We start from the raw sequence: 139,057 nt of genomic DNA, 5'->3' as shown, positions 1-139,057 counted from the left end.
TGCACTTGTATCCCTAACAGCCATTTAGGATCTAGGAATACACTTACATCTACCACATCTACCATGTGGAAGACTAGATCCACCTCAGATCTCACATTAGACTAGCAACACAGTGATGCTTAGTGCCAAATTTATTTTAAAGAATCCAGCTAGTTGTCACTGGAACCATCCCATGTGTTTGTCAGTGTTGACTAGGTCTCTGACAGACTAAATGGAAGAACTGTATGAGAAAGAGGGATTGTTCTCCAACAGTATTAGCATACAGGAAGGGACATGGCAATCTGTGCAAGGATCGATTGCTTCATGAGCTTCTCCTTAATACTGTTGATAAGTCAGTCTTGCCCTACATAATCTCCAATTAATTATATTTTTAAATCTAGCTCATCCTCCAAAATTTGTGAAGGTGATCGAGATCATACATGGGGAATCACCAAGGCTGTGTACCAGCTGCAGCATCAGCAGTTAGGTCTTTCCTGCCTAGTTGCTGTGGCTACATGAGTTCTAAGGAAAAGTTTGAGCATCCAGAAATTGGAGTTGTGATTATATTTTCCTACATGTCAAACGTAGGAGATGTTTTAAAACCCTTATCTTCTTTTGCCAAGCACTAAACTTCTGCAGAATCACAAATCCAACTTTACACAGGGCCCTGCTGAAATACCACTACTGAGATTCTGTGTTCATACAGCTCCCATTGCTATGGATGATTAACCAGTCAGGAAAGCTAGTCCTTTTTGTTCAGGCCTACCTGCTTTAACATTCTTTAGGTCCCTCTAATTCATTATAGTGCCTCTTCCTGGCACAAAATTGGTCTGATATTTTCAGAACGTGAGGATCTGAACCATTCATTACATTCAGGAAACTTGGACAGAGAAAGTTGCTGGCTGGAAATATAATAAAAATATTAGTCAAGAAGTTTGACAATAGTGTACACCAGTCCAAAATTCAACTTTCCAAGAGGAAAGTCATTTTTTTCCCCCCACAATTGTTCATTTTCTTTGCTTTTCTTCTTCTGGTTTGAAAAGTGGCTACTAAGTATAGAAATAGCACACAGCTATCTGAACAACGTGAACACTACTAAAAATAATAGATCAACTTAATACTTTTTATATTAGGGTGGCCTGTGTTTGTACCATACATGTTCTTTAATGATTGCAAGCTTTTACACCATGGGCCTGTTTGCTACTTGGCATAGCCTCATCTGTTGTTGCTGTGCAGTGATCTCAAATGATATTTCCAAGTAGGGAAATCTGCAGCGAAGATAGAGTTTGAAAAACAAATCCAAAACACACAGTTACTGAAAAGATTTGGTTGGAAAAGGGATGATAATTAGGTCTTTCTTTATGCTGATTGCAAGTTTTGGTGATGTTTGGATTAACTGTGCTCCTTCCTAGATAAGCCTTTCTTCCCTTTTTAGGTCATTTTCTTTCTAGTAAATATATGGAAAAAGAGTTATCACAATTTCCAAATGTTTGCTCTAATTATAGGAAAAAGAAAGGCAGCACATTGTACAGTGCCCCTCTTAAGAGCAAATACATTTGTATTATGTGGTAAACTGATTTAGATACATTCATGATTTGAGCAAAATGTTCTTTGGAAAATTTAGACAGCCTATGTTTCTTTAAAGAGAAAGAGCTAAATATAAAAATAATCAGTTTAATACAAAGAATTTAAAACTGATGTTTTAAGTGAAAGTTGCTGATGTTGTTGATTAATAATCTAAACTAACTTGTGATCCATGGACCAGAGCTTTCTAATTGAAGTCTAACTGCTCTTTGCCTGATGATTGAAGTCTTAACTGAAGTTTAACACTTTCACTATTTGTTCTAACTTGATAGTACAACTAAGAAAGAAGAATTTGAGATTGTGTGTGATGATTAAAAGATTAAACAATTAAAAAATAGTTACCACATAAGCACTGCTAGTCTCTTTTTTATAGTTGTAGGTGCTGCTTCAGAGCACAGATAACTCTAAGAAACTGCTTTAGCTTCTGAGTGCTAGTTTGTGTAGCAGAGTCTTTCAGGCAGGCTAAGCTACAGAAATTCTGGCATGACTGACCATTTTAGTAATTGCATTAGAAAATTATTTTGAAATAATAGGTAGGACACTACAGAAGATAACTTTCACTTCTGTGCATCATTTTGTATAGCATTTTTTCTAAGCTTATAAAAATAGTTTGCTTCTAATAAAAAGTTATCTCTGCATCCTCCCCAGCCAAAGCATTTTGGGAATTGGAGAAGGCCCCAACATATTTCACCAGAGGGCCCTTTCAGTATGTCCTATCAACCTCATCAGTACCCAAATACCAACAACTACTGCAGATGAGCCCAGAACACAGCTCCTTTTCCACTTCGGGCAAAGCGACCCCCACAGTTCTCTCAAGAAAACTCTGTGCCACCCTTATATATTTCTCATGGAACATCCATACCAGGAAAATACAGAAGCTCCGGGCAAACTTGGAACTTCTATCCTAACATTAATGTGGCACTTCTACGTGGCACAATGGGCCAGAGTAGAGGCCAAGGATTGACAGAGAGATTGTGTAAACTCTTGTAGGAGAGCAAAGATTTAATGATTGTAAAGTAACTTGAGATGCTCAACTGAAAAATAGTAACAGTAAATTGTTTCTATACCAAACTAATCATAAGGTATACTGTTTGAAATCAGCTCTTTACTACCAATAGAATGTCAAGATTCTCATTAAATACCTATCTTAGAAGAGGGTCAGCACTTTTGAAATAAGGAATGTATAAAACAAAACACTTGACTGTATGGAATACCGAAACATTATTCCATTAGTTAGAAGAGTGACATACACCATGTGAATTTTTAGGTGGAAGATGTGCTTTCTTTATAGAGACTTGTTATGTAATCCTTTCATTTTCAAAAGCAAATGCAGACAGGATCAGAGTTACTAGGGTCTATGTAATTAATGCAGGATCTAAGCACAGTTTCAGTGTTCTTAGGAACCTTAGCAAATTACTGGTTGAGAGAAAGTTCCTATGTTACACATCTGTGACTACTTAAAGAAAAAGTTTCTGCTTGGTTTTCATTATGTATACTTTTGGCAAATGTTTTATGTGTGATCAACAATACTTCAAGAATTTACAGCAGTAGAAGGCAAAACATTTGGCAAAAACTGTGCCAAAAATGTTGTCCTGTCTTTAAGACCTTAGCATCACTGAAGTATTATACATTATGCTTAATTTGTTATCTTCAGAATATAAATGACTAAATTATTGATTTTGAATTCAGGAACAATAGAAATCCAAAACAGTGGTGGTTGTTGTATAAAAGGTGAAAGGATGCCCTTATTAACTTCCAAAGCATGGAAAAGAAAGCAAAACAAGAAAAAAGTTTGCTCTCAGTATGGTCTTGAGCAACAGATATAGTACTTCAACACATCTCTAGCTCTAGGTCTCTAACATGCAGTATTAAAAGACATCAATTGCTTTTTCTAGTTATATTAAAAATAATCACAACTTAAACCCCTTCCTTTAGACTGAAACTGGAGATGCATGAAGGAATTATCTGCAAAGTATAGGCAAAGTGGCAGGAGAAAGAAAAAACCCAGTTCCAAAAAGCATCCCCCCTCCTACCCAAGACACCCACCACACAAAGGATAAGAGGTTGTAGCATCTGCCAAAATTAGTATAAAAGTAATTTGCTGCTCAAATGCAAAATAGTGTATGAAGATCTTGAAAATCTACTAAATTATCTTCTTTACCTGTATCATTATGTTGCTATACCACTGCATCAAACCAATATATTGCTATTTCTTCCTTATCATCATCTTTTCATGTATTTACCAATTTTTCAGCTGCATAGTTTTCATCTTTCTGTTAAAAGAAACAAAAAACAGCAAGAACGACAAGAACTTTATTCCAGCTGATTTGGCATGTGCTTCAGCAAGCTCCACGGAATTCACTTATCTGACACACAAATAACCCTCGCTGAGGAACAAACACTATTTTCATCCAGCCATAAAGAAACTCTTGAAAATATGATCTGCAGCCTAGGAGTGAGTAAACTGCCTGAAACATAGCAGCCTTCCCAGCTTCCACAGGTCACAGCAGCATCTTGCAGCCAAGAGTCAGAAGATGCATATGACATGCTTCAGAGACTCCTGCAACTTAATTTAGTATGTGTGTATTGCAGTGTACCACAGTGATCCATTTCCACTTCAGCCTAGTTCTCCCACAGATGCCTTTCCATTAGCACAGCTAGTCCCACAAAGTGGTTGCAATGTGGGAGCCACAACTCACTGCTCAAGAACTGTACATGGCCCATAAGCCACCAGATGGCCATCTCTTTTTTTTCTTCTTCATATATTTTGAAGGAATAGGATGTCTGAACATTTGCACCTGAAAATGGATCAGCTGTGTTAATGAACAATATTATAGCCTTTCAAGTACAGGAGTTTCATTTTAAGCATATGAACAATCTCAGTGTAGTTAATTAGACTTGTATATTACATATAGAATTCAGACTGTCTTGAGCAGTTCTGTGCATGTTTGCATTTTCAAATGACATTATCTACCTCAGTATCTTTTGACCCTTATTGCAGTAAGTTTAAGGTAAATTAATATGTAGAGCTATTGTCTTGCTTACAGATTCCTTTTTGGTTTAACTATGTACATTGTCTTACATACATACACTTACACAGGTATAATATTCCCAAGCAAAGATCATTATAGAAGACTTAGTGTTATAAAAAACATTGTTGCCAAAAGCCTTTCTGAATCTGGGATAAACCTAAGCAGAAAAACTTTTAGATTCACAGTTCTATTCACAGATTAGTAACAGATAGTAATTCAGCCAAAATTAAAGAGTAGTCAGTTATTCTTGTTACATTCATAATGTCAAGCATATTATTACTGCAATTACATGCTTTTCTAAATCCTGATTAATCACCCTCACTTCTGGAGAAGTGCACGTAAGTGGAATTGTTTTCTTATATTACCAGAATTTTTTGCATGGTAGCAAATTCCTTGTTTGGGAAACCTACAGAATAAATCCTGATCTTATGTCTCACTTTTCAAGTTCCTACCCATAAAACAATGAAACTGAGGGCCTTAGGGGAATATATTTATAAATAAAATGTTGAAACTAGTCTTACACAATATTCAAGCACTCTTGAGTTCCTGCCAGCCCACCAGTCATTCTTCTCAGCATATAGTAGTTCTTTAATGAGCTCTTATGACAGAGTATATTAACATAGCTTGTGTGTTCCAAGTTTAAGAGCTTAATCTTGTTGAAAAAAACCAATTCTTTACAGTGTATACATTTATGAATATTTTAAAAGTTACTAATTACAGTTATCCTACTGTTAAACAAAATATTTTTAAAGAGGAAAAGGGAAAGGGAATAAAGCTATTAGGCTGGCATGATGGCCAGGCTGGATTTACAGGGGCACCACAGTGGAGTACTTTCTGAGGAGCAGTTACTGGATTTCCTTTGTAAGCATCCACATTTCAGTGACTTCACTGAAAGCAACAATTAAGCCCTGTATTTTCAATTCTGTTCTATGAATGAAGTGGGGTTTTTTTTGTTTTTTGTTTTTGTTTTTTGTTGTTGTTTTTTTTACACTTTAGCCCTTAGGCATCACTCAGTAATACTAATATTGTAAATATTCCCTACCCTAATTGCATTAAATGACACACAAAACAAACTGTATACTTCAGCATTTCAAAAAGATCTAGCAACTCAGTTTGTTCCTTTCATAATCTGAACTTCTGATAGTATCGTTCCCAGCCTAGTGAATCTTTCCAGTGCTATTGCATATTTCTTCCTCAACTAGAAACAACGCTATATTAAGTGTGGTATTGACTGTGGAATCCAAGTATAACAAACCACTTACTTTATCTTTGCTCTCTGAATTACTTCATTTTCTGCTATATGCTCATTTCCACCAAACCACATAGATTCTATCAATATATGGCAATATTTAAACAAGCTAAAATAACTGACAGTATTTTCTAAAACTGTATTTCAAACAACAGATTACATACATGAAAAGCATGTTTAGTATTTGCATGTTGATACACATTTTCTCTTAGTGGCTATCTACAGATACTTGCTGGTATATATTTACCATCTGGTTGTGGGATGGAACTAAACAGTTCAGCAAAATCCATGCTGCAAGATGCTCAAAGCTAGCCACTGCAGATGATGTGGCAATCAGAGACTTGCATGCGTTCATATACAACAATTATCTGAAGGAAAAGAGCTTCAGTATCCTTTTATTCCAGAAAGAGCTCTATACTGAACAAGCACAAGCCTTACACCTTTTTAGACTCAATACTGCAAAAGCTGGGTCCACTGCGATGCTGTCTTCTCTTGGAACAGCAAAATTAGACAACTTATAATGTCCTTCCTTTTTAAGCAGAGCACACAAATCAGTATTGATACCATTCTGGTCTCCATCTCTTTGTGTAGAAAGTTAAACCAATCTGTTTCAACAAAGGAGGTTCTCTGACATTTTTAGAACACTAAACCTTAGAAGAAGATATAGGGTTATTTCCTCTTATTTAAAAAGTGAAAACACAAAATACTGAGTGTCAGTGCCTTCACATACAGTAGAAAGATTCAAAGCAACTCTGGCAAAATCATTCCAGTTTGGAAGCCTAAAGCTAAGACTCCAAATAGAAGTAATAAAATCAACAAATGCTACTGCTGTATCTATCAGGATGTTACAGGATTAAGACCCTCTGGAAATCTACCATTTCATTTTCAGCTTTTTAAGCCACATATTTGAGTATCTAATGTCAGTGCAAATTTTAGCTTAAGACTTATAAAAACAAAACTAATTGGTATTTATAAAGCTATTAAATAGAGGTCTTTAATATATGTAATTTAGGCTAGTATATCTAGAAATTAGGAGGCTCACTGGGGAACATCCAATGGGATATTATTTTTAGAACAATGCAAGTAAAAGAACAGAAATGAAGAAAAAAGCAAATTGGACAAATAAATTGTTCACTGTCTGGACTGTGCAGACTTCAAGAGGCAAATCACTTTTTCCACTGCTGATGCTGTCAGTTGTGCTTTGTGCCAAGCTCTATGGATTTCATTAAAATTCACATATAATTAAGTCAAACTTTAAAGGGGCTAATTACATTTCAGCTACTGATTTGGATATTATTTATTTCTTTTTGAACTTTGCAATTCTTCTCTGGTTTTCAGAAATGCTTGCAAATACTATAACTTTGTCTTTATGGACGTCATCAAGCAGAGAAAAATAAAAGGAAAAACTATTGAACTGTTACTTGGCAGCTGACTAGAGTGATGGGTGAGTTGTACATTATCACCTGCAAGAGCTTATTTCAAACTTCTAGAACAAAGTAGTAATCTCTAATTGAGACATATTCTAAGCAGTAGCCAGTATGACCTGGATAAAATTTTGAAAATTGCATGAAGTCAATTGATTCCACTCATTTCTGCACAAACAGCTTTTTCCTGTAAATTTAGTATCATTATCATGTGCTCAAACACAAAAGTGTACAATACATATATTCCCCAGAGCTAAACAAACTTAAAAGACTTTTCTGTTGAGACCAAAAATATGCAGAAATCATATTTTTTTAAATAGTAAATCCTGCTGGCATCACCTTTTGCTCAAGTACTTCTTGATTTTTGTCCATACTGCTGGAGAATGAATGTTTTTGTCACAGACTTATTATTCTGCATTTATTAGTATTTGCTTTGCTATTGCACATCTTTGTTTAAACATTACTGCCAGCATAAATTTGAGGAAATAAAAACTGAAGTATGTTTGATACATTGATCAAATCAAGCATAAAATGGACTCTGCATGAATTTCAGAGAATTGGTCTTAGTCATATTCACAGCTTTAGCATCTTACTTCATTCATTTTAATGTGATTACATCTATGTGATCCATAAGGAGCAATAAAGTGATTATTTTCTCCCCAACCCAAGTTGCATTATGGATGAGTTTGTCAGAACATCCCCTTGAAGCATAACAGCAACTTTAAAGGTCTTTAATATTGGCTTTAAATAGTGTTTTGAAAAATCACTACTTCTATTGTTAATCCTATTTACACTGATGTAAAAACCAATAGAGTAATGTCTGATGCCACAGATGGAGAGAGGAATGACTGAGCAAGTCTGCTGAGAGACAGCATTTGACAGTGATGGGATCACTGACAGTACGGGCTACACCTTGGCTCCTAGTATACACCACGGCAATTCCCGTATCAAATTATTGTGGAGTAATGTTTCATTAGCAGAGTTGTGGTAAATAACCATATAAATTCTTTCGGTCTGTTCCAGCTGTGAACACATGAGCTAACACTGCCTGTATGTCTCAGCTGATTAATGGGTAGGTAACTCAGTACAGTGCAGTAACTTGCAACTATAAACTATGTGGCCACATAGAGCTAGGACCAGGTGACTCCCTTACCATGCATGAGTACCCAGATGATGCCGTGCAGCTGGTAATGTCTTTCATACTTTCTTCATTACCTCCTCAGGATATTTTAAGCTTAATCACAACTCTGAAAAGCATCTAAGCTAACACATTTTATCCCCATGGATGCAAGTAGTCAGTCTAAGCTGATGTGCCAAATCAGACCCCAAACATTCTCTTCTGATCTGCATGTAACAATTGGGTACTTACCCATGATCCAAAATAGCACAGTGCCCCTCAGCTGGCCATTCAATTGGCTTTTTCCTGATCTCTGTTAGGTCATCATGATTCACTGACTACATTCAACCAGCTTTGTGTGTTGTTCTCAGGGACTATCATAATTAAAGTCATTCATCCAATTTCCATCACCTAAAAATGTCTTAAAATTCAAACAGCACATTCACAGGGCAGGTTGTGCCCTACTCTCTAAGGCAGTACTTCTCAAACCCATTTCTGCTGTTTTTGCTGTGACTGTGCCTGTGGTCAGAGCAAAACTAAAGACCGCAGTTACCATTTATTTTGACTAACTGTCAAAGGATCATTTCCCCCATGTATTCCATTTATTTTGAAGATCCTTTACCAATGCTGTATTTCACATATGGATGTTTTGTCCAGCTTTAACACAGCTATGTATAGGTAACAATTTCCAATGGATTTCTCACTATAGTGCCATTCTGGGACTGTTTAAGGTAGTGGAGTAATTTAACATCATTTCTGCTATGGTGAAAGGCAGGGGAGAGGGAGAGGGAGAGGGAGAGGGAGAGGGAGAGGGAGAGGGAGAGGGAGAGGGAGAGGGAGAGGGAGAGGGAGAGGGAGAGGGAGAGGGAGAGGGAGAGGGAGAGGGAGAGGGAGAGGGAGAGGGAGAGGGAGAGGGAGAGGGAGAGGGAGAGGGAGAGGGAGAGGGAGAGGGAGAGGGAGAGGGAGATTGGCACATTAATGTGTTTTTCTTCCTCATTCAAATTCTTAATACTGTTGGAGGAGGAAGGAAAATAAATCAAAAGGCTTTAAGTTCTCTACAGCAGAACACTTTTCAGAATGATACATTGCAGAAGCAGCAAAAACAAATCCCTCACTCCTTTGGTTTCATTAGAAGATGATTGTAAAATGGCTCAATGTTCAAAAACCTAAATAAAGTATTCTGATGAACACATGCAGAAAATTGAGTATTTTGAAAAATCAGCCCCCTTCCTCTCAGCAATTCCAGGGAAACAATTGTGTCTCCTTCCCAGTGAGAGATTAATTATACTTCATTAAAACAAGTCCCTAGATGAATTTGGCCCTGCTAGTTTTCTTGATAACCTTCCATCATCTATAAAGCTCTATTACCATTTTCCTCCACCAGTATCACTGTTGATTTGATCTGTCTTGTTATTTCTATGTCAAGTCTTAGAGTGAAATCTTTTGAGTGGTGATATTTTTACATATTCATACTATGCATATGCATGTATCCAGCAGTTTGAAACCAAATACTTTTTAGTCTGTGCTAGGACCTTCACAGACATGCACAGGCCCTTCCCTCTCATATATAGCAGGGTTGGTGCTCACCTGTCTTGCTGAGCCACAGGAACCAACAGTCTCACATATGGTACAAATGGACACAGCAAACCTCATAGCTCTCAACCCCTTAATTGTACACGCTCCTTCCAGCTTCTAAGTCCCATTGGCAATGACACATTGTAAACATGTATGTGGACATTATATCTTAAGTAGCCTCCCAGTGATGAGAGAATAGTGTTTTCTACATGCGTATGACCTCTCTGTTTGAACTGAGATAGCCATACCTGCATACATGTATGTTAGATTGAATCAGGCAGAGTAATCTGATTTCAATGGAGAAATTAAAAAGTGAAGAATTAAAAAGTTAATTACATCTGAGGTCTACAACAACAACCAGAATCTTAGCAAGGACCTCCTAGGATCACAAATAAAATCAGTGGTAGAATCTTATACTTGAAATGGTCTCAGCCCATTAAAAAAGAAAACACTGAAAACCCTGGGATTTTTCTCAGCTATTCACATACTAGAGCTAGTCAAATAGAACAATGAACATCTAGATACTAAAATTAGAAATTCTGATATCATTTAAGTTTCACTTGAAGACTAAAGGGACAATAAAAAGGTGACTTAGCCAATCGCCTAACTCCATTTTGTTCAAATGAAATCCACTGCACATAGATAAGAAAGTGTATCATTTTCATGCACAAAGAATCATTTACAGAAGTTATTTATTTACTTGCCAGGTTCTCCTACAAACATTAATGAACACACTTTATATATGGAAACAGGACAGAAATTCATCAGTGATAATATTGTTTTGTTTTAGGGTTTTTTTTTTAAACCTTTAATTATAAATGCTTCTGTGTTTATCCAAACTGGCATTAGTGGAAAAAAATTGATTACAAATCACAACTACAGTTAACTGAAGTCCAAGTCATGTGTCACTTGGACTGAACCTGTTTTATCACAAAATGCGGAAACAGTTGTGTTATGCACAGTCCCATTTGCTGGAAAGCTAATCATACTGCATTGTTATATCAAGAACATCCCACTCATCTGCATATAAAAAAAACCTATGCACAGTGAGACACCATGTGAAATAAACTCGTTTGCTTCAGAACTAAAGCAACCTTGCTTAGGCAACAAGGCATCCATTTATCTTTTACTCTTGGTACATACAATGAAGTGAAACTCCACAGACAGCTGATGCTCATAAATAGCTGCCACACTACCTAACAGTTTCCTGTATTTTAAGCTTAACCAAGGTTCTGATCTCACTAAGCAACACTATTTTCTCTGTTTGCTGCAGAGGCTTCCAGAATTAGGTGTTAAACATAACAATATGATTACAATACCAAAGAGTACAATCGTAAGAGTATATTCATAAAGTTACATAATATGTAACTATCAAACATTAACAATTTTGAACAAAGTCCAACATATATTCATGCCAGGTCTTTGACTGTTCATTTTCTAATCAGTGATATAATGGGACACATTAGTTTTGTTCTGCAGCCTACCCGTTTGTTGGAATGTTCACATAAAAACAGTCTACTAATGTAACCCAACTTATATCTCACTAGGAGAATTTTACTCATTTAACTCATAAGATTGAAGATAGCCTTTTTGTTACATGCTTGAAAACATCTTTAAAAAAAAAGCTTATCTTAAATCAAAAGCATGTACTTCAATCTGATTTGTTGTGTTCCATTATTTTAAATTGCAAAATACTCAATTGATACTACATTCTGATACTGTCAAAATGAACTTCTCTAATAAGGTCATTGCAATGTTTCCTGATACTTCCCCCCTCCCCCCCTTCAGTTTTTCATTCTTGTGTTTTGTTGTTTAAGTTTTTGTGACAATTTAGGATGAAACTAAGTACAAGAACAGCGGAATATCATCAAAGAGAGAAATCCTATTTTTCTGATTAGTTCTACAAATCCTGCCTTGTATGACTTCCTACCTTGGGAGATTCTATTTTTTTCTGTATTTTGCAATTAAAACCATGCATGATCATTGTGTATACCATTTTCTACTACATGAGGCTGTAAGTAGTGTGCATACCTTCTGCTGCATGTGCTGCAGAATTTGGTTTGTCAAAATGTCAGGCGTGGTGTGAACTTTTGCTGTCACGTTTCACAGTGCATTTAACAATGATAAAGAATGTCTTTTAGATTGCTATTCCATTACCAAGATACATTCAAACCTATCAGCCTTTTTATTTTGCTTCTTCCTCTTCCTTCTATTCCCTCTCCCCCCCCCCCCCCTTCCTCTGGGCAATATTGACAAAAAGCAGCCAGATAAATTCTCTGTATCAAAAGGACCTTCTTTTCCTATTATCCTTACCAAATATTGCCTGACACCACCAGCACGTAGAATCTGCACCAAATATGTAACTTGCAGTTCAGTAGAGAGGACTGTATTCAACACAACTAATACTTGACTCGGGAACACTGGCAGCACTTGGAGACAGTTTACAACTAAAGCACATTACAGAGCTAACGTAGCAGCAGGGTAACTCCTATCACGGAAAGACCGATGAAGTCATCGGTAAAACACAGACAGCATGCACAAGTCACAACCCCCCTGCACTCTCACAAACACAGTCCCTCAGAAGAGTCTCTGCTCTGGGGATGGATGCCTTCATTATTATAAGCCCATTTCTCCATTCAGTTTTCTCCTCCAATTTGGTTTACTGCTACAATATTTACCATGTACAGAACAGCTCTTACTATATAAACAAACAAAAACATTCTTTAAATCCTGTCTCTGCTTTGAATGCCCTAACTTTTTATAAACACTATCTGAATGCTGTTTTCTCTCAGTGCTGTAAACAAGTTTGCTCATCTAAAGATGATCAAAGATGCTTCAACAGATTTCTGACTGAAAGAATTCAAATCAGCCTTCTGATATTACAGGAAGCAAACTCCCCACTGAACTTAAATCTCAATTTAGGAAAGTACATTCAGCAGGTAAGAGCATATGAAGATAATTTACCAGTAGCATTCTTGGAAAAACAGGCTAAAACATCTGAAAAATAGCAACAGGCAGATCCTCTGGAATACTTTAAGCATCAAGAAATGTACAAAGGAAGACAAAAAATAAATTTCCTTACACAGCAGAATATCTAAATCCACTTATGGAGAATGGAAAAACAAGAGGCTAACATGGCACATTAGGTATGCCTGTCTAAACAGTATATTAGCCACAAGTTTGCAATGGTGGCCAAAATTAAACTCTGAGTCACATCACATTGCTCCGTACAGTTTAGATTCATTTATTAGATAACAGATTTATGGAGTATAGGTACATTTTTATTTTTGAATACTATCAATATACTCACACTAGCAAATGGCAGAGCAAAAGCTCAATGCCAAGTGTCTTCTGTTTTAACAAGTTTTTCTTTCACGTTCTGCCATTCCACATAGTCTGAACTACAACTATTCTCTGAAACAACCCCATTTTGAGCAATGGCTTTCTACAGAAAACTGGAAACAATATACTTAAAAAGGTTTTCCACAAACAGATAGCATAGGTGTATATTGTTTTTTGATCAGATAATCTTTCCAATTTATTACTCAGGGACAACCCCCCCCCCAAATCTACAAGGTAGAACTAGAACCTTTAGTGTTATGTAGTTAAATCTTTAATTACGGAATCTATACTGCATAATAGATCAAAGCATAAAAATGAGTCTATAGCACAAAAAGGAATGATTGATCTTCATACTGAAGTGAATGTGAATACATATTAATTACTTGCAAATTATGGAGCATTTAAATGTTTGTAAATAGATTGCTTTATGTAGCTTGGTTTTTCAAGTACTTACTGAAATCCTAGAGACAGACATTTAGCACCCTGTTTGAATACTGAAAGACTGGTGATGAGCTTTAATAAAAAAAGGTACAATTGTACTAAAAGAGAAACTCCAAAAATTTTATTAGGATTTTAACAGACATTGCAAAAAATATTGCATAATGATTGAAAACATATTTTAAACAACGTAGCAGTGTGGTATCAAGTAAAAGAAAGACTGGAACAACTGTCTATATATGCTGTAAGGAAGATGTACCAGGAAAGGGATATGATATTTTTAAAATTCAAGGGCAAATATGAACAAGAAGCCACATTTTGATAGACTGACTACACACCACAGATGTTTTGCAAACTGCATAGCAGTGTTTAAAAAAAAAAAAAAGTGTTATTCTAATGATACTGTATTCCTGCATTTGGAGCAGCTTACAAGGCAGAGATTTTGTTTACAACATTGATATTTTAATAGCTCTGGATTCTCATAAAAATAAACTAATTTAACAAAAAAGCCTGTTATCTACATTTGAAAACAAAAGTGCACATATTGAGAAATAGTGTTATCTCTGAAGAAGAACACTGAGTACTTAAAAAGTTCATTTTAGTAGATCAACAATTGATGATACTTTAGATGTAGATCTGTACTGTGCTACAAGCGAGATTCTTCCAACACCAGCTTCTATAACTGAGCACCCTCTCCCCCTAAGCAACCAAGACACTTCTGCCTACCCTAAGATTATCAGGGTTCTGGGTAGTTACAAAGAATGCCAAGTACCAAATCCACCACAGATGTTTTGAAGTAGATTTAGCCATAAACTCAGCCATAAACTTTTCAACATTCAGGATCCTTCCAGTCAGGCAACTACTTTTAAACACTGGAGAGCAGCAGCAAGGAGCCATTAGAGATAAAAGACAAGAACTGATGAAAGCCAGTCTCCTGCCTTGTATTGAACAATTTGTGGGTAACAAACTTTATAGTGTGTACTCAGAGAACAGGGTGGTTTCTTTTTAAACCCACCTAAAACCCAGTTGGCATCATCAGTTGTACATGAATCCAGATTCTCCTTTCCACATACTGTGGCAACAGCTCAGAATTACCACAAATAGCAATAACTTCTGCTGAGGGTCACTCCCTTTCTTCTTCCAACCAAGAAAATGAAAGTGTGGAAAGAGGACATACAGTTTCAAGATCCAGGCAGAGCTTTCGTTTAAGCTCTTCAGTAATTTCAACTCATGGCACTAAAGAATGAGATTTAATTTCTTTCTGGGCACCCTTAGCACTCTGGATAGAAAAAGGCAGTGAATGTTTAGCTGGACTGGACCCAGAATGGGAAATGCACAGATACCAAAGTTATGAACTGCAGCCAGACTAGCCATAAACAAGTGTCCAATACAGAAATTACGAGCAATAAATTTAGCCATTTTTGTATACATCTCCTCCTTACTAATATCTCTATTTTTCCTATAATGGAAATATGTACTGTATTTCTTTGTTCCAAGCACTGGTCTGTTTCTGTTTTAGCTTTGTGGCACAGTTGCTAAGTGCAACAGGCTAGAGACACTAACATTAATACAAACAAGTTGGAAAGTCAGTTCAAGTTATTACAGTTTTGCTATACCAGGGCATTTTTCATAGCATGTATTCTCTATTCACAAATGCTTTGTAAGATCTTTCATTATGGAAGACTGGAAGCAAATTGGAGCTGTTCATTTAACAGAAGTGGTTGAATATTTATTTCTGATATGCCTCATGCAATTAATGAATCATGTCTCATCTTATGAAGATGATACATTTAATATTTATATCAGTAATTTAAAAATGCTCCTCAAAAAAGCAGCATTTTTATAGACAAATTAACAGAAAGGAGACAATACATCTCACGATACCATGAAACAAGTAAAGCCCTTTCATTAGCTGTGTTATGAATTCATAACTGTTAATCACATACTTTGAGTTCTGACTGCTCAAGCAATTTAACCCTCAGCCAACTGCAGGACAAGGAGAAAAGTTTTAAATCAGATGTCACTGTAGGTGTGAGAGTAAGAACTAGTATTCCATGTTTTACCTTTAAAAGTTTTGCTCCCAAAACTGAAATAACTGTTACTAGTTCAAAAGAAAAACAATCATTGTTGATAGGTTTGATAGGTCAGAAGCAAGTTGTACTAAAAATTAAGCTGCTGTAAATCAGAGTTCACTTAGATCATTCCTAACAGTTTTTAAATGCTTATCCTAACATCACCTGTTAACTAGGAAGAGCACTAGAACACTGATTTCATGAGAAAGGATGTGTTTAAAAGCTGAATGTTTGTCCAAGACCTCTATTAAAATGCTTTGACTTTTTCCTTATCTTTAAATATCTGGATAATTTGTTATTTAAAAAAAGACCAAATACAGAGAGCATATTTGGTCAGGATCTTTTCCCACTACAATTCAGTGTTTTCTATATACGTGTGCATACCATTAAGAGGCCATTTTTGAAATGCTATCAGTCAACAGAAACATGGGCACCAGTGAATCAGAAAACACACCTTAGGGTTTTGTTTTTAAATTATATAAGTTAGATAAAACTACCCTGTCCAGCAAGTTCCAAATTTTTCAAACGTTAAGGCAACTTTCATTACTTTCCAGCTAAACAGTATTATAAAAAATAAATGTCACTTCAAACCTTATATACACAGTGACAGAGTAGATTTAGCTAGAAAGTATCTTTAGTACATTAATAAAGTGTCACATAGTATTACCGAGGTTATATCAGGTGCTTGAGTGTATGTGCAACTGGAGTGGTTTCAATATTTAAAGTACAGGTTTCAAAACAGAGCGCAGTGAACGTCCTTCTTTAGTGAGTTCTCGTGTTACACACATACATGGCAGTGGAACAGCCTCCTCTCTTCTCTCTACAGCATTATAGCTACATTTCTTCAAATGGTCAGCCATGCTTACGATGTCAGCAAACTTCCACTCATTCACAGTACAGAAGGCTGTACTGAATCGCCAAACCTAGAAAACAAGTTATACTTAGGCTCAAACATACCTAAACTCAGAATAGAGAATTAAATGTTTGCTATTACTTTCAGACACTCTTTTGGGTCTACTAGAACTCTTGCTAAAAATCAAAATGACAAAGAAACATACAATGCTAGTTTTTGGACAGCCAGTCCCAGGCTGATTCAGACTCCAAGTTGAAGGTAGGCACTATTTCTTGTGTCTACAAAGTAGACATGATCAGCAGTTAAATGACAAAGTGCCACATGACCTTAAAACACAGTAGAAGTCCATTTCTAAAGCGATCAATTTCTGCAGTTCCAAATGACTACTGCAAATATCCTGGCACTTCAGGAAATGGTGAAAAACATACTATACAGAAATCACCAAAAGGTTTAAGAATTATTTACATACTTGATTAAGGCACAGTATCATGGCAAGGAATATGATCTTAACAGATGGGCAAAAATTAAAACTGCTTTAAACAGTATAAAAGCAAGAAATGCAAACTTTGTAGGTAACTTTCCTGCTTTCAGGGAATATTAGTATTAAAGAAAATCATGAAGTATGCAATCGCTAGATAAACCTTCAATTTTCCCAAAATTTTTAAAATATTTATTTTACATCAAGTAAAATTGCACAGACACTACCTCAACTCCTACTTCTTGAAGTGTGGGGAAAACTGAATACACCAGGGAAGCAGCAACTGAACCAACCTGCTAACAACTTTTGCTAACTACTGTTCTATGAGACAGCCTGCTTCCTGAAGTGATATCATATCTAAAAACAATAGTATCAGTGATGACCAGGCAAAATAATAATGCGCAGGGAAAGAGCAGAGACATAGCCAATCTAATAGCCTTTACCTTTCATCTTCAAAGGAAAAAATAGCTTACCTTTTCTTTTATTTGCCAAGAAGAACTTCCATCTGGGTACTTTCTCTTCTCCCAAAGTAATATCACCATTCCACGTGCTTGAAGCAAGCTTCCACACACATCTCTCATTAAACGTGACACTCTTGAAAGCTGACATAAACTAAAGCCATCTAGAAAACTAGCAATATGCTGCAGAACCTCAAAAGGTAGACTACTCAGGTGGTCATTGTGTAGTCCAATTAGGCAGCTTTTTGCTGGTTCTACTAATACCGTAGATATGCAAGGCTGAACTCCAAATGACCGCAGGTGGCGGTCATGAATAATTTTTGCCCCTTGCGTTGAAGGGCAAAACCTACGTTGAGAATATGTACACCCATAATATGCCAGCGGACATCTCTGCTCCATCCAGCCATTAAGGCCAGCATGAATGTCACCATGCACATTCTTAAAATGTGAAGAAAATTCATTCCTCCTAAACAACTGTCCACAAACAAATGTAAACATTGAACGCTGTTTTGTTTGGTATCTAGCCACATATTCCAATACCAAATCCAGTCCAAGGGTCTGAAATGGACTTGGATTTGAGAGCTGTGGGTTGGCATGATCACATGCAGAAGCTGAAGCTATTTCCCCCACCATTGTATTTGTGGCCAATATAGCAGATGGGAGAGAAAATGTTTGGGTCCCAAAGTCAACGTGATACACATCGACAGTGCGACCTTCTGATATCCCCCTACCTCCAGGAGAGTCTCCCAGACAAAACAGCAAAGCTGCTGTGATTAGATCAATCCCCTGAAGACCCATGGGATCTTCTGTTATCTCCAAATCTGATGTATCAACAGCTTTGTCTTCTTTTGGTGCGGACCAATAGTGATTAACAAGGAATTTGTATGATCGATGCCGTAAAAGTGAAAAGGCATCTACATTTCTCAATCTTTCTTGTTCCACCTGTCTCTCTAACATTTCTTCTTCATTAGCATTATGTGGTAGTACATGATTAACACTGCCATTAACTAAGTGATCAGATGGTATTACTTCTCTAAGTTGTGATGTTGCAGGGAAGGAACTAGAAGGCTGTAACACTTCATCCTCAGGAGATGCAGTACATTCACCATTTGCTACACTGGATGGTTCTGAATTAGACACGTCGAGATCTTCATTCTGGTCCAACACCTTTGAACTTTCATTTTCTACATGAAAGCCATTACACAAAAGTGAAGAATTACTGAGGTTTACATTTAAGTCATGTTTTTGCATTAAATCATAACAAATATCACTAGAACCATTTTGCTCCATTTGTGAATTTTGACTCAGGCTATCAAAGCTAATTCCACCAACTGCTCCTATGTTATCTTCATCTGGATACTCATGGTCAGACTTTTTATCCTGAATAATTCCATTAGAAGCTTGTTCTTTAATCTCTGTCTCTTCTCTCCTTTCATATGGTGAAATGCAGAGCCTTGAACTTAACATACTGATGTCCCTCGTAGCAGTGTTCAAGATATCCAGAGCAGCAGCTAAACTCCTTGTTGTTTCTACAGTAGCTTGATAAAGTGCACCATAGGAATCTTCATCTACAGGCATCAAACCATTTGAATGCACTGCATCTGGGGCACTCGATTTGACAGAGGTCTGCTCTCTGGATTCTGATATTTGATCAGCTGCTTTTGACATCATAGTTGCTACTTTAAGTGATTCTAGTAACATGCGCTGGTCTTGAAGGGCTAAAGCCATATCTAGCTGCTCCACTTCATCAACATCTTTACTCAGATTTTCATAAGATTTTCGGTCTGCATAACTGACAGGCCATCTATTCCACTCCATGGTACAACATACCACACTTGCAGGACAAACTTCTAGATGATCAGCAATTTTATTTCGGGCTACTATGAAGGGACATCCAAAACCACTATTCAGACAAGGCACTCTTTCAAGCGGACATAAAATGCGATGCTCCTCAGCTTTACATGAATGAAAAACTGCTCCACAAACCAATGGGCAGCCAACCAAATCACAGGAAATGCCAGGCTCTGGTCTGGTCATACAGCGACGACTGACACAGTTTACACAGTGTAAATGCTGTTGATGTTCCTCCATGACTGTAAATCCAATTCTGAGTGAAGAGAAAGGAGACAGAAAAGGTAAAATATTACTAACGGTTACTTGCAGTTTTGCAATCTCTGTATGAGTGGAGAGATACATGTTAAGGCAACACGAACTGATCAGTAGCCCTCTTAAGAGAACAACTATGTAACATTTTATCTTAAAAAATGTTTTTTAAAAGTTCCACTTAAGATTAAGGATATACATTTATACAAGAGTTCAAGACATATTCCACACATTTGTACTCACTAGATATGAAATACACAACTCCAAAAAAAAAATGCTGTATAGTAATTCCCTCTGAAGTACTCTTTTGCCCCTTCCCATTTCAAATTGATATTTCAACTAAAAAAGAAGCATCATCATTGACTATCTCCTATCACTTAAAATCCTAGACCATATGACTCTACAGAGGAGGGAGAAGAAACAGAGTAACCCAGATTCATTTTCATCTGTGTTACACCTCCAGTTCTCTAAAGAGATGTCTGGTTTCCTAGGCTGCTTGCTATCACCTATACTTCTTAGTCCCTCTTCATGCAGTTCCATCTAAGGCAATCTGCAACATTCAGCATGCATCTCTAAATCTCCTGTTGTGTGGCATTCTCCTCCCCACCCACATTTCTGCATAGACAGCACTCCTCTACAATAGCTTCTCACTCTTTTTTGCCCCAGTCTATAGCCTGTAGCTCCTCTTATTTTTATAGTAGTTGTTGCACAAAGGTAGCAATTACACCATGCATTTAAAAAAAACTTTTCATTTCAGTGAAAACTTTTACACAGAACTCCAGTGCCCAACATGGCTCTATGTGTACCTACAGTTCTACCTACAAAAAAGGTACTCCCCCTACAGACACACACCCTATGACCGTCTCTATAATACAGATAGTTCAAAGTGTAAGGGTAACATGGCAACTTTACATAACCAGGTCAAACAGCAATACAAAGCCAGTTAAAAAAAAATCCATGAGTAATCTATTAAAACACATACTGACACACAAAAATATTGAATTCTTTGTTGTGGAGAAAAGAGTAAAACTTGTCTCTTTGTACCATACTTCCAAAAGCTCTGATACTCTTTATTAGCTTGAGCACAGGCCCATGCAAGTGTCCAAGCCCTCCTCTATGCTCTAATATAATGCCCTCAGAAATTATACCGCTAGGGATGACAGTTCAGAGATAGCAGTGAACGAATCATACAGAGGCTGTGCTCAAAACACTTTGTTAAAATACATTGCTCAGTTTCTTCTTTTCTTTATTCCCCACCTTCCAAAATTATTTTCCTTGAAAAATAAAATACTTGCAGAATTTAAGATTAATAGAAGAGAAACAGTTCCTTATTGTATTCTATTGGCCAGCAAGTATTCTCATGTAGTGTCTTCAGTCCAAACACAGCAGTTTTAATGAATTAAAACTTCTTAAATTAAAAATATTCAAAACTGACTGTAAAAATAAAACTGGTCAGTATTACTCCTTTTGTTCAAACTGAAAGTAAGAGAAAACAAAATAGCATTTTAGGCACTCGATTTCAGATTATTTAAAGCATTTAAATAAACTTCTATGTAACACCTCATATATATTCTTTTAAAATTTTGAAATTCATGCCAACTTTAAGTAGCAATCAGACCTCATCCCTCCATCCCCTGTAATGTAGATAGCTCAAATGTTTTAGCTACCCACTCTTCTGAACACTTCTAACAAAGAAGCATATGTGCTACACTTAGCAGGCAAAACACAGCTGAATTTATATAGTGAATAACAAATAAGTTTCCTCATCACACATTGTCAATTGTGCCTCTCACTGAACTCTGTGAATGATTTGCTGAAGGTTTTAGCAAACCTTTCTGGCACACAACCTGCTTTCACCTTATGTATTAAGTCAGGTAGCACCTACAGCCAAGAGTTGAAATGTGTTCCATGACAAATCAAGAAGGGAAAATTACTGGACTTTTGTGGAAAAGCAATCTTATCCCTAGTTCCTCTGCCAAACCCCTCTTTTTAAGCAATTCCTGCCAAATATATACACATCTGCATTAATTAACCTATTTTCTTCTATTAAGAGAATTTTCTTATTATAATACCCTTACTTTTAAAATAAGAAGTTACTTAATGTTAAAAAACCCCTACATGATGAAAGAATATCTTTAATAAACCACCATCTCCCACCTATGTTCTCCTACAGCCTACATTCAACTTTTAATATTGTATAAGGAATCCCACAAAAGAAGGGTCTTGAAGATGGCCACCCGTATTTGCAGTTTAGCTGCAGGCTCAAGGGACATTTTCACGTGGTTATTTTTCACATCTCTGCTTTTTAACTAGTTATACACCAGTCATCAAAACTACTTCCACTGAGTAAGTAGTGGGAGATATATATATACATACATATATATATATACACACACACATATATATATATATACACACATATATATATAGCTGAGATTGTTTTGTTTCTACTGAAAAAGCTGGGAAATTGTACTGTTCAGGAAACTGCAGCATAAGAGTCATGTAGCAGTAACTGGGAAAGGGGTACTTTCCACTTTGCTTTTATGATGTTTTGATGGGTAGGACTGCACTGAAAAAATGGATTTTGTTAAAACTGCTGTGAAATTGACTGCAGAATATAGCCACGGTAAGAAAGTTTTAAACACTCATTGAAAGCATGAGATATTTAACAACAGATACTTAAAACTCAAACTCACCAACAATCCCAAAAGACTAATTAAATTCAAAAACTTCCTTTCTTTTTGGAGATATTCCAGTACAACCCACAGCTGTCTATCTAGCAGGCATGAAGGGTCAAAAGAAAAAAAAAAGAAAGAAAGGAAAAAACCACACTCCCACACCTTACTCTTCCTCAACCACTGAAACCTTCCGAGTTTTGCATCAATACTGAAACCAAACTCTAGTTTTCCTGGAGTCAACAAATGAGTAGAGATCAGAAGGAAGGTCTCAGATTGTGTGTATTCTAAAACACTCGACACACAAAATGGACATACATTAAGTCCTGAAAGACAATTGCTAGTTGCTAACCCACCAGCCCCCATGGGGCCCAGCCCTCACTCCATAAATCTAAACACAGTTCTGCTCTCATAAAACAAGATGACAAGCAGCCCTGTAGCAGCAAAGCTTAATTTAATCAGTTTCCTACAATTATGTTTAAAAATAAAAAAATATATATATACATGTATTACTACCTACTTGCAAAAAAAACTATGCACCTTGCTCACTTCAGGAAGCAGATATGAGCCATTTGCAGACCAGAATACACGTTTGTTAACTAGAGCACACTGCTGTGCTAGCTCAGTTATACTGCTCCTAGGCCAAAGTTGGCTTGCATTCAGACAGCTCAGAACACAGTCAAAGCAAGCTCATGTTTGCCTGCACCATTTGTGTAGACATACCCTAAATTAGTCAACCATCATTAAATACTGTCTTTAAATAGCCTATGTGAGCTTACACAGAAGAACATTCTATTAAGACAGTAAAACATCCTCCTCCCTAGCATACTAACTTGGTCTCTACAAGTCAGATTGTGAAACCTGAGTTGTGTGATTATACCAGCTTTTATCAAGCTCCAAGACTCCTTTCAGGCATTAGCTAATATTCACCAAAACTTAATGATAACAGAAGCACAAGTGAAAGTTTGAAGTGCATAGGAAAGAGATAATCTGGTGAAAACATCAACTATCACTGACAGGCAGTGTACAAAGGCCAGATCAGATACTAAAAATACCATGTTTCTGTTAGGTAGATGCTAATTTAGTCCTGTAACAGATGCTTGTGATTCTTTTTAAAAAGAATCAGTTATGCATGTGATCAGTTAAATAGCTGAAGTAACCTATTCCCTCAGATTCCTTATATCAGAATGTCATACGTCACTAAAAAGTTTGATATTACTTGCCATTTCTCTTAAAATTTGAATCCATTGGCAACTTAAATAATTTAAAATATCTTTGGACATCAGTAGAACATCAGCATGACATTCACCAAAATTGTGTGTGCTCCTCAGGCCTTAATTTCATAGCACTTGCTGTAGAACTTCAATTTAGTCACAATGTCACATTTTATTTATAGCTTACTATAAAGCCCTTTTATGTATTTTAAATGTCCTTTTCACACTTTTTTTTTTTTTTTTAATGCCTGGCCTTCAAACCCCACAACTATTTTGTGGAGTCATAAATTCCTTGACTGCTTAACTAATTAAGGCTTTGCATACAATTCAGTTATCTAAACATAAATTTAAAGTCTAAATACAAAAGTTAACCAAACAATCCTATCAAACAGGCACCAGGTGAAACAAAAGGATATTATCTCTAAAATTAGAATATTCATCAATCAGTGATGGCCACTACTCATTCAATTCTGTAAAGTATGTATTCTTGTGAACCACAGCTTAGCATCTTTTGGATTCATCACATGAATCCTTTTTCTTTGAAGCAGCACAACTAATATATCCCTAGTATCTAGTATCTGAGAACTAGAAGGAGGACCCTCTTCCCAAACATTGTCTTGTAAAGAAGAAAAAAAATAATATTGGGCAAAGCAGAGCTAAAGAAAATTCTTGCTGCAGGTAACAGTGTCTAAACTTGTACTTTGAGTTTCTCTGAGATACAAAATTGAAAGAGCTAGCAAATATAGCTGTTGTTGCAAACTGACTAGAAGAAAAATACCAGTCATTAAAACAGGCACTGAAGAGCTTTATAGTGTTTACACCCTATCTATTGTGTTCCTTACCAAAATTTGCTAAGAAGTTAGAAAGTCAAATCAGTGATTATAGCAAGAAAGAACAGCTGTCCTTTTCTGATAGCCTAATGTCAGCAACTAGGTTGAGTTCATATGAGATGCTTAAGTATGCATACTTGACTGTTACTAGCAGAGAAACCTAAAAATACATCCAGTTCCAGTGAGGTGACCACTGCTCTCAGAATTTGTCCGATCGCTTGATGTTATTGTACATACTATACAGTCAGCTGACCAAATCAGCCAGAACATGCTTTGAAAATCTGTCATAATTAAAAGGATTAAAATTCCAGCTGCTACAGCCACATGATTTTTACTTGCTGTTGTAACATGAATATTAAAATAGCATAATAAGGGTTTCAAACGGTCACTACACAATACTTCAGCTGCAAGTGGGAGCTCTCACTGTCTCCTCCACTGCAAAGTGTAAGATGCCGTACTTAGTATTATCAAACTCAGTGTCTGCTCGCTTACTTTCCTCTACGTAAATTCCTTTGTATCGATAAGATATGAAACCACAGTGACTATTCCCACTGTTGGAACCCTCTGTTACTCAGGCACCTTTTATTCACCAAATCTATAAAAGCTCAATTGTCTTTGAGGCTCTTTCCTCTCTCAAATCTGATTAAATTGGCCAACAATTTCTTAAATTACTGGTTTAAGGAAGCAGATGAACAAAGAGACACAAGCAGTGCTGCTACAGGTTAAATTCCCAGGGGCATTCAAAAATCACCCACATGCATCCAGATACATGCAAAATTCTTAAAAAAAGTTTCAGAGGGTGTCACAAACAAAAGAACACACTGCCATACTCCTGAACCTCCCACCTTTTACCCAAGTAGGTGGATAAAAGGTCTATAGCTGTGGCTAACTAGTCTCATAACATGTGGAAATTATATATTTTAGAGAGCAAAGGGACAAGATGTAAGTAACATTTGTATATAAAAAAAAATAAATAAAAAAGCATGATTCACAGATTTTCACGAGTTGAAAAGGCAAGAGGTATAAAAAAAGTTTTAGAATACTGTGCCAAAATAGAATTGGTAGTATTATAGATAAATATTGAACGAGCTATTTTATTTTTCTATATCCTACCACACATGGGAGAATAACTATCATTCGCCTTGACCACTAGGTCTACCAGATGTGTTAAGCAAGCTTTGTAGTCTTCCAGAAATGAGTTTTTCTTGTCTTCCCATCTCTATCTAGCACAAAAAGTATAATAATTTTCATATCTACAAGACACCTCGGTCTGTTACTACAATAGCATGGCCACATTAACTTTCCAGTGTGCATGTTACACTCACTTTTTTTTTTTTTTTTTTTTTTTTTTATTTCATCAGGTTTCAGATGACCTGGATTCTGTGAACCAGGAGTTCAATAAAAACTTTTTTGACACTGTTTCAACCCAACGAATGGCAAGTGCCACCACTAGTTGCCATTCCTGCTGGAGGTGAGCAGTAAAAGGCAGACTAACTCTACTCCTCAAGACTCCACAATGACTAAGGTTAAACAGCCCCATTCTGAGGCTTCTCCAAAGCCAGTGCAGTCTTTGCCCTCACATTAGGGAGCTGGCTACCTCAAACTCTTAAATGTCTCTTCATAGGAAGCACAATAGGAAGCAGGAACCTACAGCAAAGTTAATCTACTGCTACATTAACTTCCAACTACTTTTTAAAAGGGTAAATTCAGAAGAACAGCAAACAACATTACAAATTAGTAGTTATTAAAATGAAACAAGAGGTGATAAATTTAAAAGGTATGTGCCTCAGTAGCACAGGTTGGCTGTCTTTTTATCTTTCATATAGTACAGAATTTTTTATACAGTTTTTCCTGTTTTCAGAAAGAAGTTCTGAAAGGAATTTTATGAAGTCCTGTATTTCTCCAAATCAGTTCATATTACACATGCTTTTAAGAAACAGAGTCTTTCAGGTGTCTTTTCAGAGTCTTTTCTCTCAGAGATCATCAGGACAGCCCTGGCTTGCTAGGCAGATTGGAGTTGTTAAAAACTACATTCAAAATACTTGGATAAATCATCATTTACTGTATTCTTAAACAGTGTAAACTGATCCATAACAAAGAAGAGAGTATCCTCCCTGGCTGGTACTGACTGCAGATGTGGGACACACTACAGTAAGGTTTTTGGAGGTTTTTTGTTTTTAAATCTCTGAATTCATAAGGAGCTTCAAATACTAAAGCCCAAACTATTACATAAGCAGTATGATACTTTCACCATTATCATCACAGGCTATGACAATTTCTAGACATTATACAACAGCAGCAGAAAAAGGTCACACTCAAAACACAGCTTCTTACTGCAAGAAAATATACAGGGGGATCCACACTCCTGCAAGATTCTAGTTTTATCAGTGATCTAGCATCTAATGATGATCAAAGCATTGATATGTACCAACTGCTTTTTGAAGCATCATTTAAAAAGTTAAAAAGGATTAAAGAAACAGAAACCTCTAACTACAGCAAAAATAATGATCAGTAGAATTATAAAAATGTAGCTTCTGTGATTTTTAACCCTAGAAAGAAAAGATTTTTCCAAATCTTACCCCCCGGCACCCCCCCCCAAACTTCCTAGTTATAGGAGCTGACTTGTATTTTATATTCCTTTCAGTAACCCTTTAAAAGCTCCTTTTTCCCCAGCGCTAAACCCCTTCCTCCCCTTCAGAGAATTCAGCTAGATATCTCCTCCCAAATAATTTCAGATTAAAAAAAAAATAGAATTTAAGGGAAAACAAAACAAAATACTAAGTGAACCTCCAATGATGCCCCATCTGACTTGTTCTGCTTTAGAATGCAAGCTCTAATGGAATGAGAATACACTTCTCTCTATCACTATCAAATTCTATGAACATTAAAGATCAAAAAGCTTTTCCTTAGAGTACTTTTGTGACAGAACTGCCATGCATTCTTGACTTCTGGACACATTCCCCAAATAAGAAGGCCAAAAGTCTCTACGTGCCTTTAGCCACACACTACCACAGGATCACCACACCAAGAACAGCTACGCTTGGTGCATGGCTCAGGCACAGAAGCACTCTACCTGTTGAGATGGTGAAAGGACAGAATCAGCTAGAGAGACAGCAGATTTCATGTGTAAAGCACTTCTGAACTTGAATTCAGCATGACTCCTTGATTGCTGCAGACTCTGCAAGAAATAAGATCAGAAATAAAGCTTCATTTCAGGTGTACAGATTGCTTTCCACATGCACAATCCTTTAAAAAAGTCGCATGTTTACAGTATCTGGAGCTACAAATGGTTGAACACTTTGCATTTTTTAATGGAAACTAAACAAATTTTTAATAAACCTTGCAACCACAATGTATGTTCTGTCATTCTAGTTTATTGCCTGTTGTTAGTCAGACTAGATGGTTACTCATTACATTGAAGGCTAAAAGAGACTATTAAAAATTATTTACTATGACCTGCTTCACTTAGTTCTTCAGTGTTGCCCAACAGCAACCATTTAAGAAAAAAATGCATCAAGATTCAAGACTAATTTCAAGACTACACCAGAAGTAAAACTAAAAAAAGTTTTAAACTTCAATTATTTTATAAACTGCATTTTATCTTTGATAAAATTTATCAATCTTCAATCTTGAGACAGTAGAACAGTTTTTACGGTAACAAGTATCTTCTTCCATGTGTTCATATCCATGGATTATTATTAAAACTTAATAGATATGGAATAGAGGTGAAATACCCCCCAAAAGTGACATCCCTACCCCCAGACATCAGTGCCCAAATATTCCAGAAATAAATAAAAAGGAAAGCAATCAAAAGTTTCTCAAAAGTCAGAAGCAAAACTATTGTAAAAAATAATTCATTATATATTACAGTAGGCAGATTTAGCCACCCAAAAGAAGCTAAAAATAAATCCTTCATCTTGTATAATATTTTAATTCATACATGTTGCAGCAGAATTCCTGACCTCTATATTTATAGTGATCAGGCCAAAACTTTTGCTAATACACCGTTCCAGGTCTTGCTACAAAAGTTTAACCAGTTCCCATAGCAAAATAAGAAAACAAATTTAAAATAAATGGAAAGTGAACACATCATAGGCTGAAATGCAAATGTAATACACTCTGTACATAGTAGGGTTTTTTTGTTTTACTAAAAATATACCCTTGTTAATAGCATAAGGCCTGACATGCCAAAAGCAGTTAGAACACAAAAATTCTAATGGGACCCCACTGGATCAGATATAATACTAAAGTTGAAAAGATAGGTTTTGTCCTAAAATAGCTTACAACTTAAAAGCACAAAAGAAAGGGAAGAAGAACAAGAACAAAAATGGTATTCAAAACTTCGACCTTTTCTACTTTCAGGTATTTAACTTTCCTATCAAATGAAGATAAACTTTTTGCAGCACCTATTAGGCTTTTTTGTCCTTCCAAACTACTTGGTTTTAAAAGCAATGGAAATACTACTTTTTAGATTTTTTTTTAATTTGGTATTTTGTACTATTTTCTAAAAAAACACATCCCAAACACTTGAAGATAGGAAGCTAGGAACATACCTTATAACAAACATGTACTGGTAACTTTCAAAATACCAGCTCCCATATGTTTTAACTTGAACAAAGAAGTGAGGAGAAGAGAAAAAAGAAAAGAACACGAAGATCTGCACTACAAGGTTGTAGTAAGGTTTTAGGGCATACAATGAGTCATCAATTTCTGATCTCTAATATAAATGTAGACTGTCTTTTCCAAATGTCAACTGGCATGAAGCTTTTTAAAAAAAAAAAAAAAAAAAAAAAAAAAAAACTCCAGCTGAACTTTCCCATCCAAATACATTCCATAGCTGGTAATAATAGTGACTCAGCTAAAACAAGTTTTGTAAGAGTATTAGAACTATTAAAAAAGCACATACACAAGCACACACACAGAAAGACCTTATTTGCTAAGAACCTGTCACTCTCCAAACAATTTCTCTCTTCCATAGGATTCCTAGAAAACTACAGTTTCTACTGAAAATGCTTCTAAATAGACAAATATGAAATTTAACCTTAAAAAACAAGCAAACAAGAGAATCCACCATCCACCTTCAGGCATCTATATAAGAAGTCTGAACCAGGTATCAGTATTCAGTGAAAAACATGAACCATTGACTTAAGTTTTGCATCAAGAGTTGTGACTATGCCAATTAGAATTTTACCTCACTGCATCTCTCATGTGTTCATGCCTTAAGTTTAAACTTATCAGGCTTTCAGCAGGATTTCACATTAAGAACTTAGATCAATTTTTGGCATTTGGTAAACAGCAGTGCAGTCTTCCCAATTAGATGTTCTACAGATCCTAAGGATTTGCAGGGTATTTTAGATTCAAGTGGTATTAACAGATTGCAGTAAAGTAAAAGACACACCAAGTGTCACAAGAGTATGTATTGCAAGACTCACCTCAAAAACTGCTCAAAACAGTACCCTGCAAAGTTAGTCAAAATCTGGAGCTCCCCCGCAATGTTAATTATTTTATCCTGTTTTAGACCAGTTTAAATTAGATGATTTTTTCCATCTTTTTCCTTTATCCAATGTAGAAACTAGATAGTGTTCAGAGACATAAGCATTATACATAGTATTTCTTTTTAACCCTCAGTAATGTAACTAGTTATGTATTCATGCTCTGCTCAGGAATATATTCACTATACAATCTAAGTGACTCACCAACAAAAACACAAGTTATCTTTATTCTTATTGTGCAGAAAAGGAAATTAAAAGCTATTTGTCACTAATACACTGACCACTAATGAGAGAGCCTGATGCTCTGCTTCCATCTCTAAATCACTGGATCTCATTGCCAGAGGCAAACAGCATCTGCTTCATTTGAGAGGGAGCTCACCAAATAAGTAGGTTTACCAATTTGTGGAAAATTTGATTTTTTTTTTTTTTATTTTAAGTTTAGGTCAATTTGACTGAACACAAAAGCCTACGTTCGTTACCAAGGTGAAATCCACAGCTCCTTCAAGAAGTTAATTGAAGACTAACAGCAATATGATTTCTTCTTCACCACCGTACTGCAGGATGCTCTTTAGTACCTAGGTCAAAAACTGGGTTTTCCAAAAACCTACAGAAATCTTGCCAGAAAATTTCCAACCCGGCACTGCCGGTTGGAATAAACTCAGCACTTCTTTTGCCCATTAAACTTCTAACATCAAAGCAAGAGACAAGGAAAATAAAGAAAGATTAAGAAGTTAATTGATTAAAAGACCAATTTAGTGCCTAAGAGAAAGAGCAACCAAGAGGCAGAATAAAAACACTGCTTTTGCCCATTCTGCTGGGATTCTCCTGTTCTCTGAACACTTTCCAACTTGCAAAAACACTGAGACAGAGATCCCACAGAAAGACTCAGCTCGCTACATAACCCAAATTTACCCTATGAATCTATTTCTCCTCTAGATGAAACTGGGCTGCTAAGAAAAAAATATGCAAAAATACTTAGGTGCATATACAGTGGAAAGCACATTAAAGTTCCCAATACACTGTCCGGTCTTCTAGGTAATTAACTTGCCTACCAGTTGAAGTTCTTTCAATAATATTTTTGCACGTTGGGGAGAGGGGAAAAAAACATAAATAAGCATCACTAACATCCTCATCATCACTTATCACTGGAGATGTGCAAATCCTAACCTTCCAAATCATAGCACAAGCTAAGTTGCATGATAATTGCCAGCAGCAGACAGCAGCTGTCCAGGGAAAGGACTTACCCATCTGCGCTACACACTGATTCCAAAGAAGGCAGAGAGACTTGGCCACAGTGCTAGCACAAGCAAGGTGATGTTGCAGCAGCACGGGCCCAGCTTTAGATTAGTATGCTAACACACACTTATTTTGGCACACTAACAATAAAATGAGCAAAAGGGAAGCAAGGATTATGAAAAGCTCAGCCAAATCTGAGTAGAACTTTATAGAACAAAAGCAAAATGTCTCTCCAGCCCCTGGGTTTTCTCCCTAGAGAATTTAAAAGATCTGCTGCGAACAGCAGCATCAAGACCTTTGAAAGTGAGACTACATGACTGTTCTAAGGTGTATGCCCTTCAAAGAAGCCACTGTCATCTCCGGATACACTTCTGACTGCTGACCTTTAGGGTTACAGGAATACATCTATGCAACCTTCTTTACCTCTATAAAGGAGAAAGAGCTTCCAGCACGCATCTACAACATCTCAAGAAAGAAACAGAGAGAGAGAGAGAGAGAGGGAGAAATCCTGAGAGAACACATTCTCTTGCATAATCTGAGCACAGCTATGTGAAATACACGAACACAGAGGATTAGAGAAGGATTTCAGCAATACCTCTGGATTATTTGCCCTCTTCCCTTCTCCTTCCATGCAGGAAAGAGCCTCTCTGAATTCAGTCCCGACACCACCGGGCAGACCCAAGTCCTGCCCCTTCCCACGTGCCGCCGCCGACACCCTGGATAGCGCTGGCGGCACCGCGGCGCAGACGGCTGCGGCAGAGCTCGCCCCGCCGCCCCCGCCGGCCGCAGGCTCGAGGAGGGACTGGGCCGGGCCGGGCGGCCACCCTGCGCGGCACGTTACCACCAACGCACACGCAGCACGGCGAGACCTGCGCGGGCCGGGGAGGAGCGGATACCGGCACCGCAAACACATCAACCCCCACGGCCTCCGCCTGGGGTGCGGGCAGCGCCCCCCGGCAGGGGCCGGAGGGCAGCCAGGGCAGCCTCGGCCCCGGCCGCCCCCGCCCGGGCCGCCATTTGTTTACCACTCGGCTGCCAGGCAGCCGCCGCCGGCCACCGAAAGGACGGAGCCCCGCGGGGGCGCAGGCCCCAGCTCGCCCGCCGGCTGCAGCCGGCCGCTGCTCACCCGTCGCCGTCGCTCGGCCGGCAGGGGGGCGCGGAGGAGGTGCGGGCCGCGGGGAAAGCTGCTCGCTCCGCTCCGCGCCTCGCCCCGTCGCCGCCGGGCTCTCGTCGTCGCTGCCGCGGCGCTCGCCTCGCCCGGCCTCACCGCCAGCCGGGCTCCCGCACGGCCCCGGCCCCGGCCCCGGCCCCAACCCCAACCCCAACCCCAACGGCCGCGCGCGCGCCAGCGCCCGCGAGCCGCGGCGTGGGGCGGCGGCGAGCGCGGGTCCCTCGGCGCTCGCGAGGGGCGGGAGCTCGCGCTGAGCCGAGGCGCGCGGCGCCGGCGCGGCCTTTCTTCCCTGGTGGCACGCCGGGGCGAGGGGGCGGAGCAGGGCGGTGGCACGCCGCGGGCGGGGCGGGGTGGGCTGGGAGAGCCGGCTCGCAGTGCCCGGATGTCGCCTGCCCAGTCCCTCCCGGCCGGCCACGCGCATGCGCGGTGGTGGCGAGCGGAGGGGGGGGCGGGGGCAGCTTCGTACGTGGAACGCGGCGCGCGCCGGAGGGCTTGTGTCTGCTTTCCTCTGCGTGTGCCCGCGGCGGCCGTTGGGCTGTGCCGGGTGGCTGGGGCAGGCGGGGGCGTGGGGCAGCTGCTGTGCAGCCCGGGGTAGCGGTGTTGAAAGGGTGGCAACTGGCTCCTGCCTGAGAAGAAGCACCCAGTGGAAGCAGAGTTACCGTTTTTCAGAGTTTTCTGAGCCAGAGTGGCCAGCCGCCTGGGATAATACAGTGCACAGGGCATGGCCTGGGTGCAGGGCGCAGCTGTTGTTTTGTATCTAAACAAATCGTGCTTGGCTTCAGTGGAGGCTGTATTGCGCTCCAGGACTGGGCCTTGCTAAAGCAGTTGCCTCAGCAAAACATTTCATGACAGCCAACTCAAAAATGCCTTTTAATGTTGTTAGTGGTGCCTGTGTAGTGGCTTTCACAGTGAATATTTGGCTTATAGTGATCCTGCTGGCTTTTAGAGTGCTGTGGTGCAAAATAGGTTTTTCTGCTGGAAATGAGGACCTGCTCCCATAGGTGCAGGGTGCTGAGCCTGCCAGTGCAGGTTGGGCTCTTCAGATTAGAGGCCAGATGTACAGGGGGCTTTAGCCAGGTAGAAATTACTCTGAAGATTATGGCTGCAATGAGGGTGCTTAGAATATTATTTATTCTTGATAGACATATCATGCTTTGAGGGGATATAGTGTGTCATGTGGTCCTGAGAGAAAAGCAGTTTTATTTTGACCTTACACCCGGTTCAAAAGGAGCATGCTAATATAAACATACTTCATTGCTACAAAAAATACAAAGTGGGAAGATTAGGTTGTTAATTCAGAAGCAATAGTATTATCTAGCTTTAAACTTATTGTTAAAAACCTTGGTTTTTTACACCCCTATCTCTGAAGACCTTTTTCCTCTGCCATCTGCGTAGACTTCTGTTTAAAAGAGGCTGTAAGTGTTTAAGAGCAAGCCAACTGTTGGCAGGTGCCCTGTGTCTCTTAGGATTTAACCCAAGTTCTGTGGAGAGTAAGAAAAAGAAATGTGACTTTTCCAAGTTTGGACTGCTACATGTCTAGGATATTAGAAGGTTTAGATGATTCTTACGTTTTCTTACTCTAACATGAAAGAAAGGTGCAACATAAGCCACTATCTTCATGCTAGGGATGTATGAGAAAACGTAAGATGACCTTAATACCTCCTATAATAAGCATTCTCAGGTTTGCCCCACCCTTATATTATAGCCTTTATCTTCCTTGATCTTGAGAACAGGCCCCTTTTTTTCCGTCATAGGTTTGATTATTGGATCAGGACATAATGATCTAGCCAAGGGAGTTCCAGAAGACATTAGGGATTTGCTTCATGACTCACAGAAGCCAAGCAAAATTATTTAATCTGCTCAGCAGGCAATTATACAAATTGCTGGGCAGAATCTATGTAGACAGTCACTGGTTTTCACAACTGCTTATTGGTACCGTCTTTGATGGGACAAGTGAAGTTGGCTATGCTCTTTATTCTCACCATGGTGAGGTACACTCTATGACTGACTGAGTTCAACCCGCGTGAACAGTATTAATTAAATAGGGTGTTGTACAGCTTTTTTCTCTAACTGTGTGGGTGCTGGGACTGAGCTCCTGTGATGGAAGTGGGGCTTCTTATTTAAATTGCTTCTTTTTAGTGAGAAGAATGAATTTGTGGGGCTTGGACTTCCTTTCTCATACCTCAGTTGATCTCACCTGACCATTCAGTCTTTCAGAGAAGAATCTGCTGCTTCTGTGACATTAGTGAATAGGCCTGCTTACAGTCCCTGAGCGATCCCCTTCTACCCCACCTGAAAATCATCATCATTCTCATCAACTGCCATTAAGGGTAATCAGGCAAGTTGGAACCATGCAGTTTGGCATAGTACCGCTGCCCTACAGGCCAGAAGGCCTTTGAGGATTCAGTGGATGAACAGCTGTAGAGGCTATTTTCTACTGGCTTAAGTCCAAAATGAATGAAACTTCATTCTGGTTACTCATCAATGGAAAATGAGTATCTGTATCTGCTCCAGTATTGTTCTGTACATGATGCTGTCACTGAAGTCAACGGAAGACTGAAATGTAAATTGATTCTTGAGGCAGTGTACTTCAGTCTTTCTCCTACTCTGAAGTAAAGCCTGTATCAAATGCCAAAATAGTTACTAAGGTGTGCAGACAATTTCTTGTAAACTAGTAACTCTACATGAAATAAAATGTATTTGGTTCTGATGCTAGAAAAAGGTGCAGTTTGTTTGTTGACACACTTTCTAATAAGTGTGAATTATTTAAGCTCTTTCTAGTTTTGAATCCTAACAATCACAGTTGTTTGGCAGGCATTTGCACCTGGAAATTCTTTGTACATGGAGATTCGGGGGAAAAAAATTACAAATGTTTCCGAAACACATTTGCAAGTAGATATATTAATGCGTGAGTGTTCTTATTTAGCAATGTGTAAAAATAAACAGCTGAGATCTGCCCACAAAGCCGCATATGCAATTTACACTGCACAGATCTGAGAGTAGAATGTTTCCAAACAACAGAGACCTCAAAAGTTGTTTGCATCTTATAGGTTCACATTTTCAACCTAGGCCCACCAAGAAATTTGATACTTATTTTAAAACTTCTTTCCAAGCAAAGCCTCTCTTCTCTAGCAGGGCACCTCTTTTACTATTAAAAAATTGTAAATAGCCTGAAAACTTGATGCAGTAAGGGAGTCAGATTCTCTTCTGTAAAGCTTTTGGAAAGTAGTAATATTTAAGTGTTTAGAACATCTGGCATACAGATATTGTAAGAGAATCAGAGAAACTCTTGTAAATTTTGGGGTTTAGTGTTGTTTTGTCATATTCCATCTTTAATTATGAGAAGGATTTTTTGGTAGGAAAATGTACGCTACCGGTTCTCAGGTCAGGTGTCTCAATTTCAACATGATTGCCCACCTACCTACTTACAACCATTAAAAACCCTGGTAGATGGGTACTGGGTATATTTTGTTATAGTGTTTGGAATGTCTGGTGTTCTGGCCCAGGTACTGGGATATAATTACCTTCAAGTCAATGTAGTTTTAATCATGCCAAACTGGACTTCCTTTATCAGTTACAGAGCTATGAAGTAGCAAAATAGAAAGGATCAAAGGATCAGTCAATCTGAAAGTGGAAAAAATACAACATGAAAACTTCTCTTAAGTGGATACGTTCATTGTCATTATGATCTTTGAAGCATAATCCTACTAATGGTTTGAGTCTCTGTTCTGGGACTTCTGAGGGTCATTCAGCAGTGGCTTTGTACAAAAGCACTTGCTCTTTATGTTCAGGATTCACAAGTGACAACTATCAATTAGGGTTAGTTTCTCATAGGTAAAAAAAAAACAAAACAAAACATAGCTCTAATAAGCAGCATTTATACTTCCTATTCTTAATAAACTAGTCTGATCTGAAAGTAAGCAAAATCATGAAACCTTAGTTCTCTGAAGTCTTCAACTGTATCAAAATAAAAAAGACAAACATCTGCAAAATAAAGGTTGTTTAGAGATGGCAGCCTATTGCACCCCATGATCTCTCGTGATAATTTAGACCAAAGATTGTAAGACATTAGAGAGGAATCAACAGATCACGATACTACTTCTGAGTTGTGAAAATACATTATAGTCAGCAGTGCTGGCATAGGAGGGTTCATTCTTCTCAACTGAAACAAAAGTTTTCCAAAGATTCCAGTTATGATTAAAGCTGCCATCAGTGCTCCCCCAAGGACTGAGGTTTCAACTGACGGAAGTTTCTTTTTATCTGGAGACGTAACAACAGACTGTTAATAGAGGTACCTCTTCCTGTGAAATGTAAGTGATGATAAATTATCTTAGTATGGGTAATATTTCCCCATTTCAAAAGCATATATGGGACCAATTTTGAAGCAAAACGACAGTACAGAAATGATATGCACCAGTTAATTTAACTTGGGAAAAGGATTCTGCACCTGAAACTCTGAGGAAACAGCTAACACCCTAGGACAGAGTGTATATTTGAGTAGAAATGATTTCTTCATGACTTCTACATTCTCTGCACTTTCTCATTTACTTCCAGTTATCATGCAGGCAGGAGGAGTAGGATAAGGTTGTTAAAGGAACTGAGGAAGGGATGATGTTGTTCTAAATAAAAGATACTCAGAACTCCTCCTGTGCAATACACGTGTGCAGTGCCCAGGATACAATACCGCCTCTTCAACTTACGGGTTACTTTTGTGGGGAGGAGGTTCTAGCAGAGATGGAGTTTCGTATCAAACACAAATAAAAATACCATTGATGTAACAACACCTACATTGAATTTAATTCTCTTTTTCACTCGCAAGTTATAGATAGCTGCACTTCCACAGTTTTTATCTATAAATGATTTTGTTTATTGCATATATTTTGCAATACCCTTACTAGATAGCCTTGCCACACTGGATGATCTTTCTGCTTTCAATGAATACTATGATTCCAAGCTATGTCACTAGCTTTATAAATAAAGCTGCTACTTGAGAGCTATTGAATTGTAAAAGTAAAAGAGAGGCTAGCTAGCATTGACTCAGACAATTGATTCAGAAAACTTAGGAGGATTCAGTCAACCACCAGTGCTTTTCCTGTCATTGCTTTTCAGTTTCCACTTCAAAACTGAGTCGATAGTGTGATACATGCCACTTCAGTGTTAAAATCTGAGAAGGAAAGGAGCTGTAGGTCAGATCCCTATATCAGGTGATAGAACTGGACAGTGCCATGGAGGGCTGCAAGGGGAAGCAAGGGTCAAAATATCATATACACACTATTGCCTGTAGTGCAGCCTTGTAACTTATTTCTGGCTTTGGCAGCATCATGAGGAAAAGGAGCAGCAGGGACTAACTGGAGCAATTAGAGCTGGTTGATTCCCCAGTAAACTATCAACCATATAAGTCAAAAAACTTTAGTTTTAGTTCCTATCACAGGTCACTCACAGGAAGGCATAGTAGCTCCCTATAATTAAGTCTGATCAGGAAGCAATGTATTTATAGTCATCCAGAAACATCTGGTTGGGTTATGCATATACATGCTAAACCAAAAGAGTACCCTGGCAAATAAATCAAGACCGTTGATGGTATCTATGCACATGTGTGCATTTAAGTTTTTTGATTACAGTTAATTTCCACTTTAATCTCTTCAAACAGTGATTAGAATCAAACTTCAAGGCAGTGTGACATTTTTTACTTTAAAAACATACCGGTAAGTTGCACCAGGCTATGTAAAACAATGCTTAAATTGAATCACTATGAATCACTTACTTGAATTTGCTTCCCTGTTGTTTGCTAGCTTTTGCTTGATGGGACCATAAGAGACCATGTGAGTAGGGAATGGATTTGTGTTTCTTTTATTTCTGGTCATTCTGCCATAGTTAGTGCAGTTCTGATAAAAAAAAAATTGCAAACTGTGAGACCTCTATGCATTTCTCTCAAAATGTTCAAGGAATTTATGCACAAAACTCCTTGTTTAGAAACACAAGGTCACTAGTTAAAGGCAGGAACAGCTCTATCAGCTCAGTGAGGCCCTAGGGAGGAGCTATTTTCTTTCAAGAGAGGGCTCTGACACATATATATGCAAACCAATATATCATTACTCCACAGACACAAGACACAGCTTGTCCTGAAGCTGAAGGAGGAGTATCTGCTGCTCAGAGGACTTGTTGTGGAACACTACCCTTTTCTGTGTAGAGACTGCTTCAGAGTCATTTGAGGTCAACAGTGGCCTGGACCTGCAGACAAAGACCAGGAGGTTTTCCTTTTCTGATGAACTGTGTAAACAATTCAAAATTTGTCCAAGGCTAGTCATCCAGTAGCTAGTTAATAAGCAAATGCAATTAATTTAGAGACCTTCACTTCCTCTAGCAGACAAAAAAAAAATCACAAAAATACAACCTGTACACTGCTACTAAACCAGCAGCCTTTTTGGCTCTTTTCAGCAAAAGGACAGGAGAGTGAACAGACTCCAGTTTGTATTCCATTTCAGGTAATATTTCTTTCATACAGAGCTATGGACATCCTGGGGCAGCCTGTACTACTACAGATGCACCAGAGTGAATTTTCTACCACTGCAAAATCAATGTAGTTCTTGTAAAAGCTTTTTCAAAAGGTTTTGCAATCTCTAAATATCATTTGCAAAAAGATATTAGCCTTTAGTCTGAAAACTCTTTCCTAATTGTCTGTGCTTTCAGTCACACAGGTGGGTACACACAGCAACAAGAGGAATGAAAGAAAGTCACAAGGTTTTTAAACTTGGACATGTCGCTCTAACACCATGGGGTTTTTACTGACTGCTCCACTTGTAGTTATGTTTCAGAGCTGTTATCAAGCAATACCAATATATTTGCTGGTCACATACAAAAGGGGAAAGGTTATTTGCACATATTAGAGTGTGATACGGTAGGATGATAAAAGATATGCTAAAAGATGCATTAAGAATTGAGCTGAGGTTTGAAACATACCCTTTTACTTTGTGCACTTGAAAGATTTCTGTTTCTTAGTCTCTAAAATTGATAGATATGACAAAAAGAAATGTTCAGATTGGCTTATCTAAGTTAAATGTAATTGTTTTGTCAGAGTTTATTCTCTCATGTAGAGCAACTTTCTACATACATCTAAAAATCTCAGCTATGGATTAAGTTTTGCTGTACTGCAGATGCAAGGATGACTACAGTGGCTATTACAAAAAATGGTTAGTACCTCTTTGGCTCTCTGTGACAAAACTGAAGCAGACATATCAAAAGCAGATAAATCAGTGGCAGGTTTGCTGTTGCAATGAAAGACACAGTGCTGTCAATACGACACTGAAGAGAACAATTCTACTAGGAAAAGGGTATAGCAGGAGAGCAATATTACAATGAATGCTCAGATTTAGAAGTTTGCTAAGAAACCGATTTACACTAACAGTGTGTTTTTAAGCTATTTGTGAATTTTGTCTCTTATGGTAATTTCCATCTTTCCTCTCCTTCTTTCCCAACAGGCTGATTGAGCTAGTACTCTCTGCAAAGAGAAGATAGGCTACTTTTTCATATTAAATACTTCTGACTACAATCACAGGTCAAATCAGGCACACTCCCTTTTTCCGATGGCAAAACCTTCTCTCTGTCCAAGCCCCATATATAGTGATCTAGTTCTTGAGACTGATGCTGGGGAACTCCACTGAGCAATGCCAGTGAATCTCTCAGCATCTTAGTTGGGGCTGGGAAGGGAATTCCCAAAGTGCTCAGTCATCTGGGGAAAGACCTTGAAATGCATGGCATTGTCCCAGTACAAAGATGCCCAGGTCTCAAAAAAGAGTGAATTTCAGAAGCAAGGCTGAGGATTAAGGAAAAAACATTCACCATCCATAATAAAACAGATCAGGATTCAGAAATTCTACCCCTTTCACACCCTTGCAACATACCCAGAACTGGACATCCAGGTCAGCTGCAGAGACGAAAATAAAACTTTGCTTCATTGGTTGGGCTCTCAGCCCATAAGTCCCTCCAGTCACAGCTGTGCAGGGAAGTTACTAGGGCTGTAGCTATCCCTTCTGCTTCATAAACACATGTACTGGAGGTTTGGGAATGTCCCAGTTAACAATACTGTGCAATACCAAAGAAGAGGTCTGCAGAAGGAATCAGTAGGGCTTCATCTGTAGCCATAAAAGTTCCTATGGCAGGCCAGTTTTTTGACTGGGAGTAGGGAACAGCATCCTCTGAGATATTTGGATCTAACACATTGTAAACACTAACAACTGAGTAAGGCTACAGAAGGCCTGGACTGTATATTGGACCAAGAACACCATGTCACTCTTTCAAAACTGAAAAAGTCTGTATGGCAAAAATCTACCTTACTCTGTCAAAGACAAAATGGATTTAACTACAGTGAATAGATGCTAATCTTATTAGGCTCTGCATTTCAAAGAAGATCTATGGCTGGCCATGCATTTTAAGGCTTTCTTATCCTCCCTCATCAGTTTTTCTCATGTGGATGAGTAAATGCAACAGAGCTATCATTTATACTAATACAAATGAAAAGAGATTCAAGTCCCTCTAAAAAAACCCACTACTGGACAACCCCCTGTGATTCCATCAAGACCAACTGTGCAGATTTATCATGTGGGAAAGCTGAGGAGTTCTTAGTTCTCACATAACCTATTGGCCGTAGCGGTGGTCAGTATGGTGCATGCCATGCTGGTTGTGGTGCCAGTGCATGGCTGTGCAGTCCTTCCTGCCCCCAGCATTAGATGAGCTGAGATTAGATTAGATTAGGTCTAACCAAATGTCCTAAGAGCATTCAGGAAAAAAAAAATCAGGTGCAGTCGTGACTTATTTATGCCCTTTAAAATATTTTATTGATCTGATGACATTGGGTTGCCGACTTTTTGAATCACAAGATTGACTAAGGGTAATTTAATAGGATCACTTGTTGCTTAAGGTTTTGTGCTTTCTGTTTTTAAAGGAAGTCTGTCCTGTTGTGTGGGCAGCTTTCATAACAAGGTCTGAAGCAATAAGTGACACTTGTTTCCAGAATCCGATGCAAACCCGAGCATTGCTTTTGACAGACTTTGCTTCTTGGTTACATTTGCAGTCTTGTGACTTCCAGACCTAACATCTGATTTTGAGGCAGTTTCCGAAATGTCATACTGATTTCTGCTTTGATCACTTCCTTTGCTTAATGTCAGCCTGGTGGAATTTCAGACACATCTTTAAAGAAACAAACTAGTTCATAAAACCTTGTTGTCATGAGGCAGCTGCCCTTAATGTCTAAACCTCTTGAAACCATCTGCAGCCAGTCAAGTAGATACTGTATTTGGTGTCCTAATGTCTCAGAAGCACTGACAATATGATACAATATTTTCTCTTCTGATATAAAAAATATTTTTCCTCTTTGTTGTGAATAATAAATCTTCTTGCTATTATCATAATGCTGTAGAATTCCACAGCATGAACACTTTTAAAGGAATCTCTTCTTCTGGAGGGAATATTATATTGCTCCCATTAGAAAACTTGTCTTCTATTTCAAGAGCCCATAATTCATTAGCTGAATGCTTGTAAATGTCACCTAGTTATAGGTCCTCTAGGACTGAGTATTATTCCATGCTTTCTGGTACCACATTACACTCTGATCAAGGAGAGACAAATCCTTTGCTATTTGTTTTCCTTCAGGATTACAAACGTGTAATTTAAGCTGTAAACTACCAGCAGCACAGACTTTTTTTTTTGGTATGCACAACGCTGGACGTGCTGCTCTAAAAATAATATGAATTATCAGCCCAAATACCGTAGGCAAAACACATGTGGTTTCCAATGGGACTTTTACTTCTTTAATCATGGTTAAATCCATTTGATTTCTAGCTATAAATGTAAGGCGACCATAAAAGCCTCTGCTGATTGCGCCTGGGGATCCTTTCTGCAAGTCATGCCATGGGCTTGCCATGCAAGTTATTATTCTCCCTTTGTAAATGGGGATGCAAAAGGCCCATGGTTAAATGCCTTGCTCAGGGCTACACACCAATTAAATGACTGCAGTTAGGATTCAGAAACTCCCAAGTAAGGAGCCTGCATTCAGCCTTTCTGGGCTGGCCTAACAGTACCCTAACTTCAGCTTTATCCTCCTGTCACATACAGGCATGCAGAACATACTGGCTTGCAAACAGCAGCCGTGTTGTGACAGATCTGAATTGTGCAGTGGAGAAAAACGTAGTTGTAAGAGTCAGCAACAAATCTGAACAACTGGGTCCTAAACGTTGCTTTTGCACCTTCTCCACTCAATAATACAGATAGTGTTTCAACTTTGACAACCTGTGGGCAGTTATATAAAATAAAAGTCATTATAGTTAAAGCCAAAGGTCACAGATCTTTTACTCTGTGGAACTGATAGTATCAGGCATTGAAGAGGACAGGATCTAGTGGCTAGACTTGATATTCAGGCATCCCCAAAATAATCAAAATTATTTGATACTGAACTAATCTGTTTGAGAAAAGTAGAGGTCAGTGAGAGGTTGCTAATTTTTTAAATAAAATGGTTTACTATTCAGAAGGCTATTTAGAAAAGGATACAAGACCATTTCAGTGTTAGAAGTCCCAATTAGCACTTCTTTTTTACATAATAATTTTCATTTTCATCACTTTTTAAACATTTTAATTTGTACAGACTTTCCGGGGATAGAAAAAATGACAGACTGCAAGGAAATACACTTCTCTCATTCTTTCATCTGCTCTTTTTTTCTATGAGCATTAGAATTAAGTGAAAAAAGCTATGAAAAGGGAGAAAATGTAAATGCTTTGAAATAAAAATAATACAGTTTAATTTCAGAAAAACTTTAAATGAAAAATTCTGTTAATGTTCAAGTTAATATAATCTTCTAAAAAGTGACAATACCATTTTGTCCAACCCTATTTAAAGCAATATTGAAATCACAGCATCACCGAATCTCTAAATACTGCTTCCTTATGGGATTTCTAGATCCAGTACCGCATAATCTGGCTTCTTTGGACAGATCACAAATTTCAGAACACATTCCATATTCTAGGAATTGCAGTTAAGCCAAAAGATCTTTCTGCAGAGGAGAATTGGACCATAAAATAACCAAGTGATAACTTCAGGGAAAATGGTGCCATCCTGAATCAAAGTGTTTTGGATTTCAGGTTTCATGTTTTAGCATTTTTAATGAAATATGGAAACAGACAGTATATACAGGCAGGATACATTGGGAGAGGGGCAGGGAGGTGCAACTCTTTCAATTCTGAAACAATTTGCCTCAAAACACAAATTTTTCACTAGCTCAGAAGTTCAGTATCTCCTCTTTTCTTTTTTTGTTTTTAAGCCTGTATATGTGTTAGCTTTTCTGCACCCTATAAAAATGAAAAAACTTTTCTTAAAGTGAAAGCTCTGATGATCATGGTGTTGAAAGTTTTAACAATAAAATTGCAAGTCTGGGCAACACTACAGTTACCGGAATGCAAATCATGAATCCAAAAATTATTTGAGTGTTCCCATCCAAAAGTTACATTAAGGATTATATGTATCGAGTTACAGTTCCTAAGGGAATGGTTGTGGTAAGGGAACTGCATGTGGTAAAGAAATATGTTGGGGACAGCCTCTGCTAGCTTACCTATTCATCTCTTCAGTCACTAACCTGCTTCTGTACAGTGGTCCACATTAAGGCCCCCTGCTATTTAAAATGTTTGTTTTACTTTTTAACCCAGACTTTTCTATAGAATTGTGTCAGAGATCTCTCAGCTGAGCTGTTAAAGCAGCAGAGATGAGGGGGAGCAGCTGGGAGAGAGCAAGATCTTAACCTGGATCAAGAGTAGCTGGTAGCTGGTCGGACCACAGACCATGTCCCCAGCCCCGCAGCCTGAGAGCCCAGCTATCGCCCATTATTATTGTCAGTGAAAAGGTAATACATTTAAATTCTTATCAATCTTCATTTTACTAATTCATAGAGATGAACTGCAAGCTCATTATAGCAGGTTTATGGGGATATTGTAGTGCAAATCTACATTTAGTTAAAATGTTTAAAGTTTTCCTTCCTACCTGCATTAGCTAGTGACTGTTTTAACGCATTCTTAAATTCTGGAAAAAAAATGACCCAGGAAGTTATAGTCATATGGAAATATATATGGCTGCATATTCTGACTGTACCTACAGTTCAGCTAATGTACTTTTAATAGAGTTGGTCAATATATAGAATTTCTCTTCTATGGAAAACTTACAGTTTGAGTTTTCCTTTTGTCATGAATTGAAAGGAAAAATTAAACTTTCAAAGTCTTCCATGAAGTAAGAATTCAAAAAAGTATTGGTGGAAAGTGTCAAAGAACTCTTCTTGAAGTATTTCATCTCATAAAGTAAAAGACCTTTGTTTGGAATAGTTTCAACCCTACTCATACCCTATTAATTCAAAATGAAGCCACTGAATTTTATCAAAGCAGTAATTCTTTCCATTAATTTTTTTCTACAACTCAATATATTCCTATGAGGAAAGAAAAACAATTTCATAGCATGTTTTTTCTAACAAAAATATGCTGCTCAAAAAAATTTCAGCTCTAGTTTCAGAGTAATGTTTAATGTATATTATTGGGATACAAACCTTTCTTCTGTAAAAGAGTATTCGACATGAGAAGGGTCTTTTGTTGGTGTAGACCAGCAGTTTTCAATTTGAATTATTAAATGCTCTGGAACCTGTGGGGAGACAGATACAGCTCTGTGATGAATATAAATCTCTAGCTCCAAATCATATTGGTTTTGCCTTCACCTAATTGCTTGTGATAAACTCAAAAGAAGAGAGAATAGTTGTTGGTCAGATTGAAATTCTTGCAATATTCATTGATTCAGACTCTCACTTAAGTGTTATTTTTTTAAATATGACACTTATGAATAACAAATTCTTCTCAAATTCAGCTTGGAGAGAGGCTGAAACTATCTCATCTCGGTTCAGCAACTAATGTTTTGTTCCAACATTTTTTAAATTAAATCATGTCACCTTTCCCATTTAAAGCAATGCTTTTTTCAGAAATGATCAGAAATGATTTTTTTTTTTCAGTGCTTTCATCTCACTTCCCGCTACTGAAATAGATCAACATTTGAAAGTCAGATGCTGTAGGGGATGTGGCTGGAAACAGGCTGCCAGGACGGAGAAGCTGTGGGAGTGCCGGGCCCCACATGCTGGCAGAGCGTGTCCGGGATGTGGAGGGCAGCAGGCCATAGGAAATAGTGAGCAAGTGCTCAGTATGGATGCAGCAGAGCAAAAAGTGAGCTCTTCTGTGCTGGAACCTCTCTGGTTCACCCGAAAGGAGCTGTTGTCCAGTGAGCTGCAGGAGCTCTGCCCCAGGAGAGCCAGGCAGAGAGCTCCTGAGCGAGAGAAGAGGGAAGAGGCCCCGGGAGGGCAGCGAGCGCAACCAGGGGGAGAGGACAGCGTGCAGCCTGGCTCTGCTCTGCCTCATCACAGGGGGCCCCTCTGTCAGTCGGCAGTGGCAACTTTACCTGATGAGGCATCCTCCGCATTGAAATCTGCAGCTCCTTTGAGCTTGTTTGTTTCTCGAGTCCCTTGTTCTTCATCATCTCCTTCCTCTCTAGAAAATCACCCATCATTTACCAGCTAAGTAAGCTGGCTACTTTGGCAATATCCTTCATGTATAATACCTCTAAAATGTATTTCTCTTGCCAGTAGTTTTCTGTCCATCTCTGTCTCCATCTTACTACCTCCATCATTATGGGGACACAACAAAGGTGCCTTCCACTGACCTAGCCTGGTCCATCAGACTGGGAAAGTCAGAGGGTCCAAATGTTATCCAGGTCACATCACTCCATCACTCACTGTGGTCATCTAAAGCATGACTTGATAATGCATCTTTCCTTCAGAAAAGGAAAACTGTAGGTACCAGAAAGATCCATGAATAGGGGAGAAGGAAAGGACTAGAGGACTCGGCGTTGGCAGTCAGAGTGGCAGTTATCAGCAAAGCTTAGAGCTCAGGCTTAGAGCTCAGGACCCCATGGCAGAGCTGCAGCTATCACAGCTTCTTTGCCCTCTCCTTCCTATCTGAGCACTCTGTCATTGCAGGCAGGATGGCTTCTTACTGCCATAGTGCGTCCAAAGCTTTTTCCTTTAGTTCATTCTTAATGTGTATTTTTATTTAAAAAAAATGCTGTGCCTAACTGAAATTATTCCTTTGTTACTTCGTTTAATCCTCTTCCCTTGTTAATTAAATACCAGTGCGAGCTCTCTTTTGTCCACTGTGAAGCACAATGGTTTTATTAGCTATTTAGCATCACTTTCTATTTTTCAGCCTTCACTTCAAAAGATTTTAAAAAAAGAATCAATCATATGACATACCAGTCTGCCAGAGTTAAAAAGGGTATAGTAGTCCACCTATCTTCAAACTTCAGATCTTTTCCCATATTCTGCATTAAATGTAATTGTTCTGTGAACAATTGAGATCGATAACATAGTTACAGTGAGACAGTTCATGAACAGATGGTAAGAAGCATATGTGAACTGAAAATTGCTCTTTGCATTCCTTAGAGCTATTCCTATTTGCATGCTTTCTGCATGCATTTTAATTTTGAATTTCTTTCTCGTGTCTTTGAAGAGCCTCTTCTTTTTGGAAATAAAATTACTGCTTTTAAAAGCACATAAACCAGCATATTTTCTGAAATGTGGTGGTGCCAAACACACCATGCTTCTGAGGCTGTTATTTGCCACATGATACATGAAACAGAGTTTGTTCCAGGGCCCAGTTTGGCAAAGCCATAAATTAAAGCTCAAATCCTACTCAAGTCACTGGGACACGTGCACTTACTTTAACTGCAGTGTGTGTTCAGGGCTTTGCTGAATCAGGATCTGTGCTATGATAGGCTACACTGAACTTCTCACAAAAATATGGAAGTTAGCCTAGGGCTGCCCACATTGTCAGATTCAAGTATAGTAGGGACAGCATATCTTGCTGTCCCTGTGTAACTAGTCTGTGCAGACCCAGTAAAGTAGTAAAGTGCCTGGGTTCAGCAGTCCCAAAGCAGGTGACCTGCAAGCTGTGCAAGCTATGTCCTGCCAGCCCTGCGGGTGCCATAGGTCTGACCCACCCAGTGCACCAAACTCCTTGTGCACGGGCTGCACAGCTGCTCCTCACATATTAGGTCTTCATTTATCCAGCAAGTGATCAGAAGTTCCCTGCTCAAAACTGCACGGCACTAGGTTACCACTGACAGGAGACGGGGCGGGTCCACCGAGTCTTTGGGTCTCGGCCATGAGCAGTGTTTAGGGGTGAAATGAGTAACAGCCCAGTTAAAGCGTGCGGCCTGGCAGCTGGGAGCGTGCGCGTGCATCTCAGCCACATCCACGCTGAGGAGGTGAGGGAGGTTTTGTGGCTTCGAGGCTTGTCCCTTTTTCTCTGAGGGGGCAGATGTCTGACCAGCTGTTTGTAGACATTTGTCACAATCCCTGCAGCAAACTAAGGCATTAGTTCAAGAACTTGTCTGGCTGTGAGACCTGGATCTGCAAGATCCTAATCAATGTACTGATAATTTGCAGAATAGAGGCCACAAATGAAGCTGCAGCCCCATTGCATTAGGCACCAGAAGTACATAAAGCAATATCATAAGATCTTACAGTATGAAACAGACCAAAGCAAATTTGATTAGCCTTATACTTTATTATAGCAGATGGGGCACTGAGTCAGAGAATCACATAAAGGTTGAGGTTGGAAGGGACCTTTAAAGATCATCTAGTCCAACCCCTTGCTCAAGGAGGGTCACCTAGAGCATGTTGCCCAGGACTGTGTGCAGATGGCTTTTGAATACCTCCAAGGACAGAGAACTCCACAGCTTCTCTGGGCAACTTGGGCCAGTGCTTAGCCATTCCTCACAGTAAAAACCTTTTTCCTTGTGTTCAGACAGAATTGCCTGTGTTTCAGTTTGTGCCCATTGCCTCTCATTCAGTCACTGGGTGAGATCGAGTCTGGCCCCATCCTCTTTATACCCTCCCTTCTGATACTTATACACATTGATAAGATCTCCTTTCAGTCTTCTCTTCTCCAGGCTGAACAGTCCCAGCTCTCACAACCTTTCCTCATAAGAGAGCTGCTCCAAGCCCTTCATCATCTTAGGAGCCCTTCGCTGAACTTGCCCCAGTAGCTCCACATCTATCTTGTGCTGGGGAGCCCAGAACTGGAACCAGTAATCCAGGCGTGGCCTCACCAGGGCTGAGTAGAGGGGGAGGATCATCTCCCCTGCCCTGCTGGCAATGCTCTTCCTAATGCACCCCAGGATGCCATTGGCAAGCTGAGGCACAGAAAGATTAAGCAATTTATTTTAAGCCAGACAGCAAGTCTATAATAGAGTCAGAATGCAGATCTGAGACTCAGTCCAGGCACTTAGCTGGAAAGTTATTAGACTGCTCCAGACAATATCAGTGTATATGACCCAACACTGATGAAGAGGGAGCTTCACACAAGGGCCATGTAAAAAGGCACTCTTTAGGTCAGGAATATTCCAGACTTAGTTTTGTTGGTCTTTTAGAGGATCTTCAAACAGAGCAGTTTAATAGCTCAAGTTAGGGAAAAAAAATATTACCTGATGTCTACAGTGATTTAATTCTCCCCATTAGGCTGTCATACCATGTAACTAATAGGATATTGGCAAGCAAATGTAATATTCATAAAGGTTCTTGCAACTATATCGGAGAATTACTCTGTTGTTTGCAAAGACAATATGTGCATCATCAGAATCCTGAAAATTAATAAATAGCAGGAGACTTGTCAGCATGTGCTGTTTCTACAGACACATCATAATGGGAACATTTCTATCATTGTACACCACACAGCTCCATTAAAAGTCATTATCATTAATAATAGTTATATTTATTTTGGTAGCACTGAGACACTAACAGAGAACTCTCCCCCCATGTGCTAGGCACTATTCAGACTACCAGATGGTCCCTGATCTGGACAGTTTACAGCCTTAACGTATGGGCCTAGCCATGACACTGCAAATGGATATTGATTTTTGTCTCTTACACTTTCACAGAAAGCAAACAGTCTGAGGGAGACCTCTGGGCTTGCTTTTGCTCTCACACTAGTACATATGAGGGGGAACTTGACCTACTTTACAGTGATGTACCCAGAGAACTCGACAAGAGCCTTAGGGTGTAAGCATTATGCTGAGCAAGCCATGCGATCACACCATCCATCTGCCAGCTTGGTCCTGACAGCTTTTGATCTTACAGGCTAGTGTCAACCAAATTTGACAGAGGTGGAGGTCTCAGAGACACTAAAGGTTCCACAAAATAGCATGTAAAACAAGTATATGGAGAAGAAAAACCTTGTAAGCACTGAGAGAGAGAAGGGCCAGCTCTCTCTGAAGGTCAGGTTCAGCTGTCCCTGAAGGTCAGCTGCTGGCAGCCCCATCAGTATGGGGGCTCAACTGACACGGGGCTCACCCAGCACAGGCGCGAGTGGCCAGTGCAGTGGGGCTGAAGGACTGAAAGGGACATGAGGAAGCAGACAGGGTCTGGCGGATGCACACTCCAGGCTTAGCTCGACAGGGCCCTGGATAAACTCATCTACAGCCCAGCTTTCAGCAGAAGATGGAACCAGCTGGTGTCAAGGGTCCCTCCCAGCCCGGATGCTCTGGGACTCTTTGGCTTTGCAGTCGCTTGGCGGAACGTAGGTGCTGCAGAAAACTTGAAACAACATGTTGCGGTGGCGGTAGTAATAGAAGCTGGTGTTACAGCACAGGAGTGGATGCAGGAGGTCGAACACAAATCCTTAAGGAGCCAGGCTCTGTTACTTCTCAAACTGGAGCAGCTTAAGATAAGAAAATGAGCTTTCATTAAAGTGACTTCAAACTAACAGTTGGTTCCAGAGATGGTTAAACCCACAGTGCATAAGACGCTAAACCAAAAGTGCCCAAGACCTTTTTGGTGAAAAATGTTTGGAGTCTAAAACTCAGGAAATCTCAAATGCCCCATATTTTTTTATATATAAAGTAAAGAATGCCCTGGAAAGTGGCATTTGGGAAAGTGTTTCTCTCTTCTTTTCCCCAATATGCACATTTATTTATCCTGATTTTTTACATATTCCATTAATTCATGTTACAACTTATAATTATGTTTATTAATCCAAGGAATGTAACTGGAGAAAGCTGTTGTGCCTTGTTTGATTTTTCTCTAAGTTACAATAAAGGTAAATCTGCTTTTTATAGCTGTGACATTCCTTCTTTAAGGTATATTCTGAAACAGCATATGTAGCAGGTTTTTTTTCCTTGTCTATGGGGAGATCTACTCCCACAGACTTCAGGGAATATTAGCTTTTTGAATAGTGTCAGTCAGTCCTTTAAAGAAAATTTAAAGTTTTGCAAAATATGCATAATTGCTTTAATTGCCAAATGCTCCTAATAGCTTTTTAATAATGTTAGTTATTCAAATTATGCATTAAGTTTATGCAAACTGTGCACTGTTGTAAAAATTTCTGGAAATATCAGTAGTCCTCAGGGATGATAGACTGGATAATACAAAACTAGTACAAGGCAGTAGTAGCAATAAAAGACAGAGAAAATACAGAATTGTTTGTTTCATTGTCGAACATGTACTATTCTATAGCACAGCTGCAGCACCAGGAGGAATAAACATGGTATTTAGGGGGGAAAAAAAGGTTCCTTTCCAACAGCAGGCTTTTGTGCGTGTTACCACTCTAGTTCCTCAGTCTGTCAAATTTGTTTTAATGCTGAATGCATAAACATTTCCTTTTGCAATACCATGGCTTCCAGGGTTGTTCAGGTGTAAATCAGAGATCTGGTATAAAACAATATTTTTTTGACAGTTTGTTACGTTTTTAATGTCAGCTTATTTTATATCTAGAATATCACTACCTGACATATTCCAGGCTCTAAAATAGAACATTACATTTCTAAAGACTAAAGCAAACAGGGAACTATTAATTTTAGCTACATGTGTTACAGCAGAAAAGCCACCTGGCCAGAAGCCTGACGCGGGGGCTTGACTCTTGCCTTAGAATCGAGCTCTGGGCTGCTGCAGGGCAAACCAGCACTCACAGAGCTGGAGGAAGCTTGCTTAATGGCCAAGAGCTGCATTAATGGAGACCACTAAGTAGCAGTATTTTTATATCCCTGTTTACCCAGAGTTGCTTTGATAGTTGACTGGGGCACCCAGTTAGGCATATACAGCTCTGCAGTAATGCAGGCAGAAGCACTGTGATTTTCTCTTGCTGTTTTACTGTGGAATCACAAAGGGCGAATTTTTTCCTTTCTAATCATCTGCCGTGCTGGAAGGCAGCCATAATAAAATCCTCTAAATCTGAGTCAGGGAGCTACAATACAAACCTTGCTCTTTTTTCTTACCGTTTGGTTTATGCTGCAAAACACTGCTTTCTAACATAACAGTTGACTTAAATGTTACCAGTATATTTGGACAAATAAAGATTTTTTTGAATCAATTGCCAAGCTTAAGAAAGAAAATGAAAAAAAGTTTGGGATAGAAATTAAATGGATTTTTATCTATGATAAAATAAGCAGACCAACAAAAAGGAACATTTTGAATCAATTCAAATGTCCATTTCTTTTCTTAGATCAATTACAAAAAGAGAAATATGATTTTAAAAAGAACTAACATTTATTTCTGAAGGCATCAGAATTTTTTTTAACTTTTCCAGAATGAAACAGGTCATTCAAAATGTCAAAGCAAAGTATTTCAGTATTTTCATAATTCTGTTCTCCTTGGTTTTGACTGAAGCACATTGCAAAATTAAACCCAAACTTGCATATAACTTCTGCTCCCTTCTCCCCACACAAAACTGTATTTTTCAATTATGTTTGGTTAATATGCTGAATGGATAATAAATTTACCAGCCCTAGGTAACAGATCAAAGTAAGATAGTAAACACTATGCAGGATTTCTCCAGAAAAATGTATGCAAAGAACGGCCAGATTTTACCGTATTTGCATTCTTTATGCATCATCTCTTCCTGCATCCTAAAATGCAAGTCACTGCTGTCAACAATCTGTTTAGGCAGTCAACAAACAGGAATACTGGTCTCTCATAAGTCAGCAAAATATGTAGTGAAGTGGGATGATAAAAGTCTTTTAATCACCATCACATTTTCATTCAGCTCTAGAACCACAGTAGGACCAAGTTTTCCTTGCAGGCTCTCATGTATTTGCAGGCTTGTGACATGTTATTTTTGACAGAATTTCCATCGAAATTACCAGCAGATGAGCCAGGATTCCAAACCATTGCTGGAGGGAACAGTGACAGAGGCCTGCTGGTTCCTCCTCAGTGTTTCAGAAATCCAAATGCAGTAACAGGAATAATCATCACTCATGCTGGAGTCAGTAGGATAGGTCTGCCTCATCTGACTTCACTGGGGCTCTACTGATTTATACCAGATGAGAAACTGCTCCTATTATGTCCTATAAAGTCCTTGGGAAGATAAGATAACATTAGGTTAAAGACATTTGCAGCTGACCTCAGAAAAGTGACTGCCTAGATACTGTTTTAAAGTTTTTATTCTCATATGTCCTGTTCTTTCACTGAGTTGTTAGTCTGGAGTTGTTGCTTTGTGCTACCACTAACAATTTTTATTTTCTCTATTACTGGAAGGGGAAAAATGGTAGAAAGAATCAAGGAGAAAATGGTTTATCATTTCTGCTTCTTCTTTTGAGGCAAAGATGTCTATTGAGACATCCAAATTCAATTTAAATTTTAGAGAGCTCACTGATTTCAGCAATATTCATGGTCTAGCATTATTTGTCTACCAGAATTCAGGAAGTTTTACATTATTACAGTGATATGGACTACAGGAATATGTAATTTTCACTGAAATCAGATGAAATGATATTGATTACAAGAAAAAAACACACAATTGGAGGCACAAAAATATCTAATTTGTTTAATGTAGACAAGTACTTACTAGAATTGGAGGATTCTTTTTTAGAAAAAATGTACTTGGAATTGTCACCTCAGTCAGGTCTTTGGTAAAGACGAGGGTTTCATTGATTTCTGGATAGACATTAAAATTAAGTGTGAAGTTTATACAGCCTAGTCCAATTTGACTCTTCATCATATTGAGTCCTAATTTAGATTTAACAAAAACCCTTCTACCTAAAGATCAATAAAAGAATGCTTGTTTGAAAATTACATGAAAATAAACTACTCTGTAGCTCAGTCAAAAAATACAGTGAAATAAGTTCAGCTAAGACAAAAAAGTCAGAATTTCCAATTTTCATAATGTCCTGTTCTTTTGATCTTTATCTTCATCCTGAATAGAAAATAGCAACTTCTCTATAAAATGTAAGGTTTCTGAACATTTTGATTCAAAAAGGTTAAAAAAAAATTTTGACCTTTATGCATGAAAAAGTTTTTATTTCAATTCAGTTTGACATAGAATTGTGCTTATGTAAGTGGCCAGAGTGCCTCAGGATGGTTCCCTGCAGACACTTCATGCTTTCACTCGATTCTGTAAGCCATATTTGCTTTCCTGTGATATATCTCTTATCACTCACTGTGGCTTTCCCATAAATCCCTTGATGCACCAGACTAGTGCTGTCAAAGGACACTGAATTGAAACAATTTTTTACAGAAACTAGGTATTGTACTGAAAAAACATTCTGACTAAAAATTCCAGCTCACCTATAGAAACAAGAGTGGAGTAACCACTCTGTTCTCAATTTACCAGTTATGCCTTACAAGCCCCTACTTTTGCGTGAAGCTGTATATAGTATAGTACAAGTTCAGCTCATATTCAAGTTTTAGTTTTAAGAAAAAATTCTTCTCTTTGGATCACATTTTGATCACACACTTCTCTCCATTTATGCAGGACAGCAAACAATTGCTAACATTAACAGTTACTTTATCTTTTTTTAAGCATAGGCCAATTTTTAAGTCATGAAATAGATTGTAAGTTTAAAAATCTTTCTTTGAAAACTATATAATCTAAGCAACTGGAGGGCCTGAAGTCTGCTTTTTGCTTATGCAAGCTGCCCACAGGCAAGTTCCTTAACAAGTAACATCACATTAAATAATAGTAATGCAAACCTCTCCAATCTGAACTCTTTCTCAAGAAGAAGAGCAGTCTGAATGAAGACTGAGCAAGGAACCAGGCCTATCCTATGCTCCAATATTAGTAATACCACAGGATCCTTTCTTTGAGCTTATTGAGGGATCTCACAACTACAACAGAGCATCTGTTAAATGTAATCCAGTGTTTCTTTTCAGTTTCATTAGCACTGCTAAACATAGATTCTGGGGAACTGGAATCTGGCTCATAGAGATCCAGAATGTTTATGTCTTTTGTGCAAGAGTTACCATCACCTATCTCTCAAATCTGTGCATAACACATGGACGCAGTGTCCCCAGAATTGAGACAGGAATGAAGGCAAATGTCATTTGACTTCCCAACTAGGGAGCAGGACACTTCTGTACAGATCTTAGCAAATGGTGCAAGGAACAAATCCTAAGGTGGAGTTCATGGTAGCAAAATTCATAAACAGTTTTTCAGGTTCTTCAGTGTAGTGGTGCTCTTGGTGCTGAAGCTAATGTGTCATAGTTTAAACATCCATTTTCTGTGCTGAGTCTGACTCAGGTAAGTGCATAGATACCAAGACTTAATAAGTTCACAAGTACACATGGCTTTGGATGGGATGGGAAGCAGTGAAATGTCTACCACAGACTCTGATATTGATGAGACAGTCTTATCCCCTCAGTATGAGGCACTAATTTTGATGAACTGCACATTAAGGCAGCTGGAACCAGAAGGCTCTGGAGGAGTTTACTCTGCTATCAAACGACTTTTTGGCATTGCTCCTTATGAGTGCACAAAGGCCCTGAAATACTGTCTTCCATTCACAGTTCACCCTATTTTACAGGTGAACCAGCAGAAAGGCAGTCCAGTACCAGAAGGCCTAATCTGAAAGTGGTCTCCTGAAGCATGATAACAATGACATACAGACTTTTCTGTCTGTCTGGAGGAGACTGGAGTACCCTCCTCCTGTTTGCAATGTGGGAAGAGCAGCCCCTAAGCTGAAAAACGATCTGATAAAGGAAATTCGTGCTGTGTGCCTTTCCCCACCATTAGCATACATAAAAAGTCTCTAGGAAGAGTAACAAGGAAACACTGAGTATTGCATTAGTAAGATAGATGATAGTCAGCTTCACATTGCTGTTATAGTTGGTTACATGGAAGAGATGATGCCCAAACACAGATTTCTACTTGACTGCGACTAGTCTGCCACAGCTCAGTCCCAGATCAAACAAAATAATGCCAGTAGGTTTGGCAAAACAGCATGTAGCATTAGTAAGAATTACCGTTGTCCCCTGCTCTGGTACATGAGGGACAGGGTTCCAGCAAAAGCTCTTACACTCGAGGCTGCTGTTAACAACTCCAGAAGGCAACCATGTCTGGGAGAATTTTAATTGTACTAGGCAAGTTGAGGAAAACCTGGTGTTTTGTATATGACCTTTGGTATGGTTAATGAAATCTGTGTTATTTTGAAAAATGAAGAGAAGATTATTTCTTGTGCTTGCAGGGTTTGCATAGGGAGAGTCCCAGCTCTCTGTTTACAGCTGATTCATCAGCTTAGCAGCAGCCTGACCAATCCACATAAGCTGCAGCCAGCTAATTCCACCTCAGCAGCAACAGCTCCTTCTTGCTGCCAGCTAACCTCTGGCACAAAGAGCTACAAACACTTTTGCCACATTGCAGACGGTAAGTGCCTCCCAGGCTACGAGCAAGTTCGTACTGTAACTGAAGCAGCTCATCAAGGCTTTTATGTGCTAATTGTCTTCCAAAATGTCACAGTGGTTACTTGTTTTAAACTTGCATTCTGGAATGGATCATTAGCAGCAGGAAGTGAAAAGCAAGCTAAATCTTCTGCTTTGAATGGATATTGAATGTATGCATGGTATTTAGAAAAGGCAGTCTAACTGAGGAATATAAATGCAACAACACAGAGATCTAAAAGACAGCTCTCCCTTTCTAAAAATTCATCATCTACATCTTCCATTTTCATAGTACCTCTCTTAGTGTTCACTTGGAACAGAGGCCAAGTGCTGAATTATCAAATCATGCATGCCCTGGCTCAGAGCAGACCAAGGCTGGAATTCCCAAAGGATGGGAGACAGTTGCTCAGCTCCCATTGCAATTTCGTTGACACTTAGGGAATTAGCGCAATTAGCAAATGCAAGACAGAGGAGATTCTCAGGCTGGCATTTTTATACAAGAATCAAGGGAAGCTAATTTTCTCTCTCCAAACATAGGTTTTCCTGCAGAACAGAATGAGCAAATGCTGCCCTGAAGTTCTCAGATATTTTTCTTGGAAGAAACCCTATGCTCCCGCGAAATAGTTAGTAAGGACCTGATTCTTCTCTTATTTCTATAAGCATCCTAGCGTTGACAGCAACATCCCAATGTTAAGTATTGCTACACCAAATCCAGATGTCCTAACTCATGCAAAATTTTATGAAGTCAACAGGAATTCTTCTGTGGATAAGGCAAGCTGCAGCTTGCTGGAGATGGATGTAACCAGACCCAAAGCTTATTTTCAGTTACACTGGCAACAGAAAAACTGTAAAACTCCAGATTTACAGTGGACTGACTGACAGCAAAACATGTTTCAAGGTTTTGAAACATACCCAAAGGCACCAGCTTCTTTAAACACCTCACTGGAAATGGCCAACTGCATACGCTAACTTTTGACCTTTCCCTCAAGCTGTCACTTCTGTTTAGCTTTTATCTCCATTGGATCAGGAATCCATGTTTTCCCATTCCCCTCCCCCTGTGAACATCTAACAACTTTTGTTCTGTTAACACACTGTCTTCCTTTTTCAGGATACCAGGGATATCTAAGCAAATGGAAACTAGATGTAACATAATTTCTATTTTTTTGTGTTGGGAGGAAAAAGTTATCCCTCAGAAGTATTACCCATGCACTCCCACTTCTCTCATTGCTGTTTTATTCCATGCACTCTTGTTCTCCTCCTCCCTGAATGATAATTACAGCTCCCTGTCATCACCAGCCTGCACCAATATTTCCTCAAGCCAGGATCTCCTTATGGTGAGGCCCTGGGATCAGGTCAGCACAAAAAATAATTTCTGCAAGAGTAGCCAGGAGGGGCGCACTGCCAATATGCTTTCTCAGCCTTCAGTCACACTTCTTATCAGTAACACGTTCCCATCTACCTGAAATCTGTCCAGCAAGTCTTCCAAAACCAGCGGCATCCTGTGATATCTACACAGCAAAACCTGAATGTGAAATGGATGATATTTTCAGGGTGATTCCATTGAAAGCCTAACCTCTATTTCTCCTTATGTATATTATGTTAATTAATACAGTATTTAAAATTAAAAGGGACTCTCTCTCTCTGACATGGGGGAAAAGAAATTAATCAAAAAAAAAAAAAAAAAAAAAAGAGTTCTTTTCCTAAGCACAAGACCATTATAAGATATTGTCATCATAACACATTTTGTTTAAAGCCTGTACATGACTCTCACCAGCTATGTTTCTTTTGGTTCAAGGGTACCCCACTGCAAACTTTCTATGAGATCATCTTCTAAGAACTAGAATTCACAAAGCCTTGATGCTTTCCTCTAAGGTAGTCCTGTTACCTGTTTATTCCAGAGTATGAGATACCTGTAAAAACCCTGATCAATGAATGCAGCATTTCTGATTGTTGTACTGTGTTTTGATACAAAAGCTTCATATCCTGCCTATTCTCATCATAAACATTTCAGAGTATCCAATCATAAAACGCTCTGGTCTGTTAACCGATGTGTTTTTTCCAAAGCAATACCATCTTCCAGGTTACTGCTTGAATTAGTGTCTCTTGAAGAAGATTCAGTAGTTCCTCAGTTCAGGAAGGTTTATAGCTATTGAAAGCTGTATGCCAAGGTGTGGAGAAGAACATGGATGACAATCTTGTTCTGCCTTCATGAGACACTCCCTAACGGGAAGTGTTGCAAGAAACAACCAAGCAAGTAATAAGCGCCTTTGTGGAGTTTCATCAATAAACAATTCACATTGTAGCAGCAGGAACAGGATCCTGTTGTGGTGTGCCAGCAGGCGCAGCGGGCAACAGCTTGCGCTGAATGGTGGCAGTACTTACTGTGCCACCTGCTTTGCGTGACAGACTTCGTAACACAAATGTGTCAGTTGTAGCTCCCCGCGAGCAGAGGTGGATGAGTGCGACTGAGCAGACAGGATGCAGGAGGCCAGTGATCTAGGCTCCTCTTTGCCAGTGACTGACTTCTGGCAAGTCCCTTCACCATCCTCATGTCCTTTGCAGCTTGCATGTGTTTCGGTTGCAAGTTCTCTGTTACTGTGTAACTACTGGTCCACAGATCATTTAATTCAACAGAAAATATCTCATTTTGGATTTGGACTTTGGATTATATCCCAAGCACTTGAACAGTGTCCAGAAAAATAAGGCATCCTGCTGGGGGTCTTCAGTGCTGACTTAATACTAATTGCTTAATACTAATACTTAAAATATCTTACTTTTAATATATTTTCTCATGCTTTGTCTTTCAGAAGGTTTACCTTTTGAAACATATTAGCTGTTTCCTTCATTGTGAAAATAACATCTCAGGCTCCACTTAGGCACAACTAATTGAACAACTTATTTATTTATTTATTTTAAATGAATAAAAGCTATTAAAAGGTATTAGTAATATGTAAATTGTGGTACAGCAGTGGGCCAAATAGCATTCCTAATTACACTATAGTCTTAACATCATTCTTTGTACATTGGGATTGGCGAGGACTGATTTACAGTTCTAAGAAGGAAAATACGATATAATTGATCCAAGCAATGACTTTTTCAAGAAGATCTCACAGGCCAGTCTCTTTAGAGCTGGAGACTACAGTGAAGAGTGATCACAAACTATTAAAGACAAGCGCTAGCTGTTTCCAGAAGAAGGCAGTTGGGGAGCTGGGTTCAACCAGCCGAAATAATAATTACAGAAACCTAGACCTTTACACATATTATAATTGTAATTTTGAGTAAGAGTATTTTACACATGCAGAGCATTCCTATTAATTGAAACAATTTATCAGACAGTTGAGTGACATGCTAAAGAAAGTGACTCAGAACACAAATTATTAAGGACTGGCTCTCAGAATAGGTACCAGCTATTTTTCTAAAAAACAGGAAGACAGAAAGAAAAGGTTATTTAATGAGTATTACAAAAATCAGTATTACCTCAGTAGCAGGGTAATACAAGACAAAAATCTGTGTTCACAAAGACTATGGAATAGTTGCAAACCTTAAGAGACAACATAATATAATTCTAAAAATGAAGCATGAATGCAATATAAAAGCTATTGACAGGAACATTAAGTTATTTGGAGACCAACGGAACATTAAGTAGTACATTTATCCATCACCGGTAATTTTCAAATAAAAATTTCTAGATACATTATTTCATTGAAATTACACGGTTTGTATGATGCAAGGGAACAGATCAGGTAACCACAGTAATCTTTCCTGCTTTATAAACAATGAATTTCAGTTTTGGAATGTGATTGAAAAATGCTGTTTTTCTCTCCCATGGGTTACTTTCTAAGAGTCATTAATTTGTCACTGCATAAGCTGATCAGTTTCACTATTCCATTAACAGAGCAATTCAATTATTCTCTGTTTCCACACTGAAACCTATTATTAAATTATATTATGAGGCATCCAATAAATTGTAAATAGCTGACAAAGTATTTTGTAATATTTATTTATATAGAAGAAAACATTTCCTATCAAAACAGTGGATGATTTATTAACTTTATAGTAATTCAATGACTAAAACAATATTTAAAACAAATCTAAGCAAAATAAACATTAAAATATAATTCAAAGATCCACCTCAGGATTAATTCGTAAATGAGTTTTAAATGTAACATTATTATAGCAACCAAACAATAACATGAATAAATGAGGAATTAGAACAGCTGACATTAAGGCAGCTGACCATTGCATTTTAAAATCTGTATCTATTTCAATTTAAAACATTAGAAAGGCTCTAGCTATTCTTTTTATAAGTAGCAAAGTTATAGTAAAAAAAGAAGATAGAGGTTACCCCATAAATTTTGTTTTGGAAATATCTAAAATATCTAATATCTAAATATCTGGTATCTAAAATAAAGCTTATTCTACATCATGCTGTGCATCAGCATGATGCCAAGGAAGTACAACTTTCCATTATTACATATATATGATAGATTCTGAGCTAAGATTATGTTTTAAAGCTAACAATTTAACCAGCATTCATTAAGAATTAGGCTTACACAGTTTATGTGTTACTACTTCTCCTCAATAGAAAGACCCTTTTTCAACAATCAACAATGCTATTTTCTTTGAGAAAAATACACAACTCGCCCTCTCCCAGGTCAGCAGCATCTGCTAAAGTTAAAGAAACCAGCAGAGAAACTGCCAGTAAACCAGCAAACGTTGAAAAAAACAGTCAGAATCAAAGTTCCCTCTGGGGTTCAAAGTCAGGGTATCTCTGAAGACCTCTTTTTATATCTCTGCCCTTCTAAATGCTTTTTCACAAAGCACAAAGCTTGTGAAAGGTTTTTTTTGTTTGTTTGTTTGTTTGTTTGTTTTTTCTCAGCTCCACAGACAGTGAAAGGCTCCTTCAAGACTTTAAATCCAGGGCCATGGTTTTCAGCTTTAAAATCTCTCCACAGAAACAAATGTCTTCCCCCCAAAGACCAAATGGGGTCCTGTGCTCATCAATAGGATCCTTAAAGTGCATAGTCAGTGAAGACTAAGATTACTCACAAAACATTTTCTAATAATCTTAGAACTGATTCCCCAAGGGCAGGACCCACACCTTACCATACACACACTTGCACATTTTTCCCTTGTACTATAGCAGCAGCTTAGTGTGTTCTTTATTAGGCAGGAGCAGAACCTCCCGTACTTCATTCATTTTGTCTAGCCCTTTGGTGTTCTATGTCCTTCTAGTCTACCTTTAGGCTTTTAAGAAGGGCCGTAAATGAGTCAAAGGCACCTACTTCTGGCAGGAATAAGTAGCATAAGAGACAAAAGTAATACATAGTCCCCAGTGAAAACAGAGGAGTCCTTTGGAATAGCAGCACTTTGCTGATGAAGGAAGCGTATGTTAAAATGTTGTAGAAGCTTTACAGAAAATCTGTGCTTACAAGATGCCTGATGATTAAAGTACATAAAACAGAAAAGACTTCCCAGAAATACATATGACATGGCCCTCTTCTGATGTAGCAGGCTCAAATGTTTGGCAAGGCTTATCTGTTTCCCTGCACGACAGGACTGTGCTGCCAGGGATGTTTGTTAGGTGCAGAACTTCCCCTGAGAGTGCCAGTTGCAAGGGGACACTGCCTTGTCCCATCAGAGACATTTGTGCATTTACAGTGAAAAGTGATTTGAATTTTAAAGCAATATTATTAACACTAAATATATATTTAAAATAAGCAATATAGCAAGACCTTTTCCTTATTAAACAATACTTGTCGGTTTGTTTCAGAGGTCTATAAATTTATGTCACAGGAGTTTCAACTGTTATCCTTTGCAAATCTGCAGTATAAATTCAGCTAAGGAGTCCTATGACAAATTGCCTTAGGTGGACGTTAAAGCATGTACATTAATGCATGAGGCTAAAATTGCTCAATTTCCCTCTTTCCTCAGCTATTGCAAAGCCCTGTATATTCAAATCCTGTGATTTTAATAAGAAAGCAACTATACTGCCACGTCATGAACACAAAAAAGTGTACTGCTGTATTTAGGTGAACATTAAGATTCAATGAATCGGTTGCACTTACAATCTTTCACACTTTGTTTATTCATTGCTCTTGTCAGTGACTCATTTCTCCCATAGCAAAGTCAGCAGAAGGGCACTCAGGGGAAGGTCATTGCCAACTATTCCCCATTACTGCCCTCTGCCCCCATCAAGTGTAGGTTCCAGCCCCACAGCAGAAGATGCAACAGCAGATGTGAATGGATCACCAGGACGAGGGGATATCCCTCCACCTCTTTTCTGATCAGTCAGTGAATTGCTCTGGGCTTTCTACCTTTGTAAGAGCAGCTATACTGACAGAATGTCTTTTCATCAGACACGCTTTCAAGACCTAACAATGCTGCAGTATTTAGCACAGTATTGCCATTTTCAAAGTCATACGTTGCCTAAGACTTTCTCAAACACTAGAGAAGAGACAACACCTTTCCTTGCTGCTAGTCCTTTTCCTTGTGTGGAGGAGACATACATGCTCTCTACAGTATTTGAAGGATAGTCCTATGAATGTGGCATGCATCTAAGAGAATGGTAGTACACTATGTAAGATCTTATGCTGTATTTTGGTATATCTGCTGCTGAATAAAGAGTACATACATTAAAAGTGTCCCATATATGTTACCTTTACACCTGCACTACTTTGGTTTACTTTCCAGTAAGTTGATAGAAGTTGAGACAGCAATCAATTTCTTCTATGCAGCTGCTGCACACATGGTTTTAAATAGTGTGCACTGATTTAAGTGGGAGAGGGAACAATTAAATTCACTATCTTCTATCTAGACAAATGTCTCTCTGTGAACAGGAATTGGTCTCTGTGTTAATGAAAAGGAGATTAGAAGCTTTCTGTAACCACAATTTCTTTTTCACAGTACCTGGATTGCCAAATGGACAAGGGAAGAGGCATTGGCACAGCTATGGCTCTACAGTCCAATACAGTAATTTCAGTAATGTTTGAAAAATCAGGAAAAAAAAAATCCCCCACAGACACATAAGTAGACTTTCACATTGCCTAGGTAAACCTGAGTTGGTTGATTTAAAAGTAGGTGTTCATCAATTTAGTCAAATACACCTTACGTTCCCTCACCATTGGTACTAGTGTTGCTTCAAATCCTACAATACAGAATATGATGTAAATCAATTGTGTGCATGTGGGGAAGAGGGAATATGAAAAATCTCACAGCTGGTGAATGAGCAAGAAACATGTCAAATAAAATGGCTTTGTCTGTTTTTTTATAAATTGTATTCCCTGTCTTACTGACTTATCAAAAAACTGACTTTCTGATGGAGGGTGCTTTCATATGTGCATATGAAGCACCTACTGAAGCAGTGGCAATGCATCAACATAGAGTTTTAATAGTAATCATATGGTTGTCCAAGACCACATGCTGAACATTTATATAATGCTCTATTACTGCAGAGCAAGCCCTTAGAGATGATAAAATGGATAGTGGTGTTTAAGTGCTACCCTCTTATGCTCTGAGTGACAGTAAAAAAATTCCATGAGGAGTAACAAGAAAAGCAGTCTATTTTTTCTTCCTTAACCTCATGACATAGCCAAGGGAAAGCCTAGATTCACCAGCAAAAGTTGTTTGACAGGTGACAGTGACCTGTTAGCATAAAAAGAGGAAAATTCACAGCAACAAGAGCATGAATTCTGCTGGCTCACTAGGCCCTTAACAGGATAGAAGGAAAAGCTGTCTAAGCCAGCCTACATTAAAAACTTAATTTCAAGACACCCTGTAAGCAGTCAGACCTTAGACTTGATGGAATTTGGAAAGGCAATTTCTACCTGATGTGAAGGTTTTTTTCTAACCAAGAGATTAAGTTATTTCATGGAAACACTGTTTCTAAAATGATGAAATGTGGTAGGTGTCTAGTTGAACAAATGGGGCTGGACATTGCTTATATGAAATCTGTAACTACTAAACAAAACAAAAGAGACTTGGAATTTAAGACATGGAAGGCTGACATCTTGTATGTAAAAGGAAATGGAGTTAGAGTTTTACAGAAATTTCACACTGCCAATTTTCTAAGTAGAATTATTCTAGTATTTAGAAACCCTGCTTCATTTACTTTCTCCCAAGACAACTTAATTCTTTAACTACATTTGAAAGTTACAAGTTCAACTAACTAAACTATCCTCTTTACAATGTAATATGCAGAACAACTACTTGGCACTTGAATTTAATATTGCAGAGACTTAACAGTTACCTATTCTTGCTTCTTCTCTAAAGAAGAGCAAGAAAGGACACTGGATGTAAGAACTTGTAATAGTGGTTCATGCGTATTTTATGAATCCCAAAGCTATATACTTTGCAACTAAAAAACTGGGGGCAGGGGAGAATGACAGAGAGAGGCAGACACACACGAACAGGAAAAGATTTCTTGGATCTCCTTTTTTCTCCCAGCATGAAATTCCTTTAATTTACATTTATAGTACACAATCTTGTGGAAAGCTTACTATTCTCAGACAACCAAAAAAGGAAGAAAGACGGGCACAGTGGCTTTGCAACTAGCCTTTCAGTCTATAAAGAAGTTCATCATACAGAGTTCAAGCAGTAAGTGTTTTGATTAAGCTTCAGAAACAGGTTCCATTCATAGCTGGAGTAAGTCAGATTTTTCTTTAGAAAGCTGTCCAGTTCTATACCTTGGGGAAACAATAAATTTCAAGGTTAATTTTTCTTATATTGGTTAATGCAAGAATGGACAACACAGATTCTTTCCTCTGATTTAACTAAATCATTTGCTACCTAATGAATAATCCTCAGGCTCCTGGAAAGTATAAGGACTGCAGGAAGGCATGGAAAGAGGAAACCATATATTCTTTCCAGTCTCTGCATTTTTCATGTCAGAAGAGACAGTGCTAGAGAGCTGGCACCCAGTCCTTGCCCACTAATCCAGAATTTTACAGGAGGAAGTATGTCTATTTACAGTTGTAGCCAGAAACAACTTTGCATTCTTCCTTCCAGAAGATCCCACTCATATTTCTATTGAAGTGCAGCTACTTTTAGAGAGTACAGGGCACTCTGCTGGCAGACAGCTTGAATACATCTACAGATAGTAGAAAAAAAAAAAAAAAAAAAAAAAAAAAGTAGTGCTGCCAGACCCACCTAACAAAACAAAAAGTCATCAGCTCTTATGTCCGCTCTATCATTGTCTTCACTACATAAAAAGTTATTCCTAGGATAAGAAGAATCCTCACAGAGAAAAGATAATTAACTTTAACATGCATGAGCACCGTAAGGTAAATATTCTTTTGTAGTATTTGACTTGTGTGAAAACTATAGAGTATCCTGGACTTCCATTAATATGCTCACATGCTACTAACTGGTTAAGATGACAGCCTTTTCCTTGCACAGACTGATTTAGAAAGCAAAGAGGACCTTAAATTACAAATTTATCTCAAAGATCCAGAGTGCAATTCACAGAGCCTAATTCAATATCCTGATGGGATGCACTGCTGAGTTTCCAACACTATCATATCATGTGGTTCAAGGAAGACTATTATTTGCATCAAGCTTTTACAGATGCCTACCTGAGATGACAGCTCTGTCAGTCTGTTTTACAAGACACTGAACCTATATATGCACACTGGGAGAAAGATTCTGTCCTGAAATGCTCACAACCTACAAAGGGGAAAATATTATTTTTGTTTCATATATATGAAAGTGAAAGAGAGGAAAGGCTGGGTTTTTAAGAGAACCCAATACTAACAGTTGGATCCTCATTTTTAAAGGGACCGACTTCATTGATTAAACAATACTGTCAACTCTGATCATGTTTACATATTCTAACAGGAAAACACATGAGAATCTGGTAGATTAATACACACATAATATATAATAAAGCAGTCAGTACTTGCAGATTTGTCTTCTGTGGAAAACGCCATTTCTAGGATCACAACCCTTGATTATTCTCAGACAAGAACTATCAAGATAGAATAAAGTTTGCTCTTAGCTAAATTACTACTTTTCAAATGAGTGTTCTCCTGATAGAGAATAAAGTCATAGCAGCACTGGGAAGACAGATTTACTCATGAGCTGCCTTAAAATAGCTGAAAACAACCTTTGTCAAAGAAACAATGTTGCAAAGAATGGCAAAAAGCCCTATTTACAGGGTTTCTGAAGAATTTCTAAAAAAATGTAGTTTATGTACACTGCATGTGAAATCTAAAGAATCTATTTTATTACTGACACAGGCTATACATTCCAATGGTTTGACTTTCCAATTTCAAGTACTTTTAACATAACTTGTGTACATATTTCAACGTTTCTGTATCAGTCAAAACTAATTCCAGAGCACTAGGTCTTGGTCCTCCAGTTAAAAAAAAAAGAAAGAAAGAAAGAAAAGAAAAGAAAAGAAAAATAAAGTATCCTAAAGCTGCATTTTTGTAAATATACAATGAAACCTCCATTTTTATATAAACAAACTAAAAACTTGCAGATCTTGGGAAATCTCTCAGAGCAAATATTTTTCAGTTTGCTTCTCTGTCTTTACATTCACTGACAACTATTATTCCCACATCCAATTTTTTAAAATGGGAGCTATGAATGGAAACACTAGCTGCTTCCAAAACTCTTTCCACAGAGATATGTAATTTCTCATAATGAACAGCAGATCCTTGTTCAGTTACATTACATTGTAAAACATTAAAATTCTTTGCTGATGACGAAAAATCTGGAAGATTGCTGCCCTCAAAGTTCCTGGAGTGACTGTACAGCACAATCTCCAGTATCACTATAGAATAATTTAGGCTGGAAGGGATCCATGGAAGTCATCTGGTCGAACAAACTGCTCATAGTAGGGCCAACTTCAAAGCTAGATCAGGTTGCTTAGTCATATCCAATGGAGTTCCAAATACATTTAAGGATGGAGATTCAGTCTCTCTGTGCAAACTATGTGATCACTCTCATTGTGAAAAAATATTTCTAGCACCTACTCAATTTCCCTTATTGCAAACCATAATCTGCAAAAAAATCAGTCATCCCCAAAGCAAAATATATAAATAAAATTAACACATTTGACAAGAACAGGAAATAAAGATGCATTTCAGGAAACTTACTCCAATAGGCTTTAGAACAAAGTATCTAATTGGTCCAGAAGGCCAAAAGAATATAAACGCCAAATGGACTTTGCTTTTTGATACATTATTCATGTAAATTATACTCATATTGTTATTAGCAGCAGAAAAAAAACCTGTCTGCCATGCAGATAGACTTAACACTAACAGCTGTATGATGCAAATCAAATGTAGCATGCTTGAAAACAGAAAGCAAGCTCAAGAACTACATAGCAAGTCTATATAGCAAACTTTACAAGAGTAAAAATTCTAATACTATGAAATTTCTTAAAGGGCCCATTTTAGTTAATCTCCATTCCAAGTGAAATTTCTAAAATACAAGAAAAAACATTCTCTGCTGGAACAGTAAATGCTGTAATCTCTTATTTATGTACACCTTTGCCCAGTCTCTAAACACAAAATTGTTTAACCTCAACTAAGTAACTGAGCTTGCTTCCATAATACCATCAGAAATGACAGTAAGCAAAGGTCCATCCATTACCTATGCCAAAAAGCTGAAAATCCATCTTGCCTATCTTCAGCAGTCAAAAAGCTAGGCTAAGTTTATTTTCTAGACACTCTCTCTACAGTCAAGAGACAGAGAAGCAGCAAAGTGATGTATCTCACGTATATAAGGATGGAAAATTTCACAAAAGCTTCCTCTCTCTCCACTGACTATCTAACTTAGATTAGGTACTTAATATTTAGACTGCCTAACTTAATCTGATCTAGTTTGAATATTTAGATTACTGTATTTTTTGGGGGTGGGGAAGTAGACAAAAAAAATCAGGATGAGAAAAGGTACACAAACCCCAAATGACTATAAAGTGATCAGCAGCCTAACCAAATACTTTTAAAAAAAATTCCATAACAAACACATTCTCCCTGTCTCCCCTATCCCCACTCCCATCCCCAACAAAGCACTAAATTAGTTATGGCTTCAAAAATAACTGAAAACATGTACAGTAAGTTCAAGTGTTTAACTGTTATTTCAAGACCAATACACATACAAAAAGCGTAATTTAATTTATCATCATTTTGCAGTAAGTGAACATTAACAATTACATCTAATTGTGTTACATAAGTCTTTATGAATAACTAAATACCTAATACAAATATCCAAGTGATTATTAAAGATTAATCATTTAAAGTGTTACCAATAAGATGTTCAGTAATTCAGCATTATATGCTAACAATCCTAGAAGCCCTTTCTAGAAGAATACTAATTTACAGTTGTTCTTTCTGAACAATGCTTTGTACAGTAAAAAAAACCCCCTGGATTTGTGTTTTTCTGCTTCCCTTCCCACCCACACCCACATAGCTTTGCTCTCAGACTGGACTACTAGCCAGTCAAACTTGATGGTAAAAATCCCACCAACTTCAAGGGTCCAAGATCTTAGTTTCAGAGTCCAGCTCAAATGTTCTTTGGGAATAAAATCCATTTTTTGTGTAATGTGCAAAGTGCAAGTTTTCTCCAGTGCTATCAGAAATGTGCGCGGCTAAGAACTTCACCACAGAAAAAATGGTAGCAATTGAAAGACTTTCCAATTTCCAGCAGCTCTAGTAAGGACAGATGTTAGATGATGTTTACAGGAATGACAGATGAAATGTGTTAAATACAGGTGCTTATTAGGTCAGGTACCCTCTAATTTCACTAGGTCAAACCAATGTTTTCACTCAAGTTCTTCAGTTTCCTCTGTAAAAAGGTCAGCCAAATCTGCCACTGTCAGAACTGAGGCTTCTGACTGTTTCATGGAAGAGCTCGTGTGGCTAGGGGAAAAAATTGAATGCAGGCATCAGCGAAAGAATCAACTTAAGCAACATGCTATATGCACTGAAGACAGACTACATGGTATCAAATAACTGCTCAGCTATGAAGCTCAGCAGAAAAATCTACTTTCCACTAGGCAAAACACATACACTGATCAGGTACGTCTCTTGCACAGTCTGACTAAGATACAAAGTTCATCTACTGTCCCTAGTAGTGGTCCACACCAGATACTTCAGAGGCAGCAGAACATGGGATAATCAGCTTTGTCCTCTAACATTTAAGGGATTGGCTTCAGCTTCCAAGAATAAGGTTTGATACTGCTTTGAAGAGATTAAATCTCATTAGATCATTCAGCCACTGCACCACTTATCTGAATTTTACATGTAAAAGTAGTGCTGCTTTGCAGATGTGGAAACAAGCAAGACCATTCTTTCAAAGCTAAAGCCAAAATCTTTTTTAACTACAGCCATTCAAAGATATACAAATAAATGTTTTAGTCTATTTATTAACAGCCAAAAAACTGTGGAAAAATAACTCATTTGCCTTAACTAATGCCTCTCCCTAGACTCGTATGGATACAGTGTAGTTAGAGGAACAAAACTCTTGCACTTTCTGCACAAAGAATGTAAATACCACTTTTGTTCCAGTCCAAGTCTTTTTATTGCTTATAGTTTTTGGAAAGGATAAACACAGAAGAGTGCTTTCTGTTTCCTCACACCAGACTGATTTACAAGCTGGCATCTGGACAACTTTTGTACTGACTGCAAAAACAACCAGTGTGACACAGAAGTTACAGTCTGTGTTTGTAGAATTTAAACTCTACTATAGGACTTTATTCTTTCTTTAATTAATTTTACAACCCTTGCTCTCCAGTGGCAGGCTTAGTATTGCTCCATTAATTTCAATGCTTTTATAGTAATGGAAATAGGTAAACTGAAAGGTTTTAATCAGGCCGCCTATTTATGCTTCTAAAATATAGTTTATTAATTATTTGGGCTTTCCTGAAATAAAATATAGACAATATAAACAATATGTTCCCCTGAAAACTAAAATACTTAAGCTTCAACATACTAGAGCCAGGTTAAAAGATCCATTTTTCAAGCCCTAGAGCTTTTTTCAGTAAAAATAATCTGAAGAAGAGCAAAAATTTTTATTTAAGATACCTGCACTTAATTGGAAAAAAGTATAGTTGAAGCCTACCTTTTCAATGCAATACTAATGTTATAAAAAAATTCAACACATACCTTCTGTCTACAGTTTTCAGCATAGTCTGCATTCTCTCTTCTATTGTTGCTTTTATTAGGAACCTATGAACAATGGTAGACCTGAACATGTTTTTAAAAAGAAAAGAAAAGAAAACTGAAAGTGAGCAGAAGAAATGTCATCACTGTCAAGAGTCCAAGACCAAACTTTTTGTCTTGTACTAATTATTTTCAGATTGCTGAAAAACACCTCTGGATTTTAAGAGGAAAAATCTTAGAAGGTAATTAGCAACTTGCATTGACATTTAAGGGTGTTTAGTATGTCCCAGAGCACACATTTCCGCTTTGCTGTATCACATGCTAAATGAATATAAGCCATATTAAGTAAAATCTTGAAGCAGATGTTAAGCAAAGTTCTGCCTTCTGTATCCTTACTATAAACAAAAAGTCCTCAAGTGCTCAACATGTGGTTTACAGTAATGACTTTGGTCCACTAGTTGGTATACAATGTTTTATACCGCATCGTCACAAGCCAATCCAAGAGACAGAGCATAGCATAATTGATAATAGAAGCTCATTCCCAGAGTTTTAATAATATTATTCTTGAAGATGGCAAAATGCTATACAAATTTTAAAGGTCAGGATTTTTTTAAAACATAAAAAAAAATGAAAAATCCATTTGCAAAATAAAGATTAAAAAAGAAAGCTAGAGTGAAAAGACAAAATGCTAGGCATAAGAAAGTGAAAGAGAAGAGAGTCAGTTCCAAGGATAACATAGGAAGAATCATTCAAGGCCCCCCAATATACACATTTTTCAAGATATGAACCTTGAAACGCTTGGATGCCTTTCAAATCTTGAATTGAAATTTGGTGGGTAACAGCAGTAGCATTACACAGCGGAATTCTGAGGGAATAATGTGATTCATGGGCAAAGGTCTACACAAAGGAAGAGAACTAAATGAGCAGAACTACCGAACAGGTAATATTTGCAACAGTGAAACTAAGCAGAATTTTTCCTTATGCTTACCGTATTTGAGCATAGCCCCTTTTCAAACAAGGTTTGCTATAGCCTTATTTTTAAATCATAAGTACAGCACATGTTCTTGTTGGTTTTATTGCAGGATGTTATTCTTTTGCCAGACCTTTAGTGCTAGCATCACATGAAATTATAATGCAAACTGTTGCAAATAGTCTCTTCTGTGCTCTCACAGTTAATTCAAAATCTTTACGAACACACCCAACTATCCACCTGTTCAAAACACTCTTTCACATACAAGCTCCTTCATGCCTTCTCCTTTTGCTTTCATCCCCAAAACACAAAATCCGTTATTATTACTCCAGAATATTATTATTCCAGCATTGATTCTAGCTATGTTTCTACTTTGGATGCAGCGGTTTACTACTATTACTTTTCAAGTAACATGAAAACTAAAGAGAAAAATTTACATAAAATCCATTGAGGATAAACTTTCTAAAACCTTTGTTAAGTGGTCAGTTCTACTCACTTAATTCCTGTTAACTGCAAAATGTTTCTCTAGACAACTTCATGTCAAACCACCATGCAAACTGGAGGAACTAAATGTGTGTGTGTGTGTGTGTATTTTATGCATGTGTATTTTTTTATTTATATATATATATGTGCGTGTGTGTGTGTGTGTGTGTGTGTGTGTGTGTGTGTGTGTGTGTGTATATACACATAAAATACAGTTTTTTCAAAGTCATTTTTTTCCTCTAACCATAATAAATGGGGAACAATACTCCGATAAAATGCAGTGAAACATAAGAACAGCCAAAGGTCCATCTAAGAGTAGTAGCCTATCTTCAACAGCAGCCAAAAGCCTGCGAAAGACTAGTGTGGAGAAGAAGGAAAAAAAAAAAAGAAAAAAGAAAAGGAAAGAGATGGACAGTGTACAGACATTTCTCCCTAGTACTCTTGTACCCTCTAACACTCTGCAGCTCAGGGAACCAGATGTAGTTTCTATGCAGTTACAGATTTCTCAACTTGTTCAGCCTCTCTTAACTGAGAAAAGTGTGGCAGAACCCTATTCTAAGACAGTGATTACAACAGTCTCTTAAATGGTAAGAAACATACATTTGAAACTCAAAGCAAAGGAAAAACCAGAATGTTGGTCTCAGATATCCTGGTGAATTATGCATTTTAAGTCATGTAAAATGATTCTCACTATAACAACTACTGTTCTTAACAGAAAAAGCTAATGCAGCTCCTAATCTGGAGCTGAGAATGACCAGCTAGAATGAGCCTCCCAGACGAAGTGGGAAGCGCCATGTTTGAACTCAGCTGCACATGACAAATGAGTTGCTCAGACCTGTCAAAACTAAGAGATTTCTGAACATGCTTATAAGCAAAACTTTAAAGTTAAAAACTAAGGCAGTGGCACACACAAAATAGGGTGGTAGCTGAACCACAGTTTTCAGGATTTTGAACTCAAGAGCCTACATTCTTCCTAAATTACACTTTTAGTTCCCAAATTGTACAAAAGAGCCTCCTAAAGTACACGCTAGTGTCCTTTCAGCAAATGTTCTTTTAATGCCTTTATCTTTGTTCCTTATGTGATCGTCTTTAATAATAGTATTCCTACGAATACCCTCATCTCAAAAATTGAGAGGTTCAGTGAAGTAGACTGACTACTTATTCAGATTTTTAGATAACAATATGCAGTTCTATTCTGGACCATATCTGAACAACTTACAGCCATTTTAACTCTTACTTTGTTTGGCCAATACGATGCACTCTGCCAATAGCCTGAAGTTCATGTGCAGGATTCAGAATGGGTTCCACAAGCAGAACGTGAGTCGCTTCAATTATGTTTAATCCATTGGAACCAGTGTGAAGGGGCAGCAGCAAAATATTGATCTTGGGATCATATTTAAATGCGGAGAGATTTTCCTAAAAGGGAAACATCACGATAGCATGACAAAAGCTCCTCAGTAAACAGTGTGGTGGACATCTCTATATTTTAAAGAAATTACAGCAGTTAGTGCAGCACCAGACTGACAGTCCTGCAGTCTGACTGAGACAGGACCAGTCATCACAAAACAGATACTGGACAGACATCAGTAATGCAAGGATTTCTTGCAACATCGATCAGTACGGTTCAACCTTACCATCCATGCCAACATTTTTTTCTCAAAATTGAATGTACTGTTTATCTCCAGAGATTTTTTTTTTAAATAGTGGCTTGACATGATTAAGATTTTTAGAATTAATGAGCTTAGCAATCAAAGATTATGCCAAACAAATTCGTTGCTCTTTTAGTTTCTCAAATGAAGCAATAAAGGTAAGGATGAAATTAACTTCTGTTGACTGTAACTTTCCTCACCTAAAATAGTTTAAAGAAAAGTATCCTTTATGTACCTGAAATTTACTAATTCCATTGATCTGAGAAAAAACCATGTTGTTGTCATACAAAGCTTTTGAAATTATGTCCAACACATCTTGCCACTGTAAAACAAACACAATAAAACTCTATTATAAAAAGCAATGACAAATAAAATATATGAATAAATGTCTCAAAGAAAGAATAGATAAAAAGGCCTTTTATAATATTAGCACTTAAAGCTTTAAATAAAAAATTGTGTTCCAGGTACCATACCTTTCATAAAACTAAAGAAATGTGATTAAAAAGATCAGCTTGAATAAAAAACTAGCAGTAATCACAAAAAAGTTTTACAATGTATCAAAAACAGCTGGACATCAAATTTAAAAATGCCTAGAACTTCTAACAATCCTATATAAATGTGTTTGCCCTTTAAAGAAACAAACTTTTCCATCTATTAACTTCAATTATTGATCATGTTCCAATTTCATTAGGCAAATCATGCATCTCAAAACAATTAAGTGACTGTACAGAGCTACTCACTGAAAATATTACGATAGTCGAACTCACAGAACACACAAAAAAAATTAGACAGAAAATGATGATTAATACCGTTGAAAAAACTAAGGATTTAGCCCCTGGGTCTTTAAATTGAATTCTCTTCAGTGTTCGGACTACAGCTTCCACTTTGGTGGAGTGACTTCCCTTCAAAAAGTAAAAAAAAAAAAAAAACAAAAAAAACAAAAAAAAACAAAAAAAAAAACACCACATCAGTAGAGTAGATTATTATACAACAACCCCTTTCAAATTCACTTATAATTATATAGCATTATATTAGGACTTCTACATAGCTTACACATCTTAAAAGAGATTAGCAAATACATTACATAAATAAGAATGCTTCTGATAAGAGAAGACAAAATTATACTTAGAGATTTGAAGAACTTTGCCCTGCTTAGATGGCAGCTTCCCAGGTAGAGACTAGGGACAAATTTAATAATTGGCAAACTGAAGGAAGGATGGGTTGAGTAGCACTCAACTCCTTTTATACCTCCCTGATAATGCACCGCTATAGGATCTGTGGTGTATTATAATACACACAGCACATGGAAGAATGAAGTGCCACACACATACACCTACCTAGTTCTGAAAGGAGCAATCTGGATACCAGAAGCAGTGCGGCTGCACCAAACATGGCAGTTAGGCCTGCTGAGGTTTAACCTGCTCAGCAGCATAATCTTTAAAGAATCTTCCAAATGCATATTTAACTTCCCCTACCTTCACACCTCTTGAAAGTAGATGAAAAAACCTAGGTGAAAGCTTTTACTATTGCTTTTGTTTTCCCATTTTGGCAACACTAAACTTAGGTTCAATACTATCAAGTTGTTAATTATCTTAAAAATAATTAGATATTGGTAAATATAATTAACAATCCTTGCAGGATTATGTGCTGCAATGAAAACATCTCTGCATATTCTGTCCATCTTCCATTCATCTGAAAGTATTTCACTGAAATGCTTAATGAATTCTCTCACATACAGAAATCGCAATATACCCAAGAGAAAAGATAGAATACTACAGTCTACTTCTTGTTCACTTCTGTATTCCTCCTTTTCCCCTTAATTTAGGGAGATGGTTGAGAAAGTTCTTTAGTATCTGCCTCAAATCCCTTCAGTATGTACTTTGTGTTACAAAAGTCTTAGCTAACGTGTTGTTTTGTGAAGCCATTATTTAATTGCTTGCTTGTTCTTACATGTCAAGTAATTTCATGCTGCAGTACTTTCAGCTGGGCAAGTATTGTTTTATTTCTGTCTGCACCTGTCCTCTGAATGTTGAATTAACTATGTTGGCTTGCTGCAATGACAGATCAAATTTACTGGAGTTATGCTGCTTGCAGAATTGGCAGGGAAGGACAACAACAGTCTAAGCACAAGTTGGGAACCAAGAATGGGCAGCTCGATCATTCATATGTTGTGCAGCTGAATGAATGCCCCAGCAGATACATGTAAGGGACCTTCTGTAGCCAGATTTATCAAAGGCTGCAATAAGCAGTACCATTTTTTCCCCCTAGGGTCTTCTACAATGATTCCAACTCTGTGTCATAGACATAGAAGTAAAACAGCTTTTTCGTGACATCTCTGTCACACCAGGTAGACATTAACACCCTGTTTCCAAAAGTCAGATAGGCTATTAAGAATGCTTAAGTCAGCAGGTGTTATGATCTGCAAGGATGAAAGACACATTTGCAATTTTATGGCAGCTGCCTGACAGTTATAACCATCTTTAGTCAGCAGATCTGAGAGTAACTTTCAGCATTTCCTATGCATTCCTGGGTCAACTTTCAGGGTCATTTATGTGTTTTTCTAATATCACTCACCTTGGAATCAAACATGACAATTCCAGATCATCTGCTCTGACTGGCTTTTCCTTGGAAACATTTCACAAAAAGAGGACACGAAATGGAAAAGGATAGGGCAATCCCTCTTCTCCAGGTAAGATTTTTTAAAGCATGATCATAAAAAAGAGATTGCCAAAATCTCCTCGTCATCTGCTCAACAGAAGTGATAACTGCCCAGATCATCATGAATTGTGTTCACATGAAGCCTCTTACACTATTATACAGTCCAAATTAACTCAGTGAACAGTGTCAGTTAGGTATACTGTACCAAATTATTTAAATAAACAGGTAAGTTAACTGTACAGTATTTATGTGAATTAGGTACAATCTAAGCTGCTCTGCACCATTTTACTCTGCATAAATCATTTACATGCAAAGCCTTTTACTATTTGCAAAGCTATTGTTTTATATGCAGCATCAAACCTATTGAGAAATGAAAAAATAAACTGACTAAATGTAATCCTTTTAGTAAGAAAGCTGCTTAAAGAAAGCAAATCCATCAATTCAAAATGAAGTTTGTTAATTCCGCTGTAAGTTCAAGCTGTGCACATGTCTAATCTGAGTAACCTTAAGACTTTTCTGCTTTAAGCATCAATAATCCATCCTCCCGCTTTTGTTATTATTACTTGCCTCAGCACCCAAAACTGGAGTCCATCTCTAAACAATTCTTAAGTAATTCATTCACAGGTGTAAATCCCTGTATGACTAAGGTCTTACACACTCTTCACAGCCAGGGTATGACCTAAATTTTAACTGACCATTACTTAGAAGTGTGTATATGACCTTTCCAGGATCTTATTACAGAGGTATTTGGCTGAGGATTTAAAAGGAGAGAGGAAAAAAACCAAAAAGAAGTAGTCGTCAGCTTTTGCTGTTGGTTTTTGCTTCCTTCAATTCTTTGGTTCTTTTTTACCCTGCTATAAGAGACAGCAGCTCTAGCCACTGCTGTTGATCCTTCCACCCTTCAGACTTCTCATGAGTGAGGTGCTACAAATGTGATTTTGTACAAGATGAGCCAGAGGAACTATGGTAGAGAAAAAACAGCACGATGATCAAAGTGGTTACAGTCCTTTGCTCTATTTTTTCAACAGAACTAAGTGAACAGAGTTGCACTTAAACATGTTATGAACAGTGCAACTGAAAAAACAAATCCCACCCTTCACTTACACTATATTGGACATATGATATTGGACTTGTCTCTCAACAAACACTTGACCAAAGCTTTGGTTCACAACTCACAAAAACACTTCCACATTTCTTCTCCATGTTTACAGAGATGTGAAATTGACAGAGGTACCCTTGCTATTATGCATTCTTGGTTTTCAATTTGTCTTTAAAAAATGTTGCCTCACTTAGTGCCCATGCACCTTGATTTTGTCCTTTTGCTGAATATCCAGACTAGTGTTTATAAACAGATTAACTAGTTCAAATTAATTATGGAACAGCACACATTAGGATCAGAACTATCTAGCCAACAATTTTTCTCCGATGACAGGCTAGCAATAGCCATTGTAATACTAACCAGATATTGGAACCTTTTACAGAAGCAACATATACAGGGACACCATTAATCTCTCTCCTAGTATAAAATGCTTCCTTTCATAGTAGTCCTATTGTATCTGACTGAAGCATAAACTTAGCATGGAGAGTGCTGGTACAGTAAAGAGCAAGAGGTATTCAACACAATGGGAGGGGAAAAAAAAAAAAAAAGAAAAACCACACACATGGAACAGAGAAAAAGACCAGAAGGACTGAGAAACACAATTTTCCACACAGACTGCAAGATACTGATGTTAACCTGAGTATTCTACAGAAACTATAACAAAGTTGGTTAACTTTTGTTAACCACCATCCTTGAAGGAATGAAGTGAAAGATTTCATTTTTAACAAGCCTGCTTGCTTTGATAGCACATAGTATAAAGCTACAATATAAAGTGGTTAAGAATGGATGCAACTCAAGATGATATGCGAATGCATACTGCATTCATATTTTTGCTTAACTAGAAGTTAACAACTTGATGCAGAAATCCAAGGAAACACTACAGCCCTTTATGCACGATAGTAGATGACAAGGTCCTTCTGTGTTTAAAATTTATGAAACAGTTGAAATTTTTGTCTTTGGTAGAAACAGGATGACATCTCTAAATCCTGAGGAAATAATCTGTTAAAAACACCTGTAAAGTGAGGTCCTAATAACTAACACTTCAAAAATGCAGCCTATTTACTCCCCCTTGTGCCAAATGCTGTCAGCTATTTTGAATCTAATAATTTGATTTACGACGCATCTACACATGAAATGGAATTGCAGTCATTGTCCAGAGAGGCTGACATAACTAGTGGGAATGTGGCAACATCGACTCCAGTACAGGCTAGCAAACCTAGCACGCTCACAAGGGCCAGAGTCTTGCACAGATGCCACTGATGTCTTTGTCAGCACATTTCATTACTACTTTTTAACTATACCAGCCAGATTAAAGTTATTATGAATGTCTAGCTGTACTATAATCTTATTTTAATTTACTTAATTTAATTTTTAATTTACTTTAAGATAGCAGGATCCCCTTAATCAGAGTATTATCAACATGAGTCTCTACCTTTGCACTTTAGACCAGAATCCTCAAGCCCAACATGAACAGCTTACCTTTACAGGAATATCATCCTCCTGATTTGCAGTTTCTGCAGTAAAGACATAGGATATTTCTTTATGAGACGTTGTCTGCCTGCAAATGGCACACTTAATTGAGCTCCGGCGGGTGCCAACACTGTACTGTTCTATGATGATAGCTATACACTCATTACAGAAACAATGTCCACATGTCAGCACTGCCCACTATACGGGGAATTAAGAAGGAAAAAAATCCAGTATCACTTTCACATAAACACAAAAGAAAAACAGTGTACTTATGCAGCATTAAATTACATTTTCATAGAAACATTATTTCATTAAACTCAGATTAAAGTGAAAAATTTTAGAACTCTTTTCACCACTACAGCTGTGAAGAAACCTAGATTTCAAGGTTTACCAGGTCAGAAGGATTAACGATCTGTAGAAGTTCCCTGCATTTATTCTTCATTTTTTTCATTTTTGCAGTTTTAAACTTGAAGCAAGACATTACAATCTTTCATTTATATATGAACACATTCTTAGATGGTCAATTTGTATTGACCATCTGTAAAACTCTAAACATTCAGACTAGCTCAATCTTTATAAAAATTCCTGAAAGAAAATGCCTTAATTTTTCCATATTAAGTCCTATGCAACATCTTTGAATTTAAGAAGAAATGAGATCTTGTGCAGAGAAACTCCCCCCTCCCCAGAACACAAGCAAGTGCAAAAATTGTGTTGCAGAAGCCATCCTTCCTTTGAGGTTCCAGAGCATCTACATGTCTGCTGCGATCTTAACAGAGAACTAATTTGTAAAGCATGTTTTTGCAACCAGAAATGGTCTCTATCCTATACTACTCTGCTATGTGGACCACTAAGATTGGGCAGGGGAAGAGACATGGAGACCACCACTGTTTTCATGGGTCCAGGTAACAGAGAGAATTGACCAATTGTTAAGTGAACAAAAGTATTTCAGGCTTTATAAGGTTCTTCCAATCCTGCAGAAATAGGATGAAAAGCATGATAAGACTTCCTTGCAACAGGATGACTACTATCATCAAGTGGCAGTCTCAGCCAAATTTAAAAAAAAAGAAAAAAAGTAGTTTTCCTTTTTAGGAAGCTTCTCCATCTCAGAGATGAAACATAATGGCACAGGGCAAACAATTGCTCTGTAAAAACCTGTATCACCCTTGGATCAAGACTGTAGGGGATATTTTAGAAGTGTGGCAGGAAACCAGTTCATGTGTACACATGCCTGGAATGCTAGCTGAACTGAAAATATCTTAAAATAGCTAAAAAAAGAGCCAGTTTAGTTTGACTACACAGGTTTCCTTTCATGTTTTTAACCTAACATACAATAACGTATTACCTATATTGCTTTGTACTTTAATATATATATTAGTCTCAGACTAGCAGTTTTGATTAAACTTCAACTTGAACTTCAGCACCTGCAGTTCAGAGTGTGATTGGTGGGGGAAGGAACCCAACTATCAGTCTTTATTCTATTGTTATTTTACTGTTTTTGTGAGTAGCTAATGTTCATTTCTTTAAAGTTTATAACCTTAGAAGAAAAACAAATACAATCAATAGGAGCAGTTACAGTAAAACACATGGTATACTACAGGAGCTGATCGATTTCTTCATTCTTTTAGCTTATAAATGCAAAGAAAAAAAAGACAGCAGTATTTATTCCATTTCTCTTTTCAACAGAAGTATGAAAGCAAAACTACAGACTTGTTATAAAACAATCAGCAATACACACATTTTTGGAATACTTCTGTCAAAACACTCAAAACACTCAAGCACTGATGTCAACAGCTAATGGAATTAGAGGGGCTTGTAATTGAGCAAGATATTATCTCAGGGGATAGGATGGTACATTACAGAAAGAGGCTTACTTTCCTTGTTTTAATATAATGTTCAGTCAAATTCATGTCTTGAAAACTTGGCATATAAAAGGCTCAGATCTAGGTAAAGACTTTATAAAAGGGAAAAATGTTGACTGAACATCTTACCTGTTTTCCCAGTTGACGTGCACAGATTGGGCATGGTTCTGGATTAACTCCCCCAGTAGTTTTATCCTGAGACTATGAAGTAGGAAAAACCCTTTTTTATTTCAACAAATAAAATGTTATTCTATATTTAAAAGAGCTACTTGGAAAAAAGAATGCTGAAGGCAAAAAGGGGGGGTTGTGAAAATTCAAAAGCATCATGCATGAATAGATCAATCTTTAGGAATTACAAAATATTTAATCTAAGGTCAGTAAGTAAAAGGATTGCTTTTCATACTGCAGTCCTTTCATGACAGTATCTGCATCTCCACTACAGCTTTGAAAGTCTGCACAAAATAAAAGCTTCAAGAGAGAAACATGTCTGTGAAAATATGGAGATGCACCTCTCATCTTTTCCATCACTGTTGTAAAAGCACTTAAATATACTTAATCATGCTTAACTATGCTTTATTAAAGCATTTTTATACTTACTTGGACACTATGATTAAGTAATGTAATGTATAAAGGTTTTTTTTCTTTTTAAACACTTATTTAACCTACATACCTACTTGTGTGTCTTTGAGAAGCCAAGTTCTTTGTATAAACATATACAGGCCTATCATTTTACAAGGCATCTACTGAATGTACACCAGTCACTTTTAATGAAGATGTTAACTATCTAAAACTACTCCATAGTTTCATATTTAATTTAAAAAATGGACAAAACATATAATGTAATAACATTATGACTATGTGATGACACAAAACAACACACCAAATTTCAACATGCAGTGAATCTCCACAGAAAAAACATTTTCTTGAAAATACGCATTTTAAATGAAAATATTGGCAGGTTTCTTCCACTAGTTAAGTATACTGCACCACTTTAGTTTCATAAAGATCAAGGAACAGTAAACCTTACCTTCTCCAAATTAGTGAGATACAGAAGTTGTCCTAATTTCTTCTGAAGCTGTGATTTGGCAACTGCCTTATCATTCAAAAGTTTCACTCGATTTTGCTCTACCTATCAAAACAGCATTAAATGAATATACACAAAATATGAAATTAATAAAGTTCTTGAATAAAGCTTAAATACATCTTTTGGCAAAATTAAACCAAGCAATTTATTGGAGACAGCTCATTCTGTAAATTTAGAATGAACTTCTCCCCAAGCAAAAATGACTATGAACTCCTTTCCTGTACCCAGTCTGAATACAGAACAGAGAATGGATTGAGATGAGAAATACAAACTTGGTCATACTTGTTTCATTTTCACTGCTGGCTATTTCCAAAGGCAAAAGGAATCTAAAATATCTTAAGCTGTTAAATGTTTCTTTCAAATTTCATTCAATTTGTCATCTATCTACTTAAAACTGAATTCATCCTGGACTCTACTGCTGATTCTAAAAACTATGCATAAGAAAACTAATGTCTTTCCTGATATTTTCTAAAAGTCTTTATTTTTCATTTAACCTATGCAAAGACTGTGGAAACATCAAGCTGACTCCTTTTCAGATTAATTGCAGTTGATACTGGTGTACTTATTAATACTACAGGAGGGGCCAAAGTATTGGGGGTTTCTTATATTGTTGAAAATTCATAAACAAATATTAGACTTTGTTAAACTTTTGTTTAAGCAAAGCCTATAGCCTATATGACTATTTCCCTAGAGAAAAGCGGCATTTTGGTCTAACATACAATCTCATAGAAAAGAAAAGGAAGCCTTTGCTTCTGTTGAAAACTTTTTTTCTGCAGCAACAGAAAAATATAATTAAGAGGTTAAATCAACTCAGCATTTTCTCTATGTTCATGAACAGAAAGTGTCTCTAAGGCTGCTCAGGAATTCCAAAATGCTGAAAATACTTTGCCTTTTTAGTTTTCACTGCTCTTTAAATCCCTGTAGAAAAGAGGAAAACAGCTGAGAAGTCAGGTCAATTTCATTTTCCACCAGCTTGAAAAATGGAAGAACAGCCATAGAGAGGGGTCCCAGAGCCATTTGTCTGCTGCTGAAAGAGCAGCAGCCTTTTGGAAACATGCCACTCTCACAGCCAGAAGCCTGAGAAAATATATCAAGATAATAGTTCAGAGCTCCAGAAGGCCCAGACACTAAATGCAAAAGTAGGTAAGAACTCTTCTGTCACCTAGAGTTTCAGAAAATGAAACAGAGACATATTGTATATAAACAGATACAGACATATATTTTACTTTTGTAGGAAGCAGGATCTAACACAAGTGGCCTTATTCTTTCAGAAAAAACACCTCTTTCCCGCCAAGTACTCTACCTCATGTGGTTCTATAATGTGGAGAACTGGTGGATTTGGTTTTGGCTCATCAGGATGGCGCACTCTCAGCCGTTCTGTAGCCATTGCTAGTTCATCAATAGCAGACACATGATCCCTCAGTACCATCCAATATTCATGAAGTAACTAAAAGAAAAGCCTAAACTAATTAGTAGGTGAATTCTTGAGCTGAGTTACCTTTATATGCCTCTACCATATGAGGTATAATGTGAAAGTCTTTTTGGAGTAAGGAATAATATTTCTTCACAGTAATTCAGCAACAACAAATTATGAAGCAAAACTACACCAGCACAGGAATAATCTTGCCTGCTCTCTTTTCCCATATCTCTTTATGAACAAATATAAATAGTTGTTTCTCTCTCATTTCTTCTACAGCTATTACAATAACTAACACAACTGATAATTCAGAAATCAAAATGCCATGCAAGACTAAGCATAAGGAACAATGATTACACAACTTAACACCTAATTATTGTAGTCAGGCTGCTTCTTAAAGATGAACTATTAGTTCACTTGTTTCTTTAAAAAGATTTTTTTTCCCAGACATTAACAGTTGTTTGAGTGTTCTTGATGACAAAGGAACAGACAAGACAAGAATGATACCTGATTCAATTCTCCAAGCAAAAGTAATTGCTGACATAAAGGAAATGGCTAAGAGTCGAAGTATGCTATACATATAAATTGACAAATGTTGGTATTATTTTAAAAACAACTGATAATACTATACAATGCTTCTTCCCAAGGAAGCTTTTTATAATTTTTAAGTATTGTATCCAAAAATCTTCACTGATCTTACTGAAATTTTAAGACCTTTTGCAAAGGCCAAAAATTATTACTTGGAGATTCTTATTTGTTCAATTGTAAGGATATTTCTAAGCACTGGATTGCTAGATTTGAGTAGCACAGATAACTGAATCAATATTTCCAAGTCAGGATGGATGGAATCATAAACATACTATTTTCATTCTTAGGGGCATATTAGTCCTACCTTCTAGCTCCCAAAGTAAGAGAACATGAAGAGAATATTTGTTCCCTAATTGCAGCAGAAAAATCCCCACCACATAGCAAAGCCTCAGTAACTGGTTACCTTACATCAATTTTCTTGCATGAATTGCAGCAAGCCTGGCACATAAAATATTGAAACATGAGAACAGCAAGGGTCAATATTTTCCAATGAGCATTTTGGTACCATAATCAAATAACCTGACCTTCTGAAAGCAGCACAAATTTATTAGGTATTTCATAATTTTAACTATCAGATACCTAAATGCTGATTAAGATGTCAGTTTCTTTAAACAGGTTTTTGCATTGTGTCACACTGTAACTTAGTATTTTTTTTAAGGAAGCTGCAGAATAAGTTTCACCTCTAAGCAGCCCCCCGACCCTATCCCAGTTTGATGAAAGTAACCAAATTTGCTGAAAAACAATGACAGATGAACTAACCGAACTCAGTCCGTCTTATATTAGGTGAATCACTCTCTAGAATATCTTTTCTTCTTCCGTGGACTAGATCTAATGCCAAAAGCTTTGTACCTGGATGGCGAACTTCTGTAAGAAGTAGCTCTGCTTTTTCAAAGCCTGCTATGAAAAGGCCAATTAAGTGACAAGTCTCTTTAATCATGAAACAGAAGGCTTGGGAGAACGGCCACAGGGAAAAAAAAAATCCTTGCAAGGAGCGGGAGTTTGTTCTGATGTCAGACCACAGAAAATGAGTGCACAAAAGAACCACAAAGGAAATAATCTTGACACTAGCGTAGCAAGGGTAATACACTGAAGTGGAAATCTATGTAAATCAAAAAGGAGGAGAAACATTTAAGAGAAAACATTTCTGATTACATCTAACCTATAAAACAGGACGAGACCCTGTGCCCCAGCTCCTCTCCCTTCTCCATCACTGTTATTCACTGCAAGGAAACCCATACATGCAAGAATGAGTAAGTGAAGCCTGATATATGCCTTTAAATTCCCAGGCCAGAGGAGACTAGTGATTTTGGGTTATGTTGTGTAGCACACATATGCTGCAGTTTACTCCAAGCAAACAAGGCCCAGAAAAAGAGATCTGTACCTAGGACAAGACAGAAAGCAAACTGAATTACAGAACAGACAAGCACTGGATTTGTTGATTCCTGCCACATTCTGATGTAACTAAACAGGAAAACAGATCTAATTATATCAGTATACTGTCTCAACAGATTAAATTATAGTACTTACTAATTTGCTTAGCAGCCAGTAGAGCTCTTTTAGTATTGTTAAATCATATATAAACTATTTTTAATTAAATTGTGTAAAAAGGACTGTGAAAAAGCTTTGCATAGGTAAACCCTACTTTCAGACAGCAACTTAATTTGTTCATATGCAGCTTAAGTTTGTTCACATTACATAAAATGCACCACACAAACGTTTCTTCATAATGTCATTTGCTGTACCTTATATTCTTTTTTCCATGCTTCAAAGAGTTCCAGAAACATGCTGCCTTCTTCAGTTAGCTTAACATCCATTCGGTGCACTTTGGCAAAGGAGAGAATAGCTTTCAAGGCACGTTCCGTTTCACTGGTTGCCCACAGTCCTCGACTTGTGGTGGGTAAACGGTCATCAACAAGTCCTTCTTCATCTTCTATCATCTCTTCAAATATAGCCATTTGGCCTTTAACACTTAAAAACAAACCCAATGTAATATTCATTACTGATTTTGTACTTCCACATCCATTTCTACGTATTCATCACATACTTCAGTCTTCTGAAAAAGGAAACAAAATCAAAACCAAACACATACCATACACAGAGATGTTTTATTACCAGATATCCTGAAACTTGCTTAGAACACAGTGAATATGCTACCAGCAATGAAATCCCCAGCAATGAAATCCCTGTACAGGACATTCTGCCAGCTCAAAATCATCAATAACTTTTGCAAAGGCTTATGCATCTTAATTGTTTTCCAGTGGTTATTGAGGATTCTGGAACTGTCACATACATTAAAAAACACTTTGCAATTCTAACTTCTTAAATCAGCATGAGAGTTGCAGTCAAACTCTGATGCGAAGTCTGCTGCTGTGTATTAGACCATTTAAGAAGACTACAGCTTCCCAGTTCTCCTCTTGACAAAGAATGCCAATTCAGTCATTTTAGATCACCTCTGAAATCTCCTCTCTCACTGTGGCTTTAGCCAAACTATGTTACTTAATTTATGAATTATACAGAACATTAAAATCAGTGAATGGGAATGGTATTATAGCATTTCTAATCTGACTGCACATAAATATGTGCACACATATATTAATGTGTTCAGCTACCATGACTGTATCTATATATGCACTTTCTAAACACTTCAACACCTCATTTCAAATGTATTGTCAAATTACAGCAGCTAGGGAGAAAGTGACATGTATTTGTTCACTGTACACAACTTTTTTTTTTTTTAAGTGAAATTTACACAGAAAAATAAACCTAATAAAATTGCTATTAAGCCCACAAGCAACAAGTTGGTCTTAAATTCTGTAATTAGATTGTTCTATAATTTGTCTTAAAGTGATTTCAGACAACTTAAAGTAGCAAATGTAAAACAATAACTTTCACTTCCTTTTTTGTAATATTAGAAGTTTATAAAGCCATGAACTTACGTGTGAGAAAAGAGCTTTGACTCATATTCTGTGAACAACTCATCTGCCTTACAAAAGACACAGCTGGAATACAGAAGATTGAAAACAGAAGCACTCAGAATTTGACCAGAAAACAAGGTAATTTCTATAAAGCTCTACTCCAACAAATATAAACACACACGAAGTCCTTAAAAATTAACAGTCTCATAAGTACACTGGATACAACTGACTGCAAAAGATTATATAAACATAAAAACAAAATAAAGTCACGTGTCTTACAACTGCATCTACAATGGCTGTGTACATATAAACCCTTACTCTAGATTAAAGATACCATGCTCCTCTTTCTTTGCTTATTTCAAATGAAGGAAAACACATCTTTAAAATACATTTCATGTTTTCTAGACATACTTGTTAAGTGGAAGTCTAACAGGTCGCAAGTGGCAGATAGTGGCAGCCTCAATAACCTGCTTAGAGGGAGGGCCTTCTAAATTTTTCACTGCTTCTCTTACAATCTTCTGGAACTTCTTCACTTCATCCAGTTGGGTTGTGAGCAGGTATTGAAGGCCCCTGCAGTCACGGAATCTGATTTAAAGAAAGGAGGAAGTAATAGCACATTGAATCACCAAGTCAAAATTGAAAGAGGTGAAACAGCTTTATATGTCATTCTATATTGCCCTTTAGTTCATACCTTGCAAATGCTTACTACTAAGTGCCATGTTAACTATTAGAGATCATTCCCATGTCCCCACTGCGATGATGCCCAGTATTCACAGAATAGGAAGACTCAATCCAAGACTTGAGATGGGTAACTGTCAGCAAACAACCTGCACCATTCTGAGTCACAATACAAATCTACTAAAGTTCAGCAATTACAAATACTTAATTTTATTTCTACCTGTTGGCCAACAAATTGACTTTCAAAGCATCTGTGCAATTCACAGCAGACACATGTAGCCATTGCAAAAAAGTTACCGCATTTTGCACCTTCGCTTTCAAAGTCAAAACTATTAAATGCACATGGAAGTGAACTATTTTCCTAAAACCTAGCTGTCTTTCTTGAGTAGACCTGGAACATGAACACCAATAAGTGCTTCTCATACTGTATTTTCCTGTGGACAGAAGTTTCTTGCTGAAAACACGGTTCAAGATGTCATCTTAACAAAGTCTTATGTTCATATACAAGACAATGTTTTGCAAGATGGTGGTTCTACCTCATAGAGAAAGTTTGATCTGACACATCCCTTTTGTAAAGTGAGATAAGTTAGAAAAGAGCAAGTTTAACAACTCTAGTACAGTTCAATTTTTAAAATGATCTAGTTAAGGAATATATATTCTGAAATAAAATAGACAAGTTTGCCTAACATGGTAGTCTGAAAATACATGAATTACAATTAAAAGTCTGTTGTTAATACAATCAGTTGTCAAATGTTCCACATTTATGAAAACCTCCCACATTATACCCTGGTTAACCATCTCCAGTACTCAACTATAATTTAGCACTTGCTCTTTCCACCACTGACTGGTAATACTTCACAAGACTTAAATGCTGTTTTTAGTATTTTTTCATTACATATGCTAAACTACATTAAAAAGGAAATAACTACTATCCTTTTTTATTTAAAAAAACCACAGTTGAGTCACAGATGAAATAGCTTGTCCAAAGTTATACAACTTATCAGTAGCAGAAACAAAAAAGGTTCTTCCTAAATAGCTAATTTCAAGTGAGAAAAATTCAACTTTTTTTGGCAAGCATATAGATAGACAGGTATTTGAGAGGAGACTGCACACCCAAACAATCCTTTCCTCAAATTTATTTAGAACAGAAGCAAAAAGAGAAACCATCATTCTCAAATGGTCCTTCACAATTTGAACCGAATTATGTAAGTAAAACACCTGGTTAAGTCTAATAGTGGGCAAGGGCTTACCATCTTTTGGGATCATAGTAACAGAGTAAACATACTGGAGGATATGTCTTTATGTATCTGTGTATTTCTGTATACACACATACACACACACACGCACACCCTCTCCCTATAATATGTATCTAATTAAAATAAGGGCAAGAGGCAATGGACACAATGCAATACAGGATATACTGATTAGACAGAAGGAAAAGTTCTTTCACCAAGTGGGTGGGTCAAATACTGGAAGAGGCTGCCCACAGAGCCTGTGACATCTCCCTCCTTGGAGATATTCCAAACTTGACAGGACATTACATGATTCTGTAATTGCATACAATAAACAGGACTTGTTCAAGGAAGATTTCACACACTGATAATATTACCAACTTCTTGACATGATGTTATCTGTTCATGTGATGATATCTGAAATACCATTCAGAACAAATGCACTAAAAGGTAGCTATTAAGGTCATTTGCTTGCATACACACACAAATCCGTAAAGCATTGCTTCGTAAATTAAGAGCATCATATCTACTTAACCCGCAGGCTTGTCACTGTGGAACTTTGCAAAGTGGAAGTATGTGGCTAATACCAGATAGCTGCAGTTCCAGTAGAATTTGGTAGTACTGTTTTCTCTAATATGAAACCAAAACAGAACTCTTTGGTCATAAAAACAGTGATGATATTTTATGCTGTTATCCAAGCATTTTCTAAAATAACCTGACCACTTCCTGTTTAGTTTAAAGCCAGCTTATTTTAGAGGTTACTCAATTTTAATGCAATAAACTTTGAACTATTTTTGCTCAGCAGTTGCACAAGTGCAGAAAATTATAAGACCATCATAGATAATACATAGGACAGCATCTTAAAGAATGCTTGTCCAGGAGAAAACTGAAAAATTCTCCTGCTTTTGATGTTTTCTACTTAGTTATCCCCTTTTTCGGAGCATTTTTGAAACTTAGTTGCAGCCCAGGTGTTCTGAAGCAAAAGTGCCTGCCATTTAATTGTAACTGTTAGCAAAGACTGATTGGAAGACTTGAGCAGACTTAACAATATTCATTATTCTATTACTGTAGTTACTCTCTTACTTGTCCGCCATGGACAGTTTATTAGTTTGCTGTTTGTAGTTGCTGGTTATCTCATTTTGCACACGCTGAACAAGCTCCTCATCGATGGCATATTGTATTGCTGTCTGGATGACATCCAACCACCAAGGAGAACCAGAATGTATCTGTATGCAAAAGAACAGATTTATTTGTGAACATTCAAGTAGTAACCAATTTACTCATTGTGGCAGAGACTTATGCTGCTCTCTAGGCCTCAAACACAGACTGGCAAATTCCATGGATGTTACCAGGACATAAGAATATGCTTATAAAGTACCCCTTTTCCTGCTTAAGTGAATACATGATTAAGTGTTCCACATTCCCAACTACTTCCACACTTAAATCACTTCAGTCAAGTTAGAATACGCCAAGGCTGCCTACACAAAAAAGACACAGAAAGGGATATTGTAGATATTGTAATCTACAAGTTGCCTGTTTCTCTCTTTGAGGGGAAAAAAAAAAGTCACACACTTTAAAGAACAACACTTTAAGAGAAAGTGAACGTAGATGGAAAAAACATTATTTCCTAGTGTGTTTTAATCCAAATAGCATTTACTCTCATGTCTTCATCAATTCATTAATACTTTGCACCTTCCCATTAAACCTGAATTGTCCGAAAGACTAAATGCAGTTAATATGCGTTTAATCATTGTGCTTAATGCTTAAAACAAACAAACAAACAACAAAAACAAAAGGCACACTTCCTTTGGAAGTAACTGAAATCCCATCTGATATACAACAGAAATATTTCAAGGCCAAAGCCTGTAACTTCTAGAACTAAACTATATGTGAAAAATAGTTAACATAAAAGTAAATATGGTGTTAAACTGTACTAGAATCATCTCACCATGACTGTGTACTTCTCTTTCAAGTTATCTGTTCATCATGTATTGTGATCTCCTTTAACTAGGGAACACAGAATACGTTTTTGGAGTGAGTGAGTGTGTGTGTGTGCGCGCACGCGCGCGCATTGCTCAGCTCTCATTCCAACTAGTGCTTCAAGGAATTGTCAGAGCGAAATACCTGGAGTTCTGGATGAACAGATGAAAATGATTTAAAAAAAATCTAAATTCACAAACTAAATATGTAAGAGATACCTGCCTTTCTCTGGAGCTCCCGAATTGTCTGGAGAACTGGCTGTAAGGCCTGATGGGCTTCTGCAACTTCTGCATTGGATTTACTCATATAATGCTGTCGAAGTTGTTCTGCCTATATGAAGATGGGAATATAAGTCTTGCACAACTCATCTACGTTTATAATGTATAATTAAATATGTAAAAATTCCCCAGCTACCGTACTGTTTTAGAATGGCTAGCTACCTAAAGTGCACCTTCATTTCTGAGCAAAATTTAGGATTATTTTTTTCCCCTCTAGAATCTGGCATTTATCAGTAAGCCTAAAAACCACTTGTGAAGACAAACTATGACAAAGATGTTAACTATATAACTTTGCTTTTTGACAAGTCCAAATAGCACACTAGGAACACATTACATTAAAAATGAACTTAAATTTAACTCATATTCTTCACTGTATTTTAAAAAATACATTGTGTTGAACCTAGACAATAAAAACATCCTAGAACAATCTGAGAACAACTTGATTTAACTTTACCTACATACGGTACTTATCCATACACTAAGAAAAGTTGAAATACAAATTTTATTATTTTTAGGTGCAGATATATTTCTTCAATAAAAATTACTTCCAACAGTGAAAACCCCTTGTGGCATGTGATTCTGTGAAAGATTTACTCACTACCAGTCCATATGATATTTTAAAATCTGCTGAACGAACAAGTTGTGTCTTACACATAATACACATATATCTTTCACCATTACATTCATTAGATATCTTTATTTTGTGCATTCTGAAGTGCATTAAAGACTTAATTTTGTTTTGTTTGCTTGCCAAAATAATTATATTATTGTTATGGATGAAGCTTAGCTATTGAAACCAGAAAGGACACTCAAGTATTTGGATGAGCTGCTTGGGACAGATGGCTATGAAAAGCAGTATCTGCTTATCATTTGTAAATAAAATACAAAGTTTCCAATCCTGCTCCTCACAACCTCAGGAAAAGATATAAATAAATTGCTGTAGCTACAGGACAAAAAAAAATTGACAGTATTTCTATAAAGGCTGGTAGAAACATATTTAAATATTTAATTCTACCTCTCCAAGGGGTACAAATCAGTTATCTGAAATGCTCAAACATCATTTTATCAGTCTTTCCCTAAATACTCAGGATATTCCTATACTCAGAGATGTGATCATAGGGAAAAGAAAGTGGTTGAACAGGTAGTAAATTAGTTTGGTATCCTGCTCCTGGTACAACATTAAAGTCAGCTTACTTGCTAACATTTTATCATTTTGAACTGGGTTTGAAACAGCTATCTTTCACTCATGCAAATGACACTTCAGGGAGCAGCTATCTGTGAACATTTGACTATAGAAACTAGTTCAAGGAGAAGTTTCTACTACTTGTTACAATATTCTTACGAGATAAGTATAAAAGGAAGGGGAGTTTGGGCGAAAAATGGCCTAAAGTCCTGTCTATGTGGGGAAACTAGCGTACAGTAAGCTAGGATGCAAGCTTAATGCAGTAGCTAGTTCAGATGAAATTCCTCTGTCACACCTTATCATACAAGTGAAGTGCAAGGCATGCACTAGGAGATTCAAGTTAGGAGACAGCAGCTAATATGGCTATAATTTGCATACTAATAGTACAGCACATAAACAATTTCTAAGGGGAAGGACCACCAATCATCATCTTGGTGGCAAAGGCTTCAGGAAATAAAAAAACTGTCATATGTTTTCAGGTTTTGTTTGTTTCCATTCTGTACACGAAGAAAATCCCAAATGAAGATCTTAAAAAGACAAGTGCTTCACATTTTTTCCATTGCTGGGTTGTTGAAATCCCCTCCCTCCCCCAATCAACTTAAGCAACTTGTGACTAGAAACCAAGAGCTATTAGAACATGTTTCAGAAAAACAAAAGCGAAAATGCTGCCTATACACAGAATGTGTATAAAAATATCACACAATATCCAAATAATGAGAGAGAAACTTATCACCACCACACAAGTGGAGAGGTTGAAAGAACTGGGCTTGCCCAGTCTGGGGAGGAGAAGGCTTAGAGGGCACAGAATAGCAGCCTTCCAACAACTAAGAGGAGGTTACTGAGAAGACAGAGCCAGGCACTTTACTGAAGTGCCTGGCAAGAGAACAAGTAGCAAAGGTTATACATTGAAATGGGAGGCTCTTATATGGAAATTTTTCTTTCACTGTAAGGATAATTAAGTATTGGAACAGCTTGTCCAAAGAAGTTGTGAAATCTCTGTACTAGCAGATTTCAAAGGCCAAACTGGATAAAGGCCAGGGCTACCTGGCCAGAAATCAGTGTTGACCCTACTTTGAGTAGGAAGTTGGACTAGTGACCTCCCAAGGTCCTTTCCTGCCTTAACGACTCCACAATAACAATGTTCTTTTGCAAACATGATCCATATGTCCACAAGTAACCAGTGAGGAACAACTGGATCCCAGCTATCTTATCAGAGAGATTTCACTGTTAAGGACATAGTAAAACAGGCTGATGTAGCCAGTAACATACAGTGACTTGCTTATCTGGCCAAAGATGGCCAAACTTTGTAGACACGTAGGAAGTCTAAGAGTGAATGGAGAAAAGCCAGTTACTATAGGGCATGTGAGTATGAATAATACAGAGAAGACCTGGACAGACCCCCACTGACGAGATTCAGGCGATGAAGAAAACTGAAAATAAGACCTCCAACCTGAAGGCTATTTATTCTTATTTCTCTGTTTAGATAAAATAATGAGGGGTAAAAAAAAAAAAAGTGGGGTGGGGGATTCAAGATAAGTCTATACAAAAAATGAACAATTTACCTCTTCTGCAAGTCGGCTATCACGCAAAGTTGGTGGAATTCCTGGGTGCTTTGCCAGCAACAATTCCATCAAATTGTGTGTAGAATGAAGTCTCTGAACATACACAAAGTCATTGATAATCATGAAAAAAATATTTAATCATTTGTGACAGGAAAAGATTAATTAAGAATGAAATTCTATAGCAAGAAATTGATACTCATTTAAAGTAAGATTTAATTTTTCTCTCTTAATCTGAAAGCATCTTAAAGTAAACAAGCATTGTTCTCCTCATTTTGCTGAGATGAGAAATAAAACACAGACTACAAGAACCTTCTTCAAGATCTCACAGCAAATCAGCAGGAAAGTCTGATATCAGCTCTTCTGATTCTGTTCTATACACACCCTCCTAATCGAAGCTGCCCTTGACTACAGGAAACAAGTTATTTACAAGTTCTCTTTTGTAATGATTTTCAGAATGTAATGCAGAAATAAGTCACTTAGACCATCTAAAGCAAAACAAAGTATAAGGAAAAACCAGCTCCCAAAGCTTCAACCATTCACATATTTTTAACTTTTCTGAAACAAAAGATGGCTTAATAAAACATGACTTTTTTGTTATTTTTAGGGAGAATAAATTTGATCATTAATTATGCATATATAGGCTCACCCTTTGTATATCCCAAACTAGACTCCTAACATTATGCTGCCTGCATATCCCACCAACTCGTACTGGACACCTCCACCATTTGGATCTAGTGCCCTTCTTGTCTCCCTAATTCAGCTTTGCCCTGTTACTGTGCCATCCCCTGAACAGCATTAGCCAGCACTGGCTTGCCATTTTCTAACACAGCCAGCTCTATGCAACCAGGAAGTACTCAACAGAAGTTGAGTTTTATCACACAGCAGCAATATACATTTTCAGAAAAAAATACCGCTTTATATTCAATTCAGTATAATGGCTCTATTAACATTCTCGTTATACTGATAAAAGTCTATGCTGATATAGGTATCCCGATTAGAAAAATGTCTCTAGAATTCACAAAGGAGAAGGACTGAACAAAGAAGCATAATGGTGGCATCAGATGACAACATGGAAGATAAGAATAATTTACTCCACTTAGTGAAGCAAGCAAACAAAAACAACAGACAGTTGCTCACTTCTTATTTGTTTATCACTAACATGCCTAAAATATCTTGTTATGCCAAAAAATGATAATTTTCAATTTAGAACTGATATTTCTTGAAGAGATACAAAGGTGTTAGTTATACAACTCGTTATTTCTTATTCATCGTATTTCTCATAAAGCATTCAAAATATAATCATGTTTTTTCTGAACAGATGCCAATACACTTCAATGCTTTTTCACATTTTGATGCGCTTTCAGGATCATCTTCTGCAGTGCAACAATTTTTAATTCTTCAACATGACATGTTTGTATCATTCTTAATGCCATTCCAGCATCTTGTATTCGCACCAGTCTACAACATAGTGCTATTAATGCGAGCAGTCACAGTCATAGACAGAAGTCTAGGGATACAGCTTGTTAAGTTTTATTATAGAACAGCAGGTGGAGATCATACACCACTTCTGAGGTACAATTAAGAATGACAGGTAAAAGCTTTTTAGAAATAGAGTGGCTTGTAAAAAGAAGAAATGTGAAGGTCACTGGACAGATTACTATTTAAATATTGTGATTATGACAGCAGGCTGAAAAAGTCATTTGGCACACTGCTAAGGGGAAGAAGAAAAGATTGACCTTATAAATCTACAGCATTCCAATTCTTAATTGTGTCTTTATATTTAGATGTTCACTCACTTGTAAGGAATCTGTTTTGAGCTTTTCTTTGTGTTCTTCAGAAGAACGCAACACTTCTCTGTACAGCTCTGCAGCCGACGCGTATTCTCCTGAATAAAATAAAAACATTTTTAAAAAGCGCACACACATACACATTGTGTTGGTCTTTAAATCCAAGCAGGCAGGACTTACACTGGCAATGTACTAAAATGTTTTTGGAAGTGCTGTTCTGTATCTGCTTATCTTCACGCAAGTCTTTCCCATTCGTTCTCTCTCTTCCCTCCCCCGCCCCCCCCCCCAAAAATTGTTAAATACAAAGTAATATATTTTACAAAAACTAAATCATCTTCCAAGTTAATTATCTTTTGTCACAGCAAGGTCTGCAGACTTCTTTGATCTTAAAACGTGTATTCACACTTGCATTAAATCCAAAAAAGTCAAATGCTGCATTAAAACAAACATCATCTACAACTCATTGCAGTGATGCATTACTAGTTTTGCACTGTGAATACCTTATTCACTCTTACAGAGCATTAACCACAAAAAGCCATGAAGATGTGTCATATTTGAAATAAGCAGAAATGATTAACTACACGCAGGGAGCAAATCTACTGAAGGTATCAATATTACAATCACTTTTTAGAAAAGAGATTACATAAAATAATTTAAGAAGAAATGCAAAATTGAAGTTGTATATACAGAAGCCGTAAAAAAAAAAAAGTGTATATTACCTTTTCTGAACTGACAGAAATTTACTTTTTAAGCCATTAATAGTCTTGAAAGAATCTTACGATAAGGGGAGAAGTATAGAGATATGAAATGTATAAAGACAGATATCAGGGTAAAAACAAAGCAGAAAAACATCTCCCACCACCTTTCTAGATATTTGGAGGTATAACAATCCTATTTCAGTAAGATTTGTTGGTTCTTATATTGAAACAGAGTGACCATGTAATACAGCATTGCCATTGTTAGTAACAGGCCATAAGCTTTGCACTGAATTTGCAAAGCCTCAGGACTGCGGTTTGTCATGCCTGCTTTTCCTGATCTGCTTGCAGGGTTGTTGTGATTTTTTTAAAAAAAAAAAAAGAAAAAAAAAAAAAAGAAACATGGTTTAGCTGTAACAGTAATTTCTCTAACTGACCAGCTGTCTATGGCTAATTTCTTTTACTTTTGTTTATCTTTGTGTGGTACAAATACAGTTTTATATAAATAGCAGTAACAAGCAGTTATTCTATGTAAAATGAGATATTTATGACTAACACATAACGATGCAGGGTAGTGAAATACAGGCTTAGTACAATAGCAGAGGCCTTCAGAAAAGTGGAGACACAGGATGCAATATAGAGGAATACAGGCATGGGGTGATAAGAGATGGGGCACAGGCTTGGCACTGAAGACCCTTCAGCTATAAACAACTCGCCCACGATCAGGTAAAGAAATACAAACCTAGAGCTTGACAAAATTGTTTTAGGAGTAACAAAGAGAACATAGTATTTAACATATGTAAAAGGCATCACTCTGTATAGTAAATTTGATTGTAATGTGGAACTGCAAACCAATAAAGACAGAAACGTGTAAAAGCATGTTAGCAAACACAAAAATGATTCCAAGCAGATCCCTGAGTGAGGAAGAAGAAACCATCAACACAAACCTCATTTTCCTCCTCGCAAAGAACTCCAGATATTGACAACTCACTGTAACATCCCCACCACTAGAATGAAACCAACAACCTTAGGACCCAGAAGGGCAGTGAAGGTGAGCATAACACCAGGAAAAGGCATAGAAACTAAGTGGGAGTATAACAATTTTAACTACATTATTATTCTTTTTCTTCCCCTTAGGACAATTATATCTGGACTAATAATGATTAAGCTCTCAAGATTTCAGCTACACTAGCAATAAATTCTTAGCTTTACTTATACATAAGGTGTGACTCCCCCTTACCCATAAACAAGATCTTGAGTGTAACAAATTGGTAGAGAAGTAACAAAGGCAGTCTGTTTGTTAAAGTCTTCCTTGAAAGAAGAGAACACATAACCTGTGAAATTTCAAGCAGCTTGTCAACTTTAAAAAACAGGTCACTTGCCAAGAAGACATTTCTTTCACGTTTGTGATTAGGCCATCTAAATATATTACTTTGCTTGGCAGGACATTTAAGATTAATATAATTATTTTTGTTTTCTGGTTCAAAGCTTTTTTCCCCCTCAGTTCATGTTGACATGACTTGGACAGCAAGAAGCATTAATTTAACTGCTAGGCAAAAGCACAGCCCCCAGAAGGCAGCCAACCAGCCAGACTACAGTCAGCATAGCAGTTTGTATGGCAAGGGGTACAAAGGAAACCCAGAAAGCAGTACTGATTCAACACAAGCACTTTAAGCAGAATTACAAAAGCATTATTTCTTTTATCCTCTCAGTACACAGGAAGACTGGAAATACTTTGAGACATCTCAAAGGTGCAAAAAGCCACACCTATTCTTTTCTCCCTCATTCAGGAGGGAGAAAGATCCTCTTTACTTTCCCAGGATTTCATTATGGGATTTTCCTTGAATGCAGAAGACCCAACATTTTTATATGGTGTCATCTAAGCCATAATAAGCCTACTAGAAGGAGTGAAGAATATGCTATGGCAGTCCAGTCTTACCTTTAATGATATGGATACCCGCTAAGCCATTAAGAGCACACACCAGCTGTCGGTGAGCTTCCTCACACTCTGTTCGACATTTCTTCTGCAATGAAGTTAGCAGTTCCTCCATGGTCATGGTGCTGAAATATAGATCAAATGGCTAAAACTTGAAACAAAAAGAAGACAGTCTATCATACTGTGCAGTATGAAATATTATGTTACATACATCCATTGTGCAAATGTTTATTAGACATTTTTAAATTGTTTAATTTTAAATTGACAATTTTTTAATTGTTTAAATTTTAAATTGACATTTAAATTAAATAAAAACGTAGTTCTGTCAGCTTCTCTTCCACCTGGAGCTCTGCCCTATCTAACCTGAAAGAGTATTTCAAGAGGTTGAAATCTCCTAAAAATAGGGACAAAAAAAGCAACAAGAAAAAATTAGTTAAGAAAAAACTCTTCACAGGGCAAAATAGTTTGCTCCTTTCAGTACAGTGAGGAATGAGAAACAACTGAGAATAGATCTCGTATTGCTAGAAGCTGTTCAAATGAAAACAGCTAGAGAGCCTGTATTACTTCCCTTCTCAATCTAAACATGCAAAACTGATGAGATATAGAGGTAAAGAGAAATGTGTGGAGAATGCAGTGAAAATTACCAAGCACCCCTTTAAGTTAATGCTTTTCTACATTTGTTATTATTTGTAATTCTGCAGAGGAATTTAATTAGGAGACAATTATCTGAACAGAAAAATAAAGGAAAGAGAGAGATAAGAGACAGAAGCAGGAACAGAGATGAGAAGGGAAGAAAGAAAGAAAGGAGGAAGAATAGCTTGGAGTAAGGCCAACAGACACAGAAGCCAGGCAGGAAGAAGACTGATGCAAAGAGACAGGAAAGTAAACTGCAACATCAGTTTGCAACATCTGACCTGAGGCTGCTTTTATGACCCATTGCTGCTTTGAGACCAGAGACTACTGCTTCCCTGGAATTCTGTTTTTCAGCTTTACTCACCTTATAAGAGAAGTATTTACTATTTGAGGTTTAGTACTCTGAAACAGAGTGACATCACCCCCAAGCAGGGTATCCTTGACTAGGCCTTTTTTTTTCTCCTCCGCAGAACACTGTTGTAGGAACTGCTATTGAGTTACAGTGATATACTAGAGCAGGCTTTAAATCAATAGCATCACTATTTGTAATTAGCTAAATTCTGCAGATGCACTGGCAAATACACATATCACCTGCTGTTCATACTCCAATATTTCTACCTATTGCTCTTTACCTTTCATTTTCAAAGCCATCAGCAGTTTCAGGGAAAAGTCAATGTACATCCTTTTACTAACTACAAAATTTGATCTACTTACAATCTGAGACTAGCAATTAAGACAAAAAGAAGTTTTTGATTCAGTTTAACTAGGTGAACCTAGTAAATGCCCTTTTGAGGACTATATTTTTGCCAAGTAGATGTTCTCACTTACTTCTTTCACTAAACAGACAGGAAAAAGGTCATCTAGCATAGAATATGTTCCAAGGTCAGCTTTCCTGTTTCAGTCCAATTTCTCTTATTCATATGTTCCAACCTCAGCTTTATAGTTTCAGTCCAGTTTCTCTTATTCATCAAAGTTCCTGGTGCAGAATTTCTTGATTATTCTCATGCACATAATCACAGCCAGGAGCCAGAACTTCTGCCTATTCTGGGAATGTCCACTGCTGCAGTCAGGCTTGGTTCACAAGAGGGATATATAAATGGTGCCTGGAAACAGCTTTTCCTTGCATATATGTTTTTAAAAAAGATTTAGTTTTTATTGCTGCTTTTTCCACCACAGTTACTATACTGCTGTCACCCTGCCAGCATTTCACTGAAATCAGTGCAGTACTATGGCATCATCAGCATACTCAGCTCAGTTTACATTTCACTTGTACTCTGCTAAATCATTCTCCTGCAAACAGTAGTGTTGTATGGGTTTGTGTGAATATTGATTTTTTTCCATGTTTCAGCCCTTGCTTCCACACTAGTGGAAGATTTTCTGTCTATTAGGCACAAAATGCTACAGCACGCTGCCTGCTATTGGTCCCTGCTGAAATAGCTGCAAAGTCAGTTAGTTACAGCTGCTTAGGCACATTCAAAGTCTCTTATATGAGAAAGGAGTAGGACACAAAACTTTATGAAAGGATAGAAGAAAACTGGACAGTATGGGTGATCAAGAGCAGAAAACAACAGAAAAAACAATTGTAGTAAGTATTAAAATTAAGTTCTTCCCTGCCTGTAACTTAAAAAAGAAATAATATAGGCAGTGCTCTGAGAGCCTGGAAAAGCAACATCTTGTTCTTTCACAACTCCTACTCTGACTGACAAAGAGAAGTAGCCAGGTTTTGCAGAGATACTAGCAACATGCTTTTGGTCTAACAAAGGCCGAGACTAAACTGGTATTCACTGGGCATTTGTGGAAAGGGTTATCTTCACAGTATGCAAAAAAATGCATTTTAAAGGCTTTCAAGGTTGGATCTACATTTAACAATTCTGTAACCTCCTATTAAAGCATTTTCTTTGATTTAAAGAATTATTTCGTTCCGTTTACCCTTTGTTCATTGTTCTCATTTTTATGGTGCATTTTGTTAGATCTGAAGAAAATTAGTTTAAAACTGAAACAGAATCTGTTTTGTTTCACACTATAAATCTAACCGGCAACACCTCAGCATCCATCAGCATATAAGGTTAAAATGTTATTGCACAAAAAAATTCCTCTCAGTACTATTTAATATAAGAATTACATTAACTACCATACTGCACCCTATTCAAATTCTGGTATCACATCGCTTGGTGTAGCACAGTTGCACATGCTTCACTAAACCCACTTAAAATTAGGCTTACTTAAAAAATGCATAAGATCTTGCACCATTAGCAATAACTGGAGTTTTGCTTTGGATAAAGCAAACCATTCAGGAAGTGATAAAAATTCACCTTTTCTGTAATGGCAAGAACTCTCCCCGAACAGCTTGTGGATGACAGCAGGCCTGCCTCAGCCGCAGCAAAGGGTACAGAATAGAAGTCACAGTCCTCCTATCTAGGCTACTAAGCTTAAGAGTCCAATCTGAAATCTTCCTCAGTTTTGCCAGGGCATCCTGGCAGCACACCTCATGCTGGCGATGATAGAAGTGTCTCTCCACAGGAGAAAAGTGAAGCCAGTGTACATTTTCGGTCTGGGGGGGGATCTGAATCTGTAATTAAAAAAGAAAATAAGTAATCTGCAAATAAAAATATTGCTAAATGTTATTAAGAAACTTTAAAAATAAAAACTCTCGTTTACTTGGTCAATCACATCCTTCTTTGCTGATCTCCACATTATCTTGGCAATTAGGCTGTAGAGAGGCCGAGGATTTTTTCTACAGTAAGGTTGATATAAGAGTTGGTCCCACCAATGTTTGACCCAGTAAGGATCAACTCCAAGAAAAAGGACTAAGCCATACAGATCTGTCAAGAAAAGAAGGTGTTTTAATACAATACTGTCTGTGTTTTAATACTTTAAAATATGCCTCCAAAAGATAACTTTCACAGAAAGGTTATCACGCATAAAGCAGCTACTATTTAGCCATTATCTTTTCCACTTGTTTTCCAGTCATTCCCTCACCAAAAGGTAACTAGAGTCAGGGGAGTTGTGTGGGGAGACATTATCTCCTGTAGTTAGGTACTGATTTTCATAGAACTTGTAGAAATATGACTGTTCTTGACACTTTAAATTTTTAGTTTAGCAGAACTCACCGATGAGCTCTAAACCTAATTGGAACAAGGGCGTGAGGCAGAAATTACATGATTACATATGGTTAGCCTGGTATGCCAGGTTTTTGTAAAATGATATTGCTCAGTATCATTGCTTTGCAGCCTGCTGTGTGCCAACTGTCTATTGCTCACCGTCCTAAAAGTGGCTGCAATTCAGAAGTGTTTCACTTCTCTACTAAGGCAGAAAAATTTTAAAAAATCACTTATCTTTTATTGTTTTCTTAGTAATTGAGCGAATACAGCTTGTTAATTCTGCCCAATTCAGAAGCTCATCATTTTTCAGGGACAAAATTTAAAGGACACAGCTAACTTTAAGCTTGTGCTTAAAACTCACTGGAAAACTACAAAAGCACATGCTTAAGTGTTGCGTGTGGATGGCGCAAAAACAGATAGTAACATATGACGGTATCCTCAAGTTCTTAAAGATCTGGTGGCCTAAACTCTTTGTTAGTTTTATGGTGATTTTGGCATTCAGCTGAGAGCTGTAAGACATACACCACACAGCCCAGAGGGAAGGAAAGTCCTGAGAATTTTTTCTAAGCAGGAAGCAAAAGTTTCTGCAGAAGTCCTATCCCACTTCATTATAGCAGCTGAAATACAGACAAAACTAGTCAACGGTTCCTTTGTCCCCTATGTGAAGGGGACTGCCTCTGTATAGCCTGAGAGCCTGACCAATGTGTATTACTGACAATATAACATTTCTGATGCATGCATCTAATCAGCACTATCACAGATAAGGACGTGAACAACTTAATCATGACAGTCAACTACATCACTTCTTTCTAAAGTGTTTGCTTTACCGACTATACATTCTGACAGCTATTATACATAATTATAAATTCATCCTCAATTCCATAATGGTTTAATCCACAATATTGACTTTTACAATAATTTGGTATCTGAACAGCACTTAACAAATGCACAGATTCATCCATTTTCAAAACTATTGCCTCAATATGTTACCCTTTCCTTTCTCCTATCCATCTGAAACCTGTCTACAGAAACTGAGTACCTCACAGAAAAGACAAGATAAATGAAACCTGCTTACATAGAGCCCCCCTACTCCACGCCACCATTTCAATTCATTAAGTCCTCAAATAAGGATTTATAACAGTTTCATAAAGCTTTAATATGATTTCTAGGATTTATAATCATGGTTGGTAAGTACATGGAAATTGATGGCCACAGTAGCTCTTACAAGGCTATGCAAGATAGCATCACTTCTGTATTTGATATTTAGAAGGTTTCCATAAACAGAGCAGACTGTCTTAAGTTGCAAGGGAGGGGGTTAATATTTTCCCACTCTGCTGTGGAAAACCAAAGGACAGGTTCGAATCAGCTGTTCAACATAGATCTCCACTCCTGCAAGCATTTACTTAATTCAGATAAAAGGGAAGATTTCAGATCTGCAATTTTAATATCAATACATTTATTGATGACTTTGCCTTCAAAGCAAAATAAAGTGCTACTAATTTGCAGGTCTGTATGTACATCGTCTTTAGCTGGGAGATGCAGGGCTCTAAATAAGCTATACTAACATCACTCAAGGAAACTCTGCTAGGTTTTAAGAATAATGTAGTTAACGTTTTGTATTGAAGGTTAAAACAGCACTGAAAACAGACTATCTTTCAGAATGGACTTACACTGCATTTACCTGGCATCAAAATAGGAGTAAAAAAAATAACCCATTATATTTTACTAATTTTTTCTACTTCTTAAAAAAAAAAAAAAAAGCTCAACCGAATGCAGTCCACAGTATTTTAACAATGCCATAACCTAAGTTAGCAGACATTTTAACTGCTCCAAACCCCCTGCTTAATTATCAGCACCAAGGAAAATCCACAAATGCCACTGCTACACACAGCTCACCTTCCAGTCCTCGCTGCACAGGAGTGCCACTGACACACCAGCGATTGATTCCACTTAAACGCAATGCCATTTCAGCAGCCTAGCAAAAGATAGAACCAATGGTAGGAAAATGAAAACAAAGATAGAGTGGAACACACTCTAAAAACATATTGATCATATTTTTAAAAAGTCTTAACATCTTTTCAGTATAAAAGACTAACAGACTTATAAGCAGTACTTTTGCAATCTGTTATAAATATGTGTATAAATAAAGTTATTGAGCTTTCTTGAAGGCAGCTGAAAGCTGCTGAAAACCATATCCACCTTCAAATAGATCTGCAAAAAAGCACACATAACTGTTGTATAAATAGCTTTTCTGACTTCCTGTTACGGGCAAAAGAAAATGGATGAACACTAATTAAAATAATCTCTCTCTGCAGACTGCCAACTTAGAGCTTCCAGAGACACTGCTGACTATTTTAGCTTCTAGCCCCAAAGGACACATGCCTCTGAACCATGTCACTGAAAAGGCTAGTGTCTTGTTTGAAACTATCAAACACCATAAACATGACGACCTACTTCCTTAAACTGTCAGTATAGATTATGTTAAGTATTTTTTGAGCTGGATATACTTCAGCCTGCCAAAATTCCAACAGCAGAAACATGTAACAGTAAATATCTCCAAGGGAAAATAAACTATTAGTCACTTCCAAAGAACAAGCTACAAGGACAAATTACCTTAGTACCTTCGATGTTAAGAGGAGAAAAAAGAATAGCAGCTTTATCTTTTTTGTTATTTACAACAAGCTTGTCAAAAGCTTTTCAAGTTAAATAAATGCATGACTGGGAATAGCATACCTTTGCAGTAGTGCATTCAACCATCTGTGCTTCATCAAGGCAGATCCTCCACCACTCCACTGCTACTAAAGGGCTTGGGATGGCCATGTACCGCTTCTGGTTCCTGAAACGGCGCCCATCTTCACTGTTACTATGGGGTATGTCTACATAGTTCAGTTCAGTGCGGAGAACATCATATGTGGTGATGACTACCTCCTGCTCTGCCAACATGTGTGGCTGTAAAAAGCCATGCTTCTTCACACCTTGATATACCTACATAGATATATATGCAATAGCGAAGAATGAACGGGAGAAACACTAATACAAAATGCAAAAATTTCAAGATAGCTTAATATGGCATAGGCTTTCAAAAGTGCTCCTAATACAATATGAAATCATTCATAAAACCTGCATTCATACGGTAATACAGTGGGAAATCCAAATAAGTAATACAGTTAATAAATGCAATAGATGATGATGTAAAATTTATATACGAATTTATTTAAACCTATACAAAGTGTCAAATATTGATTTTTTTTCCTGCTCTGAAAAAAAGAGGGCTTCAGTATTTGCGGCAAGTTATTTGCTACGATAGGTACATGCAAGATTGAGCATTCTGTAAAGTTGTAAGGGGCAACACTACAGAAGTCAGTATTACATGTCCTTCACTCTCTTTTACTGCACATGCGTTACCTTTCTTTTTTTTTTTTTTCCCTCCTAAAAATTTCATCAAAAATTACACAAGGACAGGAGTATGCAGCAAAATATTTAAAAACTAAAATATTAACCAGATTATCATTTTAATCTGCAGCCTAGTGAAAAATGATCCACATATAACAACAGAACACATACACCTTTCATAATGATATTCATTGCAATATCAGAAGTATTTTTCTCATCTCCCTCCTCACTTTAAGCATAATAGAAACATATAGCAGTTTAGCTTGTAAGTTTTTTAATATTAAACTAAATATTTTACTAACATTGGATATCTAAATAAAACAAAGGAAATATGAGTTCCAACTAAAACTTGTTAGAAGTTCAAATAATGTGCGATACAGGCACAATTTAACCAATAAAATATGTTGAAAAAGGAGCATCTTGCTACATCTAGGTTTTTTAGCTACTAAGAACAATTGCTATCAGAGTAATATACCAATAGCATCTCTTTTTCTCTTCTCATACAAACTTATTTCCCTTGCTCCCAATTTACCTCTGGAACCAGCTTCAAAGTTACAGGCATCCTATCACTTACTTCAAAAAATTTTTTTATCACTGGCTACTTCTTATCATTCATCTGGATCTGCATATTAATATCAATATTAAAATGGATAAGATTTATTTCTAAAAAGATCGGGATATTCATGTATCTGTCCAAAAAATCCATATTCCAGTCTCATCTTCAAATACATGGTATCCTTATTCTATTCCTCTCTTTTTGTGATTTTCTCCTCTATTACATGAGCACTCTAGATTTATGTAGATAAGAACAGACCATCTTGGTTACAAACACTTGTTTTTATCATTTAAGAAAATCACACCATCTTACTTCTGAATCACTCAAAGTGTCACAAACTTTAACGTTCAAGTCAAGCAAAAAAATAGTTAAAAATATCAGAACTAAGGTGACCAGAATTAATTGATTCTTTACACCTTCACCAACACCATTTCATTATTAACTTCACTGTTACAGTACCTTTTCTCTACTAATCTCCTTGCTTTACATTTCAGATTATGGCAATATAATGTTTTTGTCAACCAAAGTAAATATTTACAGAAAATTCCTGTTCAGCCCTAGTATGTGACACAATAGAACACATGCAACCAGGTTAATGCAGAAGAGCTGGGAGGGCAGAGAGAGAGGGAAAGCATGCTCACTGAAGCAACTGAAAAAAATAGCTGTTGAAGTCTAATGATCTCTCCCAAGCATTTGTGAACAGATTTTCTGGAGGTTTATAACTTGGCCAAGTTTTGGGTGTTATCACAGCAGCACGAGAAGACAGCCTGCTATAAAGCAAGCTCTGCTGATAAATTCCTTGTTTTAAAACATAAAAGCATTAGAATCTCTCATGGGTTATAAGCAGTTGAAAGAATAAAAAGCATGCTCACATGCAAAACCTGTTAACATGGGAAACTGATTCTTTGAAATGTCTGAACTATTTTCATTTCAACTTTGCAGAAGAGAATTATCATTTGAAAGCCAGTCTGGATGGCTTACACTCAGCAGTTAAAAGAAAATGAAAACAGTGTCTTAGACTGGAAAGCGTCACACAGTCCGACATCAGTATTTAAGCTATTTTACTGTTATCATGTAAATTTATTTCTGACAGTTTTCACCAAAGCTGGTACAAAACTTGAACGAGGTCTTATGAAAAAAGCGCAGGTTTTACACATTGGTTAGCTGTTCCACTGAAGCTAGTGAGATTACTAAAAACAGGGAACCTAGGATTCATTTATATATTGTACTTCCATGCAGCATAGCAGAAGATATCAGACATATCCCTGGATGCAAAGATTCCCCTCTTTGTCAACCTACTACTACTGCTGCTATTTACTCTAAACATATACAACCTAGAATTTATGAATCTCAGAGCACTTTACCCTTACTAAGGTCCTTCCTTCACAAAGGTAAAAAGGACAAGACTCGAGTACATTATTAATAAAAGACAATGGCCACCCTTGATTACTGTGATAATAACTATATGGCTATATTGGAATTTTTTAAATATTTAAATTTAATTATAAATACAGTAATCTAGTGACAGAGCTCTTTGGAATCAAGTAAGAGGACAATACAAGGTCTCCAGATAAGCAACATCCTGATAAATACAGCAGATGTTATGAAGACAACATCCAAGTTTTTATAGTGTTATTTTTAGTCAACAGCAAGGCTTAAGACTTCTTTTGGAAAGTCTGAGAACAAGAAATTCAGAAGCACACTCTTTATCTACTTAAACATTTGTCTTATCTAGAAAGAAATGAAAAGCAACTGTGAGGAAGCTGCTCAAACAGATGAGCAGAGAGACTTGACGCTGCTTAAGTATCTATAGTTAGACTTTCCTGAGCTTCTTGATAATCTTTTTGGAGGAAAGACACACACAGCTTTACCTCTCAGAAATCATGCTTTGCTGCTACTGCTCAAAATATGTTCCCATTTGATAAAAGTATCTAGTCCCCTGTATTGTCTCCTGATAAGCTCAAAAAAACCCAAAACAAAACAAAACAAAAAAAACCTGAAGAATTAAACCCAGATAGTCTTTTGGGGAAACAAATGAACACATGGCTCCAAAGCATAGGTGCTGGTCTACTAGTCAGAAACATGCAATTCTACAACAGCGGACAAAAAGGTCTCAGAACTTTATGCGATACAGAAAGACTCAGATAGGAATCCCTGAGCCTTACAGAATAATTAGATAGAATATGAAGTGATATAATCATACCAGAACTCGAAGAGAAGATGATCTCACATGCCTGTTGATCTCATCTACCCACTGATGACAAATAGAACTTGGAGAAATTATTAGAGTTGCTCCTGTGGAAACAGGTTTCATTGCCACAAGGCAATGGGGACAGTAAAATGGCTTGATCTTCAAATTTTCCTCTTTGTAGTTTACACATTCTGCATGCTGCCATAAGTAACACTTCAAGCATTGCACACGGGCTTTATAGTCAACCAACCCAAGCTCACCACAGATGCATTCAAAACGATATTCAGAAGTATTAAATGGAAATACAGAACTGGTATGTTGTACACTACTGCCAGGATGTTCTTGGGAATCTGAGGACTGGTCCTTTCGAATGTCCTGTTGGACATCAGCTGTACTTTTAGAAACATCAAAATCAGGATGACTGCTAGTATCACTGGAAACAAGGAGGTTACCATGCAAATCAGGAGACTTTGTGCCCACAGCTTCTTGCTGAACATTATTCTCGTTTACAAAGTTGTCATGATATGCTTCTGATTTCCTTTTACTTCTGCTACTTGTACAATAATCATGTTCTTCTGTGGCGATATCCACCCGTAAAGGGGTCTTAAGGACATTTTCAGAAGCAACACCACTATTTCTTGATTCTTTGGTTTGAGTTTTAGCATCAGTCAAGCACTTCTGAATCCTTTCTGAAGTCTTTGCTATCTACAAAACAAAATTAACCAAGATAGTCAGACTTCCCCTCACCTTTTTTGGAAAGGAAGAATAAACACCTCAAAACATAAATATTAACATTTTACACAATTTTTGTTTAGGTATTTAGTTAATGTTTACCAGTGTTTAAAATACCACTTCATTGTAAGATCAAAATATCTGCCAGCCCCTGCAGTAGTATTTTAAAAGATTTACGGCAGACAGAGTTAATGTTTTAGCCCAAGATTTGACCTACTTTTGTCAGCTTCTGCTTTGTGAAGTTCAAAGCAAATGCTGAAGTTTTCTTGTTTTCTGTAAGTAAGCCAGTATCACTAAACCAGCATGCACAGACATCACAGCTGGTAGTAGCATGCAATTGGCAGAAATAGGACCCGCTTTCCAACACAGAGAAGTAGCTACTGAAGCAAATTTTACCTGCTCTTTGGTTCTTTCTCGCCTCTTCTGTTCCTTGTAATTCTTTCCCAGCTTGAAAGAACCAGCCAGACCATGGCCTTTGACTTGTTCTATTACTTGTTCTGCAATTAGCTTTTCCAGAGTTCTTTTGAGAAGCCGTCTATTTCTCTGTACGTCATACCTATATATAGCACTGATATACTTAAATATTGCAATAATGGAAGCTCCTTTCTTCACATTCATTTCCTTTACAGCTGCTAATATCATCACTCGTAAGCCTAGATATAGAACAACAACAAAATCCACAGCTCAGATCTAATGAAAGTTACTTTGGAGAAAGCATATTAAAGGATCTCTAAACATAAGGACTGCCCAGCTTCATCAAAAAACTGCAAAAAGATACAGTCAGCAGTTTTGACAATATTTCACTTGAGCTAGTCCTACAAATCACTATAATGCACTATATTTCAGTGAAGAAAAGAGTAACAATAGAAACAAGTCACTCAATTCTCTTACTGAAATTTTTTTTACAAATACAGTATATTTCAGCTTGACAAAATCTCTCTTACAAAATGACTTTCAATTACACAGAGCCCTGTAGCACAAGTACTGGGTTGGTGACTTCACTTTTAAAATTGATCACTTGTTCCCAGCATGGAATCCTACATTCTTGTGCTCATCTCTGATGCAGGGCCATCATAGTAGTTCGCAAGAGAACCATTCCATTCTGTGGAAGTGAGGTACAGCCTTGAACTCAGTCAGTGGTCCATATACGCCTTAGATAAGTACAGTTTCTTGGATCTCTGCTGAAAGCAAAATGTAAAATAAAACATCTTCAAAAATACTTACTGGGATATTGTATTTTTTCCTTCAATTTAAGCTCCAATTTCTTTGTTTTTTTCTTTTTATTTCCTTCTAAAGGCTGAGGTGGAACAAAGAAGTTCACAAGTTTACCCTAGTGCAGACAACATTAAATAGTGTTAGAAGTTCCCATTGTAATTCTGAAGTTCTTTATTAATCTTTTCACATTTGAAAATACGCATGAACTGCTACAGAAGTGTGCAATCTAATTATAAAAAATAAAGTAAGAAAAAACCCAGCATTTTACCTTCTGAAGAAGCCAGTTACCCACTGACTTGAGTTTTGTAGGATATGTTGCCTAGATAGCTCATTTTTGGGGTACAGAATGACACCTACACAGTTCAGTTTCCTGGCCAGTGGTGTTCAGCACTCTGCACTGACAACAGAAAGGGAAGAGTGGCCTGACAAGCTGCTTGGGTCTTCCACTACTTCAAAATTCAGCTGCAGCAATCTATAGTTTTAAGTGATGGAGGTTACTGATGGGGGGTGGAAGGAGAATTTATATATAGCTAGGAAAACAACAGGAGGTAAGTAACATATGTTGAAAAGCTCCAATTAGTTGTATAATAAACAAGTTTTTCTTTTTAGGGATTTCCCTCAAAAACATTTACTCTGTTATTAGTCATTCAGACGCAGTGATCTAATTTAGAGATGTATACTCTAGAACCTGGATATAAAATTAAAAAAAAAAATCAAATCTGAAACAAATCATCCAATGCTAATATTTCTGTTATTAAATGTTTTATAAAATTATTCACTGATGTGTCACTCTGCCCTGTCCAACAGGTTGACTGGCAGATGTCTTAAATGGTAACCCTGCACTGAAATTACAGACACTGTCTGAGTCCTATCACGAGTTGAAATACCTGGGGTAACTATGATATTACAGGTCTTACAGAAGTCAAGAGTCAACCAGAAAGTACGATTTGGAATAAACCACTTTTTTCAGCACATGGTACAAAGACAAGATATTTATATTTAAAGACAAGAAAAACATGGATGAAAAGAAGCCTTCTGGATCAGTGGAATAGTGCCCTTCAACCACAAGCAATATCATATTATCCTGTTCATAAACACACTAAAATATTAGCCAGGATGTATGTCCCAACTACTCCCATCATGAAAGTTTCATAACTCCAAATGTCCAAAAGCTGTGGAATTCTTGGTTCCTAGTTTCTGTTGCCAGTAGTGACCCGCTGAGGCATTTAAGAATCTTATTCTCTCTTTGAGAATTGGCTCTTTTTAGCCAATAAAAGTATGAGCAAGTAGGGGATCATTATGAACCGATGTACAACTAAACAGACTGACAAGAATTTGAAAGAGTGCATCCCACAGAACTTATGAGAATCCAGTTAAAGGTAGAGATTACCTCACTCTAAAGAAACCACGGTATTTTGGTCTTAGTGAATGTACTGAGTTTTCATAGGATGTGTGAGGAGGACAGTGAAGACAGAGAGATGGAAAACTGTTGTTAAATACATGCTAAACAAGCCAATAAACAAACCCATTTATAACAAGAAACAAATGGCGAGTAGAAATCTCTACTCACAGAGTAATCTTCCCTATTTTAGTATAGAAGGTTTGTCTAATGGATATTGATACTCTCCAATAACATGAAGTGAAAGGGGAGAACAATTGCCAATACAGTAGACTAAATCATAGATTTATACACTCCTGGTGGGTGTGGGTGTGTAAACTACCAACAGCCTATGGACAGTGTAGTTGCCTCCCAGACCCCATATATCAGTGGAAAACAGTATCAGTTGCTACCCATGTATATCATTCCACTATTAGGCAACCAAGTATCACACACCAGAAAGCAGAAACTTTCCTTGTAATTTAATCCAGCCTAAATTCTAGACTTCTATAAAACAGAAAGCAATAAACTCAACAGAAGAAATACGCTTCACTATTTTCTATGAAGAGTACTCTCTTCATACTAAATCTTACCCTAGTTTTCTTACCTCAGGTAATGTCAGAACATCCTGTTTAATGTCTTGTCGGGTGTGTGTCAGAATAAGGGCCAACACCTCTACTGTTTTCCCAAGACCCATCTCATCTGCCAAAATACCTCCAGGCCACTGAGGTCCAGCAATTGGATATTCACGGATAATACTAGAATTCAAGTACATTTGCAAACCAAAATCAGTGACTGTAGAATGGTGTGACAGAGTAGCACGTGTTCAGGGGGACACAGTTTCAGCAAGGCAAAGCTTGTAGGGAAAGGCAGTGACTTTGATATCAGCTGAGCTTGACAAAAAACTAGTAAGCTTTTGGCGTTTATAATCCCGATTTGAAGAGGAATGCATATGCCAGCAAGTTTTTGGGTCTCTCCCCCTCTAAACAAGCCTTTGCTTGCTAATCTTCGACTATCATAGCTACAAAATTAGTCTCTGAAAGACAAATATGTATTTATATTCCCGTGTTAAAGATCTGAAGGTTATATGTTTGTTAAAAATGGGGGGAAAAAAAAAAAAATCAAAAGTTTCTATTCTAACCAAATTCATGAGACAACTGAAGCAAAACTAGTGCATGCAACTACCCAGTATTCATTAAAAAATACCTCCTTCCTTTAGCTCTTAAAAACTTTGGAACAAAAGGTCGAAACTGCCAATGATTTAATTTAAAAAGAATCTTAAAAACAAAAATTTGCATTAATTAATAGAAATTAAGAAAAAGCTTTAAGAATTACATCTTCAATTTAAGATTTATGTATTTAACTCTGCATTACATACTCCAGTTTCGCTTTCTGCAAAGTCAGATATATCTCTTTTCAAATTCTTTAGTTGCCAATTGAAAAGCTAAAATTATGGATTATTTTATATTCTCCAGGTAAAAGCTGCTAATAAGGTTTCACAAAGTACAACTTTGAGGTGTTCTCAGAAAGAGATAACCACAGAAACATACCAGCCAGTAAACGGATTATAGTAGATTTTTGCTCCGTCTGGAGTGATGACCTCTCGCCACAAGAAGTGCAGTGTATTTTCTACAGAGAAAGAGGTCGTATTATTATTACAAGGTTTTTCTATAAACAGCACAATACTTAGAATTGCTCAACCTTACTGTGACATTTAGAGAGAAAAAATAAAACAAAATGACAAAACACACACATAAAACCCCCAGACCGCCACCTCCATATTGCTTCATGACCAACAAGCTAGGTCACCTGCTGGTCAAAGTACGCTTAATTTATCATTTACTTACCAAGCAACAACTTTCCCAAAACCAGTAATGAAATGATTGACAAAGCTTCTAAATAAACAGCAAGAAAGTATTATTGCTGACAATGCAATGACACCTTCTTCTCAATTCTGAGTAGTATTTTAATTAAGATATAAGTTTTCCAGACCCATATACTTGCCACTGCTAGGAGTGCTTATGAAGTTCTCCCGGTGAAGCATCCAATTCACAGCCTCACTTTGGTACGGCCTCAGAATTGGAATCAATGCAGGATGCTGCACATCCTCTCTCAGTAACTGGGTGTCCTGCTGATGTGTATGCCTTACAAAGTCATAAAGCTCTTCAATATTTTGTCGCTCTAATTCCATGTCAGATTCTTCGTCATCTTCATCCAGCACATCTGCATACACCAAGTTATATAAGATACGTAATCTTAATCACTGCACCTGACATGGCTAGCAGCAGCAGGCAATGAGTACTAGTTTCCTAAATGTTAACATTAACATGATATGGACATCAGAGATGTACACAGTCACCAAAGCTCTTCCTTTAGAATTTAGGGATAGAATGAAGAGATCTTATTTATTTAATACAGGTCTCTGCTAAACATTTCCAGCTGATACAGTATCACAAATAACTCGCATTCTAGATTTAAATGTTAACACGGGTTTATCTTCTTAGAGAAGGGAAAACACAGTAGGTTGTCAAGTACTTATACATTCTTCACAAAATAAAGCCTGTCTGGATAAAAGATATGTTAAAAGACAGTTTCATATTAATTATGGGGAGTTTCATATTAATTTCAAATTATCCATCTGAATGATAAAATTGTAGCAATATGATCACACCAAATTCTCATGACTGGCATCACTGCAAAAATTCAGACAAGACATATTAGAAATTATAATCTCGTCTCAACAGAAGTATGTATGCTCTTAGATACTTAGGGCAAAAGATCTTGTGCATGTATATTTTGCACATAATTTGTATATATCTGCATACATAGAATTTAATCACTATAGAACAAAAATTCATGAAAAATTCCAGGTTCAGCTTTTTAACAAATTGAAGTAAGATGAGCAACAAAAGACTCAGAGGACAAGTTTTAACAGTATTTTAGGTCTCTAATGAAAAACATGTGTACCAATAAAACTATTCCTAGGTACATACAAAACACTTTTTTTTTTTTAAACAACATTACAGTTCAAAGAATATTAGCCCCAGCTAGTAGCTTAGAAAGAATCACCTTGCAGCATTTTCCCCCCAAAATACAATCTAGAGGCAATTTAAGGCTAGCATATTCAGCACAAGAAAACTTTAAGGTGTACTTAGAAGTATAAGATCATATTAAAAGCGTGATGCCTCTCATTAAAAAAGAAATATACCTGGCACAAACACCAGAGAACTTCATTTTAAAAATAAGAATTTTGGATTTCTATTAGGACTCTTTCAGAGAGAAAAAGCATACTTTTAGTTCAAACGAATGGTAAAAGTGACAAATAGTTTCCAAAAGAAACAGCATGATACAATATGCGTATATATGACAGGCATCAACGCTCTCCCTAATACTTTTAAGTCAATGGACCAATTTTAATACATTTCACAGGGGGAAAGAGAATTCTGAAAGACATTAAGTTCCTATAAATTCAAGAGAATAGGTAACTAGATATCTAACACCTGTAATGCAAACAAGTCAACCAGAGTGCACATCAGGTTATTAATGCCCAAACAAGCTAAAATCACCATTTGGAGCATGCAGCTTTAGATATCAGAGAAGCCATTCAAAGGGATCCACTCACACAGATTCTTCACTTCACGGAAACTACAGAGAAATTACAGTGTTTGTGGAGTATAATTTTGACCAATTAAGTTGATCAGTAATGACATCTGTGGTTACACTCGGTGAAATAGCAGTTTAAGTCTCACATTTCAGATCATAATAAATTGACTTTTATATAAATTAAGCCTATCTGGAATTTTATTGGGGAACAAAGACAAAAACTGTGCTTTAATGTTTTTTATACAATTGGATATGTTCTGTCCACACCTTTCTTGCTTTGTTCATACCCTCATTTCAAACATCTTTTTTCCTGATTAAATAGTTCTATGCATCATAGAGAATTTTAAAGGGATGCTAAGGAAGTTAACCTCTCTCCCAATTGCTTATTAATAGTGAATATTTAATTGTGCTTTCAACAATCTCAAAAATGTAATTCAATTATAAAGCTTTCATCTCTGTATTTTTTACTTTTCAGAAACAGATGGTATTATACATCTAAAATCCAATTGCTCTGATGTTGTGTTTCAGAAGCAAGTATTCCAATTAGTTCTTTTAATGACTGAATGAAATCTGTTATTGCATCTGTAGTACGACCTTTTAGTTTCATTTGTAGAGTAGTTTGCAGGTTGTTTTAACATTCAATATACCTTTAGGTTGGAACAGAAACACTTATATCAATAAAAATGTAATCTTTTCCCTCTTTATTCTAGATTAATGGAAAACCTGCTGGTTTACATTTGGAATTAAAAAGTGCAATACAAAGATTAAAAACCTCTTCTTAAGAATCTGAAAAAATTTAGAAGAAGAAATTCTTAAGAAGGGGCTAGCTGGATTTATAAACGATTTAGGCCTATACGTTCATGGAAGCAACAAGAAGCAGCATGAAATACTGTACAGCAGATACAGGATACAAGCAATTATAAAAACAAGTACTTGCTGTAATGAAGGAAATCGCTGTAACCAGATTTCTCAAAAAAGTAGTTAATTGTATAACTCATGCTCCAAAATACATGAAGCTTCTTATATACTGAATATTTTGTCTTATTAACTCTTTTACAGATTTTAAGAAGTATTGCTCAATAACGCATCTATCCTAATGCTTGCTGTAACATGAGAGAGTATCCCTATGCCATAAAGACTCGAAATCAGCAAGGACATCAATGACATGAATACACTGAAGAAAACAAATATATATTTCATATACATACTTACATATATACATATATATATGTATATATATATATATATATGAAATGTAGGGATAAATGAGAGAGCGTCCCTCATTTGTGTAATCCTTAAGACTTTGATCATGAATGGGGAGAAGTAGAAACCCTTATCTCTGAAACTTGTGTAATACAGAATTCATTTTATATAGCTGTTTACAAACCAAAGTTTGCAGTTTTACAAAAATTTGAATTAATTCTGTTTAAAAATAGATCAAATCTAAGTAGACTGAGTTTCTAAAATTGGAAATTCTGTTTCTTAAGAGGAATGAACTCATTGTTAAAGAAACAAGACTACAGCTTACATCAGAACACACGTGCTGAAAAACTAAAAAATTTACCCGGTTTCACAATGTGTAACCACCTACCCTTCCCTCACAAACCTTTTCCATTTCTGTGATTTGCTTTACTCCCGAATGTGGAGCTTAGATTAACACATACTGTGGATTTATATAGTGGCTTAATGTTCCTGTTTTGCTCTCTAGTACTTTCAGGATAATTCTTTACCTTTCATTTGGTTGGAGCAACACTAAGCACTAAGTTGATGCTTTTACTGAACTCTTAACAACCCTAACTGTAATGCTTAGCAAAGAGCCCATCATTTTTTTCTAATGTGAAATCAGGATTTCTCTCTTCTTCTGCATCACTTTATATTTATCTGTATCAAATCTATACTGAATCTCCATTATATTGCCTAGTCACTCAGCAAGGTCTGCTTGCAAGTTTGCAATTGTCTTTCACCTTTATTATGCTGAATAATACAGTGAAGTTTGCTGATGATATCACTTCACTACTCACTGTATTTCCCACAGCATTAAGAATGTATTAGGTAGCACATGCCTTTGTAAGACTTCACTGGTGGTCTCCATTCACATGAATAACTATTTCTGCTCTCCATATCCTGTGTTTTACTTAGAAGAATGTACTAGCCTAAGTAAATGACTATTTGGCAACACAGTTGCTTTATGAACCTGAGCTGATGAACCTTGTTGAGTGACTTCTGAAAAGGTAGGGGGGACATACTGACCCAATCACCCAGGCCCACATTCTTGCTCCAGCAAGTTTGTGGGGCACATCTTCCTTTTCAAAAGCTATGTTGGCTCTTCACCAGTAAGTTAAACTTAACCATGTAGTCCATAAATCCTATTCTTCAGTGTACTCAGGATAGATGCCCTAAGTTCCAGTCAAAAAGTATTTTGTGTCTTGAAATGTTTACAGACAAAATGAACAGTAACACAATCTTTCCTAAACTCTGCCACAGTGAGAAAAATACACAAAAAAAGAAAACTGTATTTCCTGCTATAGCATTACTGTATTTTAGTATTCTTTTATATATCTTAGTCATCTGTCGAGACTGTGGAATCTTTTGGAGATACTCTGCTTCTGATGCATTTATGATAACATTTTTCCTAATGCATTTGAAAACTTCATTTTTATATCTTAAAATATTTGTTCCTCAGACTTCTTTTGGACTTGCTTTATCGTGCTTTTACACTGCCAAGTTTCACGTTGCTTTCTATTATTTCAGTCAGACTCCTCTAGCTTTTACAAGGGTAAGTGCCATAGGTTCCTTTCCTAGATATTTAGTTATACTGGCCTTCTGTTGGTATTTCTCAAGTCTTTTCTGATAGTTGCACATTTGCTCTGAACATCAATGTCTGCTGCAAAGACTCTACTGTTAGCTGCTCCTTTTTGCTTCTTTTTAGCAGGTTTCCTCATTTTTATACAATTCCGCTTTTTGAAACTAAGTACAATTATAGGGTGCATGTGTTAGGGGGCAGGAGGTTAGGCTTCTGTTTTCCCATGCAAAAATGCTGAAACCCAGTATGTTATGGTCATTGTTACTAAACAATTCTGCAAATCAGACTTCAGATCAACTCTACACTCAGGACCAAAATCAAGGGTTGTCTTTTTTGCAAGTTCCCTGACCCATCACATAGTAAAGCAGTCTTTGATCATGCCTAAAAATGGGGTTTGCATCACTGCTGAGTATAATTTGGCAAACATAACCTTCAGTTCCAAAATAAAGACAAGGTATGTATTCATAAGTTTGCCATGATGTAATCTTAAAACTGTTATAAAAGCAGTTTTTGTACTAATTTTCATTTTAACCATTTTACAATATACACTGTAAAGAAATTACAGTTGCCGCAATTATGTGTAAGGCACCAGACTGAGAAGAGCTTCCCGAGTGTAATTCCTTGTTTGTTTAAACAGTTCCTGGGCAACTTGGACAAGTTACTGTAGACCTGTTCAAACAATTCATTTGAATTAGTTAAAACTATATTTACTCCAAGGCAGACCAGGACTGAAAATTCCATGCGCTTCAATGCCTTATCTGTTGAGAAGGAAGATCTTCACATGTAATTTGACCATAACTTAACTAGCATCTAATTACTGCTCAAGTATTAATATGGACAGAATTACCTAAAAATATTACTTAAAAATACAGTTTCTCTGGATGGCAGGAACAACTTACCTTTTTTCCTTATACTTAAAACTACTTGGAGATAAAACAAAGCAAAACAAAAATCAAGAGACACTGTCATAGGAAGTTATTCGTCAGCATTCAACTGAATCACATTACCTGGAATTATAAAACTATAGAACTTTTCCATGAGTTTTTGAATCAGCTGATTAGCTTTTTTGGGTCTTCCACCTCCATCACTGAGAAACTCTGGTTTGCTTAAACCAGCTTCCAGAAGGTAAATTCCAACCTGTGAAATGTTTGTAGAATTAATTATTTAATTAATGTATTAAAGTGCCAAGAATACTATAAACAGAAAAGTATGAAAATGAATACTGCTTTTATACCAAAAAAACATAATCACCAAGTTCTGAAAATTAGCAAATACAGATAATACTAAGTCTACTAAAATCACCATACAGAACATCCAGTATGTTGCAGGTAAGTTTCTTTGATTGAGTAATGCATCAGTAACAGTACAACAGTAAAATGTCTTTGTTTAGAAAAAATACACACTGAAAGCATTTGCACAGTTACATAGACACAATATTTTTCTTCACTTTATAAAAATGTATGGTAGCTGCCAGACTTTGCTGTTCACAGAAGTTATTTTATAATAAAATAAATTATAATTTAAGTTATAAAATAATTTATAAAATAAAAAGGAGATTTTTTAAAATACATAATGAAGAAAATAAAATATACGAACTAATACCTTTAAAGTTTGAGCCTCTCTTGGCCTTTGATAAAGTCCAATTATCTTTTTCTTCTGCAGCCATCTCAAGCCTTCCAATATGTCACCACCTAAAGATGATTCCACCAAAAAACTTTGTTCATAAGCACCCAAGTATTCTTTTGTTTCATTATTGTTCTCTTCTTCACTTCTTGCATGAACACAGATCTGCAGCTGATCATCAGAGTCTCCTCTCATCAAAGTAAAACTCCTTCCATGAAATTCCTCAGTTAGACTTTGCTTAGAAGGAAGATGAAGAGCAAGCTCTCCTAACAAAACTTTCCAGGAAGCATCCTCACGGTATGGCAAGACTATAATATTTAGCTGTACCGATACAGGAGTCAAGATGGAGCACGAGTCTTCCTCATCATTAACTGTCAAAAACGTAACAGACTTTGAACCACTGTGCTCTTTTTGAACGAGATCTTCATCAACACTATCATCATTTATAACAATGAAGGACGCTGAGGAAGTACTTGGACCTGGAAGGTGGTCCTCATCGGTCATGTCATCATCTAATGTTATCACTTCATTTCTCCGGTCTTCATGCATATTCCAGCAGAGCTGTTTCTTCTTCTCCTCATCTACTTTTGATGGAGGTGCACGTTTTCGACGACTACTCATTTTGTCCTTTCTCAACAGTACTTCCAGTCTCTGGAAGATGAACTCATATTAGTCAGTGATAAATATCACAAAAACTAAATACCCACATTGAAATTTTGCTGTGCAGTCACTGCTAAACTTGCAAAAGTTTGAGACACAGCCATATAGGCTAAGAAATCTAAATACTCAGTAGTCACTTAGTTTTACAGAGCAATTTTTGTCTCAACGCCAAAACATTACACAAAACTAGGCACGGAGCATTTGTCTCATACTGTATCTTACTATTTTGTCAGATGACTACAGATTGAGAGCAGCAAGAATACTGCATTTCATAGCTGTTACTCAGATCTGCTGTTTCTTTATAAGAGTGAAACAACTCCAGCAGAGAGATTAATAGAAAAACTGCACCTAGGTACTAACAGCTCACAAATGGAGTCAGATCAGGTCCACACTGTGGATTCAGAGTTTTTGTACATTTCTTGTAGTTTTCCTTTTAATGTTTTTTCTTAAGCTGTATAACTAGCTGAACTAATTATAGCTCATGTAATACATAAAAACATACGCAAATTGCACTTAAACCGAATTAAAAAAATCCTTCTATTAATCAGGTCTGCATGTGCAGAGAATACAACTCCTAAGATATAAACTAGATGGACACACTCTATTCAATTAGATTCAAAATGCCACGGCCACGATCGTGTCTACTACCTAAAGCAACAAGCCTGCAAACAGCAGCACGTGAGGAAAAGCCCGTGCCGGCCTGCAGACCCGCACAGCGCACTCGGATGCTAATCCTACCATCTAGGCCCGTGCAGCGGAGGCTCCTCAGCGGGGAAAAGCCGGCACAGACCGAGCAGGACGGCGCTCCGCCGCGCCTGCGCTCCCTCCTCCGCTCTGCAGCCAGGGCTCGCTCTCCCCGACGCGGAAAGTTCCTTGAAACTTGGAAAAGTCACCCGAGCGGGGCATTAACTGTACTTCTCAGGAGTCAGTACCTTCTCCCCCGGGACTCCGCGACACGGAGTTACAGGGGAAGTCGAACACCGCGTTCTGCCCGCCCGCCCGCCGCCACCCCGCGCCCCCACCGTTACCGAGGGCGCCGCGGGGCGCGCAGGAAGCAACAAGGGCTGAGAGCTCGCCGGGAGCCGGGCCCAGGGCCCGCAGGACCATGCCGCCGCCGGCCGCGGAAGGCCGCCTCGCCGCGCTACAGCCAGCGGGTCACAGGCCAAGCGCTGCGAGGCGGCGGCGGGGTTCGTTGCCCGTAGCCCTGCCGGGCCCGCCCCGCCCCGCCCCGGCTCCCCGGAGACTGGGGGGGCGGGGGGGGCGGCGTTACGCAGAGCCGCCGCCGCCGCCGCCGCCGCCAACTGCCGCTGCGGGGGGCTCCCCCCGCCCCCAAACGTACCTGGGTGACTCGGCGGCGCGCGCCCCCGCCCAGGGCCGGCCGTCACGTGACGTCCGCGAAGCAACGCCCGGTAGGGAGGGTGGAACACGCGACCCCGCCGCTGAGAGCAAAGGGCGAAGGGACCTCGCGGGGGCAAGAGGGAGGGCGGGCACGCACGCGGGTGCGCGCGCACCCAGCCCGGCCTGCTGGCGCCCAATGGGGTCTGAGGAAGATGACAATTTTCCCCCACCCATACACCAGCGGAAAGAGGAACGTGAGGGCGAAGCGCGGCACACGCGCAGACACGCCCGCGCCGCCGCCGCGGGGCAAAGGGGGCGGGGACAAACGGCTGCGCGCCCTCACTGGGGCGGGGCTGAAAGAGGAGCGGGAGCCAGGTGGCGGCGGTGTGCGCATGCGCATGGGCACACCTCCCGAGGGGGCGGGCCGGGCCCGGCCCGGGCGCGGCTGTGGCTGTGTGGCGGTGGGTCTGTGAGGCGCTGCGGTCTCCCAGCGCTTAGCTCCGTTTTCTCTAGGAAAACTCTTTGGTATAAACCTGCTGTTTCGGGAGAGGGGACGCGCTAGGTTATAGCCATGAAGAATGAGGCTAAAAAATCCACACGTTTCGTTTGTGACACCGTTCATTTGTTTTCCACAGATAGTCGTGAGAAGGGTAGTGAAAAAATCCCATTTTGGGGGAAAATAATGACGAATTTCTGCACCAGTATTCGCACCAGAAGTATTTGTATCGTTGCTTTAAAAGCTCTTTCGCATTTGCAAACTATGAAGGAGCAGAGGAGGTAGCGTATTATCTCAAGAACCAATCACAGTCTGAAAAAAATGAATTGGAGAAATGGTTTCCTCAAAGTAGCAGTGATGATAGAAATTTTGAGGCAATCTTTGAGCTGAAATATATTTTCAAATAAAAAAAGGCTATTAAACCATGTAACAAATTATTTTAAAAAGCAGATTTGTGGGCAATTTGCGCTGCAAAAAAAGCAAAAATAGTCCGACGAATTGTTGGCTTCAATCATCACTTGAATGGAAACTATGAAAACATTTATATAACCTTGTGAAAGGCACAGATCCATGCTTCGGAACTTAGAGAAACAGCTGTAGATAGACAAATCAGAAAATTTTTTATAATAAGGCAACTTTTTTTTTTCTTCTAGCAACTGTTTAGAACATTTGTTCGTGTTATGCCATGAGAGTTTGATCTTTTTAATTCACAATGCTTAGTTTGCTATGTGACCATTTGGCATTCCTATATTAAAATTACCTAAAAAACTGTCACTCAATCCTGTCACAAAACTGTAAATTACTGCAGAACAAAAACTAAAAGAGAATACTGATGTGCATTGATAATGGGGATAATAATAAGAGGGAAGCTGAAGAGTGAACAAGTCCTGTGAGGAGCAACAGCTAGAAATGTGTCTCTACTGTTGCATTGGTTCTGCTTTGCGCCAGGGCGCAGCGCTCCTGACCATCCTGTGCCGCACATTAGTTCACACTTGAGCTCCATCCTGTGCTGAAGTACACAGTACTTTGGCCATGGAAACCTGGGAATGGACAAGAGGTTACAGGAGCGCTTGGCTGGCGTCGTGACTCCCCCATCACGGGGTGGGGCTGGGGCTGGGGGCCCGGGTCCGGGCAGGGGCAGGACTGCAGCAGGGCTGGAGCTGGCACAAGCAGAACGGCATCCAGCCTCTGGTGATCTATATGTGTGTACCAAATCCTGTCAGACGGGAACTGTGCATTACAACATGTCCTGCCAAGATGATGGTTTGGAGTTGCCTTGGGAGGCTTTCTGGCTTTGTCCTGATGAAAAGATCTTGTTAGAAGACCCTCCCTTTTGTTTACAGAGGCCTTTTATTTCTGGATGTGCCGGTTGGGATTTAGCTGTTGACTTAATCAGTAAGATAGTGAGTGGTTCAAGTTATGTGCGTCTCTAGGAGTTTGTGAAGCCTCTAGGAGTTTGTGAAGCTACTACATTTCACTCTCACATCCCAGCATGCAACCACATGTGTAGGTAGGCAGCTCCCTATAAAGAGATGATGCACAGGTTCACATTGCATGTTAGGAACATCAGATTTTTGCATCCTGAACTGACGCACTACACTGGTAGGAGTCAGAGGAACCAGAGGACAAGGACTCCCTTTATGGGTGCTGAGATAAAAGTAAGCCATCAGTATGGGGCAGTGTAGGTTCTCCCACATGAGACCTCAAATGTGGGGCTCCTCATGCAAGTGCTCTGCACCCGCTGTTGATCACCTGAATCTGTGAGGAGGAGTCCAACCAGCATCTGCTGCTCTGCCTCCTCCACTTGACGAACAAGTCTGGGTAAACCAATAACGGGGAAATGGGAAGAAAAAGAGAAGTCTGCCAGCTGAACAGTCCCTCTTGCCTTCAATCTCTAATCTGAGGTATATAGACTTTACCTAGCCCATTGTGGATCACTTGTCTTCTTATTCTGGGTTTGGATGGCCCTGAAGAGAGGCCCCTGACACTAAGCTTCCCCATACACTAGCAACAGTAATGGCACACGGCCTGGCTGTAGCAATTGCCGTGAGTCAGGCCTGTGCCATTATAGAGAGTGTGAGGAGGTCATTACAGACAGGAGTGAAGCAGGGAGGGACAGGATACCTCTCATGCGGAAGATCAGTCCTGCTGAAATGCAAAATGGGAATAGCTTCTTCCAAAAGGCCTTGGATACAAGCTAGATTGTGCCACTTGGCAAGGAACTACCCCATATTCATGGGCATGCCTGATAGAGGCCATACTGAGGTAGCCTGAAGGGCTACCTATAAGGATCCGTTACTGCCATCAAATGTAATACTAAAGATAGCAATCAGAAAACAGCTTTATTAATGTCCTGGGATCTATGACTTTCAATAAGAAGTGAGCAATGAGCATTGTGATGTCCTACTTCATTATAAATCTGAAAAGTCTGCTTAAACATGATGGATCTACCGTGACAGCAACTAGCATTTTTACTGTTCAGAATTTTAAGTCTCCCAAAAAGCTCTTTCTGAGAGTGAAAATTCTGAACTTTTGAAGGAACTGAGAGCTTTTGGCACAGGCTCTACTTCTGCATCTAGTAGCTGATGAATCATTCAGAGAATAAATTTTCCCATTCTCCTTCAAAATGAAAGACCCACTACACAAGTGTTAGCTCCAGCAGTAACTACTTTACATCTCAAACCAGTGGAACAAACTTCCCCGGGAACTGAGGACCATAAAACTTTACCCCCTTCCCTCTAAAAGCACAGGGAACGTGTCTTTGACTCTCATTACTCTAATACAAATATATGGCAGCACAAAAACAAACAGACAGAAACAACTAAAACAAAAAATTACACCGCATATTGTCTTATGGAAAAAAATGACAGAAAAAAAACACATGACAGATGGTAATCAGATCACTCACCCATTAATAGAAACTGCTCAAACAGCATACAGTATAAGAACCCATATAGAAATGGCAGACTACAGTTCATGCTTCAGCAAGCTTTGTTCACAGGCTAAATAAAGGCTGTGAATCTCTGAGAAGCTTTTGTCTGTTAGTTGTCTTCTGTGTTTCTATATTATGCATGTCTCCTATTTAATGATTTCTTACAGCTGCTCTCCAGGGTTTGGATTTGTGCTTTTTTTGGTGGTGACGGCATTTTTTTAAGGTTTTCAATACAAAGCACTGGTGAAAGTGAACTTCATTTATTTTCTCATCTGGATATCCTCATAAAAATTAGTAAGGCACATAAAGGAACATTTCTACTTTCACGAGAAAGAGAAAATACAATGGCACCAAAAGGGTGCCTACTCTGCATCATGCTTTCTGTCTGAGACTCTCATTTTCTCCCTCTCCCATTCTGTAGAGAGTATCTTCTTCAGTTCTCAGGATAAATGAGCTTTATTTTGAAATAGGGGTCAAGAACAGATGGAAGAATGCCCATTTCTATTCAACAGCTAATGACCAAGGATCCTAGTGATCAGTACCTAGTAATTTCCCTCCTGTTCTAAAAAGCTGGAATGCTTGAAAGAAGATAATTGCCATTTAATTAAATGAAATAGGAAGGAACAGTATATATGGAAGAGAATATAACATAAAAAGCAATCGTGTGGGGTTTTTGACCACACTTGAGAACATAAGCTCTCTTGTTTATGGATGCAGATTCCCCTTTGCTCTCAATAGCAGCCCTTAAATCCCAGGGAGAGTAAGCAAATAAAAGCAGGAGACATGCTGCTTTGCAAAGGGTTTCTTTTTTGAGAGAGGATGGAGGAGAGAGAGAATACCAGTCAACATATGACCTTTTAAAGCCCTTCCCACCAACATTTTAATTGCAAAAGCAAATAGAAATTTTCTGAAGAAAATCAGAACTGTGTTTGTCTCATGATTGGTTCCAGTGGCAGGAAGTGCTAGTGGTTACTACAAAAGAATAACACTGAGGGTGACTGGACTATATTCATTGCTCTACAATGACTGTACGTTATGTTGAAGAGCTACCTGAGTATCTGCATGCCTCAGCAAACCAGGCAGAACACCACTCAGCATGTAAAAATCTTTGCATTCCAGAGATAAATCTATTCCGGATTAGTAAAATCATTGTCAATAATCTGTGCCTTGGTGGAAACTTATGTTGATAGGTTTAACTCTCCCCAACTTCTTTAGTGTTGGTGTTGTAAAGTAATTTAGGTATGATAATGGGACTTTCAAAGTGTTCATTATATAATTGCTACCATCCACAGTGCAATACTGCTTTAGGCAAGAGAGCAGAAGATTTCAATATTTCTCAGACAGCTACAAAGAGCAGAATATTTTTTTGTGCCAAAAGCAAGCATGTAAATCAGCGGGCTAGCTCCCCAGTGTGCACAGAATAATACGATATAGCCACAGGATTCTAGCCCTCTTTTTTTCCCACTTCTTCTTTAGGGCTTCAGTTCTGTTTCTTCAAAATAATAAAGTTCAATATATCACTAATGCACTTCTGCCTCTTACCACAGCATCTCCTGGAGGAATCTACCAACACCCCATGGAATAACACTCTTCAGGCCATCTGTCTCAAATCACGTGTATACAGAATTCTTATACATCCTTGTCCATCTGCTGCTCAGCTGAGTTACGTGCTGGTTTTGTGAAAACCAGGTGATATACCTGATCTCAAGACTGACTGTAACAGCTGATCAGCCACTGATGGGAGTTAAGCCCATCTCTCTTTTTCCAAGAGAAGAGGACAGTTAAAAAGACATCTAAATATAGAGCAGAAAAAAGAAAAAAAGACATAATCATGTCATTGCATCTAGGACATCATCTACAGTTAGTATCTAGGATTTGGAATCAAGTTCTTCAAGTTATTTAAATATATACCTAAATAAGGCATTTCCATTGCTTCAGAATTCCTTTTATGAACACTTGTTTTTTTACTTAATAAAAACATGTGAATGAAAAGTTTGCAGGTCCTGTAAAAAAGCGACCTCTTCCTCTAATAGAACTAGAAAAAATAACTAAAATTTTATTATAAAATCATTACAAGTACTAGGAAGTTTAGGCTCAAAGTATAAATGTTTATAATGTAATATATGGCACAGTATGGCTTAGAGGAGGACTGAAGAAGGGTATGCATGACAGGGATATCTCAGATATCGTCTGCCTTTTCTTTAGAGATACCTTTCTTGGCTGTGAAAAATCCCTGTGTTCACACTCTGGCAAGAGAAGGTTTAAATTCAGCACTGTCCCTCTTATGTAAAGATTAAGCCACTCAAAACTCTTCTTAATTCAAAATTATTCTCTGTGATCCACACCATGGATAAAAAGGTAATTCAAAGTGCATATTATAACAAAAATATGCAGACTTCTGGGACTATTTTCTTTTGGCCACTTTCCTTACAAAAAAAGTGAGAAGTAGCCTTCATATTTTCTGTCAAAGGAAATGTGAACTTCATCAGAGCATCAGAGTGTTATTTTCCTATGTTATAAAATATTCTTGGGAAGTACAGAAAGATCTTCTGGAGTACTCAAGCCATAGACCAATGTATTTATTTAAGACAGTTGAAAACCTGCTTCCAAAGGTGTTTTATTTAATAAGGTTTGGTCTTAAAGATCAATGTAGCTTCATAAAAGGAATATTAATAATCCTTCTCTTCTGAAAAGTGTTACATTTAATTATCTATTCAAAATTCATCTTTGAACCAATGTGGATTGTTAAATTGACTCAGAAAAAGCAGCTAGTTTTACACAGTGGTAATACGTGTATTGTACACCAACCAGCCTTTGAGCTTAGGGAATTCTGAGCTTAGGGAACAGATAAATGTTGAATCACCTACTGAAAAATACTTGAAATATCAAAGAAGATACCACAAAGCTGGCAATGAACTACTCTCATTAATAGGTCTGTTGCTATTCTTCAGGGTAGTGACACTTTATCTAGACGTTTTTGGTGCCAAACAGCATTTCTTGTACAAGCCATAAGGATATTTCTGACCACAACATATGATGTAATTAGGTAAAGAAGCATATGTAGCACTATACTACAGGGGAATTACAGTGAAGAAGTTCTCTGCTGGGTAGCAGAACTGGGTTTAAGCCTGCTTTGTGCTACTAATGCAATGGGATCTGGTTCATTATACCTTTTCTCTGAAATTCACAGTAAACCTGGATCAGGAAAAGACCTGAAGGTAGTAGAACAAGGCTGATGCTGCTGTTCAGGCAGAAGTGTAAAGATATCAGTGCCTCCAAACCCCTGCCACATGTGGTAATGTGAATCCCTCGAGTAAGTCTCTTGCATTTGATCTGGTAGAGAGGAGCTTGAAGCATCCCTGAACTGACCTTTCACTTTGGCTTGGGGCATAACTCACTAAGACAGAAACATTAACTAATGAGAAAAGATATCTTCTCTGGATATAAATGTCACTGTACTTCCAATAATACATACAAATACACTTTAGTTAGTCCAACCATAAACCATGTTTATGCATGGATTTGGTGTAAAAATTGGAAATGCAATGAGAAATGAGCAAAAAGTTGGTCTGGGGCCCCAGATTTGTGTTTGTTGCTTTTCAATATAGTATCACAGGGGACTAGAGCCCAACCTAGAGCAAACTGAATGGCCTGCGTAAAGTAGCAGCTCTAATTTGTGGTTTACAAGTAAGTGCAAGTAATTTAAATACTGTGTTTTGGGACTTCTATATGAAGTGGCCTTTTCCAGTTGCAGAAGACCTTTTTTAATTTGCTGACTTACTGTGATACTACGATGGTGTGATGTTCCTCTTTGAGTTTTTATTTTTTTAATCTGCAGAATCCATAGATATTTCCTTCTCATCACAGAATGGCTGAGGTTGGAAGGGACCTTTAGAGATCACCTGGTCCAAACTCAAGCAGGGCCAGCTACAGCAGGCTGCCCAGGACCCTATTCAGATGGCTTTTGAATATCTCCAAGGATAGAGATGCCATAATCTCTCTGGGCAACCTGTTCCAGTGCTCTGTTACCTTCACAGTAAAGAAATGTTTTCTTGTGTTCCTGTGGAATTTCCTGTGTTTCGATTTGTGCCCATTCCTATTGTCTTGTCAGTGGGCAGCACTGAGAAGATTCTGGCCCCATCCTTTTTATACCCTCCCATCAGATATTTATACAGGTCGATAAGATCCCCTTGAGCCTTTTCTTCTGATCAGTCCCACCTGTCTCAGCCTCTCCTCATATGAGAAATGCTCCAGTCTCTTAATTGTCTTAGGAGCCCTTCAGTGGACTCATTGCAGTAGGTCCACATTTCTCCTGTACTGGGGAGCCCAGAACTGGACCCAGTACTTCAATTGTGGCCTCACCATGGCTGAGTAGAGTCGAAGGATCACCTCCCTTGACCTACTGGCAATGCTCTTCCTAACACGTCCTAATGCAGGACACCATTGGCCTTTTTTGCCATGAGACTGCATTGCCAGCCTATGTCCAACCTGTTGTCCACCAGGATCCCCAGGACCTTCTCTGCAAAACTGCTTTCCAGCAGGTCAGCCTCAGCTTGTACTGGTGGATGGGGCTATTCCTCCCCAGGTGCAGGACTTGGAAATTCCCATTGCTGAACTTCATGATGTTCCTCTCTGGCCATTTCTCCAGCCAGCAGAGGTCCCTCTGAATGTCAGCACAACCATGTAATACATCAGCCCCTCTTCCCAGTTGTGTATCATCTGCAAACTTGCTCAGGGTGCATTTGGCCCCATCATGCAGATCATTAATGAAGATGTTAAACAGTATTGGCTCCAGTATCGACCCTCTAGTAACTGGTCTCCAGGTGGACTTTGTACCACTGATCACAATCCTCAGTAACAGCTTAACTAACCCATTAGCCTCTCCTTTGCCTTTGCCCATCCAACCAAACCCAGTTGCATGTATTATGTTTTATCTGTAAAACAATAATAAAAGATTCCATTTCTACTGTACTCTCACCAGGTGGATGCAGATTCTGTTAGATAGCACTACAGTTGGCAAATCTGTACAGAGTTACAATAACAGCACAATGCTTCAGCCTAATCTCCTTCCTGATTTCAGTGTTCTGAGGGATTTTGTTTTTGTCTTGCTTTATTCTAGCGTATTTTCTTGTACGGCTTCCACATTCCCAGCTATGTAGCCACAAGACTGTTTATACTTCTTAGTTGGAGTTAGTAGCATCCACCTTCTCTGACTGGGGAAATGAATCAGCAAAAGTAACTGCACCACTGAACACAGTCTCAGGGAAAAAAACACCTTGTTGCGTAATAAAACAATGAAATAGTCTATTTCACAGCTCTGTGTGAGCAAAGATAAACCTCTGTAAATAAGGAGGTAATTGGGAGATGCAAACAGACGCGAGAATTTTATGTGAAAATGACTGAGAGAGGAGACATATAGAGGTCAGAGGAGAAGGTGTCTTCTATGCTTTTTCCAACAAAGTATTACTTTTCATTAACTACAGTTGGTTTCTCTAGGCGCCTGAAACAGAATATAAAAATGTTGCAAAAAATATTCCCCTGGGATGCCTATGGAGTTGTAGCTGTTCCTAAGAGCTGAGGCCCTGAGTGTGCAGCACAGATGGAAAGTGATAAATGATTAAGATGTTATAGGATATAAATAACAATACTACGCTGTTGTGTGTAGAGACAAGGAAGACAGCAAGACAAGGAATGCTTGTCTTTTGGCTTGATAAGTGTCTTATTCATGTATTATCTCAGACAGCAACAGGTCTGGTCTCTGCCCAAAGCATAAGTAGGTCCTGAGGCCATGCCCAGCCCCACCTGTCCCTGCCCCTCGGTCCTGGCCCTGCGGTGATGCCTGGGGGGAACCTGGGCTCTCTGTAATTTTAAGATAGATCCAGCACCACACCAAGGTAAATGTATTAATAAATATTATATCAGAAAACTTGAGCATAAGGAGATAAACATCACCAGTAACAAAATAAAGGATAAGGTTATTTTCAGAGAACCAGCCACTTACGGTTACTCATATCATAAATTCTTCACCAAAAATGATTTAACCCTGCATGCCAGTTTTTCATTAGATTTGCTACCCTGGTAACTCCAGAAGAATAATCTGCATCCATCAGTGTTAATTCAAAATTTTTCTCCTTATTCTGAAGCCAAATACCATAGTTTGAGAAGAGTTACAGAAAAAAAAAAAAAAGGAAGAAAGAAAAGAAAAAGGTAGCATTTGTGCAGAGCAAATGCTCGAAATCTATGAAGGGTTCCTGTCCCAACTCTTCAGACTTCAGAGCTTTCACAGCAGGGTGTTGCCCAGGCAGCCAAATTTTTCAGTTCAGCATGACGGGCCTCATTGGTGGTTGATGTTCAGGTTTGGTTTGGTTTGACTTTTTGGTTCTACCTTGTCATGACAATAAGGGCCTGCCACATCTATATCGCACCAAAGCAATTCTCTCAGGAGCCTGCTGGTTCTTCCCTATCTATGCCTTGCATTTTTTTGAGATTCTGGTGGAGATATCTGCAAAGTAGGATAATGTAAAGGATGATCTGCCGTAAAGTGGTCTTCATTGTTCATTCTCCAAATCTAAACACTTCATTATCTCATAGTGCTGAAATATTATATACTAAACAGGTAGCTTTTTCCTGTGTAGTCAACTTCCAAAATACAGTTATAATCTTCATACATTAATATGCAGTTCTTTCGATAAAGCAAGAACTTCATCTAATCAAAATTATCCCATAAACCATATAAAGAGTCGATACTTTCTAACATTATCAAATGCAGACTGCTTTCAATGAAAGGTTTTCAGAATCCTTTTAATTAAAGTTAAAAATAGCATGAACTGTGTAGCAGCCTCCTCTCACTCACATTTCATATATCCAATGAAGACAGTTAAACTGGGCAAAGAGAAAAGACAGTTTAGTCTGAGCATCCTAAGGAGTACAATTTATAACTAGGAAATGTGAAGAGACTCTTGTGTAACACTGCTTAGGGCTCTTCCACATTCTCATATGTACACTATATCCTCAACAAGCCAATATGAAATCTGGTCATGCTGCATCATGTCTTCCTTGCAGGAACAAGTAGGCCAAAATGTCTCTCTACTCACCTTTAACTGATCTTTAACTAGAAAGTATATACAGCAGTGGAAAACATAGCTATGATGCATACAAAACATATGAGCTGTTCTCTACATAGAACAGAGTATTCCCCCTACTGAATTCTCTATGAATACTCTCTAGAGTATTCATTTGAGTATTTACTATGCAGATTTTTTTAGGGTTTATTTATTCATGAGGCTTTTACTGCATTAGAAATGAATAAACAAAATTAAAAATGAACTAGACAACTGAAGCTGAAGACTGTCTTCTCACCTCATATCCCTGAATTCTTCCCCTTACCCTCCTCTTCAATTTCTAAAAAAAGAAAAAAGAACCGTGACGGCACAAATGTAAAAGATGTGTTAAATGAGAATGGAGTTAAGCATACACCTAAACACTCTTTGGAATTAGGCTCTATATATTGTGTCATCAGTCTATTTGCATGTAGTCACAAAATGGAAGCAAACAGGAAAGGCTTTTCATGCAGATTTAGGCTGAACATTCAAATTTTAGGATGATAAAGAAAATAGAAAGATTGAAAATGTTGTTTAAATGATTTGAGTGGAGCACATTAAATTGTTGGGTAAAGGAGAGTAAGAAGAAAGAATGATGTGTATATTTGCTTCCTCTGTTGACAGTGGTTAAAAGTTAGAGAAAAATAAAAGCCAAGTAGGAATAAGATGTTCTATTAGGCTAAAAGATCTGATGATAGATCTGAACAAGCCGATCTCCTGAGATATGAGCACTATGCAGTGAAGGCAAACTAAATACAGGTACCATTTGAATATCAAAGACACAATAGGAATTAAGATGTTTCATATTTAGCACTATCAAGTGCCTGTTGAATTTAAATAAAAACAAAGAAATCAATAGCTGCCCATTGTCGTAGTGACAGCCAGCAGCTGTCAAATCAATTGAGCTGTTTTGAGGCAATTTATGGGGAACTTCTGGTCTGCAGCTACAGAAAATTTGCAGTGGCAATGAAAAAGAGTGTTTTCAGACACTGTTGCCAGGAAAAAGGAAAGCAGAAACAAAAACAAACACATTTGCTACTAAGAAAGTGTCCTCAGATTTAAAATAGATGTCCATGCCATGAGATTAATATATGCTTATGCAACAGGTTTTTACACCCACAGTATTAATGATCTGAAAACTATGATGCCACCTTGTTTTAAATTCATTAGCATGAATATGCAGATATTCTCTAAATAATACAACTAACTGCTATTTAGAATGTAGTAAATTAGTAAATTCTCTTAATTTACTGAAACAAAAATCCAGTGCCCATATGCTTTTTGATTAACAGAGTGATGGCATAACACTTCAGCCATGTAGTCTTCCTGTCCTTTCACCCATTATGATTCAGGTTTCAAGAATCATCTTATAATTTATTACTAATAATCCATACACACAATTTACAAACATGAAGTGATTACTGGTTCCATGAGGACCCCACCTTCCCACCCAGTTCTAGTAATCACACTCTGATAACCAGTCTGATTATCTAATAGTCTTCCTAATAATCACTCCATCCACCATCTCTGATAAGCAGCTCTCTCTTGAGTACCTGATTGTATCTCCAGAGGACCAAAGGCACCCCATTCTGCAGCTAGCCCAGAACTACACTCACTGGGAATCTGGCTGCTACTGCTGTTTTTCCTACCTGTCTCTCTTCCAGTTGTATATTTATCTAAGTCTACCTCTTGCAGTTGGCTACTGATCTTCAAAAACTTGTACAGATTTAGGTATCTTCAAAACTTTTTCAAATATCATTGATTTTTTCTCCCACTCTTTGGCTGGTTGTTGGTGGTTTAGGTGTTTTTTTTTTCTTTCTCTCACAAGAGTAAATGCAGCAGCTTTATTGTCATGGACAGCTGAGATATAACTGATGTTTAATGAAGCCTATATGAGCTATTTTCTATTCTCTGCTTTTGGTCTTCCTTTTTGCTTGTTTCCAGTTCAACCATGTGGCCACAGGCAGTAAGATTTTTTTTTTTTTAAGAAACGAGCAGTTTTAGGTGCATCTTTTTTAAAAAAATGTCTAATTCGAAGCACAGGAAAGACTCTAGAATTTTAGAACAATGTCACTGTGATTTTTTTTTTGAGAAACTAAATATACTCCTAGGCCTGGGTAACAACTGAGTTATGGCTCTGTGATGGTTGCGGAACTATAATGAAGGATTAGAATGACCAGATTTGCTTATTTTATTGACAACCATTAATGACATGTGAAAAAAGACAAAAAACTTGTCTGACATTCTGTGTATTTAGTTTTAAAATAGTGATGTGTGCCTAGGCTCTCAGTTCCTTAGCATCACCAATTATGCAGTAATTAAATGTAGACTTCCTCAGCTTTGATTACACAGGACTTCAGCAGGTGACCCAAGCAGCCACCTGGTTTCTTCATTATTTAGGATACCCTTTCCAGACACAGTGAAAAACATCTTCCATGTTGTACCTTGAAAATCGCCCTAATATTGTATTACCAGTTTCAGCGTCTCAGCACCTTTATAGAGAATACCTCTGCTGTTTTCAGCAACACCCTAAGTGTCCCACTGCTCACCTCTGTAAGAATATGGCATGGGGAGAAAAATGATTCCTCAAAAAGGCAGCTCTTAGGTCCTGTAGGTCAATGTCTAATGTGTCTCCCCAAGACCAACTGGCTGCCACTAGAAGTGTAATATGGTCTCAGAGCTGCCCTCTCGGCAGTGACCACTGCCTTTTGTCCAGGAGGAGGTCTGCCCGAAGAGGTGGTCTGCCTGGGATTCCTCTCAGAGTTATGAGAACTTTCTAGCTCCATTAATTTTCAAAGATGGGCTATTTAAAAAAAAGAGAGAGAGAGAGAGAGAAAGAGAGAGAGAGAGAGAGAAATACCCCAGCCTCAAATGCAGAAGAGGACTGTTGAACCATTACACAGGTTTAAGGTACTGTTGTATAATCATTAGTACGGTGAATTGCTTGCAATGATGCTAAGGTACTTGAGAGAATGACAGAGGTACTTGAGCCTACATTGATCACAGCAGGATCCCCACCTGGGATCTGACCTGTATCAGTAATACAAAAGGAAACCATATAAGGAGGATATGCAGAGGATCAAACATCCAAATACGATGTTTAAAGCAGTATGACCTAATGTATGAACCAAATGTGAGCCATTAATTCTAAGCAGGCCAGAGCAATAAATGAAGTATTATCTAGTTAGAGAATGGATGGCAAAAGGTAAATAACTGATGGAAATGCAAGATAGGTAGGATTTTAATATATATATTAAGAACCAGCATACACAGTCAATGGATTTGTGCTGCTGAATCAGCTGGACCTCAGTCATTTCATCACTAACAGTGGTGTTTTGCTTGATGTCTACTATTCTGCCCTAATAAAGGCACTTTCATGATAGATTGAATGTTAAGTCAAGTAGAGTTGCATAGCTGCCTAATAGTGAGGAAGTCTGGTTCTGGAGGAATTGGGTTTTGAAACACCATCAGGACCAGCAAGTTATAGCTAGTGGCTAATGAACTGCAGCCAGGTGCCCCAGATGAGGATCAGAGTCCTCGGCATCCCTGGAGGGCTGTGGGCCTTGGAAACAGTGCAGCCACAGGCCAGCAGGATGTCGTGGAGAACGAGCAATTGATCTATCACCAAAACCACAGCAGTACACTGTCAGGGAAGTGAGAGTGAAGAGAGCTACAATACTGATTCTCATAGATTCTGAAGCAGTGAAATGTTTCTGGAAGCGCTTTGCCTAACTGGAAAGTCAAAGTGATAAAGGCTATATGCAAATTCTTTTATCAAGGCAGTTCCTCATGAAGACTGTAAATAAAAGAAGGTTAGAGTACAGAATATGTCAGGACACGTGCAAACACTTGGTAGGAACTATTTTTGAAATGCTCTGAACTGATGTCTCATTTTTGGGGGTAGTGCTTTGTGTATCAATTTTTTGAACAAATGAATGAACAAGTTTGCAAATAACTTGGAAGAGCAAAGTTTGTACATCATATCTTCATGCCAGTTCTGAGTATCACATCCTTTATTCTGTATGTCTTGGTTGGAGTAATAGCTAAGTACTAAAGAAATACAGTATTACCTAGTGTTTTACTTCATGTTTCCTTGCCCTCTCTGAGGAAGATAGAGCCATTGGGTTCAGAGCAAAGAATGGAAAGTGTATAAACTGCACAGATCTAAATTTGTTGCCAATAAGCAGTGTTCTAAAATACATAAATGCTCTCCTTTCCTTTTTGAGTGTGCAGTAGTTGTCTCTACAGCTGTGTACAGGATGCAGAAGAATCTCTGATAACTCTTTATCTCTACTTCAGCGTAACATGTTTCCAAACAATGTTTTCTTCAGTCTGTTCACTCACTTTGCTCAATCTATAGTGTTTATATTGTAATCTAGGCAAGACCAATGCAATCAGAAAGAGGCAAAGCTGTGGATGCCCAGCCAAGGCACTTCAATCCCTTTGAATTCAGCTAGTCAAATCTCTGCACATCCCTGTGTCTCAAAGCACAGATACCATCTGAAATGTATCTTTTCTTCTATACGCCTTTAAGATATTCTTCTTTCATTATTCTGATGGGTCAGTATTTGATGATGTGTTGTTATTCCATTAACACTACCTACATTAAGGAAAATAACAATTACAGAACTAGAACAATAGGCCTGAATTTCCCCTAGCTGACACCTCCTCTGTTCTTTACATCTACATACAGTGAGAGCAAAGTGAAGAAACCTACAAGTCTTATATCAGGCAAATGGGCATATTTTCCATCCTTTCTGAGCAAATGTGAATGCATCAAGAAGGTGCAATGTGGAAAATGAGATAATTTTAATTAAAGGTCACCACCAAATCCTACTGATCTTTAAGGTATTCCATTCTCCCATCCTTTATTTGCTGTTGCAAAGACTCCAAGAGTGGGTATTTATGGAAGCTCATAAAGTGTCTGGTACACTGTATTACAAAAACAACAGACTGTAGATGGCAAAAGTAACTTTGTAGGGTCTTCAGCAAAAGTTACTGTGTATCTTTTTGAGCCATTAATAATGGAGGGTTTTGCAGAGCACTAGAATCATTCCTTAAAATGTATCAGACATTTGTTACACATGGTTTGATTGCTACACTGACATTTCTAAAAACTCCATTGTTCTTTAATCATGTGTAAAATAATCCTGTTTTGGAAAGACTGTTAGCCATTTCTATCTCTGACATTTGTGATTTTTTAATATGCCTTTTTCCCCCTCTCTCTCTCCTTTATTTATTTTTTTCCTAATAAAATATCTAGAAAGGAAATATATGGTGAAATAAAGGATACAAATGACTGCTGGTAAATAAAGACCTGTTTTCTTCAGTGCTAACTGTAGTCACTGGGAAAAATTCAGAAATTAGTATGTATCTGCAGATTTCCATCTGCCAGTGCAGAGATGTGTTGTTTCATAGTACAGCCTGAGAGTAAACTTTCCGTCTTCTGGAGTCACCTGCTTCTTTTGTTACTAAAATTTGCAACGTATGGTCTCAGTGACCCACAGCTCCGATCTGAAAGCCTAGATGGCAGAAGTGAGCAAGAATACCTTCTCCTCATCTGCACTGCAAAGACTTTCTTTCCATATGTAAATTTTACCAGTTTTCTATGCTTCTGGATCAGTTTCCTGCAGACATCTTTACATAGAGCCATCCTTGAAAATCACTGGAAAATTTCAGCTAGCAGATGCTTTCACTGCAATGTTTCCCACAAACCCAGTGCTATAACTTTTCTCCACAGGCTACAGTGACTTATAGTTAATTTCTGTGTGCTGTTTGTTAGTTACAGTCTACATTAAGTAGATCTATCTATTTCATCTGTATTAAATCCCATATATCCAAGGTGCCTGCTCTTCCTTCATACTTAGTGTAAATCTGTGTCCAGGAAGTGATTCAAACTAACATTTTCCATTCAGCTGGAAGTCTGTGTACTTCAAACAGAGAATCCAAAGCTGAGAAATTGTGCACCTTTGACTTTGAAATGGGTTTTTCTCTTTGGTCTGATGTAGCTTCAGCTGGTTCATATGCAGGTCCCAGTACAAATTTATCTGTTTGCTCAGGTTGTTTTGTAGGGGATGATTTCAGGGGCAAGAGACTTCTATCAAAATTAATTGAGTTGGATAGAAATGATGCGTATAAGAATGTATTGTAAATATTGTGCAGCTTTTGGCCTAGAGGGCACCATAGCTACATTTTATAGCTAAGAAATAAGTAAATACACCATGGCTTCAAACATTATCAAGGACTGGATAGCCCCATTGTTTCGCAAAGAAGGCATTCATCTGGCTTCTCATATACTCTTTCTGAGTGTTTCCATAGCTATCAGCACTCCCAAATTGTTTATTCAGTTTCACAACAGCGTGCCTGCAAAATACTTAAGTTAGGGACGTAGCCTTTATGATAACTTTTGTAGTGAAGTGAAAAGGGGTTTTGGGCTATCATATGCCCCACTGTTTGGATGGTGTGCATTTGTTCAGAAGAAACCATAGGTCAGATATTTCCCTTCAGCAAAGGCCTGGCCCTTCCTCTTCTGGCATGCACTCTTCCAGTCTCTCTCTTGCAGTCGACATGAAGAACTTCTACCAAAAGTTTTTTAATGTAGTATGATTATCAGTTACTTATTTAAAAATGTAGAAAGAATTAATTAGAATTATAATATTAACAGAAGAAAGAATTTGATTATTAACAACTCTGTTAGAGCCTGAAACTGCTGAACATATGAATAAATCTAGTCTGTTCATCACTTCATGGAGTCTATAATCCTTAGAGACTGTCAAAAATCCACATGACATCCCTGAATGCTGAATTTTGCATTGATTTGGATCTCACACTTATTTGAAAGACCTTTAAAATCGCAACCAGGCAGACAGTTCCCTCCTGCCTAAATCTCTGAGGAGGTATTTGGGTTATTTTAAAATGATGCAAAATTGCGTAAGCCTGTAAAATATGCTCAGGATACTGGGAACTGAGAGAGGGGATGAGAGGGTGTTTGATGACAAGCAGTGGAATCAAATTTCTGGGGATCCTGGGCAAAGGAATATGTAGCATGTCAAAAAAGAGCAGGGGAGAGAAACCCAGTATAGTCATAGGTTTGTACAAAAGCTATTGCTAGTTTCTAAATATCATGGAAGTGAGGCCTAAATTTCTTGGGTTAATCCTATATAGTTTTAATGGATCTACTAGTATGAAGAACAGCTGAACAATCAGACCTTTATGAAGCTCCATATATACTGACATCAATCCATTAATGCTCATTTCCTAGTAGTTGAAGCAAAGCTAAAGGAAAAGGAGAAAATATGACACACACTGAATACTTTTGGAAGATTTAAATCCCTGTTTCAACAGAAAAAGACTGCTAGATGATGATTTGAGTATGAGTCCTTGTTTGTGAACAAACATTTCCGTATCTACTACAGAGGGATACCTATGCATGTGCTGCATGCGTACTGTGTATATACTGCAGGTGGCTTTTGTAAATCACAAAGGAAAAGTGTATGAGCAAGCAGAATAGAAAGGACAATTTATAAAATAGGTAGTACATGTTTTAACTGACTTCAGACTGAAATATATGAACTTGCTACTTGTTTCCAAGGCAGAATAAAATTATGTAATTCTAGTGGTATCCATCCTTGCAGAATAG

General features: G+C 37.7%; 2 protein-coding genes across 7 annotated transcripts; both read right to left on the bottom strand.

Annotated features, from left to right (window-relative positions):
- Positions 1-13,842: 13,842 nt before the first annotated feature.
- On the bottom strand, positions 13,843-32,669 carry FBXO30 (F-box protein 30). 2 transcript variants are annotated; one of them, XM_026100276.2, is made up of 4 exons: positions 32,278-32,669; positions 27,497-27,601; positions 17,617-19,708; positions 13,843-16,735 (listed from the first exon to the last, which is right to left on the bottom strand). In XM_026100276.2, exons 3-4 carry the CDS (start codon positions 19,690-19,692, stop codon positions 16,532-16,534), a joined length of 2,280 nt encoding a protein of 759 aa, XP_025956061.1. In that variant the 5' UTR covers positions 19,693-19,708; positions 27,497-27,601; positions 32,278-32,669; the 3' UTR covers positions 13,843-16,531. The 2 variants fall into 2 exon arrangements, with proteins under 2 accessions (XP_025956061.1, XP_025956062.1); XM_026100277.2 differs by lacking the exon at positions 27,497-27,601.
- A 33,564-nt stretch (positions 32,670-66,233) lies between these two features.
- SHPRH (SNF2 histone linker PHD RING helicase) lies at positions 66,234-121,177 on the bottom strand. 5 transcript variants are annotated; one of them, XM_026100274.2, is made up of 30 exons: positions 120,892-121,177; positions 118,872-119,543; positions 118,277-118,406; positions 112,868-113,086; positions 112,414-112,492; positions 111,471-111,621; positions 109,495-109,600; positions 108,667-108,923; positions 107,551-108,243; positions 104,132-104,383; positions 103,295-103,373; positions 100,956-101,119; positions 100,610-100,866; positions 97,668-97,789; positions 95,043-95,131; positions 93,247-93,339; positions 90,446-90,553; positions 89,327-89,469; positions 86,745-86,918; positions 86,355-86,417; positions 85,161-85,386; positions 82,717-82,860; positions 81,357-81,458; positions 80,459-80,530; positions 78,480-78,668; positions 73,984-74,145; positions 73,479-73,565; positions 72,832-73,010; positions 70,145-70,225; positions 66,234-68,899 (listed from the first exon to the last, which is right to left on the bottom strand). In XM_026100274.2, the coding sequence occupies exons 2-30, from the start codon at positions 119,511-119,513 to the stop codon at positions 68,803-68,805; spliced, it is 5,160 nt and encodes a 1,719-aa protein (XP_025956059.2). In that variant the 5' UTR covers positions 119,514-119,543; positions 120,892-121,177; the 3' UTR covers positions 66,234-68,802. The 5 variants fall into 5 exon arrangements, with proteins under 5 accessions (XP_025956059.2, XP_025956058.2, XP_025956057.2 ...); XM_026100273.2 differs by lacking the exon at positions 120,892-121,177 and adding an exon at positions 120,581-120,883; XM_026100272.2 differs by lacking the exon at positions 120,892-121,177 and adding an exon at positions 120,291-120,520.
- Between the last annotated feature and the right edge of the window lie 17,880 nt (positions 121,178-139,057).

The sequence above is a fragment of the Dromaius novaehollandiae genome, chromosome 3 (genome assembly GCF_036370855.1).
Source record: "Dromaius novaehollandiae isolate bDroNov1 chromosome 3, bDroNov1.hap1, whole genome shotgun sequence".
NCBI lineage: Eukaryota > Metazoa > Chordata > Aves > Casuariiformes > Dromaiidae > Dromaius > Dromaius novaehollandiae.
This window is presented reverse-complemented; position numbering and strand designations above follow the sequence as displayed.

What these genes read in the sequence shown, in the direction of transcription:
- FBXO30 (XM_026100276.2), bottom strand. Translation starts at nt 19,692, where the DNA reads ATGGAGGAACATCAACAGCATTTACACTGTGTAAACTGTGTCAGTCGT. An exon ending in CTTGGCAAATAAAAGAAAAG is followed by an intron (nt 16,736 to 17,616) that starts GTAAGCTATTTT and finishes CTTGTTTTCTAG; the next exon opens with GTTTGGCGATTCAGTACAGC.
- SHPRH (XM_026100272.2), bottom strand. An exon ending in CATCTTCTCTTCGAGTTCTG is followed by an intron (nt 104,384 to 107,550) that starts GTATGATTATAT and finishes ATATCTATGTAG; the next exon opens with GTATATCAAGGTGTGAAGAA. An exon ending in GGGTATCCATATCATTAAAG is followed by an intron (nt 95,132 to 97,667) that starts GTAAGACTGGAC and finishes TATTTTATTCAG; the next exon opens with GAGAATACGCGTCGGCTGCA.